The 121,980-nt window shown below is 40.5% G+C and overlaps 2 protein-coding genes and 2 long non-coding RNA genes across 4 annotated transcripts; 2 read left to right on the top strand and 2 right to left on the bottom strand.

The window, feature by feature from the left end:
- The first annotated feature begins 9,056 nt into the window (after positions 1-9,056).
- On the top strand, positions 9,057-27,692 carry nek8 (NIMA-related kinase 8). The gene is made up of 15 exons (XM_034169198.1): positions 9,057-9,155; positions 14,253-14,458; positions 15,713-15,945; positions 16,092-16,223; positions 17,558-17,766; positions 17,892-17,971; positions 18,052-18,236; positions 19,263-19,410; positions 20,001-20,077; positions 21,686-21,803; positions 21,887-22,037; positions 22,455-22,618; positions 22,919-23,071; positions 24,727-24,885; positions 27,339-27,692. Exons 1-15 carry the CDS (start codon positions 9,109-9,111, stop codon positions 27,365-27,367), a joined length of 2,091 nt encoding a protein of 696 aa, XP_034025089.1. The 5' UTR covers positions 9,057-9,108; the 3' UTR covers positions 27,368-27,692.
- LOC117509487 lies at positions 21,668-21,981 on the bottom strand. Its single transcript, XR_004560417.1, has 2 exons — positions 21,845-21,981; positions 21,668-21,783 (listed from the first exon to the last, which is right to left on the bottom strand). It is a non-coding gene; the product is annotated as an uncharacterized LOC117509487 (long non-coding RNA).
- A 4,515-nt stretch (positions 27,693-32,207) lies between the features above and the next one.
- On the top strand, positions 32,208-100,065 carry traf4a (tnf receptor-associated factor 4a). The gene is made up of 7 exons (XM_034169199.1): positions 32,208-32,632; positions 85,262-85,313; positions 95,074-95,178; positions 95,256-95,417; positions 96,651-96,812; positions 98,133-98,288; positions 98,782-100,065. Exons 1-7 carry the CDS (start codon positions 32,490-32,492, stop codon positions 99,412-99,414), a joined length of 1,413 nt encoding a protein of 470 aa, XP_034025090.1. The 5' UTR covers positions 32,208-32,489; the 3' UTR covers positions 99,415-100,065.
- LOC117509486 lies at positions 85,152-100,189 on the bottom strand. Its single transcript, XR_004560416.1, has 3 exons — positions 100,069-100,189; positions 97,686-97,703; positions 85,152-85,165 (listed from the first exon to the last, which is right to left on the bottom strand). It is a non-coding gene; the product is annotated as an uncharacterized LOC117509486 (long non-coding RNA).
- Positions 100,190-121,980: the final 21,791 nt, after the last annotated feature.

Below are 121,980 nucleotides of genomic sequence, written 5' to 3'. Positions count from 1 at the left end.
TCAGAATAATAGTACTATGTGACTAAAAAGATTAATCCAGGTTTTTCAGTATATTTCTTATTGTTACATGGGAAACAAGGTACCAGTAGATTCAGTGGTTTTCACAAATCCAACAAGACCAAGCACTCATGATATGCACACTCTTAAGGCTATGAAATTGGGCTATTAGTAAAAAAAAAGTAGAAAAGGGGGTGTTCACAATAATAGTAGTGTGGCATTCAGTCAGTGAGTTCGTCTATTTTGTGGAACAAACAGGTGTGAATTAGGTGTCCCCTATTTAAGGATCAAGCCAGCACCTGTTGAACATGCTTTTCTCTTTGAAAGCCTGAGGAAAATGGGACATCCAAGACATTGTTCAGAAGAACAGTGTAGTTTGATTAAAAAGTTGATTGGAGAGGGGAAAACTTATACGCAGGTGCAAAAAAATTATAGGCTGTTCATCTACAATGATCTCCAATGCTGTAAAATTGACAAAAAGAAAAAAACAAAGATGCGTGGAAGAAAACAGAAAACAACCATCAAAATGGATAGAGGAATAACCAGAATGGCAAAGGCTCACGCATTGATCAGCTCCAGGATGATCAAAGACAGTCTGGACTTAACTGTAAGTGCTGTGACAGTTAGAAGACGCCTGTGTGAAGCTAATGTATTTGCAAGAATCCCCCGCAAAGTCCCTCTGTTAAATAAAAGACATGTGCAGAAGAGGTTACAGTTTGCCAAAGAACACATCAACTAGCCTAAACAGAAATGGAGGACTATTTTGTGGACTGATGAGAGTAAAATTGTTCTTTTTGGGTCCAAGGGCTGCAGACAGTTTGTGAGACGATCCCCCAAACTCTGAATTCAAGCCACAGTCCACAGTGAAGACAGTGAAGCATGGTGGTGCAAGCATCATGATATGGGCATGTTTCTCCTACTATGGTGTTGGGCCTATATATCACATACCAGGTATCATGGATCAGTTTGGATATGTCAGAATACTTGAAGAGGTCATGTTGCCTTATGCTGAAGAGGACATGCCCTTGAAATGGGTGTTTTAACAAGACAGTGACCCCAAGCACTCTAGTAACCAAGCAAAATCATGGTTCCAAACCAACAAAATTAATGCCTCGGAGATGTGAAGAAATCATGAAAAACTGTGGTTATACAACTAAATACTAGTTTAGTGATTCACAGGATTGCTAAAAAAGCAGTTTGAACATAATAGTTTTGAGTTTGTAGCATCAACAGCAGATGCTACTATTATTGTGAACACCCCCTTTTCTACTTTTTTTTTTAACTAATAGCCCAATTTCATAGCCTTGAGAGTGTGCATATCATGAATGCTTGGTCTTTTTGGATTTGTGAGAAACTACTGAATCTACTGGTACCTTGTTTCCCATGTAACAATAAGAAATACTCAAAACCTGGATTAATCTTTTCAGTCACATAGCACTACTATTATTCTGAACACTACTGTATGTTGTGTTTTAGCACTATATCAAAATAACTGAATTGACTTTGTATCGTATTCACAACCTAGTTTGAAATTTGGCTTCTGCTTCTACAAGATAAAGGACTGCTGCTCTTTTCTTATTAATCAAGTACCCTTCAAGTGCTTGCATTTGTACTTAGCCAGGGTGCCTACTTAATGAAATGAAGCATTTGGAGGACTCGAGAGAAAGGAGGGAAGGGCTCTCAAGTAGAATCAATTAAGGATGAACACAAGGATATTTACTGTTTGGAGCACATTTCCTTTAAAGCCACTACAGATAAGATGATACAATTGCTATGCATTGTTTTTTGTAAGCATCACTGTTTGGAATACAATTGCCATCAGTTGGCAATGCATATTTCATTTGTGCAATGTAGAAATTGTGTGTGTTGTGTCATAGTGTTGACTGTGGAATGAATCACACAAATGTCTATGATAACTATAACCTACTCAATAAAAACATGACCTGGGCAGCAGCCTAACTTTCCCCATCGAAAATAAATAAATAAATAGGATAATACGTCATTTGCTTTCAAAAAAAAGCTCCACAAATCAATTTTCAGACCAGCTACATGCTAACTGGCCATCCTAGTTGACCTGGCTTACCAAAACGTAGCTAGCTTAGCTGGTTTGTTACCAGGCTTGGGCACTACACTCAGACAAATGAACAAATATTGAAAGGAATGCATTTTTACAGTCCAGTCAGTCTGGACTGTAAAAATGCAGGAAGCAGTTTTTGGAAAGTTATATCTCAACAGAGCAGACATTCCTTACATTGCTACATGACAAGTGACACCATGAAATGACAAAATGAACATCTGTTCCCATGCTAACAGAGATGTTTTGTCTACTAGGCAACGTGAAAACAAACAAACAAAAAGACAGAACATAAACACTGACAGCGATACATCATGTTGTATTCTGATCGAAGCTTCATGGCTGTCAAACTCATTATGAGCTACTGATTCAGAATGTCCCAGAATAACATGACACCTCACTGGGCAGGTCCATGTGAATCTGTCAGGTTTGGGAGAATATGCTGGTCTCGTGTTGTTGCATCCATTACACTTCTGAACTGCCATGGGTCCTGGATGGCAACCACCCAAGTGCACAACCAGCCTACATCCCACATTTATCAGCAGGTGGAATGAGGGCATCTTTTTTGTCTTTTTCACTTACTGCGTCCTCAACACAGAGATACCTGCGTGCTGGGTCATACCAAGAGAATTGAAGTCTAGCATTAGTTAAATGGACTGCATTTATATAGCGCTTTTCCATCTGCATCAGACGCTCAAAGCGCTTTACACATCAATGCTTCATATTCACCCCAATGTGAGGCTGCTGCCGTGCAAGGTGCTCACTACACACCAGGAACTTGTTCAAAGGCCCTTAGTGATTTTCCAGTCAGGCTAGGATTTGAACTGAGGATCCTCATCATCTCCCCTAAGTTCTGGCAGAAGACTCACTATTCAGCATCCGACTGAATCAGCTAACTGAATCCAGCTGCGCACCCTTATCTTAAGCAGCTGTCGCACATTAACATCACCTTGAACCAATGTAGTGCAGGCTCTGCCATTAAAGGCTCATTGTCTTACTCACCTCTTTCTGCTTGCAGTTTGCCACCCAAAGCTCCCTCTGCCAGCCCACTGCCACCAGTTGGTCCCAGTCTGCCACAGGGAATGGGCTCAGCTCCCCACCTCCTTCATCGGCGGGATTTGGGAGACACTGTCGCAATGGGGACTGAGGCCAAACCAAACTCTGATTATTTTTTTAACTTATTGTAGTAAACTTGTTTTCTCTAAGCAGATGAGTCTTCTGATAGAACTTTACCATTTGGCCAAAATGTCGTAGCTGATGTGGCAATTTGGCAATTTGTAATTCATTCAGAAGCACACCTTAATCCATAAATAGCTTAAAAGGCCATAATAACTTTAAAAATACATAAACATAAACTATAATAAAAGCCAATAAAAGCAAAAATGAAAAATCAGTAGCAATGAACTCACTTGCATATTTAAAAGACCTGCAAACAAATATTGTTTTGAACCACAGAGTTGGTATGCAGTGTAATGGCAAACCAGATTTGGGCTCTTGATGCAAGATTCCAGGTTCAAGGCTGCCCATTGTGTGTCAGGAAGGACATCCGGTGTAAAACGTGTCAAACCAACAAATAGGTTCATATGGGATCTGCTGTAGTGATCCCAAGGTAGAAGTTGAAAGAACATACTTGTCAGAATCGCAGTGAGTCATTTAAAAAGCCAATGGCAGCTGGGACAAAGGCATTATTAAATCGAATTGACCTGGCAGACTGTACTTGTGACCTGATGGAAACTTCTTGAACAGGGGTGGCTCGGATCCCTCACAATGCAAGTGGTACTCCTCATCTGAATCTCCCAAAGTAAGGGTTCATTTGACACATTGAGCATCCAAGGATCCACCAAAGAGACCTAGTAGACATCCAGCGTCGCCTTAGGTCACTGGTTAGCATCCAAGTCTCACACCCATACAGCTGATCCAGGAACTTCACATATCCAGATTTCTGTTATTTAAATGAAAAATAATAGGAATTCGCTCTGAATTTTTGCATGCAAAAGATGAAAATGTGAAAACTACTGCTTCAAATATTTTTTAAGCTTGAAGTTACAATCAAACTGTCAGCCACTGTTTCGCAGTATTTTAAATTTAGTTGTAGGAATGTACAACCTCAATTCCAAAGAAGTTGGGACATTGTGTAAAATGTAAATAAAAACAGAATACAATGACTTGCAAATCCTCTTCAACCTATATTCAATTGAATACACCACAAAGACAAGATATTTAATGTTCAAACTGATAAACTTTATTGTTTTTGTGCACATATTTGCTCATTTTAAAATGGATGCCTGCAATACATTTCAAAAAAAGCTGGGACAGTGGTATGTTCCCCACTGTGTTACATCACTTTTCCTTCTAACAACACTCAATAAGCGTTTGGGAACCAAGGACACTAATTGTTGAAGCTTTGTAGGTGGAATTCTTTCCCATTCTTGCTTGATGTACAACTTCAGTTGTTCAACACTCCGGGGTCTCCGTGTCATATTTTGCGCTTCATAATGCGCCACACATTTTCAATTGGCGACAGGTCTGGACTGCAGGCAGGCCAGTCTCGTACCCGCACTCTTTTACTACGAAGCCACGCTGTAGTAACACGTGCAGAATGTGGTTTGGCATAGTCTTGCTGAAATAAGCAGGGACGTCCCTGAAAAAGACGTTGCTTGGATGGCAGCATGTGTTGCTCCAAAACTTGGATGTACCTTTCAGCATTGATGGTGCCATCACAGATGTGTAAGTTGCCCATGCCATGGGCACTAACACACCCCCAAACCATCACAGATCCTGGCTTTTGAACTTTGCGCTGGTAACAATCTGGATGGTCTTTTTCTTCTTTTGTCCAGAGGACACAACGTGCATGATTTCCAAAAACAATTTGAAATGTGGACTCATCAGACCACAGCACACTTTTCTACTTTGAGTCTGTCCATTTCAAATGAGCTCGGGCCCAGGGAAGGCGGGGGCATTTCTGGATGTTGTTGATGTGTGGCTTTCGCTTTGCATGGTAGAGTTTTAACTTGCATGTGTAGATGTTGCGACGAACTGTGTTAATTGACGAACTGTGTTAATTGACAATAGTTTTCTGAAGTGTTCCTGAGCCCACGCGATAAGATCCTTTACACAATGATGTTGGTTTTTAATGCAGTGCCGCCTGAGGGTTCGAAGGTCATGGGCATTCAAGTGTTGCTTTTTGGCCTTGCCGCTTACATGCAGAAAGCTCTCCAGATTCTCTGCATCTTCTGATTATATTTTTCTTTGTTCTTAGACTGTTGGACTATTTTATTTTTTCATGCAGTTGTTCACAAAGTGGTGATCCTCGCCCCCTTTTTGCTTGTGAACAGCTGAGCTTTTCGGGGATGCTCCTTTTATAACAATCATGACACTCACCTGTTTCCAGTTAACCTGTTCACCTATGGAATGTTCCAAACAGGTGATCTTTGAGCATTCATCAACTTTCCCAGTCTTTTGTTGCCACTGTTCCAGCTTTTTTGAAATGTGTTGCAGGCATCCATTTCAAAATGAGCAAATATTTGTACAAAAACAAAAAAGTCTATCAGTTTGAACATTAAATATCTTGTCTTTGTGGTGTATTCAATTGAATATAGGTTGAAGAAGATTTGCAAATCACTGTATTCTGTTTTAATTTACAATTCACACAATGTCCCAACTTCACTGGAATTGGGGTTGTAATATTTTTACAGTGACTGAAGAGGTAATCCTACCACATATACAACCCCTGGCAAAAATTATGGAATCACCAGCCTCGGAGGATGTTCATTCAGTTGTTTAATTTTGTAGAAAAAAGCAAAAAAGCAGATCACAGACATGACACAAAACTAAAGTCATTTCAAATGGCAACTTTCTGGCTTTAAGAAACACTATAAGAAATCAGGAAAAAAAAAATTGTGGCAGTCAGTAACAGTTACTTTTTTAGACCAAGCAGAGGGAAAAAAAATATGGAATCACTCAATTCTGAGGAAAAAATTATGGAATCATGAAAAACAAAAGAACGCTCCAACACATCACTAGTATTTTGTTGCACCACCTCTGGCTTTTATAACAGCTTGCAGTCTCTGAGGCATGGACTTAATGAGTGACAAACAGTACTCTTCATCAATCTGGCTCCAACTTTCTCTGATTGCTGTTGCCAGATCAGCTTTGCAGGTTGGAGCCTTGTCATGGACCATTTTCTTCAACTTCCACCAAAGATTTTCAATTGGATTAAGATCCAGACTATTTGCAGGCCATGACATTGACCCTATGCCATGACATTGACCCTACGAGGGCTGTCCGTAAAGTATAGGTCCTTTTTATTTTTTTCAAAAACTATATGGATTTCATTCATATGTTTTTACGTCAGACATGCTTGAACCCTCGTGCGCATGCGTGAGTTTTTCCACGCCTGTCGGTGACGTCATTCGCCTGTGAGCACTCCTTGTGGGAGGAGTCGTCCAGCCCCTCGTCGGAATTCCTTTGTCTGAGAAGTTGCTGAGAGACTGGCGCTTTGTTTGATCAAAATTTTTTCTAAACCTGTGAGACACATCGAAGTGGACATGGTTCGAAAAATTAAGCTGGTTTTCAGTGAAAATTTTAACAGCTGATGAGAGATTTTGAGGTGATTCTGTCGCTTTAAGGACTCTTCACGGAGCGAGACGTCGCGCAGCGCTCTCAGGCAGCGTCATCAGCCTGTTTCAAGCTTAAAACCTCCACATTTCAGGCTCTGTTGATCCAGGACGTTGTGAGAGAACAGAGAAGTTTCAGAAGAAGTCGGTTTCAGCATTTTATCCGGATATTCCACTGTTAAAGGAGATTTTTTTAATGAAAGACGTGCGGGCGGATTGCAGCGTCGGCTCGCAGCCGCCGCGACGCTCCGTCACAGGAAAAACACCTCTGCTGGAAGCCTTAAGGACAAGTTGGAACATCTCCAGCTGATAAACAATTTCTCATATACTCACTCCACTGAAAGCCATCAAAAGCCAACTGGATTTTAACAAATGGTTATCAACACGGAGGTGTTTTTCCTGTGCCGACGCGCGGACCCGTCCAAAAAATCTCCTTTAACAGTGGAATATCCAGATAAAATGCTGAAACCGACTTCTTCTGAAACTTCTCTGTTCTCTCATGACGTCCTGGATCAATAGAGCCTGAAATGTGCAGGTTTTAAGCTTGAAACAGGCTGATGGCGCTGCCTGAGAGCGCTGAGCGACGTCTCGCTCCGTGAAAAGTCCTTAAAGCGACAGAATCACCTCAAAATCTCTCATCAGCTGTTAAAATTTTCACTGAAAACCAGCTTAATTTTTCGAACCATGTCCACTTCGATGTGTCTCACAGGTTTAGAAAAAATTTTGATCAAACAAAGCGCCAGTCTCTCAGCAACTTCTCAGACAAAGGAATTCCGACGAGGGGCTGGACGACTCCTCCCACAAGGAGTGCTCACAGGCGAATGACGTCAACGACAGGCGTGGAAAAACTCACGCATGCGCACGAGGGTTCAAGCATGTCTGACGTAAAAACATATAAATGAAATCCATATAGTTTTTGAAAAAAATAAAAAGGACCTATACTTTACGGACAGACCTCCTATGTGACTTTTTTGCAAGGAATGTTTTCACAGTTTTTACTCTATGGCAAGATGCATTATCATCTTGAAAAATGATTTCATCATCCCCAAACATCCTTTCAATTGATGGGATAAGAAAGTGTCCAAAATATCAACGTAAACTTGTGCATTTATTGATGATGTAATGACAGCCATCTCCCCAGTGCCTTTACCTGACATGCAGCCCCATATCATCAATGACTGTGGAAATTTACATGTTCTCTTCAGGCAGTCATCTTTATAAATCTCATTGGAATGGCACCAAACAAAAGTTCCAGCGTCATCACCTTGCCCAATGCAGATTCGAGATTCATCACTGAATATGACTTTCATCCAGTCATCCACAGTCCACGATTGCTTTTCCTTAGCCCATTGTAACCTTGTTTTTTTTTTCTGTTTAGGTGTTAATGATGGCTTTCCTTTAGCTTTTCTGTATGTAAATCCCATATCCTTTAGGCGGTTTCTTACAGTTCGGTCACAGACGTTGACTCCAGTTTCCTCCCATTCGTTCCTCATTTGTTTTGTTGTGCATTTTTGATTTTTGAGACATATTGCTTTAAGTTTTCTGTCTTGACGCTTTGATGTCTTCCTTTGTCTACCAGTATGTTTGCCTTTAACAACCTTCCCATGTTGTTTGTATTTGGTCCAGAGTTTAGACACAGCTGACTGTGAACAACCAACATCTTTTGCAACATTGCGTGATGATTTACCCTCTTTTAAGAGTTTGATAATTCTCTCCTTTGTTTCAATTGACATCTCTCGTGTTGGAGCCATGATTCATGTCAGTCCACTTGGTGCAACAGCTCTCCAAGGTGTGATCACTCCTTTTTAGATGCAGACTAACGAGCAGATCTGATTTGATGCAGGTGTTAGTTTTGGGGATGAAAATTTACAGGGTGATTCCATAATTTATTCCTCAGAATTGAGTGAGTCCATATTTTTTTTTTCCCTCTGCTTGGTCTAAAAAAGTAATTGTTACTGACTGCCACAATTTTTTTTCTTGATTTCTTATAGTGTTTCTTAAAGCCAGAAAGTTGCCATTTTAAATGACTTTAGTTTTGTGTCATGTCTGTGATCTGCTTTTTTCTACAAAATTAAACAACTGAATGAACATCCTCCGAGGCCAGTGATTCCATAATTTTTGCCACAGGTTGTAATATAACCAGTGGTGCGCGATGTTGAAATGCTTCCATAATTATAAATAAAATGACTTATTCATTATATAACCAAACCTAGGTAAATAATTTTGTGCGCATTTCCATGCAAGTTACATAAAAACTGCTCAGAACCCCAAAACGTCCCCAAACCTTTCAGGATTAAAAAATTGTAACATCTTTGTGCGATTGCACTAACGAATACGCTGTTTGCAGCAATGCAGATTTTTGTCCCTCGTTGCTTGCTGTAGTAAAGGACGGGTTGCCTGGAGACGTTTTGGGGCATATCGATGGAGAAGTATGAGAAAATCAAAGTGGTTGGAAGAGGAGCCTTCGGGTAAAACAGGACTCTGCTTTTGTCTTCTCTGCTACTTTATGATTCATTCTCTCTATATTTAAAAATGAAACTGGCCCGACAAAGCTACCAGATTCCAAAGCCTCGTTTTAGATCCCCAAAAGTAACGGTTAGCCAAAAAGTGATAAGACCGCTGTGGGTATACAGAAATAAATAAAAGAAGCGAAAAGCGAACAAAACATATACAGAAGTAAAGAACGGAAACGTTACTCTGCATCGTTTTAAAAAATCATATTGAAGTATAAATATGTAGCCCTCGGTGCGCGAAAAAACAAACAACAAAAAACTTTCCGTCATTGACAGTGTGGGGATTGCTTGTTCTGTCTTGAATTTGAAGGGTTTTTTCAGGCTGAATTTCATGTTAGTAATAAGTTTAAGAAGGTTAGTAATTAGGTTATTTACTGTTGTGTACACAAAATGTAGGTTGTCATCTGTCATGCCAAAAAAAAAAAAAGAACTAACTGACAAGAAACTAGTGGTGTGAGATGTGGAACAGATTTATTCATTTGCTTGTTTGTTTTTCTGCTGTTTCTATTCAGAAAATGGACATTTGCTCTGGACATGGACACACTGACGTGAAAATGTTGCTAACTCTTAGGCTTTTCCATGTTTTGAGTACAGTAGACAAGTGTAGTAGTAGACAAGTCGGGATTAAGCCATTGAATTTGCCTTGTACTTCATTTATATTGGTCATGAAGAAAGACCAACAGTATGGTACTAAAGTTCTCTGGAATAGGCAGTTCTACCCTAAAGACTCAGGAGGAGGCAAGATGAAGTCAAGATTTTAATGGGTTGTGATGATGCACACAATGTTAGAACAGTGTTTGTCAGAGGTCCCTGTCATGACTGAGTGTAGGGGTATATAGAGCTCGGATCCTGTTGTTGGAATAAGGCAGGGATGGAGCCCAGTGTCAGACAGGGACCGACAGGTGGAAAGAGATTTCCACCACAGGTTATAACTGACATTTTAATGAACATCCACATTTCATATTGGTCTTGAGATGATGGCTGAAACGGTGATCAGATACTTGTTATTACAGATTATGGCTGTTATTGATAAGCTGATTTTAAATGAATACTTTGAAAGCTGAGTCTGTCTGGCAGAACTTGTGCTATGTTGCATTTCTGAAATGCGGCAAGAATGTGATGAGTGAAGGCAGCTACCAATATACCCATGATGACTGAGTTCTAAGCTTCTGTAGCTGTGACTGGACTGTGCATTATGCAAGTTTTAACTCCACTGAACTGTTAGTCAATTTAGTTCAATTTATTTTATTTGTATGGTGCCAAATTACAACAACAATGCCTCAAGGCATTTCACACTATCAGACATGGTGTTGGTGTGGCTCAAAACAGGTGGACACAAATGTGAGTTCTCACCAGGGATGGAGAAAGTAAAAGGTTTAATCATCAAAGGAAGCAGGGAGTCGGTACACAGGTGCTCCAGCAGTGAGGCAACGGTAACAGACAGGCAAAAGGCTGAGGTGTGGTTCAACAGACAAGCACAGGTCAAAATACACAGCGAAGAGGTGATCAGAGGCAAAGACAAACTCGAGGTCGAGGACAAAGCAAGGTCAGAAATCTGGCAGGCAAAAAACAGGGCAAAGGTGAGCTTGGAACTAAGGCTGGCGAGTGACATGACAGTTTAGACAGGTGGCCAGCTCTAGGAAGAGTCCTGGTGGATCTGAACTTCTTCCATTTACAAATTGTGGAGGCCACTGTGCTCACTGGGACCTTCAAAGCAGCAGAAATGTTTCTGTACCCTTCCCCAGATTTGTGCCTTGAGACAATCCTGTCTCAGAGGTCTACAGACAATTCCTTTGACTTCATACTTGGTTTGTGCTCTGACATTCACTGTCAACTGTGGAACCTTATACAGTAGTGTTCAGAATAATAGTAGTGCTATGTGACTAAAAAGATTAATCCAGGTTTTGAGTATAGTTCTTACTGTTACATGGGAAACAAGGTACCAGTAGATTCAGTAGTTTCTCACAAATCCAAGACCAAGCATTCATGATATGCACACTCTTAAGGCTATGAAATTGGGCTATTAGTAAAAAAAGTAGAAAAGGGGGTGTTCAGAATAATAGTAGCATCTGCTGTTGATGCTACAAACTCAAAACTATTATGTTCAAATTGCTTTTTTAGCAATCCTGTGAATCACTAAACTAGTATTTAGTTGTATAACCACAGTTTTTCATGATTTCTTCACATCTGCGAGGCATTAATTTTGTTGGTTTGGAACTAAGATTTTGCTCGTTTACTAGTTTGCTTGGGGTCATTGTCTTGTTGAAACACCCATTTCAAGGTCATGTCATCTTTAGCATAAGGCAATATGAGCTCTTCAAGTATTTTGACATATCCAAACTGATCCATGATACCTGGTATGCGATATATAGGCCCAACACCATAGTAGGAGAAACATGCCCATATCATGATGCTTGCACCACTGTGCTTCACTGTCTTCACTGTGAACTGTGGCTTGAATTCAGAGTTTGGGGGTCGTCTCACAAACTGTCTGCGGCCCTTGGACCCAAAAAGAACAATTTTACTCTCATCAATCCACAAAATATTCCTCCATTTCTCTTTAGGCTAGTTGATGTGTTCTTTGGCAAATTGTAACCTCTTCTGCACATGTCTTTTATTTAACAGGGGGACTTTGCGGGGGATTCTTGCAAATAAATTAGCTTCATACAGGTGTCTTCTAACTGTCACAGCACTTACAGGTAACTGCAGACTGTCTTTGATCATCCTGGAGCTGATCAGTGGGTGAACCTTTGCCATTCTGGTTATTCTTCTGTCCATTTTGATGGTTGTTTTCCATTTTCTTCCACGCATCTCTGGTTTTTTTGTTCATTTTAAAGCATTGGAGATCATTGTAGATGAACATCCTATAATTTTTTGCACCTGCGTATAAGTGTTCCCCTCTCCAATCAACTTTTTAATCAAACTACACTGTTCTTCTGAACAATGTCTTGAACTTCCCATTTTCCTCAGGCTTTCAAAGAGAAAAGCATGTTCAACAGGTGCTGGCTTCATCCTTACATAGGGACACCTGATTCACACCTGTTTGTTCCACAAAATTGACAAACTCACTGACTGAATGCCACACTACTATTATTGTGAACACCCCCTTTTCTACTTTTCTTTTACTAATAGCCCAATTTCATAGCCTTAAGAGTGTACATATCATGAATACTTGTGTTGTGAAAGTGTAGTGACACGGACCCACAACAGGGGGCGCAAATGAACGGTCAATAGATGAGCCAAAAAGTAACAATTTAATGTTGTGAAATGTGCACAATGAAATACAGACAATCTCAGAATATAATTACAGTCAAATCACAAAGGTGACGTGTGGGCAGGCTTGAGGATAGAAGACGTCTGTCCTGAGAAGAGCCGGAACCACACGATTTCCGCCACCACCGAACCTGGTGAATACTGGAGCCGCCAAGTCCCGAATTCCCAAGTGATCACCGTCCCCGGCTGTCGGATCTGGTACTGCTGGCGAGAACAAAGACAGTCAAGTGTAGGTGTGTGCACACCCAGTAACAATAACGGTGGGAATGCCACCTCCACCTCTCACTCTATAACTTGCAGAGTACTGTAGATTCCTCAGGGGAAAAGAGTGCCTTCTAGTGCTCTCTCAGCTTCCACTGACAACGGTACCGGTACTCCTGCAAACACTCACAATATACAAACAATATTGTAACACAAAACGGCTGAGGATATTACCTCCAATGAAGTATGATATCTCGGCGATGAGGTGGAGATGACGTCTGGGTTTTATGGAGTGAGATGATGAAGAATGAGTGACAGCTGTCAGGAAGTAATGAGTAACAGCTGTCACTCCTGGCTGTGTCCGTGGCGGCAGCGCCCTCTCGTGCCTGAAGCCCGCACTTCAGGCAGGGCGCCCTTTGGTGGTGGGCCAGCAGTACCTCCTCTTCTGGCGGCCCACACAACAACTTGGTCTTGTTGCATTTGTGAGAATCTACTGGTATCTTGTTTCCCATGTAACAGTAAGAAATATACTCAAAACCTGGATTAATCTTTTTACTCACATAGCACTACTATTATTCTGAACACTACTGTATGTAGACAGGTGTGTGTCTTTCCAAATCATGTCCAATCAATTGAATTTACCCCAGGTGGACTCCAGTTAAGCTGTAGAAATACCTTAAGGATGATCAGTGGCAACAGAATTCACCTGAGCTTAATTTTAATCTTCATGGCAAAGGCTGTGGATATTTACGTACATGTGATTTCTTAGGGTTTTTTTTATATAAATTTGCAAAAATCTTAAAAAAAAACTTTTTCACATTGTCATTATAGGGTATTGTGTGTAGAATTTTGAGGAAAAAATGAATTTCATCCATTTTGGAATAAGGCTGTAATGAAACAAAATGTGGAAAAGTGAAGCGCTGTGAATACTTTCCGGATGCACTGAAGGTTCCTCTCCTTCTTTTGTTGAATGGTAAAAGCCCTTTTGTGGTTTGTAAAGCGCATAAAACACACACACACGTGCTGTGGGGGGGAGCCGATACTCTGGCACGCCACATGTGTACTTGGCAACTTCACAGTCGTGGGGGCACTTAGAAAAATTTCACCGTCAGCTCGAAAGTGATCGTCTGCTGACTGTTGTCGTGCTAATAGTGTGAATGGCCACACATTTTCTAACTGCCATGCGAGCGGTTCATGCGTGTCACCTGGAATTTAGCCAACAGCTGCCACGAGAGGGATCGAATGGGCTCTCACAGTGCACACTCTGTCTTTCAGCTGCTGGTGTGCGCAAATAGTTGTAGCAACAGGTGTACGAGGTGTTGCAGGCAGCTACGATTTTACACGTCTTGCATACGATTCCTGCTTCATGCGCAGTTCAACCACATTCACACTATGTGTGAAGGGGCCCTAACTGTTGCAGTTCAGATATAAAGTGCTCCACTGACACATTACTGCACTTCATCTTTTTCTTTCTAAGCACCATTTTGTGCCTCACATTACACTAATTGTTTTCCTTAAACTTAAGTTACTATGTGACTTATTGCGTAATAGTCCTCACTTCTTTCTGTTCCTTGTCAGGATCGTTCACCTGTGTCGTAGACGCAGTGACGGAGCCTTTGTCATCCTGAAGGAGATCCCAGTGGAGCAGATGTCACGAGATGAGCGGCTAGCTGCTCAGAATGAGTGTCAGGTGCTCAAACTGCTCAACCATCCAAATATCATAGAATACTATGAGAACTTTCTGGAAGACAAAGCTCTCATGATAGCTATGGAATATGCACCAGGTAAACATATCTTGTCACATATCCCTCTTTTGTGAATCATGTAACAGTTGATTTTGTCGTGTTTCTGTAATCTGGGGTCCCATACATCTTTTTTTTCCCATGGGCTTCCTGAAAATGAAAAAATTGCAACACTTGTCAAGTGTCAGCTCCTATGATAGGGTTTGCATTGTTAAGATGATTTGTATAACTATTTATTGTACTAGAAGGTATGCTGTATATACAGTGGTCCCTCGTTTATTGCAGGAGTTACGTTCTAAAAATAACCCGCAATAGGCGAAATCCGCGAAGTAGTCAGCATTATTTTTTACAATTATTATAGACATGTTAAGGCTGTAAAACCCCTCACTACACACTTTATACACTTTTCTCAAACAGGCATTAACAGTTTCTCACTTTTCTCTCCTGTGTAAACACTCAAAGTTCAATCCTTAGTAGAAAAATAAGTCCAGTATTATAGAATGAAACCAAAGATCAAAACCTGTTTTCAGTCCCAAACATTTGTTTGAGAAATAAAAGTAGAACGTTTCCTATAAATAATTATGATGGCTTTTAGAACTAACATTTCATTTTAATGAACAGCCTATGAGGTTGGACACATAAGAAATTATTTATAGTGACTGACCAGTATTTCACAGTTCCTCTTTGTCCTGGCGCCGCTCCGCTGTCGCATCTTTTTCCACTGAGCGACACCTCGGTGCAGGTGTCTTTTTCCGAGTGAAGAACACAGTTATGGGTAGTTGTTGGCGCTCTTTTTTTCTTCTGGGTGTGAAGATTCTTATGAATAGACACACGCAGATCACAATGCGCGTGCTCTCCGTTCGCGGTGCCGCGACCGGGCTGCTTGATGAGGACACAGGACACAATGCACTGTCAAAAAAAAAAAAAAAAAAAGGCATGCAAAATTGGACTAAAAAAATCTGCAAAACTGCGAGGCCGCGAAAGGTGAACCGCGTTATAGCGAGGGACCACTGTACTAACCTTGATGTATTTTAAGAGGTCAAAAGGTCACATTCTGTTTGTTATTGTTATGCTCATGTGGCTAAGGGTATTTTAGCATTGTGTTATATTTGAATTTGTTGGTCTGTACAGTGTATGTTTTTGTTTTATGTCTTTAATCTTTTAATATTAATGTGCTGTTACAGCCATCAGATTTTAATTAGTACTATGTTTTGTTCATATGACATGTTATTATTAAGTGCACTTTGACGTCTCTGACATGAAAGTCCTTTACAAATAAATTTACTATTCATGCAGGTGGAACCTTGGCCGAATACATACAGAAACGCTGCAACTCCTTGCTGGATGAGGATACAATCCTTCACTTCTTTGTGCAGATCTTGCTGGCCCTGTATCATGTGCACAACAAACTCATCTTGCACAGGGACCTTAAAACTCAGAATATTCTTCTCGACAAGCACCAAATGATTGTCAAGATCGGTGACTTTGGCATCTCCAAAATCCTTGTCAGCAAGAGCAAAGCTTATACGGTAAACTGACTTGGGTTTGATGGACACTGCAGACATTTTGGCTCAGACACATTCATATCAGAATTTCTTTCATGGCAACAGTAGTCTGTAAACAAATGCAAGTAAAAAATAAATACAAATAAGTGTCTCCTGTTTTCTCTTCACAGGTAGTGGGAACTCCATGTTACATCTCCCCAGAGCTGTGTGAGGGAAAGCCCTATAACCAGAAGAGTGACATCTGGGCTCTGGGCTGTGTGCTGTATGAGCTAGCAAGCCTTAAAAGAGCCTTTGAGGCAGCTGTAAGGAAAACATTTTTTTTCTACCATTATACACCTGAATACATGTAGTAATTCTAAAAATAATTAAATTTATTGCAGCTTTTGACATATTTTAGTTTTAATTCAATGTATTAAGGACTTCTGAATGGGTGGTGCAGTCACACTAACCATCAGTGCTTTATTATATGCACAGCATGGGTGTTGAATTCTTAAGGTTTGTTTTGGTTTGTATTCTGAAGATGCCATTTTTAAGGAGACAGTCAATCTACAATTTTGTCAGTGAAATGTCAAAGCAGTTTTTGTGAAATTTGTCACAATCACAAAAATATTTGTTCAGTCTCTGGATATTTTGCATTAAACTCAGCGTTTCTATGTTTGTCAGCTTTTATGTATGGAGATGCCCAATCACAACCCAGCTGACAATGCAGCTGACCTTTGAGACAATGAAAATAAACTGTCAAAATAGCTGTACCATGTAATAGATTTTTATAAAGTTCTGCTCTACTGAAATAAGCACTGTTTAAAAAAAATGGGATAAATCAGATGATGACCTGCAAGTCAGAAAGAGAAGCTTGTGAATTGTTTATTTCTCTGTCAGACAGAAACTCACTAAGGTGCCCTTGAGCAAGGTTCCTGTTGAGTCTAGTACGCAGCTGAGCTCCTTGCATGACAGCACCCTGACATAGCAAACGGTGTGAATTTTAGGAGCCTGTATCAGGTTGAAACACACTACAGAGATGCAGTCTATTTTCATGTCATCCAGTCACTCATGAGTTGGTAACCCTGCTAGCTAGCCATGTTAACTGGCTTGCAGTGGTTGCGTAACTCTGTAGCGAATGTTACACTACTATCAGTTAATGATTTGACTACAAATAATTGTGACGTTATTTATTTTAGTATGACGATCTAATGAGGCATATCGATTGCATTGTGAGGAATCAGCAGCTGCAACATTTTGGAAATGTACATTTCTCTGTGCATGATCTAGCAAGCAGGTACCTCAGTGTTAAGGTCCCCAAGAGATAAGTAGATGTTTCTTTCAAGGGATTGGGATGGACTAGTTGTCTGCCTTAGTGGTTGGCATCCAGGACCCAAGACAGTTCCATGGTATAGTGAATCCATTACACGCTCAAGCCTGACACATAAAATAAGTGTCTCCAGTTCCTGCTGTTGGTGTCTAGACTGTCCAAAGCAGTTGTTTAATATTTTTAGATTAGTTATTCTGTTAAAGCCTTTTTACTTTGACTGCAATGTGAAAACCTACTTACATTGTCTTAGGTAGGATTTGGGAAAAGTAAATTGTGACATTTTTGTTTCCTTCAGATTTATAATGTCTCTAACAATTTTTCTGTTAGAATCTTCCTGCCCTCGTTCTGAAGATCATGAGTGGTACCTTTGCTCCGATTTCAGACCGCTATAGCCCAGAACTCCGTCATCTTATCCTCAACATGCTCAATCTGGATCCATCCAAACGGCCCCAGCTTAATGAGATAATGGCTCTTCCCATATGCATCAGACCTCTGCTGAATCTCTACACCGATATCGGCAATGTCAAAATGCGCAGGTAATTGCTTCATTTATACTAACGATGTGTGGACGGTGATTTCAGAATAAGATACTCGACAATATGTTTAGTCACATGTTTTTATCTACATTCTGGAAAGAACCGCCTGATGTTTTATTTACCAGGATCGAGAAACCACTGTCTACAGTGCAAACTGGTCCTCGAGGTCGACCAGGAGGCAGAGTCCCTACCAGCAGGTCCAGAGGTCAGGCACTACAGAGCTAGCTGCACCAAGCTGGCAGTGTGTAACAGGAGTTGACTGATTTTTTTTTTGTGCTGAAATAGATGGAACAATAGGTTTAACATCAGGAAAGGTTCATTCCCTCCCTTTGTCTTCCGTTTACACTTGGGGCAGTGGCAACTCAACACCTCTCCGCCTGCCTATGCTTAACACCGAGGTGGTTCAGGTTTCACTGGGCCGCACTCAGAAGATGGGAGTGACCAAATCAGGACGCCTTATTACGTGGGAGGTCTGTATAAACAACCTACATGTTTACTGCAATTCCAGTCCAGTTTTGGGTTTAGGTTTGAACCCCTTGCTTATGTGGCCCTACATCTTATTTAGCAGATCTTTGTTGCAAAAACAGTTATCTTGGATGCAGGTTGTTTTTCTAGATATCAGTTGTGAAGGGTACAGACCACAAAGATAATTTAGATTTAGTTTGCTTCATCTAGAAATGTGAATGAAGCCTGAGGGGAGATAAAAATCAAATGAAGGAGGCACTGGCCATTCATTCATCCATTAGCTTTCTGCTTATTCTGCTGAGGGCCATGGGGACTGAATTGTACACCAGCGCATATTGGGTGAAAGTCAGGTTACACCCTGATCAGGTTGTCTATCCATCACAGGGTTAACAGTACAGGCAGACACCCAGCCACACATTGACACCTATGGCCAACTAACACAATTCTCTCAAAAGTGATGCTTTGTCTGCACTCATCTGAAACATTTTCTATCTTGCTTACAGCAAGCAGCTGTATTAACATATTGACAAAGTGCATATATGTTACTGTGGGCATCCATATTCATTCCAAATTTGATCAAGTGAGCTTGCGCCATTTAGAACATGGAATTTCCCAACTTGGGTTGTCTGAGTTTACTGTTGTCTTGATCGCAGCATGGAAGTAATCATGAGGTAATAAACTTGTGTTTCATTGAGCTACCTGGTACTAGCTCAGTGGGGCAGGAGTTGGACTATCATTATGTACACCTGGGTTCCATTCCCAGTCACTCTACGTGCTGTGTCTTAGGCCAAAACATCCACCCAGCTGTGAATGGGTACCAGCCTTGGCTGGGGAAGTATCAATCAATCAATCAATCAATTTTTTTATATAGCGCCAAGTAAGAAACCTGCAATAAAGTGGAGTTCTGTCCAGGGGGAGTCATCGACTCTCATTTGTTCATATTGCGGAATCTGGGGATAAGCGTCGGCACTAATCGACCTCACGGCCTATGTGGGACTTAGGGGAGACTAATACTTTTCTTGCTGTCTCAGGTGCCATCGGTCGTGTCTGCTGAGGCCACTCTGCCCGGTGCGGTGGAGCAGATGCAACCTCAGTTCGTTTCACGCTTCTTGGAGGGTCAGTCTGGAGTCACAATCAAGTCCGTGTCCTGTGGTGATCTCTTTACCACCTGCATGACAGGTTGGTGGCCCATGTGTCCTTGGACAGTCGTCAGACGTGACAGCACATGTCCAGCTCAGCTGTAAGAAATCAATGTTCCGTGAATCACTGCCCCACAGTTATAAAACTCAAAGATCTGAACCTACATTTGAAAGTGTGAATGCACTCAGCACTTTAGTGGACTTGATCAGACAGTGATAAAAGCATTACTGGTAAAAGAAGTATGCTTTTTTTTTCTTGTCATGAAACTGTGGTGCACCATTAATCTCATGCTCTTCAGGAGGCTCTCGTCAGTAAAAGTAAGTCCCTTTGACTGTTCTCTTGTTTTCACTCAGAGACGCCACACAGATCCAAGGTGGTTGTGCATGTTGAATTGGCACAAGGAGGCTCTCAACAGTGCTCCATTGTAAATCAGATAACAGGATTAAAGTCCATTTCTCTCTGCTCACTTGCATTTCTTTCATTACTCGACATTGTAGTGAAGTAGATTAGTGTTTCTCTGAGAATTAGAGAGAGAGAATTAGAAGCATTTGGTTGGTCAACATAAAAATATGCCTATACTTTTCAGAGAGCAGTGCCACTAATATCCACTTTATATTTTCAATTTACAGACAGGGGTATCATTATGACATTTGGAAGCGGGAGCAATGGCTGTCTGGGGCACGGTAACTTCAATGATGTCACTCAGGTACATATTTTCCCATAAATACAAACACTGAATGAGGAGGCAGTATAAACATTTTCCAGCTTATAAACTAGAGCCTGACTGCTATCGATTTTTTGGATACAGCATCGATATTAGGGAGTAAAACATATATGATAGTGATGTATCTGCCAATATATACATAAAAAAATAGCACTTATTAGTAACATTCCATGATCAAACTCTTGTGACAAATAAATGTATTTGAGGCTTGATGTTTTACAGTTTAAACATGAAATTCATTATAAATAACTATAAATATAACCAACAACCAAACACCGTACATTATGCTGCTTCACTCGACTTGGCAGTCACTTGTCACCAAGAATCTCAGTTGTTTTGGCCCGCATAGCTGACAGTATAGCGACCAGTTGTCTTGTCGCTGTGAAATGCCCACTGTGATTCAAAATGATTGGCAGCTGGTCACTTTGCCTCTGTTTCTTGTAGCATGACAAAGGGCTGATGGACATCCCAGCCATGTTCAGAGGATCCTCTGCTGGACAAACTTATGTAATGACACCATTTCCAATAGCCAGAGTGTTTTTCTGCATTGTTAATTCAGTAAAATAAAGGTTTTCATGTTGGAAAAAAATAATGCAGATACAGACATGTTGTTGAAAGGCTCATATCAACCAATGCTATCAGCCATCTGATATACTGGTCGGGTTCTATATAAACACTTTTTTCAAACAATTCCTGTACTTTCTAAAATGGTAAAAAAAAAACCTATACTACACACCAGTATATTTCTGGTACAATTAAAAAGTTATACAAATCATCTTAACAATGCAAACCCTATCAGCGGAACTGACCCAGTGTTGTAATTTGTCATTTTCAAGAATCATGTGAAAATGGGGGAAAAAAAACAGATATAGATCCACAGAACAGATTACAGAGTGGTTAGTGGTTAGTGCGCTTAGTTTCCTGGTTCAAACTCCACCCCTGCCACATTTTTCCATGTAATGTGGAGTTGCACCAGGAAGGGCATCCGGCGTAAAACTTATGCCAATTCAATTGTGGCGACCCCAAGTGCAAGCAAGGGAGTAGCCGAGGGGCTTACTTTTATCTGTACTTATATTTTAGCCATGAGGATAAGTAAATCAGTGACAAAATGCAAATAGCCACAAAAAAGAAAAAAAAATACCAGACTTTTGGACAAAGATTATAAATACCCTTTGTTTTCAGTTACCTTGTTGATACATTTAATAAACACTGATTTGCAGATACCTTGATTTGGTATATGGCTATAGCATTTCCAAACTTATGTTCATAAACTTTTGTGTAATAATCACAGTTACTTTCTGCTGTTGTACAATAAATGTAAATTTCAACAGAATTGTTACAATCTTTAAAGTAACATTTTAATGGATCCACACCTTTGACATCCACTCAAGCTAGGACTACCATTTTCCACATTTCCTTAAAATTGTTTAATAAACTTCTGAAACATTGAAGAATAAAAAAGTAGTCCAAATGAATGATTAAAAATCTTTATATTAAAGTCAGTATTCTTTTAGGATTTAATTCTAAGATTGTTTCACAGCATTTGTAGTAATCAGTAAATGAAAAGTTGTTCTCTGTTTTTCAACTCAGCCCAAGATAGTGGAGGCACTCCTCGGCTATGAGCTGATTCAGGTGGCATGTGGCGCCTCCCATGTGCTTGCTGTCACCAATGAAAGAGAAGTGTTTGCCTGGGGAAGAGGAGACAATGGTAAATGAAATAATCTTGGTGTCTTCAGACTCTCAAACTACCTTTTGAATGTGTTTTGCGCTCTGTGTTCCTCTCCTCTGAAGGTCGGCTTGGTCTTGGCACTCAGGACACCCACAACTCTCCACAGCAGATGTGTTTACCTGTGGAGTTTGAGGCCCACAAGTTGGTGTGTGGAGTGGACTGCTCCATGATTATCAGCACCCATAACAGCATTGTGGCATGTGGCAGCAACAGGTAATATTTTACCACTGAAAAACCAAACAGTAATTTGCATCAAAACATTTATGTCCTGTGTTCCCTCTTTTTCAAGATGATTCGCCCCGTGTGGCAGTTGTTATGTTATGTACTATAGTGTCTGTTTTTACTGTGATTTGCTTTCTTAGTGTTGAACTTGTTAGACAATCAGTTGAAATGACAAACAGGCAGTAATCCTGTAGTCAGACATGATTTGAGCAGAATGAAAAGCAGCAGCAGTGCAGAATAAACACAACAGGGTTCATTTTGAGTTTGAATGAAAGCTATATGATTCTGATGCCCATGACACATCTGCTCCTCTTAAATGACTTATGATCAACATGGAGAGTATTTAAAAGAACAAGATAAACACTGTTGTGCACTATCAGAGAAAAAAATCTCTTTTGTTTTGCTCAGATTTAACAAGCTTGGGTTGGATACAATAACGGCTGGAGAGGAAACCAGTCTGTCGAATCAGGTGGAAGAAGTCCATTCTTACCGTCCCGTCCAGTCAGCTCCACTTAACAGCGAGAAAATTGTTTATATTGACATCGGAACCGCCCATTCTGTTGCTGTTACAGGTGACCTATTCCGAGTTTACATCAGCTTAATTGAAGCAGCGTCTGCATTGAAGCTGTTTCTTTCTCCTCTACATAAACTACACTTTATAGAGTTTGTCATAGCAGGTTGTTGAATGTCTGACAGGGTCGATGATGAGAAATGCTCCATTTCACTTAGTTAGACTGAGCGGAAAGTAATTGTCTTGGGGTCTCTTAGTTAACAACAGTGATATTGTTTTCGAAAAAAAAAACAAAAACACAGCATGTAGCACATTTAAAGAGACACCTTTAGCTTAAATCACCTTCATTTTGCTTCCACAGAAAGTGGTCATTGCTTAACTTTTGGCAGTAACCAACATGGGCAGATTGGCTGTAGTTCCCGTCGTAGCAGCCGTGTGCCGTACCTGGTGCCAGGCCTGCAGGGGATCACGATGGCTGCCTGTGGCGATGCCTTCACCTTAGCTATTGGATCTGGTAAGCAGAAGGGAGTATACAGTAATTGATGCGTTGTGGCATTTTAGTGTTATCATTAATGCTGTTTCATGCATTATTTGATGAAGTACACTTTTATACATTTTTGGTTTTCTTTCACCAAAACATTAAATCTAGGCTTGCATCTCAGATGTAACTTCTGGCAAATTGTAGATGAACTTTCAGGTCTTCTTTTAATAAAAACCTTCCTCTGTACCACTCCATCATGAAGCTGTATAACTGGGGATACAAAATGCAAAACGTGCACTATGCACAATTTTTCCAATCACAGCCAGAGTAGCCTGTAACTTGTCTTGGTGGCTTTCCTCACTCTTCTCCTTCTTGCACAGTCACTCAGTTTTTGAGAACTGTCTAGTCCACACAGATTTACCATAGGGTGCCATAATGTTTGTATTTCTTTATAACTGGTGTAAATAAAGTTCAAGACATATTCATTGACTTGGAAATGTTCATGTATCCATCCCCTGACTTGTCTGAAGAAAACTGGCAATTAAACTGATTATTTACAGGTATTATACCAAAGGGGCTGATTACTTATGCAACCCATCATCTTGGCTTTTATATTTTGTATTTTTTTTTATATCAAGTTATAGAGATTTACTTTCAGTTTGAGTCTAAGGAAGATAGTTTTAGAAATTTTTATATTGAGAAGCCTGATTTACTTTATGTATTTCAAATGCCGTAAACAAATTAAAATGCATGAAATACCAAAGGGTATGAATACTTTTGCAAGGCACTGTAGATGGTTACTTTCTAGAGGTGGGGATGGACTGGTTGTCTGCTTTGGTGGTTGCTATCCAGGATTTCTTTTGCTTCTGTGGCATAGTGGATGCTGCGAGCTGAGCTGCCTTAAAACTGTTTCTCACAAGCAAACGTGATCTTGATTTGCTGCATCACATGTTTAAAAGACCCATTCAAAGTCCACCATATGGGAAAAATAAGAGTGCAGACTCAGATAAGTGCGTTGGTGGGCAGTGCTCGAGGCCTCGTTTCTCTCATCATCTTCCAGGACAGCGCAGGGGATGCCCATTCTGACGTTCAGGACAAAAATAAGATATATAAATTAAAATATCTGTGCTGCAAATTATTTTTAGAACAGTGATGAGAGTGGTATGAAGGATAGTTATATTCTTGAGCTGCTCCTGTTTTCACACACAACGCTTCCACTGATTCATAAAAATTTGGTTCAGAACATTTTCAGGCATCCTACTAACACAATTGAAACAAACATATTCATTGAAGACTTTATTTGTAATAAAATGATCTGGACTTCATTTTTAGCACAAGGTGTCCAACTGACAGAAGCGTGTTTGTGGATTTTTAGAGGTACAGAAACACGTAACATCTGTAATCTGTGTAAGAGTTTCCTATATATCTGCTGTCTTCTGACAGCTGAGGGTAAAACAGTACGCTGACTCCCTCAGGGAGCAGCCGGCAGTTGCAGCTTCGCCTGTAGCTTTCCTTTGTCAAGGGAAGCCTTTTGTTCAGCTACAGATTGAGCTATTATGCTTCCTCTGCAGGAGAGCGAGCAAGTGAGCTGCCTGTCAAAGATTTGTGTGGATTAATGCATGCTGGTGGTTTCTGTGGGAATTTGGTTTAAAAAAATTGTGACCAGCTTCCACCTCTTGTTGCTGCAGAAGCCGAGGTGTATACCTGGGGAAAGGGAGCCCGTGGCCGCCTTGGTAGAAAAGAGGAGGATTCTGGGATACCAAAGGCGGTGCAGCTTGAAGAAACCCAGCCGTTCACGGTGACATCAGTGGCTTGTTGTCATGGCAACACCCTCCTGGCAGTGAAACGTAATATATATTATCATTATTATTATTATTATTTTTGCCCCCTTTTTTTACCCTTTGTTCACAACTGCTATGAAATGTTGAGATGTAGCGAAAGCTGGCAATGTGTGCTAATACCCAGATGAAAGGTGAGCTAAACATGAGAGATGAGCTCGCTTTGATAATATCGACAGAGATGCATGTGCTTCAATGTGTCAAATTGTGAACTTGAAAGGACTCATTTGTAACTATTGTAAGCTCACCCGATGCAGCGGACGCTTTTACTTCTCACAGTTTGTTGAAATTTGAGTGATTTAGCCGTTTGGTGACATGAGAAATGTCTAATTTTTGTATTAACGTGTATTTGATGACAGTGTGATCTGTCTCTGTTTATAGGAAATAATATTTCAGTAAAATTTTGGGGGGTTATTTTAGATCCTTTGTTGTACACAGAACTGAATGATGTGAGCATAGAGGACATTTAAGGCAGCAGAGTTTGCCTCTTCCTTCACTACATATGCTTGGAAAAAGGATTAAATCTCTCCTCTACTCCCTAAATTTAAAATGGATGCAGATTTAGAGAAGATTACAGCGCATCACAATTTAATAAGTAACAGAGATGATGGTAATCTTAGCTACAGGCTACATGGCTGCTGTTTCTGTGTCCCTTTGACCTGAACCATGTGACAGAAAAACCAATAAAACTGCCCCTGTGGGTGCGCTACAGCACGTTAGCATAAATGATCAGTGACTGTAAAAGGTTTTGTTTGCTGCCATTAGTACTAATGATTCTGCCCCAATAGCCACATGACCGTGTCTATGCAGTATATCCTCATGTACTTACTGTTGTTTTACAGTGTTAATAAACATTGGAAATTCTAACTGACAATATATGACAAAAGGACAAAGGTCAGATTGTGTAGAAAGGGCATAAAGGCACTGAAGTAAAAAAATAATAAATTGACACAAAATGGTAATGGGAGATTCTGTTATTTAAAGTTTTTGCAGACCTGTCTGTAAAGCTTCTATTAAATTTCCTAACAGCTTAACAAAAACCATAAATACACACTGGAAGTGATTTCAGTCACTGGTACTTTTTGAGCAGCAGACTTTTATCTCTGGTGATGCATGTGTCACGAGGAAGGAGGGCTCTATCTTGACAATCTATGACACATAGTTTAAGGTACAAAGTGCAAGTGATGGAAACTATTTGCACAAACCAGGGTGCAATAACAACACAACAGTAAGAAATAGTAATAACACTGGCATTATGCTGTACGCTGCTTTGTGCCAGGTGGGAGATGGATGTTTTCATTTCAGTGCTTATAAGCCAAGTACCTGTATCTCTACCATGAAAGCTGTATTTGAAACCGCCAGTTTAAAAGTGGGTGGAGGGATTCACAGCAGCTGTATTGGATCCGGGCTTGTGCTGCACACCTTGCACCTCCTGTGAAATAGGGGACAAACCATTTTCAGTTTGGTAAATATTCAGTAAATAACATTTTCCGATAAAAATGTGTGCATTTGTCTTATTTTGTACATACCTGCAAGTGGCTGATTGAATTTCATTTTGTGCATACGGCCATTAGTGGGCATAATCTGTATTCGCATACTGCTGTCTGCATCACGTTACCACCTGTAGTCATTTATGTACTTAATCTTACTAAATCACAAGGGGCCTCATGTACAAAGCGTACGTATGCACAAAAACGTGGCGTACGTCCGTCTTCACGCTAATGTTCAGATGCATCAAAAGTCAAATGTCCGTGGAAATGTGCAGTGCATCACGCAAAAATCCTGGCTGGCATATGCACATTTCTACAGGTGTTGTTCCACTGGTGACACGTAGAGGTGATGCTGGGAACCGTTAAGTGTGAAAACATGAAGTCATCAGAGTGATGTGCACATCAGAGACACACTGATGAACACTTAACACACCCATGTGTTTGCAATTACGAGTATGGGTGGACATAAATGCATGCGCAAAGTGATGTATAAAATGGCTATGTTATTTGCAAATGATGATAGCTGGCTCATAAGATGATGAAAGGCCAGTGCTACGTGTTGCATGCAGAACTGCAGCTGGCCCAGAGCGCAGTATGGCGGGGAGCCAGGGGTTACCTGTGCCCACACAGGTGCTGACCACATTGGATTTGGCAAAGGTTTTACACCGGATGCCCTTCCTGATGCAACTCCACATTACATGGCAGAGGTGGGGTCTGAACCAGGAACCTTTCACACTGAAACCAAGTGCACTAACCTCTTGGCCACCACCCCTGCCATGTGCCCACGCAATTGAGCCCTCATTGTATGTGATCTTCGTGCATCAGGTTCTTAGTCGTATGCAGCTGCATTCAGGCGAGATCCTTTGTTGTCCTGGTAGCTGATAATGTGACTGTTATCCAGTTAGCCTCGTTACTGGCTTTCCTGGGTGGTACCGATGTTTTACACTCTCCCTTTGTTATCTCTTGTTTCAGCTTTACTCGAAGATCCTGTCCAAAGATGATTGATGTCTTGAAAAGTCACCCACACAAGCTCAGCAGTGGCATCAACAGCGACGCCCACTGAATATTTCTTCCCTGTGAACTATCTGCAAAGCAGTAACAAAAAAAAAAAGAGAGAGATTGTCTTTCAGCTGAAGTAAAAGTGTCCTGATGAGAAGGAGCAATGTCCAAATGAATGCAGTGTCGCACAGCCATTAGTCATTAGGTGGCTTTCACAACATGCACTATTGTCCTCTCATGTGCACGGTAGAAGGCCATTAAAAGTCAAACAGGTTTGAGCTCTTAAGGCAGTGGTGAAAGAAGTGATACAAAGCACCAGAACGGAAAGAAAGAACGCCGCTTCCATCTTTGGTCACTCATCAGTCAAATGAAGCGGATTAAGCGGTGGTCACATTGTGCCTCATTGGATTAGACCTCCATTACTTTTGTAAATCCGTGTGTTCCAGTCAGATAGTGATGTGTCACATAGTGTTTTAAAAAACAGACTTTAAGACTTTACGGCGTTAACAAGACTGGATGTTTTTGTAATGTGGTTGTTCACTTGTTGGCCACTATATTAGACAGGAATGTGTAACACAGAGTGGTTGTACATGAATTTATGGCGGTTTTCTGATTGGTTACTCAGTCTTCATTTTAAAGCAGTTTAACCTGTGACCCCTCTCAGTAATGAGCCATTCTGAACCACCGAACCAGCTTTTAATGCTCCATATTATGAAGGTTAAACTGCAAGCGAAACACATGATTAGAAAGTATTGCTAATTTCTGCCTATTTTTAATTGACTCCGGCCTTTAGTGATATATTTGATTCTCCCCCACATAATTAACAATAAAATGCTTATTTTTGGTTTTTTCTAAATATAACGCTTACCTTTAAGCATGCAGTGCCTACTTCCTTCAACATACAGTAGTGTTCAGAATAATAGTAGTGCTATGTGACTAAAAAGATTAATCCAGGTTTTGAGTATATTTCTTATTGTTACATGGGAAACAAGGTACCAAGGTATGCACACTCTTAAGGCTATGAAATTGGGCTATTAGTAAAAAAAAGTAGAAAAGGGGGTGTTCACAATAATAGTAGTGTGGCATTCAGTCAGTGAGTTCGTCAGTTTTCTGGAACAAACAGGTGTGAATCAGGTGTCCCCTACGTAAGGATGAAGCCAGCACCTGTTGAACATGCTTTTCTCTTTGAAAGCCTGAGGAAAATGGGACGTTCAAGACATTGTTCAGAAGAACAGCGTAGTTTGAATAAAAGTTGATTGGAGAGGGGAAAACGTATATGCAGGTGCAAAAAATTATAGGCTATTCATCTAAATCTGTAAAATGGACAAAAAAAAAAAAAAACAGACGCGTGGAAGAAAACGGAAAACAACCATCAAAATGGATAGAGGACTGACCAGAATGGCAAAGGCTCACGCATTGATCAGCTCCAGGATGATCAAAGACAGTCTGGAGTTACCTGTAAGTGCTGTGACAGTTAGAAGACGCCTGTGTGAAGCTAATTTATTTGCAAGAATCCCCCGCAAAGTCCCTCTGTTAAATAAAAGACGTGCAGAAGAGGTTACAATTTGCCAAAGAACACATCAACTGGCCTAAACAGAAATGGAGGAATATTTTGTGGACTGATGAGAGTAAAATTGTTCTTTTTGGGTCCAAGGGCCGCAGACAGTTTGTGAGACGACCCCCAAACTCTGAATTCAAGCCACAGTTCACAGTGAAGACGGTGAAGCATGGTGGTGCAAGCATCATGATATGGGCATGTTTCTCCTACTATGGTGTTGGGCCTATATATCGCATACCAGGTATCATGGATCAGTTTGGATATGTCAAAATACTTGAAGAGGTCATGTTGCCTTATGCTGAAGAGGACATGCCCTTGAAATGGGTGTTTCAACAAGACAATAACCCCAAGCAAACTAGTAAACGAGCAAAATCTTGGTTCCAAACCAACAAAATTAATGCCTCGCAGATGTGAAGAAATCATGAAAAACTGTGGTTATACAACTAAATACTAGTTTAGTGATTCACAGGATTGCTAAAAAAGCAGTTTGAACATAATAGTTTTGAGTTTGTAGCGTCAACAGCAGAAGCTACTATTACTGTGAACACCCCCTTTTCTACTTTTTTTTTTTTTTTTTTTTACTAATAGCCCAATTTCATAGCCATAAGAGTGTGCATATCATGAATGCTTGGTCTTGTTGGATTTGTGAGAATCTACTGAATCTACTGGTACCTTGTTTCCCATGTAACAATAAGAAATATACTCAAAACCTGGATTAATCTTTTTAGTCACATAGCACTACTATTATTTTGAACACTACTGTAAAAACAATAGTGCAGGCCATTGATTTGTAAAAGAAAGTTTGATCAAAATAACAGTTTGTGCACAGGGATATGGCAAAGGCTTTACTGTCAATTAGTTTTTATTATTTAATATATCAAAATCAAACAATCAGAATTGATCAATTTTCTAAATTATCGCTGATAATTTTTCCATTGTTTTTCACAAATCCATTAATTGGTTCAGCTCTAGTTTGAAGAAAAATGTTTGTATGACTGAATGTGCACTGTATCACTGATCAGCAATGAAGCAGAAGGGCACTCAGAGTGCGTACCTCCACTGTGGTTGTGTTCAGACTGACAGTAAATCAGACTTTTAAGATAAACTGCCCACACTAATGCTATCATTCCTAAATGATCAGATTATATTTGTATTTCCAGTCATCGCAAGCATTGACAGCACCAGCAGCACGAATTACAGCATGTCCGTCACTCTGGATTTGATGTCGTCGTCGGGTGTCACAGAAGTAGAATCACATTTCATATTAGCCAAAATAATAACAATAATAATAATAATAATAATGAAGGATTATTAACTGAGGTCTGTACGGGAAACATCAGATCTTGGTCTTGACGGTACGGACCTTGCAAAGACCGAGGTCTGATATTCCTGTACAGACCGAGCAAGCGAGGTTAATAATTCTTTATTATTATATGGCTGCGATGCTATGCACGCTCTGATTGGCTGATTACCGGTTGGATATTTTCCCATATCCGGACCAGTTACCATGACAGTCGGTCGGAAACGCATATTTTCCTTACAAACAAGGAAGCAAAAAAACATTAAAAAACCAAGTCAGACATCAACATACTCCATAAATATCTAAACAGCATCTGAAAAAACACAGATTCAAAATGTACCAGCTAACAGCCGGACCGTCTGTTAGCAAGTTGTTCATGGAGGTGAAGCGAACAGGTCTGACTATGAGACGTCAGCAGCTTTCATATTCGGGTGATGCTGTAAGATTGTGCGTTTATATATATAATAGCCATATAATAAACTAATTATTAACCCCGCTTGCTCAGTCTGTACAGGGATATCAGACCTCCGTGTTTTTCGCATGAACCTCGCTAACACTCAGTCTGTACTGACAACACGTCAGTCTGATATTTCCCTGTACAGACTTCACAATCCATTAATAATCCTTTCTTATACGGCTGTTCGGAGCTGTGTTTTCATCTTGTTGGTCTTCATTGTGTAATAAAATTCGCTCCGAGAATGGTCCTTTTCATTGCTCTTAATTTTGTTGTTCGCTTTTTTTTTTGTTTTATTTCGCGCCATGAAAATTGTAAACAAAGTCGCAAAACTGATATACGATCCAGACCAGTTGTCATGGTAACAGTCTGATATGGGAAAATATCAGACTGGAAATCAGCCAATCAGAGCGCACGTACTATCATAGCCATATAATTTCCCCCCTTTTGGCCTTCAAACTGCATATGCCTAACAACTGATATGCCAAAAACATGCACAGACATTCTGACAGTTTTAATTTAACACTGCCAGTGTCTATATATTCCTCACTGACCCATTGTGGACCCGTATAGACACTGTCGGTGCTAATTTAACACTGGCAATTTTGGTGTGAGAAAAGTCAGACTTTATGCCCCCACCCCACTACCATCTAGTTTTTGTGATGTCATAAAGGAAAAATATTGATTGCATACAGGTGATTTAATGATCTTTGTATATGTAGTTATTGCATTTTCTACTGTAATTTGGGTAGAAGAGCTTGTGCTCGAGCTGCAAGTTGACACGTCTGTAACAGTGACATCAAATCTCAGCTGTGGTACAAATTCTGCCACCAACCACTTGGGAAGGTTGTAATTCATCATCAGTTTTTATAGTCTTTGACAAATACTATTCAATGGTATGCATTAAGCTTTTTTTATATTTGGATATCATGGATGATAACTACCCTGAAGACATGCATCTGTTACCATTTGCCGTGTCTGATGATGTAATGATGATGTAATCCTCTAGCAATAAATGCATCAAGTGAGAACTGATCGCAGTATGTGGCTGTGCCGATTATTTTACTTTAAAATGCATTATTACGGGTTAAACTGCAAGTCTGTATTTATTTTTATAACGTAATGTCAAAATGAAACGGAAAATAAATGCTGCTCAACCACCAGGGGGCGTCTGTCACCACCGACAACATAGTTCCAGAGGAAGTCAAATAATTTGGCTGATTTTAAACAATACGTTCTGCCTTTATTTGGCATGTTTGATTGCGTTCTTGTGTGTTTTTAAAGTCGTAAGCCGTTTCTGTGGGTTTTTCAGGGTGTGTCTGCCTTTAATTATTAGACACAAGTTGGAGTAACATGTAATTTGTGGACAGAGCAGCCGCACAAAAAGCCCCATTAAAGATGCATAAACGAGATAAGACGCCGGTGTGGCTCCTTGACTCCTCCTGCAGGGGAGGAGGAGGAGTGGGCGGGGCTCCGTGCACCTCAACAGACGGAGGGGTTGAGCTTTGTGCTCAGTCTGCTGCCGCGCAGGAGAACAGGCCCACACGCACGCCCGCTGCACATAACCGAGCCTGCAGATCCTTCTCGACACCGATCCGGGTCTCGAACCTTCGCTTCCTGCACCGCTCGTCTCCCCGAAGGGATCGATCCTGTCGCTGGCGACGCACGGGGACGTGATATGATCACGGCTTGAAAACAAGGCACTGAAGCAGAGATCCGAACCGTTTTCACGGGATCCCCCTCCCCTCCTCCCTCCCTGCCTCCCTCCTGCGTGTGTACCTGTAACCCACGGAGAAGGCCGCTGCAGACACCATGCCCGGGTTTGATTACAAGTTCCTGGAAAAGCCAAAGAGGAGGTTTCAGTGTCCGCTCTGCAGCAAGGCGATGCGGGAGCCGGTCCAAGTGTCAACCTGTGGGCACCGGTTCTGTGACACCTGTCTGCAAGAATTCCTCAGGTACGTGTGTGTTTGAGCAGCTGATACTAAAGTTTCGGCGGAGAAACGGTAAATAAAAGACGTGTGGGTGTGTCCTCCACGGGCTTTAACACCTATTTGAACCTTGTCACTCCACAACCGGAGTGAAACATGGCTTTGTGTTTTGTTTGTGTCTGTGGTGACGTCAGTCTGTGTGCAAAGTCCAAGTTGTCATTGTTTAGAGTCTGATAGAAAGTGGTTACTGTCAGTGGTGACTAGAATTTTTTTTTCCCCTCTTAAATGTAGGGCACAACAACATGCCAAAATTATGACAGCCGTGAATATTTTCTTTAATCTTACACTTTTTTGTGTTAGATTCATTAGTGTGCAAAATGTTTAAAAATTGTAAGTAAACACAAGAGGAGGCGATACAGTCGGTGGTGGTTCTAGATTTTTTTTTCTCTCTCTTTTAAACATGGGGCACAACAACATGCCAAAATATGTCCTGTAATGCAGTGATCTCAACTGAGAATATTTTCTTTGACCATGCAGTTTTTCCTGTAATTTAGGATATAAAATATCCCCCCAAAATTGTAAGTAAACCGAAGAGGAGGTGGTTACTGTCAGTAGCGGCTCTAGAATTTCTTCTCTCTCTCTTTTAAATGGGGCACAATGTGGCAAACTATACATTGGGTTGGCAACTAAGAATATGTTTTTTATTCATACAACTGATAATGTTTTCAGTGTGTAAAATATCTTGAAATTTTATTTTGATTCAAGAGACCAAAGCTCAAAAGGAGGTGTGTGTGTGTGTGTGTGTGTGTGTGTGTGTGTGTGTGTGTGTGTGTGTGTGTGTGTGTGTGTGTGTGTGTGTGTGTGTGTGTGTGTGTGTGTGTGATCAGCAGTGGGTCTATATTTAAACCTATTGGTGGATTTCCATGAACCTTAATGCAGTGTTAGCACACTATATGAAGACATGCATGAAGTAAAATTGTTCCGCTTTGCTGTCTTCAGTGGGAGATGATTGGAATTTTGTTATTTTTCTTTTTTTCTTGTTTGTTTGGGGGTTTTTTCTACGTAGTTTTTGTGCATTACAAATCCAGCCATATTTAAGTGTAAACGCTTGCTTTATAAACTGGTTTTCAACAGTCTGACCCCTTTAACGTCAACATGTCGGGAGTTTCCAGCCTTTATTGTGCAGTGTTTGTATGTGCATCCTATAGAGGGCTTAGCCTCCCCATCCTGTCTGGGTTTTTGCCCTGCGGTAGAGGTCAGGGTGGGGTGGGGGCCGTGTGTGCATGTGTATGTGTGCATGCTGTTGGAAGTCCTATTGGGACTGTCCGCTAGATTTTTCCCGAGTCTGGGACTAGACAGAATGATGCGGGGTTCATTGATGTCAGTCATGGCACCAGGGGCACTGATAGACCTTTGACATTAAGGTCAGCAGTCTTCTGATCATGGAGGTCTGTGTTTGGTCTTTGTCTTTAGGTGGGCTGTATTGTCTGAATCAGTACATGTGATGCATACAGTGAGTTTGAATGCAATTTAAGTTGTCTGTGTTGTTTTCTGCAACGTACACAACCAGTCATGTTAGTCATAAATGTGCATGCCGTAAAGTGAACTGCTTTATGACACCGTGTTGATTTACTGATGCTGTGCACATTCAGTATTTACAGGTACACTCTGTGCTGCTCGCACACTCGTATTTCTGTGATCAAAAAATATTGTTCAGTCAAAATGAAACCATTATTTAATTAACAGTAAATAATAGGCAACAGTCTTGAGAAATAACCATTTTTTTACCATCTACGAGGTCTCTTAGATAATAAACCGACCCTTTTATTTATTTTTTTTAACTATATGGATTTGAATGACATGCGATTACACCAATCATGCTTGAACCCTCGTGCGCATGCGTGAGTTTTTTCACGCGTGTCGGTGACGTCATTTCCGTGTGGGCAGGCCTTGAGTGAGATGTGGTCCCGCCCTCTCGGCTGAATTCCTTTGTTTCACACGCTGCTCGAGACGGCGCGCGTTGCTTTATCAAAATTTTTTCTGGACCTGTGAGGAATATCCGAGTGGACACTATTCGAGAAATTAAGCTTGTTTTCTGTGAAAAGTTTAACGGCTGATGAGAGATTATGGGGTGTTTCTGTCGGTGTAAGGACTTCCCACGGAGCGGGACGTCGCGCAGCGCTCCCAGGCGACGTTGTCTGGCTGTTTCGAGCTGAAATCATCCTAATTTAAGGTTCTGTTGACCCAGGACGTCGTGAGAGAACACAGAAGATTCAGAAGAGGCCGGCATGAGGAGTTTATGTGGACATTCCACTGTTAAAGGTCATTTTGTAATGAAAGAACGTGCGCGCAAATTCGCCGAGTCGTTTCCGTGACGACGACGCAAATCCGTCTGCGCCGCGACCAGAAAAACACCTCCGTGTTGAAGACCATTTGTAAAATTCAGGCGGCTTTTGATGGCTTTCAACAAGTGAGTAACTGAGAAATTGTTTAATAGCTTGGGCATGTTCCAACTTGCCCGTTAAGATTTCCAACGGAGGCGTTTTTCCTGCCGCGACCCCCCGCGGTCGGGTCCAGCCCGACATGCGACTCTGCCCGCACGTTCTTTCATTACAAAATGGCCGTTAACAATGGAAGGTCCGAATAAACTCCTCATGCCGACTTCTTCTGAAAGTTCTCTGTTCTCTGACGACTTACTGCGTCAACAGAGCCTGAAATGTGGAAGTTTTCAACTTGAAACGGCGAGACGCTGCCGCCTCGAAGCGCAGATCGCCGTCAGGCGCCGTGGACCGTCCTTAAAGTGACACTACCAGACCAAAATGACATAACCGACAGGCGTGAAAAAACTCTCGCATGCCCACGAGGGTTCAAGCATGTCTGATGTAATCACACGTGATTCAAATCCATATGGTTTTTGAAAAAATAATAAGGTCGTCTACTTTTCTAATAGACCTCGTATAATTGATTCTTATTTTTCTTACAAATCAAAAAATAGCTTTTCAAACTGTAGTTTTCTCAGAGCCAAATTGATCTTGAGGCTGAAATAATAATTTTGCAGCACAATATATCTCTATATATTATGATAATATAACAATATGTCCGTGATGGGAAGTAAATTATATTAAAAACATTTTGACCTAGAATAAATTGTTAAAACAACTCATTACCGTGGAAACGAAACCAGATTCAAGGAAGGAGAACACCACAGCTGCCTTGTTGTCATGTGGTCTGAAGGATGCACCTTAATGTTGAATTATGAACCTAACATTGTGAAATAAATCATATCATGATCTCATACATAAAATAGAATTGATGAACAAACTGGGGGGGTAGATTTGATTAAGCACCACTGTTGTCTGTGTTTTGGTTTAAAAAAAAAAAAAAATGGACGTGTCCACTTCATGCCAAAAAGAAATTTGCACCAGCGCCGCCCCCCCCCCTTCATTTTGATGTATATTCTACACACAACAACTTGTACCTGCTACCATGGCTAAATAAAAGTTGACCCATCAATCAAAGCTTCTGGTGCTGCTGTAAGTTGCAGTGAAGGACTTTAAAATTTAAAGCTTTCACAGAAGTGGCATCATCAGGAAGTAAGGACGTAAAGTTTCACCACTAGGCTGATTCTGAATTCATAATTATGTCATATAACATTTTTTTTGTAACTTCAAAAAAGTTCAAAATTCAATTAATGCATGAGTATGTGTATGATAATGTACACAGTATCTGACTAAGTACATTTAAGGCTGAACTGAAGCTACAAAGGAAGCAAATTATCATATTTGTGAAATAAGAATTGCTTCAGTTTGGCAAATTGTTTCTAAATAAACAAATTTTACAGTTTATCAACAGTAGGTACTGCATTGTTGTAGTGTACTTCTTATTGTTTGCATTTATTCTTTTACTGTTGAAGTTTATTTTGTTGAGTGCATAAGCAGCAGTACCTCCCAAACCACGGTAGTAAAAAACAAAAAACATACTCTGGAAAATATGGTAATTGCTGCTTTTTTCTTTTTTGTATAATGATTAATCAGCTAATCATTTCAGGACTCTAACTGGTTAATCATTTAAGTTAAATATGGAAGAAAAATAATAAACTGACTGGTCAGTCGTAACTACAGCACCATGCTCATATAGCACAAACCTCCACCAACAATTTGTGGTACTTATATTGTATATTTATATTTGCAAACTGTTTTTCATTTTTGCTTTCACTTTTGATACTCTGTGTGCTTCTTACCCTGTGTACTGCTGGAATCTCAGTTTCCCTGAGGGAGTCTTCCCAAGGGATCAATAAAGGGGAGGTAATGGTCTAGTGGTTAAAGGGTTGGGCTTGAGATCAGAGGCTCCTCGGTTCAAATCCCAGCCTGACCGGAAAATCACTAAGGGCCCTTGGGCAAGGTCCTTAATCCCCTAGTTGCTCCCAGTGTGTAGTGAGCTGCCTTGTATGGCAGCACCCTGACACTGGGGTGAATGTGAGGCATTATTTGTAAAGCGCCTTGAGTGTCTGATGAAGATGGAAAAATTTACCATTTATCTAATCAACACTAGTTTCAATTACAGAAAAGATTTGAGAAGTGGCTTTTCATAAAATGAAAATATAATCCAAAAAGGGCTTTTCAATGTTTAAATCAAATATCCACTAAATCCACAATACAGATCAGATGCGGATCAAACTTAGTCTATTCATTGAGAGTGCCAGTTTGCACCTCATTGTCACAAATGAGAGTGATTAAGGTACTTTTGACTGAGATATAATGCAAAATGTACATCAAATGGGCTTTTCAGTATTAAACTCAAATGTCCACACAGTCTGGATCAGATCCTGATAAAACTTTGTCAGGCAATAATGAGTGCCAGTCTGCACCTCACTTTCAAATATGAGCGTGATTAGGGCACGTTTGATTGAGACATAATGTAATATCGTATGCATTAAGTGGAGTTTTCAATGTTACATTTAAATGGCCACAAAGAAAAAAAAAAATAAGACTGTCAGATATGAAAGAAATTCAGTCCTTTTTTGGCAGTTATGAAATTTTGAAAATTCAATTCAATGTTAAAGGATAGGGATTTACTTTGACCTTTGAACTCTCACCTTGAAAATTGAATCAATTCTTGCCTAGCGGGCTATGAATCTTCTGTTTAAAAAAAAAAAAAAAAAAAATCATATATGAAAATTTGTGGGTTACAGGCTGCTCACAAACCCAAATAAACAAACAGGGGTTAAAACATAATCTCCACACAACTTTGTTGGTGGAGATGGTAATTCACTGCTCTCTGTTATTTGTTATTTTACCCACAGGGACCCGGTGCCTGTTACCATGGCAAAACAAAAGTTGATAGGTCATCACAGTCGTCTCTGGATGGTAACTGGTTAATTATTTAAGTTATTTATGGCAGAAAAATGATAAACTGACTGGTTCAATCTTAATAAAAAGGATACGGTACTTCCTTTATTTTGCTTGAACAAATCTCTGAATTTTGCGCGGTTTGTCAGACAAAACAACTGAAGATGTTGCATTGGTTTCTGGGAGATTGTGATTTTTTTTTTTTTTTTTTTTAATCAGACTGAACAATGAATTGCTGTAATTGTACAAATAAATGCTCTTGTGATGCTGAGGAGCTGTGTGGTTCAAACCCGGTAGCTAAAAACATTGCGTTTCTTTGCTCTGTTCATTTATGACACTTTTTTTTTTTTTTTTTTTTTTTGGGAATCGTGGTGCCTGTTTGACTTTGAAAAAGTCTTACAGTGTGTTAAATCGTAATGGTTAACTTCAAAGCCCTTTAAAAGCTCTGAAATATACTTTTAAATATAGCAATTTTTTCTGTGGTTGTTAAATTCAGTTTTACAGGTTGTAAAACATTATGGTTTCTTGGTTTGCTGTTTTTCTGCTGAGAAATCAGCTCAGTCATGTGGATTTCTTGAGATTTATTTCAGTTCCAAAAAGAAATGTGAGTGAAATCGGCACTGAAAATGATTTTAAAAGATCTTTAAAATGTCTTAAGTATAATAAATAAATATCATAAAGTCTGATGCCCTGAGGGAAGGTCATGGCCCATTATTAATCTGAACTGATCTTCTATCATAAATGGAGAAAAAATGTCTTTATGCTTCTAATGAGTGACTTGTATATTTTTTTTAAAATGTGAATGTAAGGGAGATGTGAATTAATTTCATAAAAAACCTTAGTAACCACACTGCTGAGGAGTCGGCGTTCACTTTATCCCGCTGACTCACTAGGAATCCTCCTCTGGCTTTCTAATCAGCCACAAAATGCATCTGGATGAAAAATTGAACATCATATGAACCAAAAGGAGAAGAAGGAGGAGGAGGATGGTGAACAATAAGTTTGGCCCGGGGCACCGTCTGCTTCATGCTGTCCGCCTTCAAGTGTACGGCGCTTTACTCCCACAGTCACCAAATTTCACAAAGTTTTATAACTTGTGAAATTCTTTTCAATGAGTCACTGTGACGTTACAGGTATGAGGGGAATTTAAAAAACTGAAACAATAAGACTGAGATCCGTCAGGTAAACGCCAGATAATTAACTGGCAGCTCGTTCAATGATTTTTATCTTTCAGCTTCTACTTTCTCACTCACGCTACCTAGCTGTGTCCTTGACCCAGACATTTTAATCTTCATGGTTTCAGTCCACCCAACCATAAAAATGAGTGGCTGGGGCAGTAACCTGTGTCAGACTGCCCCATCCAGACCGCGGTGCCAGTCTGGATGTAACCGCATCACGCTGCGGAATCTGGAAATAAACACTGACACTAACAAGTGTCATAAAGTTGACTATTGTTGAGGTTTTTTTCTGCTAGTCTGATAAAATACGACATTTGAATTATTCACTTTAAATGTAAATTACACCAGGTGTTGCATTGTGGCTGCGCCATGGTTGCCGGCATGTTTGCACCCATTCTAGACAAAGCTACCAGTAGCGCCGGGGCACATTTCAGGTGCATCCCAGAAGCATCTCTGCATAGGCACTATGTCAAGCTGGACAGAGCAGATCGAGCCAGAAGGAAGTCTGGATGCAAGTTTCAAAATAAAACACCCATTCATTCAAAATTACCTCATCCCCTGTGAAAATATCAAACATGATTAAAATGCACAGAACAGAAAGTGTGTAACTACATAGACTGCTCTACTCTGGTAAAAGCACAAAAATCAAGAAAAATTAGCCGAATCAACAAATGCTCTTTTTGTGAAACACTGCCATGTGCATGATGGAATAAAACCACCACACATGACGTCAGAAAACCACAGCTGGTGGAATCAAGCGGATAAACTTTGGAAAACTGTGGCGTGTATTTCTCTTTTCCTCACAGTTCAAATTAATAATAGCAGTTATTGCTTCTGCCAGTAAAACAGGAGGTTATGTGATAGTTACGAGGTCTATTAGAAAAGTATCCGACCTTATTATTTTTTCAAAAACCATATGGATTTGAATCACGTGTGACATCAGACATGCTTGACCCTCGTGGGCATGCGAGAGTTTTTTCACGCCTGTCGGTTACGTCATTCGCCTGTGGGCAGTCTTTGAGTGAGGAGTCGTCCACCCGCTCGTCGATTTTTTTCATTGTTTAGGAATGGCTCAGAGACTGTTGCTTTGTTTGATCAAAATTTTTTCAAAACTGTAAGGCACAACTGAGTGGACACCATTCAATAAATTCAGCTGGTTTTCGGTAAAAATTTTAACGGTTGATGAGAGATTTTGGTCTGGTAGTGTCGCTTTAAGGACGGTCCACGGCGCCTGACGGCGATCTGCGCTTCGAGGCGGCAACGTCTCGCCATTTCAAGTTGAAAACTTCCACATTTCAGGCTCTGTTGACGCAGTAAGTCGTCAGAGAACAGAGAACTTTCAGAAGAAGTCGGCATGAGGAGTTTATTCGGATATTCCATTGTTAACGGTCATTTGTAATGAAAGAACGTGCGGGCAGAGTCGCATGTCGGGCTGGACCCGACCGCGGGGGGTTGTGGCAGGAAAAACACCTCCGTTGGAAATCTTAACGGGCAAGTTGGAACATGCCCAAGCTGTTAAACAATTTCTCAGTTACTCACTTGTTGAAAGCCATTAAAAGCCGCCTGAATTCTACAAATGGTTTTCAACACGGAGGTGTTTTTCCTGTCGCGGCGCACACAGATTTGCCGAGTCGTCACAGAAACGACTCGGCGAATTTGCGCGTACGTCTTTCATTAGAAAAATGTCCTTAAACAGTGGAATGTCCGCATAAATTCCTCATGCCGGCCTCTTCTGAATCTTCTCTGTTCTCTCACGATGTCCTGGGTGAATTAAGCCTTAAATTAGGATGTTTTCAGCTCGAAACAGGCCAACGACAGCGCCTGGAAGCGCTGCAGGACGTCCCGCTCCGTGGGAAGTCCTTACACCGACAGAAACACCCCATAATTTCTCATCAGCCGTTAAACTTTTCACAGAAAACCAGCTTAATTTCTCGAATAGTGTCCACTCGGATATTCCTCACAGGTCCAGAAAAAATTTTGATAAAGTAACGCGCGCCGTCTCGAGCAGCGTGTGAAACAAAGGAATTCAGCCGAGAGGGCGGGACCACATCTCACTCAAGGCCTGCCCACAGGGAAATGACGTCACCGACACGCGTGAAAAAACTCACGCATGCGCACGAGGGTTCAAGCATGATTGGTGTAATCGCATGTCATTCAAATCCATATAGTTAAAAAAAAAAAATAAAGGGTCGGTTTATTATCTAAGAGACCTCGTATATCACATATTTGTCTGATGGCTGGATGTCTCATTTATTTATCAGTCTAAATTTTGTGGACATGTGCTTCTTGGGTCAGGGATGGGTTTATTACATTTTGGTCATGATATCAGCTATTTTCCATTTATAGTTGGCAGCACGGTGCATTAGTGGTTAGCACTGTTGCCTCACAGCAAGAAGGTCATGGGTTTGATTCCCACCTGTGGCCTTTCTGTGTGGAGTTTGCATGGTCTCCTGTGTTTGCGTGGGATTCCTCCCACATGTAAAGACATACAGATTAGGTCAACTGGAAATTTTATAATTGTCCAGGTCTCCCTTGCAAAAGAGATCTTGATCTCAGTGGGACTAACCTGGTTAAATTAAATAGTTAACACTGTTGCTTTATTATGGCACTGATGGTTGGGGAACGGAGTGCTTGGGGTGTTTCCTGAATAGGTTTTTTTCTTCTTCAGGTACCATGACACGTATCCAGATAGTACAAGGAACAATTGAAAGTCCCTACGGGTTGGGGTTAACTAACTGGGTGGCACAGGGATTGTCACATGATGACAATCAGCTGATATCAATCAATTGAACAATCAGAATATACCTACAATATGATATGATGTCATTAGGGTTGCAACTAACTATTATCTTCATAATTGTTTAATTGCTCAGTTATTTTCTTGATTAGTTGGGTCCATAAAATGGTGAGAAATGTCAGTGTTTTTCAGAACCCAACATGATGACTTCACGTGCCTTGTTTTGTGCACAACTCGAAGATAATCAGTTTACTGCCAGGTCCGTGTAAAGAATCTAGTAAAATAAACCAGAAGTCTAAGAAGCTGAAATCAGAGAATTTAGTGTTTTTTGTTTGTTTTTTGAATCACTCAGTTGATTCATTGATTATCAAAAGACTTGCTGTTTAATAATCCACTAATTGCTACAGTTCTACATTTCATTACTGAAAAATTCAGGTCTGTTCCAGACAGCAACAGAATTAAAATGACAGTAAAAAAAAAATCTGCCTTTATTTTAGCATACCATTTAAAAAAAAAAAAAAAAAAAAAAAAAAACTTGTTCTGTTATACTGTAAAATTACCTGTAATGGCTCTAAAGTCTGTGTGGGCTCTTCTGTGGTCCCTCAGTACTGGAAGGATCAATCCATTTATATTTGATGGCGCCCCTTGGAACACTGTTTGACATCACTGTGCCAGAAACACAAAACACATTCCATAGTACTTAAGACCGGAGGTTTCTATGCTTTGTGGTGCTACATTTTCAACGTTTGCGTTGCATATTTCCTAGTTGTAAAGTCACTCTGGATAAAAAGCCAAACGTGTAAATGTGCATGAACAGCAGGTGATTTATTCAGCTGCTTTAGTTGGACTCAGACACAGAGCTCCAGACGGGCCATTGGTTGAATTGTGAGCAAAATGAACAGCGTGTGCCACTTTTTCATCTCTCATGGAGTCTTTGTGAGTGGAGTTCAAGTTTGCTGAGGCTGGGTTAGCTAATTGTTTGCCAGTTCAGTCGAGGGCTGCCAGCCCATTCTGCCCACTTTCACTCTGACGGCAGCGCTGTCATAAGAGTCGAGATTCAGCTGCTGTGTTGCAACAAGCACGTCAAACTCAAGAATGCCGCTGCATGGCATTTGTTCATCGTTAATCATCCATGTCTAGGACATCTTCACACGCCTTCAGTTTTCAGCCACGCTGATTTATTAAAGGGGGAAAACTGCGGTAACACAAGAGAATAACAGCAAAATAGTTACACTCACCATCAGAAGGTAATGGAAGCCGTTCACAGATGTCCACGGTTCAACATTTTTTTTGGGGGGGGGGGGGGGGGGGGATACTGAAGACGTGGACTTCACGTCATGGTGTTTTAGACTCCGCGTCGTGCATTCAAACCGTATAATGCACAGCTTCTCGTTTAATCCTTACATATACCACTTACCCATAATTGTAAATATTAAGACACTTTTTCCACCATTATAGATCACATGACGTGCAGAAAGTCATAGAACATTCTACAAAACATTGCATGTTGCGTGTGGACAGAGTAAGAGATGAGTCAAGTGAGAACATGTGCTCGTGCTGCATTTTGCCACATCCACAACACTGCAGAACCAGGTCCTGGGTGCCAACCAGTCCATTCCCACATCTCTAAAAGAACCATCTACCTGCTGCAGCTGAGTGACACGTGGACATCCCCTTGGCCTTCTCAAGCTACTGTGGTCCTCGACACAGGCATCGTAGAAACTGGCCACATGGCCAAAATTTCATAGCTGATGCTCCCTCACAATGCAAGTGATCCTCCTCCTCCTAGTCTATCTCAGTAACCACTCGTTTGATGCAAAGTCATTCCAGCGGTACCCGACAATCCTTCAGAGACGCTTAGTATCAAAGATCATACAGATGTTGCGTTAAGTAACTGGTTAAGGGTCCAAATCTCACAACCATAAGCGACAGAGAGCTTCTTAAACCTTGTGAGAGATTAGCAATATTGGATTTCAAAACTCAAAACAAAATGGCAATATTTAGCAGGATTTACCCATCTGTAGCCATGACTATTACAATGACAGTTCTTGTGAAAACCTTATTGGAATGACCATTATCACGAGAGGACAAAACCTCGGAGTAACATTCCATCACTCAGTGGACTCTGAATGCCGCTGTTATTTCACTGTTGTGTTTTGTCGAAATTCTGAAAATGTTGCTTAACTTTTGCACAAATCTGTAATGGAAACCCAGCTAGTGTTAGTTGAATCTGTCGTCTGCATGCCTCATTCCCGTCATTGTAATGGATCGTTTAAGTCTATGCTCAAATGGATGGTGCTAGCAGGGATGGTGTACCAAGTAGTTAGTTTAAACCACTTTACTTTCTTACCTTCAGATGTTCTGATTTGGATTGTTTCAACAGATGAATGCTAACATTGGCTAGTTTCTAGCTTTTGCCTTAAGTTGCAGTTTAGCAAGCTAACATTAGCTCACTAAAGCTAATAATTGGCTGACTTAACTACAGTCAACAAAAATATAAACACAACACTTTTGGTTTTGCTCACATTTTGTATGAGATGAACTCAAAGATCTAAAACTTTTTCCACATACACAATATCACCATTTCCCTCAAATATTGTTCACAAACCAGTCTAAATCTGTGATAGTGAGCACTTCTCCTTTGCTGAGATAATCCATCCCACCTCACAGGTGTGCCATATCAAGATGCTGATTAGACACCATGATTAGTGCACAGGTGTGCCTTAGACTGCCCACAATAAAAGGCCACTCTGAAAGGTGTAGTTTTGTTTTATTGGGGGGGATACCAGTCAGTATCTGGTGTGACCACCATTTGCCTCATGCAGTGCAACACATCTCCTTCGCATAGAGTTGATCAGGTTGTCAATTGTGGCCTGTGGAATGTTGGTCCACTCCTCTTCAATGGCTGTGCGAAGTTGCTGGATATTGGCAGGAACTGGTACACGCTGTCGTATACGCCGGTCCAGAGCATCCCAAACATGCTCAATGGGTGACATGTCCGGTGAGTATCCCGGCCATGCAAGAACTGGGACATTTTCAGCTTCCAAGAATTGTGTACAGATCCTTGCAACATGTGGCCGTGCATTATCCTGCTGCAACATGAGGTGATGTTCTTGGATGTATGGCACAACAATGGGCCTCAGGATCTTGTCACGGTATCTCTGTGCATTCAAAATGCCATCAATAAAATGCACCTGTGTTCTTCGTCCATAACAGACGCCTGCCCATACCATAACCCCACCGCCACCATGGGCCACTCGATCCACAACATTAACATCAGAAAACCGCTCACCCACACGACGCCACACACGCTGTCTGCCATCTGCCCTGGACAGTGTGAACCAGGATTCATCCGTGAAGAGAACACCTCTCCAACGTGCCAAACGCCAGCGAATGTGAGCATTTGCCCACTCAAGTCGGTTACGACGACGAACTGGAGTCAGGTCGAGACCCTGATGAGGACGACGAGCATGCAGATGAGCTTCCCTGAGACGGTTTCTGACAGTTTGTGCAGAAATTCTTTGGTTATGCAAACCGATTGTTTCAGCAGCTGTCCGAGTGGCTGGTCTCAGACGTGGTCTGCGGTTGTGAGGCTGGTTGGATGTACTGCCAAATTCTCTCAAACGCCTTTGGAGACGGCTTATGGTAGAGAAATGAACATTCAATACACGAGCAACAGCTCTGGTTGACATTCCTGCTGTCAGCATGCCAATTGCACGCTCCCTCAAATCTTGCGACATCTGTGGCATTGTGCTGTGTGATAAAACTGCACCTTTCAGAGTGGCCTTTTATTGTGGGTAGTCTAAGGCACACTTGTGCACTAATCATGGTGTCTAATCAGCATCTTGGTATGGCACACCTGTGAGGTGGGATGGATTATCTCAGCAAAGGAGAAGTGCTCACTATCACAGATTTAGACTGGTTTGTGAACAATATTTGAGGGAAATGGTGATATTGTGTATGTGGAAAAAGTTTTAGATCTTTGAGTTCATCTCATACAAAATGGGAGCAAAACCAAAAGTGTTGCGTTTATATTTTTGTTGAGTGTATGTAGTCCTTAATGCCCGTTGGTGCTGTCCTCCGGATTCTGGAGCATCAAAGGGATGACAGTCTATGACTCCACCTGGATGTGAATCCTGTCTGATGCAGGTTACTTCCCCAGCCAAGGGTTGTGCCCATTTACAGCTGGGTGGACTGAGATAATGTAGATTAACTGTCTTGTCCAAGGACACAGATGAGTAATGTGAACAGGATTCAAACCCAGACTACCTGCTTTGTTTACCTAATATTAGCTAAAATTAATTAGTGAATGTTTCCCTATTGTGATGTTGGTTTGTGCATCAAAGATGTAATCGGACCTGAGGTCTTTTGCTTCCATTGAGATGAGCTGGTAGGAAGCAGGAATCGAGGTCTGGAGCAGCTTGTTGTCAGTCTGATAGTTACTCAGCATCCTGATCAAATGTGCAGATAATATTTAATTTGTTTGAGCAGGTTTGCCTAAATCTGCACGTTGTGGGTAATTAATTAGAATTGAAATTAAATGCACTGAATAGGTTTGTTGCCAAAATGTAATACATCTGTGACTTCACCCTGTCTAGTAATGGACTGTCAAACAGTAGTCCACCAGGCTACCCCAGCTCTGAGGGAGAGTCACACACCAGAAGCAGCCCTCAAATATTCAAACTAAATACTATCAAATATGCTTCACATGCTTCAGCAGGTCAGGTCTTTGTTTCAGCAGCCATACGCACATTGGCTCTTGGTAAAGGTCACTAAACGGTTAACAGCACAGAACACAGTTTTCTACCCCATGTGTGGGCTAAGTAGGGCTTATGGCTGATGTGGCTCATCAAACGGGAGTCCGTTAAACGGCGTGCCGAGTCCCTGCGAGGCTGATGCAGTGCCTTGCCACGGCCTTGACAGGGGTGTAATTGGTTTGTTCAGCTTTGCAGCATCATCCTATAGTCTTCAACATAGTAGCAGTCTCACTAATTTGCCCAGAGTCACGAGGAACTCCAAAGTGGGCTAATATGAGAATTTTTCACGGGTCGATTATTCGTTGTCCAACGCTGGTAGATTGTTGTCAGAGGGACTGTGATTCATTTACAGTGGACACGTCCTGTATGAGTGGGACAGTTATTTTCGTACTTCTGATTGCCACAGTGCATAATCTCTTGGATGAATGCAGCCTGTTTTACTCTTCTTCCTCTTCCAGCTGTTTATGTCGCCAAACGGCACGATGAGCAGCTCAAGGTTTTAATCGAATAAACAAGCAGAATTTGGTGTCAATGAAATCAAATGACTGAATGCTTTGCAACCGGTAAGCACATTGTTATCAAGGCCAACAACACTTCAGTCTTTTAATGACATACTGTAACTTCTGTCTGTTGGCTGGAAGGACATAAACGCAGGATCACACCAGCAGTTCAGAACTACATTAACTGTTCCTTTGCCCACAACTGCAGTATCGCAAACGGGAAGAACAGTCACTTTTCTATCACAGGGTATAGTATGAGGATGCAGGTTCTAGGTGCTTGTCCCAACTGCAGACTTGGTTTTTGCTGCTTTTTTTTCCATTGGGCTGGAAGTATGTTTTTCTAGGTTTGTCAATGAGGACAGGTCTCTGGTGGTGCAACGTGAAACAATAACTCTGTGACTTTCTCAGTAAAAGTCACTGCTCTACTGCTAGTGCTGTTTTTATGTTAAGATGCTTTTATTGTGAAGAGCAAGATAAGTTACCTGTGACATTATTTAACCTTGCTACCTGCCGCTACACAGACAAGCATAACCGGTTTTCAGCATTTATAGTGTACTTCCTGGAACGGTATCCTGTCGAGCCTGTGTCATGGTAGGGGAAACTGTTTTGGTTTTGGGGGAATGTCAATCTGACCATCACAGTAGTTAGTATATTGTAATCAGATTTAATTTTACTTTGCTCATTTTCTTACTTTACCTCGTAACAAAGCAGTATAGACAGAAAATCAAGATCCTCTTAGTCTACATGAGATCAGTGGAAGGAGCCATGGTCTAAGATGGGTTAGAACTAAGCATATGGCAAAGTAGGCCAGCAGGATGCCGTCTATTAAACACACAATGAATTAACTCTTGTCCATTGTGTGTGGACTGATGTTTAGAGTGGCACTTTGGCTGCTGTGGCAGGACATTTTTCTTAATGGAGCTGTGTTGGAACTGTTGGACGTCAGGCACTTTAGGCAGCTGGGGCTTTGTGCCTCAGTGGGTATCTGTATCTAAATGGGACCAGTGCCACGGATGGCTAATGAATGACGACGTATTCATTACTGTCTCCGTCCTGCAGGCCCATCACAAGGACATTCATAGTCCTTCTCTGCAGGTGTTCAAAGGCTGCACAGGCATCCTGGGTCCAGATCCGGGACTTTGTGGGAACGTCGCTGTCCATCCTTTTTGGAGTACAGTGGTGGTCAGTGAGCTTCACAGAGAGCGGTTCTGTTTTGCTGAGTGAAAGCCCTGAGGCCCGCGCCTGGCCCTTTGGGACTATGAAGGCTTCTTAGAGCTGTGCACTGAGGCTTCTCTCAGCTGATACACCCGGGGTGACGGAGCAGGAAGTCAGCTAGTAAACATTCACACATCAGTGCTTAGAAGGAGCCGCTCAGTCTGAAAAGTTCAACACGTGCACTTTAAGCAAAATGCAAGATAAAGCAGCAATTGTCTAAAAAAAAAAAAAAAGACAGGGTCGCCCCCTGTGCAGAGACTGGGACCTGCGGTACGTGACCATGACATGCATGTAAAGAAAAACACTACTGAGATACTGTGGTTGGCTGCTGGATGCTTCAACTTCTTCAGCAGGATGGAATCAAACTAGGGTCGCCTGTTTCACTTTGTCAAGGTTTATTGAAACACTTTTAAATTCAATTTTATGAACATTTGTCACAATATTTGCCATTGTAAGAGCAAGAACCCAGTGAATTAATGTGGTGAGCAGGAAGTAACTTTCTTTAGCATTGTAAAATTTTGAACATTTTTGTTGATAACTAATTAATTGGGGGATACATGTTACATGACTCAATACAAATGTAGTTTGTACCATATTTAGATATGACCTCCAGACAGGGCTGCAAGCTACTTTGATTGTTAATTAGTCAATTACTTTTGCCATTTATTTCTTCTGGAAAAAATAAATAGTTTTTAAAATATCTTTCCAAAGCCCAAATGGAACAAACATTCATTTTTTTCACAATCAAATTGAGCCATTTTAACTGTATTTTCATTTGTTTGAAGCTTATTAAGATCTATCTTGAAGGATCTGTAGTTTTTCCTGAATTGGTGTTAGGGGTTGGGGGGAGCAGGCACTCAGCTCCTTCTAAATAACTCTGAGCTGAAAGCAATTGTGCATCGAAGACCGCGGATGCACAACTTTCCCGGACTCTATTTTTGTAGTTCCTGGACTGCAGCAGTGGGATTTAAAAACCTCCTTTGTTTTTAATTGGTGTAGAAAGTTTTCAAATCAGACTATTGCTGAAACTGTTTTCCCATCCTTAGAATAATGTGAAAGTTTTTAAAAATAAGATAATATACTGTTTTAAACCATTCAATGGACATTTAAAATGTTTTTTTAAAAAAAGGCTATACCAGCCATACTTGGATACAAAAACCAGTGGTTGTTCATATCAAACAAATCAAGGTGAGCGGTCAATATTTTTGAAGCTAAAACACGTCAAAACTTGTTTTATTTAAAGGTGGTCCAACGCAGATTTTACAAATAAATATAGGAGACAAAGATTTTCTTTTTAAAACGGATAAACTGTGGTGTAATGGCTTCCTGTGCAGAGAATGACGAAACACTCCCTCTGTGATCTGAGCTTTACATTCTTAGTTTGTCTGTTCATGCACATTTGGTGCATGAGATTTCCATGTGTGCAAATTTAACATATCGTCACCTTCCTAAAATTAGGGCCTAAGTCATATGACTTAGGGCATTATTTTAGGAAGGTGACGATATGCGAGTCCTGCTGTGTAAAACTGTGGCCCCTCCACACATTCATTAAGATCAGCAGTATTCACTTTTCACAGCATAGCTGTTGACTTATTTATTTCAAGCTGATGGACAACAGCTACCTTCCAGAAATATGTCCAAAAATCACATTTTGAGGATGAAAACGCCTCCTGACGAAGAAAACTGTCAGACTTGATGTGGTAGGAGGGAGATTTGAGGAGGAGTGGTGGAGGAGTAAAGCTTTGTTTATGTCCTGAAATGTAGCGCTAATGCAACATCTAGTGGCAGAAGAATAATTCATACTGAAAAGATAATGTGACTGATCAACTGTGTTAATACTAGTGTAAGTTCTGATGATTTTTTTTTTTTTTTTTTTTTTAGCCCTTTTTCTGCACTAATAAGTCTGCTGTATATGGGAAATTTTCCCAAACTTTACACTGTTTCACACCTGTTGTCTTTAAAAGAAATTATTGTATTTTTGTTCACTGCAGTCACACTTTTCACACCAGGCGGGTCCAAAGCTGCATCCTGTAACTCTCACTTATATGTTGTACTTTAGTCTATTTGTGCAGCTCATGCATTGGCCGTTTAAACTTGGAAGAACATTAAAGTAATTGCACCAAGCTGAGACTGCGTCTGAGAAAGTCATCAAATGCTTTGCAGGAAATGACCCCAAATCACAGCTTTTTTTTTTTTTTTTTTTTTTTTTTTTTTTTTTTTTTTTGGAATAAGGAAATGGATGTTGACATCAGCTCGGCTGGAATTACGCCCTGAAAAGCTGAACTGCAGACTCGAATTAAAACGTACATTCTTCCTCACAAAGTGCAGAAAACAAAGTCGGCTGCAGGGCTTTTCCGTAGTCATAGTATTAAATTTGTCCTCATCATTACACGCTACGTGAGACTTTTAAACATCTTGGACACTAAGAACTTAAGTAATATATCATTCTTTTCCCATTAAAATGTGCGTATGCATAAATATTCCTTTATCATCTTTGAGTCTTTGACTTGGACTCAATAATTATGTTGTATTTTCTATAAAAACCGACCGTTTCAGTTGAGCTCTGTTGCTCAGGATCCTGAGTGATGGATGTTACCTGACTAATTTCAGGATACAGTGCATCCATAAAGTATTTGCTGTGCTTTACTTTTTCCACATTTTGTTATATTACAGCCTTATTCCAAAATAGATGAAATTAATTTTGTTTTCTTAAAATTCTACACACAATAGCCCATAATGACAATGTAAAAATGTTTTTTTTTTTTTTTTTTTTTTTAGATTTTTGCAAATTTATCAAAAATAAAAAACTAAGAAATCACATGTACATAATTATTAATGGTCTTTGCCATGAAGAACAAAACTGAGCTCAGGTGCATCCTGTTTCCACTGATCATCCTTGAGATGTTTCTACAGCTTAACTGGAGTCCACCTGGGGTAAATTCAGTTGATTGGATATGATTTAGAAAGACACACACCTGTCTACATATAAGGTCCCACAGTTGTCAGTGCATGTCAGAGCACAAACCAAGCATGAAGTCAAAGGAATTGTGTGTAGACCTCCAAGACAGGATTGTCTCAAGGCACAAATCTGGGGAAGGGCACAGAAACACTTCTGCTCCTTTGAAGGTCTCAATGAGCACAGTGACCTCCATCATCCGTAAATGGAAAAAGTTCAGATCCACCAGGACTCATCCTAGAGCTGGCCGTTCATCTAAACTGAGTGATTGAGGGAGAAGGGCCTTAGTCAGTGAGGTGACCAAGAACCCGATGGTCACTCTGTCAGAGCTCCAGCATTCCTCTGTGGAAAGAGGAGAACCTTCCAGAAGGACAACCATCTCTGCAGCAATCCACCAATCAGGCCTGTATGGTAGAGTGGCCAGATGGAAGCCACGCCTTAGTAAAAGGCACATGGCAGCCCGTCTGGAGTTTGCCAAAAGGCACCTGAAGGATTCTCAGACCATGAGAAACAAAATTCTCTGGTCTGATGAGTCAAAGATTAAACTTTTTGGCATGAATGACAGGCGTCATGTTTGGAGGAAACCAGGTACCATCTCTGCAGTGAAGCATGGTGGTGGGATCATCATGCTGTGGGGATGTTTTTCAGTAGCAGGAACTGGGAGACTAGTCAGGATTGAGGGAAAGATGAATGCAGCAATGTACAGAGACATCCTGGATGAAAACCTGCCCCAGAGCGCTCTTGACCTCAGACTGGGGCAATGGTTCATCTTTCAGCAGAACAATGGCCCTGAGCACACAGCCAAGATATCAAAGGAGTGGCTTCAGGACAACTCTGTGAATGTCCTTGAGTGGCCCGGCCAGAACCCAGAGCTGAATCCAATTGAACATCTCTGGAGAGATCTGAAAATGGCTGTGCATCAACGCTCCCCATCCAACCTGATGGAGCTTGAGAGGTGCTGCAAAGGAGAATGGACAAAACTGCCCAAAGATAGGTGCACTAAGCTTGTGGCACATATTCAAGAAGACTTGAGGCTGTAATTGCTGCCAAAGATGCATCAACAAAGTATTGAGTAAAGGCTGTGAATACTTATGTACCTGTGATTTCTCAGCATCTTATTTTTAATATATTTGCAAAAATGTAATTATCTTATAATGCGCCAAATCACAACAAAAGCCATCTCAAGGCACAAAAAATAAAAAAATTATATTTTTTTTCGTGTTGTGAGTAGAATTTTGCAGGGGGAAAAAAAATGAATTTCCTCCATTTTGCAACAAGGCTGTAATATAAAATGTAGAAAAAGTGAAGCGCTGTGAATACTTTCTGGATACACGTAATAGCAAGTAATACTGGCGAGTCTCCTGGGAGTAAGCCGAGAGGTTTCACAGATGCAGCTGTGATAATGGCATTGTTGAGAGAAAGTGTTCTGGCCGTTTCACACAGCTGCAGAGGTCCTGAAACACACACGATATGTTAATCTGAGCCCCGTATTGGTGACAGCTGTTTGGGTGAATGTAAAGAAGGAGAGCAAGGAAGAGTTTATGTTGGTGTGAAACACAGTTTAATGGCTCTGAATGTCATCTTTGTTTGTACTCCTGCTGTGGTTGAGGTGGGTGATGTCAGAAACCAAATTACAGACTCTAAATCTGTCTTGCGTTCATATCAAGGGCAGCCGCGGGAGTGAAGAGAATAAACTTGAATTTATGGCGTACAACAAGATGCAGGTTGCCTCTTGAGCACTCGGATTTGATTGCTTTTGTAGTTTCTGGGTCAGATTTCCATGCCTGGCCTATTTAACAGAAAATGAATAATCATGCTCAATCTGAATCAGTTTGGGTTAGATTACTCAGCAGGCCCTGATTTTATAAAAGTGCAGCTTGGGGCCAACTGGCTCCTAACTTGAAAAACTCAGGAGCCAGTCAGAATTTAAAGGAGCCACAAAGCAACTTAAACAAAATATCTGTTTTGTTTTTTTTTTAAATTCTTTCCAAATCATGTTTCTTACACTTGGTAGTACAGCTCATGTCGTCACTGAGTCCAGACTACAAATAAAAATACAATCATATGCCGCATTTCCTATTTTGCTCATCCACAGGGAGCAGTTGTAGAAATTTATTTATGTATTCTTTGTAAAAACGGCAAAAAGCTTGAATATGCTGCTGTGTCCATACATATTGTTTTCCAGGTTCATCAACTGAAAGAATGGTTTTTGGAACTTGGGTTTTCCGCGTCGTCTTTGTCTGACACTTCAAGTCATGAAGCTTTTAGCAAAGTCTGGGAGTCACCGCTTCAACACCAAATGACACTAAATTACGACAGTTTAATCACATCATATCAGACACAGCTCTATAACTTTTTTTTCTCCTTTTGTCAGCTTTCATTTTTACTCAGGATATTGTTGTGTCGTGGCTAGCTGTCCCTGACTTTGCTATATGTGCTAGCGAGGTGCAACAAAGCACTGCTTCGTGACTCAGTTGAACTTGATATGAGGTTTCAACACTCGTTCAAGTTAGCTGTGAACGCTATAGTTTGATTACAGGACACAGAGCGGTCAGGACAGTACTACACGCTGTGGTTACGTTAGCCTACATGGCTAGCAGAATAACACTTTAACACGATTTAAAACTCCCTCATCTTCACACAGATCTGGATCTGTCTTTTAGGTTCTTCGGTAAATTTGAGGTTTCATTTGGTTTGAAATGCACAAGGTTTCTGACTGTTTTATTCAAAGTAACAGTGACCACTTAGCGATAACTGAAGAAATAAGAATTTCAGGCTTCCGTTTGTCACAGAACGTCACGTATCTGATAATCAGCGAGTAAAACAAATACGGTGAGATGCCACCTGGCAATCTGATTTGTGAATGTACTCACCAGCCTTCTCATGAAGGCCAACTTAGCAATGTCTGCATCTTTAAACCAATATGTGCATTAAAGCTGATTACTTAATTTGTGTACATTTTGTTTCCTTTTTGCCACTTTCTTGGTTGTCGTCACTGATGGTGTCCAGTCACTCACTGAGTTGGCTTTTGTCCGGCTGATTATGGTGTTCAGAGTGACGTGAACATGGGAAGTCTTTAAGTGGTGACTCAGCTTTTACACCTGAATTACTTAAAATAAATGACATCCAGTTGTTTCCCTGGCAGGGGGAGCTGAATCATCATAACTCATAGTTTAGTTGTCAGTTAAACTAGTTTGGAAAGTCAGTAATCACACTGAGGGAGTTTTGTTGTTTATCATTTTTAACACACACACATAGTACGTATGTATGTATGTGTATATATGTGTGTGTGTATATGTATATATATATAATATATATATATATTGTGTGTGTGTGTGTGAGACGCGAGTGCATCTATTCATTTGACAAGTTGAATTGTGTTTTATCGCTCGCTGCCTGCTTGCATCGATTCCCCCCCGAGACACATTGAATACACCACGGACAGTTCGGGGCGAACGTTGATTTAAGGGTGTTTATCGAGAAAATGATTATTTCTCTACGATGGTCGCAGACTGCAGCAGGTCTGCTTGAAGCAACGAAGCAAATGGCTGTAAGAGTTTATGGAAGTAAATCTGCGCCATCAGAGTTTAAATTAGAATTTTTAAGGTTTATTTATTTATTTATTTTGCATCAAAATCAGAGTGTGAAGTTGAATTTCTAAGGTTGAATTTGTCTCAGTCATCCAACGTTTATGGAAGTAAATTTGTGAGGTTGGATGATTGAGACAGGGATTGATTGCTTCTCCCTGCTTTTCTATTTTTTGTGGTTGAATTTGTTTTTTTGTTTTAGGTTAAAGTTTTTGAGGCTGAATATTTTGATGCTAAACAAATTCAACCTTAGAAATTCAACTTCAAACTCTGATGGCACAGATTTACTTCCATAGAGTTCAGCTCAGAGTCTATGGAGTTACATTTGTGTCATTAATATCTGAAAGGAAATGCTTTCGACAAAAACTACAGTTTTTATTTCTGTTTATGTCCAGAGATCATGGATCCAGTGACCAATTTCATATTTATTTACTTTAAGACTCAATAAATTGTTGTTGACACAGAAATCCTGTAAAGCCTACTTTTAGTACACAGAAAATTCACAAGAGGTATTGATATGGGAATCGATAAAGAATCAAATCTATCACTGATATCGATAAAATCTTATCAGTACCCATCCCTAATCATATCGCATTGTGAGGAATTGAATCACCATCAAATATATATCTCATCGATTCGGGAACAGGGATGAATCGTATCGTCAGTATCACAATATGTATTGTATCACTGGTAGTGTATCGAAGTGTGTATCGAATCGTACATGCGTAGTGTGTATATATCACCATGATCCTGCCCAAGTGGAGGAGTTTAAGTATGTCAGGGTCTTGTTCATAAGTTGTGGTGAGTTGCAGCGTGAGGTCAACAGACTGATTGGTGCAGCGTCTGATGTTTGCGGACACTGTACCAGTCCATCATGGTGAAGAAGGAGCTGAGCCAGAGGGCGAGACTCTCAATTTACCAGTCAGTTTACACTCCTATCCTCACTGGTGGTCATGGACTTTGGCTAATGATTGAAAGAAAAAGATTGTGGATACAAGCAGCAGAAATGAGATTCCTCCGTCAGGTATCTGTACTTGCGCTCCGTGACAGGGTGAGAAGCTCGACAATCCGGGAGGGACTTGGAGTAGAGCTGCTGCCTCGCTCCCATCGAAAGGAGCCAGCTGAGGTGGTTCGGGGCGTCCGGTGAGGATGCTCCCCCGATCGTCTCCCCAGGGGAGGTCTTCCAGGCACAGCCAGCTGGGAGAAGGCTCCCAGGGAAGACCCAGGACACAGTGGAGGATTATGTTTCCCAGCTGGCTTTGGAGCGCTTTGTAATCCACCAGGAAGAGATACAGGACTTGGCCAAGGACAGGCTGACGTTCCTTCAAGTACAGAGTCATCTGTGCTCAATTTGATCTCCAGGGAAATCTCAGGTGTCAGCAAAATAAATATATAATGTCATTGTAGCAGGGACTATCATTAATGTGTACAGCAGGTTGAGGGGCGTGGCTTCATGATGCCACTGGCGATGGACGCTGCACTGATCCAACTGCTCAACCCCGTGACAACCCACATTCAGGCCGTGATGCATTTGTTTTTAAATTCACTCTTGCTTCCCTGTTGGCCTTTAATTCTTCTGTGGTTGTGAGGTCATGTCCCGTGCTGCGGCTGGTCGTATATTTAAACCGTATTTATTTAAACGTCACCGTAATGATGGTTCAGATCGGCAGGCATGCTGCATTATAGACATGCCTCAACTTGTCCTGAGCTCTAAGAGGCCCTTTAAATGAATCTGGCCATCTTCTGGTTCAAACAAAGATGGAAAGCATCCCAGCTATGTGGCAGAGCTCCTCACCCCTCCTGCAGAGAGCGTGCTGGAACCAAACTGCCAGTCTCAGCCCCGGTGCTGGCACTTCTTCAGCTGGCCCAGATCTGAGCAGCGTAGCTAGTACCTACATGTGCCCGCGTATGTGCACTATGTGGACCAGCCCGAGCGAAGTGTGTGTGTGTGTGTGTGTGTGTGTGTTCTGTGGCTGTACTGCTGCACCACAAAATGTCTGAGGCGCTGCAGAAGCTGGTAATGAAGGCTTAGATTAGTGCTAATGGGCGTGTCTTATTTTAAGGTTTGAGGCACAGTTTGAAACCATTTCAAGGCCCGGTCTGGTAGTGTCTTGTTGTTTTTTTTTTGTTGTTGTTGTTGTTCTATTTTTGCACAGGTCACTGAAGTGGCCCGAGAACTGGCTGTGTGCACGCGTTCACATATTATTCCGGTGCAGTGATTTTTGTTTTCAGGTTTTACATGAGCCTTTCTGCTTAGATTAATTTTCGAGTGAACCTCACAATCGAGCAACATTACGCTTACTGCACCCACGTGTTTCCCCTCCCCAAAAGCTGATAGGCCAGGAGGCGGGCGGAGCACTGCGCTCCGTCTGGGTCAGTGCGTCCATCTGTTTCTTGTCATTTCAGCTCTATTACCATTTGGGATACTTATTGGTGACAATCCTGCCATTTGTTTCCCCCCCACTACATTTCTTGTTTGCACCTTCAGCGCTCTAGCGCCACCCTTGGGTCAAATTTAGAGGTTTTTACCCATGCAACCTTTAAGCCATTATACAGAAAAATGATAGTAGTATCAATACTAGTTTACAGTATATTTGTGGAAGTGGAAGTTGTGTGGATTTTTTTTTTTATTGTTGACCTTTATTTTGGACTTGATGTATGTTTGTCATAAAAATGAGAATTTTAGCATCACCGCTAAATCACGGGTTGGATTCCCCAGTGAATCTGGATATTACTGTCCTTGACCAAAACACTGAACCTGTAACTTTGTCCAAGTGCAAATATTTCCTGTATATTTGTTTTGTCTATTGTGTCTGTAGCATGGCCCAAGCAGAGGGTCGCCCCTTTGAGTCTGGTCTGCTTGAGGTTTCTTCCTAAAATCATCAGAGGGAGTTTTTCCTCAATACTGTCACCTGTGTTCTTGCTCTTTGGGTTGGTAAGGTTAGATCTTACTTGTTTGAAGTGCCTTGAGGCAACTTTGTTATGATTTGGCGCTATATAAATGAAATAAATTGAATTGAGTGCACATGTTGGATAAAAAAAAAAAATTTAAAAAGGGGGGTAGTGATCAAAATAATTGATTTTGCTTAGCATATTTTCTTGAATAGAAGTCATAGGACTAACAAAACGTTTAAAAAAACAAACACACACACAAAACAAAACATGTGACATCCTCCAGAATTCTTTTTTGTTTTCCTCATTCCTCATGGCCAGCTCCTCGGTTGTTTTATATTCGTTTGTTGTTAAATGGCATTTGACATGTACATACCCTGTAGAGTGAAGTGAGCAAATGAAAGGATAGATAAATGAACAAGTCCATCCCCTCCACATTCTGAACACAGCTCTTAAACATTAAGTGCAATCATCCTGTAACTCCTCAAATTAAAAGGGCACATAATGAGGATGAACAGATTAAACTGTGGTTTAGTTTGACAAAGCAGATTAAGAGAAAAAGAAAGTATGATTTGCTTGTTTCATGTACTGTATTCCTGACTTTGTTGAACATGATGATTAAATGGACCTTTGAAGATGATCAATATTTGCAGGTTTGGCTTTAAAATTCATCCAAAGTGACACAAGAAATAAAAAAAGCTCAACACTGTGTGTTTTTTCTTTGATTGATTTTTCTTTTGGGGGTGATCATTCGGTATTTCATCCCTCTGATCCAGCTGCAGCGTTTCCACTTCCTCAGTTGTCTTCGTGTTGTTGTCACACTTCTTCTCGTATGAAGGAAGTGTAGTCGGCTGAGTGTCAGTGGTTGTCCGGATTAGTGGGCGGGCATGTGAGGAATCTGTGTCTGAGGTCTGAAAGAGCAGCTGGGGGAGCGAGCGGGTGCGAGGAAGCAGGCGTCTCGCTGCTAAGGCACCTGTCGTCAGTGAAAGGCTCGTCTGTGGAGGCCGAACAGGTGGTGGCAGAGCCGTTAATCCCTTCACGTAGCGCGTGCGCCCTCTCGCTTCCGCCCATTGATCCTCCTTGACACTCACACATGTGAAGGTCGCTGCACACTTGTCCTCTGACTTTCCAGCCTTTTTTGTGACGAGGGTTTCCTTTTTGTCAAGCACCAAGACACCTTCGTCCATCCAGCGGTCAGCCAGCGACACTGCTTCCCTTGTGTCGCATCTCGGGGTCGTTTTCAGCAGCGTCGGCGAGCATCATGATCTGAACCTCCTCTTCCTGCCGCTGCACAAATAGACTATTGATCCCGTGAAGACTGCGTGCAGGTGACACGGCTCTGATGACCACGTGACACATCATTCAGGAAACAGCACGAAGGAGCGTTGGTTTCCTTTCACAGCTCACTAAGCGAAGCACCTGATTGGCTAATTGTTTTGCTGCATGAAACAGCAGGAAACTGCATTTTAATGTTAAATAACAAATCGTCTGTAAAGTGTGAACTGAGCTGCAGCGTGAAGCTGTGAGTGAGGCTGCGTCAGGCACACTTAATCCTCTCATATCCACAGGAGCCTAGAATTCCTTCCTGTGTTTTCTGGGTGTTTTGGTGGCTTCCCTCACAGGTGTCCTACCACCACGGTCACTCAGTGTTTGAGTACCGTACCATTTGTGACTTGGAAATGTTTGTGTATTCATCCCCCGACTTAGGAAAAATGATGATTTAATCCTTTATATTTGGGATAAATTGTTCCTGTCCCAACTCTTTTGTTACAGACCTTAATTGCAGAAGTTTTGTGTATTAACAAATGAAATTATGTTGACCACATAAAATAAAATATCTTTGCTTCATGCTGTGTGCAGTAAAATGGAAGTCAAACTAAATGTAAGAATCACGTTGTTGTTTTGGTTTGTTTGTTTGGGGTTTTACAACAATTTGTCAAAGTAAACTTGTAATTAAAGAACGGATGCATGTGGCTGGGGATGGTGCCAAAAGTGTTAATCTGTACTGCAAATTAGTGATGGCTAACTTCAAACACAGCTACAGGAATGTGTTGAAACTTTGGCAACACCGTGGCTGGGAAACTTTTTTGTTTTCGTTTTTCTCCCTTTATTTATTTACAACAATATAAAGTAGGGTGTTTGGGTGTCTTGGTGGCTTCCCTCACTAGTCTCCTTCCAGCATGGTCACTCAATTTTTGACTTATCTATTTTTTTTATACTTATTTTATTTAATTATTTTTAATGAGTGCTCTTTTTGTTTTCATTATGTATTAATCTATATTATAATAGCCAAGTGGCCTCTGTGTACGTGTATGGCTTCAATCACGGAGAAACTGGAGACAGCTGTCATTTGGTCTGCTTTGGGTTAAGGATGAACGTTGCCAAAATGGAATTTTGATAGGACTAATATTTTTGAGACAATAACGATATTAGGTAACGGTGAACAATGGACGGTGATAATTACATTCTGGACTCACACACTATTCCAGCAGGGGGCGGTAAATCATCTATATATTAAAGGCCAAGTGACGTGTGTGTGTGTTTAACTTCAATCATGGACAAATTAGGGAGAGCTGACATTTGCCATTTGGTATGTTTATGTATTTTGAGTCAAGGATGAACGCTATCAAAACAGAAAGTTGATAAGACTAATATTTTTGGAGAAATTACGGATATTACGTAACAACATGAACAATGGATGTTGATAATTACATTCTGGACTCACACACCATTCCAACTCATTACAGAAATGTTGCATAATTTATTACCACATTTGAAAAATGTCAGCTACCTATTGTATAAACACTACCCAGTCTAGAGCCCATGGATCCCCACGGGCATCACGCTAGTCTATAATAATAACAACAACCTTTATTTAACCAGGTAGAATTCCACTGAGATCGAAACCTCTTTTACAAGGATGATCTGGCCAAGAAAGGCAGCAGCACACGTCATAGTGGACAGGTTAACATCAACATGAGAACGTTGGTGGCAAATAAAATACAATCATCTTGGTTATAATAACATTGTACAATAATATTTTTGTTGGACACAAACCAGCCATAGAACATTTAGAAATGGAGTGCCATATTTGGAAAGCTTAAACCAGTCAGACAATTCTTCCACTGTTAATGACTATGTTTGCACTGCTGCCCTCTGGGAAACGTTTCATGTCCATCAGATCATGCACAAATAGATTCAAAAACATTTTCTACCCTATTGCAATATGGACATTGAACACTTCCAATCATTTTCACACATGGTCCATTTAGATCTGAGAGACTGAGCCCTTCTGTGGGTCGGACTGCGTGTACTTTATGCACTTATGCACTTTTTCCAGTCCACCTCACCTGCTATTCCAATTGAGTATGGAGAATATATGTGTGTATGTATGTATGTGGTGTTTCTGGGGATAGGGGAGGGCAGTGAGGAGAGCTGTTGTTTTTTTTTTTTGCATTGTCTTTATATTATTTTAGTACTCCAATATTTTTTTTTTTTTAATTGTATTTAATTTTAATTTAGAGCACCAAGAGGACTGCTATCCAATTTCGTTGTATTTTGTGCAATGACATTAAAGAATTCAATTCAGTCAGTCATCAAAAATGTAATTGTTTTCATCTTTCTAGACTAATTGATGAATGGGAATTGTTGCAAAGAGTGTGTGTAAGTGTAATAAGCACAACAGCAAATTTAATTCATCAATCCATTTTCCATACCCCCTTACTCCAGTTTAGGGTGACTGGGTCGTTGGAGCTGATCCCAGCAGTCATAGGGTGTGAGGCGGGGTACACCCTGGACAGAACACCGGTCTGTCTCGCACACCTATGGACAACTAGTTTCTATTTCACCAAACCTGCATGTCTTTGGATGTGGGAGGAAGCCGGAGCACCCAGAGGGATCCCACGCAAACACGGGGAGAACACGCAAACTCCACACAGACAGGCCCCCAGGTGGGAATCGAACCCACGACTCAACCATGCTAACCACTAAGTCACTGTGCTACCCACACATTTAATATAGCTGACAATAAAATTTAAAATATACATTTGCTCTGCTCAGGTGATACTATTACGGTGGAGCGGCTCCATTTATGATTTTGAGCTTTTTTTTTTTTTTTTGCTCTCTGCTGTTGTTTGCACCGATAGAAAATCTCATCATTTGTCTCACCGTTGCTCTCGGCAACAGTGGCACGTTGAAGAATTTGCGCTGGAGGAACAATGCAGCTGCGGCGTTTCTGAAACAAAGGAGACAATTTGACGTCAGCTTCTCGCTTCCCTGAACAAAGAAACTGCGGCCGCTAAAATGGGTGCAGCTCAGAACTGATCCAGAATCAGTTATAGCAGGAAATCAACTGACTGGGTGCAATTCTCTTCCAATTAATCTCCACATCAAGTTCACACTGAGGGCAAAAAAACGTCACGGTTACTGTGCATGTCCTCGTGCTAACGGCAGCAATGACTTCTGATTAACCTTCCGCCTCAGTGTCTGAATTTAAGGTCATTAGAGATAAAAGTTTATCACAGTTTCAAATTAACTTCTTTTGTTTGAACAACAGCTCAACAACAACTAAAGATGTTCAATTTACTGTGATTTAATAATTGAAGAAACACTGTAAAGTTTGTGAAGCTGGAATCGCAGGAATAATAATTAATAATAATGTTATTATTTTTATATATCACTCTTTCAGTTGAAACATCCAAAGTGTTTCCCAAATTAAAATTAATGGCAACAATGAAGCAAACCACATAAAACACATTTATTTTAAAAACAGAAATGAATTTGTAAAAGAAAAAAAAAAAAAATCAAGATTATTACATAAATTTACATTTCCAAAGAAACAAAAATATTGAAACATTGGGGTTAAAATTTCCCAACCATCACAGGTTGTCCCTGTGATAGACTGGAGGCCTGTCCTGGGTACCCCCCCCCCCCCCCCCCACTGCATGACTCTTAAGTGGAATATTATAGAAATTGAATGAATCACAGGTTGTAAGGACCCAAGATTTAAAAAAAAAAACAAAAACTCTTGCATCTACTTTTAAAAACTTCAGGAGAACTTGGCTGCCTTGTGTTTAGTAGATAAGCTATTCCAAAGTTCCAGTTTGTCCTTAACCTTCAGGAGGCTACACAGGCTGCCAATTGCGATCACAGTGCAAGAGTGCGCACGTGTACGGGTCCAGCTCAAGCGTATAACATGGTGCGCAACCATTCAGAGTCTTCTGGGGTGCTTTCACACCTACCTTGTTTGGTTTAGACCAAAATAAAAGCTGTGGAAGCTGCCTGGGACCACAATCTGAACCAAAGGACCAAACGTTCCTCCAGCTTACAGAGATGGTTTCAGTATGGATCAAACTGAACCATGGTTCAGACGTTTGGACCAATTACAGGAAGTTGAAGCAGGTTGTCACCACCCATTAAACAGTAGAAGAAGAAAAGAAACAAACAATCCATATAATTAAAGGGGAGTGGCCTCTGTTAAACGGAGCATCAATTGAAATCCAGAAAGAGCTGACTTTCGTCCTTTGGCATACATATGTATTATTTCATGAGGATTTAAGTCATGAAAACAGCGAGGTGATCGGTTGAATACGCACCTCCACAATAAGAGCATGTATTTCAAAATAAAAGCCTGCAAGGTTGCTGCAGACCTAACAGAATTCATCAGTCTGTCCATCCTCTAGCATCCCAGACAGCATATTCAAATCTGGACATATCCTGTTTGCATGTGATCCCAAACCCAGAATTAGCATGTTCACACTCTGGACAAAACAGCAGAATTATGTCTCAACAATGTTCACACAGGCCAAAAAAAGAGAAAAGAAATTAGATTTAATGTGAAACTGTCACAGTGCACATATAAAAGTTCAGTTATTTGTAATTTCTTTACATGAAATATTGTTCTGGTTAAGCAGCTTCAGAAAAGCTTATTGATGGCAAAAATTTATTTTAGAAAATTGAACACAACTGAAAACAGATTGAATCTTAAATAAAGACTTTCATGAAAGCCAACACCTTTTTCTATATCAATACTTTTAAAAAATGTAGCATAACTGTAAACAGATTTTCCTCAAACGTCAGCTGTCCTCTGTACATAGTTCAAACTACCTCATCTAGAACCTGTAGTTCTCCACGGGTCAATGTCCTATTAATTTGGTGAATTTCCTGATTAAAACCAGATGACTACCTGCACTGCTGTGTGTCCTTCTCGTTAAAGATAAAACAACATCCGTTTTGTCCTCGTCAGTGCAGCAGGCGGTAAAAGTTGAGAATTTTAAACTTTTGATGGTAATTGCTGTTAAGTGGTTCAAACTCAACTGTTCACTAAATTCATAACAAGACAAACCAACCAATGACGAGTACAGAGTGACGCAGCTGACACAGAAGTCACAGCGGGTTGTTTTAGTCTTTGTACCGCTGTTACAGTTGGGTTTATCAGTGGTTATAGATTATGCTTTTACATTCTCTTTCCAAGCTCTCCTAAAATAACTGGTATAGATTTTATTTCTATTAAATATCAACTGCTAGTAATTTAGTGTGTTTTCTCCCTTTGTTTATCTTCATGTCACAAATGAGTAGTTGATATTCCTTCTCCAGATAACCTCTAGTGTCTTTATGAGCCAAACTGATTGTTTGATTTATCAAGTAGGGGAGCTACAGAATTGTAATCGGTAACTATTTTGTTTGTGAATTCCTTGTTTTTGCCATTCGTCAAAAAAATATTGAAAACATTTAAGAACTGCAGCTTCTTAAATGTGATGATCTGGTGCATTTGTAGATCAAAAATAACTGGGTTTTACACTTTTATTAATGTAAAGCAAGTCATTTGAAGATGTCACCTATGGAAATTTGTTGTTGTTGTTTGATATGATTTATCACAGAAATAATTATTTGATATGGAAATAATGGTGAGCTGCAACCAGAGTGTCGGTGTTTGTGTTCATCAGCGAGACACGGCTGACTGCCAACTGACACACATCTAAAAAAAGGCATCATCTTCCCTCACGGTTACCATGGACACAAAACCACAGGAGCTAAAATTGTCACTGGCAGTGATGTGCACACCTCACAGACCTGAATCAGCTTAAAGAAAAAACAGTAAAAGCAGATCACAAAATTGATCAGAAATTCACATAATTTCTGATTTCTGTTTTTACAGTGTCTCAGAGGAAAGTGTTGATGTAAGGGATCATTTGAATACAGTCAATCGATTAGTTGATCAAAAGAAAAACAATTATTGAAGATATGTTACAAAATAATAGCTTTTATTGACGTGTTCAAGCTTAACTAATGTGAGAACTTGCTGTTTTTATTTGAGATAAAACTGTTTTTTGCTGCTTTTAAATTCTTGTATTGTAAAGATGAACTCATTTAAACCTGAGAACATTTTTAAATGGATTTAAATGAGATATTACTTGGTAACACTTTCAAACTGCCATAATTTTGTAATTTTTCTCAATTAGATTTATGGTAATCTGGTTTTAAGTTGTTGTAAAGATGAATTGGTTAAAATTGAATTCAAACCTTTTTAAAGATGTTGTAAGCATATTTGAACGAGATGCTGCCTCATTTTCTAACACTTTCAAACAGGTCTAAATCAGTGTTGAAATGCCTCAAACTGATTTTAATTTTAAGAACATAGAAGTTATGTTTTAAGCTGGTTTAAAATCATTGCAATCCAATGATTAACTTGTTAAAACAGAATTTAAACTCATTTAAAGAGGAGTTATACAGTTTTAAACTAGATACTAGCTTTTTGAAACAGCTCTAAACAATTGGTAAAATGTCTAAAACTGCTTTTTTGATTTAATAAATTTGAGGTGATCTGGTTTATAAATTGTCTAAACATGTATTCCAAAAATGAGCTAGTTTAACTAAGTCCATTTTAACTTTTTAAATACAGTGAATCTAAACCAGGTACTGCTTTAGTTTGCAACATTGTGAAAAAGCACGAAAATAGTGGTGAAAAATCTAAAAAAAAAGTTTTAAATCTCACTAAATTAGAGGTGATCTGTTCGGTGTTGAAGACAGAGTGATTTAAAGAGCTTTTAAAACTCCCTTGAACATGTTTTAGGCAGATTTAAATCATGTACTGCTTTAGTTTGCAACATTTTGAAACGGTTCTAAGTCAGTGTTGAAAATCGTCTTACAACAGTCTTTAATCTTACAAAATTGGAGTTAGTCTGGTTTTTGCGGTTATGTTTTGATGATGGAGTGGTTGAAAGAGCTTTTAAACCACTTAATATCTATTTTAAAGATGTTATCCATTTTTAGCCGTGTTTATAAATTATTGGTTAAGTATTCAAAACTTTTTTTCAAGAGTTGTTATAAACTTTAAATCTTTGGATTTTGGAGCATATCAAAGTTACTTTAAAATGTCTCCCGTGGCTCAAAGAAACAGTAATTAAATTTTTACATTTTTTAGATTGAAGGTTTAAAAACTGAGTATGAAAATATAGAGCAGCCTTTTTTAATTTTTTTTGTTTTGTTTTTGTTTTTGCTCTGTGGATCGGAACAGAGGTGACTCATGGCTGCATTCTCCTCACTCCTCTGTAACAATGATTCATTAGGTGTGTCAGATTTTGACAGAAATATCCATGTCATTATATTGTGTCTGTGTGTGTGTGCGTGTGTGTTTTGCCTTTTGGTGTTCCGTAATAACAGACGCTGTGTGGCAAAGAACAAGTGGTGCAAAAACTTTAAGGTGCTTATCATTTTGTCTGCATGATAAAAAGTCAATGAGTCACTGCGTTGGTGCATGAAACCACTTTTTGCTTTTAATTTTAATGATTTTATGAGGTTGGACTCGCTCTCCTCCACCTTCCAGTAATTAATGGATGTGTCAGTGGGCGCGCTGCACAGTTTTCCAAAGGTGTTCTAGTGGGATGGGACTAAAATAACATGTAGGAAAGCTGGTAATAGTTAACCCACACCTACACACTCCAAAGGTTTGTGTGTTTTGTTACTTATCTGTGAATGAAAATAATTCTGCTTAATTCCTGCAGAGCTGCCAACAAGTTGAAGTCACCAAACCACAGTTTGAGCTTCGGCAGTGATCTGCAAGGGAACTAACCACTAGTCCTAGTGTCCACTAATTCTAGGATTAAGGAAGGCATGTTGAAGTTGCTTTTACATTTATGGTAGGCTTACAAAAGTGTGATAAAAAGAAAAAAACCCTGTTTAATTATGATGAATTACCATTATTTGTTGATTTTTCAATTCAACAGATTTATAGACAACAGTACAATTAAAGGTGATTAATGGTGTGTGTCAACAGAATCATAGGTTTTATTTTTATAAATTGAACAAAACTGGATCTGGTTTGTTGGCTATTTGAAAGTATTACACTTACTTGTGGACTTTAAAATCAGTTAGCACCAGTGCCCCCCCCCCCCCCCCCCCCATCTGCAAAGAGCAATATGATTAGATATGAGAATATATATTTGATTACCAAATGCATAGGTTGCAAATGTACAGTTCAAAATAAAGATCAAACATTAAGAAAATGGGGGGAAAAAAATTAGAAACCAGATTACTGTATTTTCTGGAGTATTCGCTCTATTGAGGTTTCAAATACTGCAAAATCTCGTAAAACCTCGAAGAGTTTGCCGTGCTGCGAGATGTCAGTAACATTGAGAACTGCATTGAGATGATCAGGCTGCACTTTAACCACTGCACACAGACAACAGCATTAACATCGCAACATAAAACTCTTTGTATATTTTGCCGAAAATTCTGGTAAATACATTATCTGGGTTTTTAGATGTTGTGTTTGTTTTGTGTAAACATGCGAGAAGCTCGGGTTGTTTCTCCGTTAGTTTTAATGGGAATTGCTGTGAGCTATGATCGTTTCCTGTTCATGTCTTTCTGGGGGAAAATGAAGTTTGCTCTTTAACGTCCTGCTTATTGTCCTTCACAGCACTGTTTGTTCCAGAGTAATATATGTAAAATGTCTGAAATTCGGTTCGGGGGGGGTGTGACACAGATTGTCTTCAAAATTAAAAACTATGTTCATTTGGGTTACAAGCATGAAATTGCTTATTTAACTTTTGACCTCTGTTAGGGAATTGTTTGGAGATTTATACTTCTATGATGTTGTTAGCTTGACAGTTCAAGAATGCAAAAAGTGTACTCAGTTGAACCAAAAGGCCCAAAAATATGTCCTCTGCAGTTTTTTTCTCTTGAGTGTGAGCTATGTTATTTGAGGTCAAAGGTCAAATGTGAAGAAAATGTCATAAAAGGATTTTATACAGTCATAACTCTACTCCTGTTTGAGATAGAGCTCTCTAATGAAACCTCCATCACCATGTCTTTATTACCTTGTGAAGCAGCGTATCGTAATCGTGTGTGTGTGTGTATGTATATACAAGGTAACTATATATACAACTGGATGGCCTTTCACCACACTTGGTGGGAATATTACTTGGGCAGATATCTCGAGGTGATTAACTTGTGGAAAAGATCGGACAAAGGTCAAGGTCAACAAAGCCTTGGTGTTTTCTGCTATATCTCCACAACCAATAGGATGAGAGAGATTATTTAAAGTGTATATTGATCAGCAAAATTTTGGGGGATTGGTGGTAAGATGAAGTATTGGTCATGTTTATATCCCAGTGTGCCCTGTGATGGCGTTCGTGTTTATTATGTAGTGAACTGTTTCTCAAGGGTCAAAGGTTAAATATGAAGGAAATGTCTCACAAGTAATCCGTGCCGTCATAACTCTGCTCCTTTTGGAGCTACAGTCTCCTTCCTAAAAATCTAGATGTCCAACAATAAGACCTTTACATTTTTTTTATATATATATTATTATTAAACTGAGCTATTTGTAGTGGTGGTGGTGGTGAAGTGGTTAGTGTGCTTGGTCGAAGTGGGGAAGGTTCAAACTCCACCCGTGCCCATTCTCCATGTAATGTGGAGTTGCGTCAGGAAGGGCATCCAGCGTAAAACTTGTGCCAATTCAACATGCAGGTCCACCTCGGATCTGCTGTGGTGACAAGGGAGCAGCCGAAGGGTTTTACTTACTATTAAATTGAGCTGTTTTTATTTTCTAAGTCCGAGTCCACTGAGCTGTGGTGGCACCAGACCCTGATGGAGGCGTTTATGTGACCGATTGACTAACTGGATGTTTGCGTTGAACGCGTCTTCCCGATGAAGTGGCTGTTACGCATTTATTTTCACGTGATGGAAGAACAGTTGCAGCTTATTTAAAAGATTTGTCCATTTGTTCCATGGAGGGATTATCTGCATGCCTCACCCACTGCCGTCGGCCACAGTGGAAGGCGGCGGTGAGACACTGCAGTCTGAACCGGGACTTGATCAGCTGCAGCAGAAACTGACGTTTAGAAACTTTAGTTGATGTTGTTTTCACCTCACATTTTGCACGACATGTTTTCACGGTTGCTCACTCAGTAGAAGACTCGTTATAAGTGACAAGTGGTGACAGGAGTATTTATTTATTTGTTTTTATGAGGATTTTTTTTTTTTTTTTTTTTTTTGCCGGAGGCGAATTCTAGCTGCAGCTGCATTTAATAAACAGTTTGCTTTGAGTTTTGGCTCAGATGAATAAGCAAACTGAATGTCGCTGCAATATATAAGGTGTGATTTATGATGCAGGTGTGTACGGCGGTGCTCTGGTGCGTCCAGAGGTGAGATTGTGAAACTTTGCCTCTAAGTGGCCTCTGATTGATGTCTCGCCTCCGGTGGCCCAGTGTGGCGTAAATTCACTTTAAAGAGAAACCGTCCCCGGTGACTTCCCGGTGAGACAGATCTCGGTGGTTTTGAAGCTCGTAAAATGAACTCCGCAAGGAGCAAATGGAAATCGTTATGCGGGAAATAATGTGCCGTTGGAGCCAGCTAACAAGCTACGTGTGTATTCCACTTTTTTCTTGTGACCGTGGTCGCTTGGTGTAAGTCTGCGCTTATTTATCTTGATGTGATGACCTCACATGGCATCTTAAAATGGTAAAGGGGCATGAACCCTGTTTTTTGTTTTGTTCTTCATGTAAATGGTATTTCACTGCACTTTGTGGGTTAAAACAGATTATTTTATGACCACTATGAAGAATAGATGCAACCCTTCACTGAAGCATCAGTTGCTCACAACAGCATCTTCTTGGACTCATCCATATTTTTAGATTGAACCATGAAACTGGATGGATGTTGTGGTTATCTGGTGTTAAAGGGGAACTCTGGAATTGTTCAGGCTGATCTCCATTTTTACATGTTTTTGGGTTTAATCTTTCACTCAGGACAAAACCTGGTCTACCAGACCATCGTGGTGGAGAAAGAGCTTCACCAGAAGGTGAGACTCTCGATTCACCTGTCACTTTATACTCCTAGCCTCACCTATGGTGATGAGCTCTTGGGCGGTGATGGAAAAAAAAATGTTGAGGATTCAAGCGGTGGAAATTAGGTTCCTGAATTGGGTACCTGATCTTACACTCAGGGACATGGTGAGCAGCTTGAATATCTGGGATGGACTCTGAGTCGAGCCACTGCTCCTTTCTTCTCATTGAAAGCAGCCACCTGAGGTGGTTTGGACATCTGGTGAGGATGCCACCCAGTCGTCTTCCCAGGGAGGTCTTCCAAGCACGTCCAACTGGGAGGAGGCACCAAGGGAAACCCAAGACATGTTGGAGGAATTGCTTTTTTCTAGCTGGCTTTGGAACACCTGGGAATCACCCATAGGACTTGGCTGAGGATAGGGAAAAGAGCTAGGTTGAAGTCAGGATTTTGAGTTCATTCCAAAATATTTCTTACCATCTTTATCCATTCCACATCCAGCTTTTGATGTGTGTTTGGAGTAAATGTCTTGTTGAAACACTCCGTTGTGTCCAGATTTCAACCATCCAGCTGAAGATTTGCTGAAAAACTCTGAAGTAGTCGTCATTATTCTGTCCGCTGTGTGTAATGCACCACTTTGTGCCACCTTACCGTGACTTTTTTCCTCCAGATGGTTCTTTTTTCTTTGTCCATCTGATCAGCTGTGATCTTTCTCAGTCAAGTCACCTGCAGCAGCTCCTGCCAGGATTATCTGCTTCTGTGACTGTGATTGGAGAAACTGTGCATCGTGCAACTTTTGTCCAGCTTGTCTTTTGCTCAATTCCCAGATGGAATGGTCTTGATATGTGCTTCTCTCCATTTCTGACAGATGCTGCATGTGGTTGAGAAACTCTACATCTACATCTCTCTAGAGGCGCCTGTGCGTGGGTTTGTGTAACGTGGGAATGTCGATGCACACCGACAATTGTGCGGTCCATGACCCATCCTTTGCCTGGTCTGATGGCTGGGAAAACCCAGACAATCAGGTTCTGAGGACCTGCTGCAGCCTTCATCCGCCTTCGCAGTCGTTGGGTTACAAGCCATCACCTCCTCCCTAGGGGACTTCAAGGAATTTTAACTACAGATTCCCAAAACTCACACCAACTCGAGCCAAGATTTGATCTGCAGATTTGCACCTTTTTCTGTGTGACTGCAGCTTTTACACACAGATTTTGAAATTCAATCACATCCGTTTTCTCTTTAATCTGACTGACAGCCTGAAGTGGGCTGCTGCTTTTCTATGTTAAATCTGTGTTTGTGTCCTGTCTTCCTGCTGCGGATCTCAATGTTTTTGATTGCAGCAGCTGATTCATTCCTGCCGCTGGAAGGAAAATGCAGCAGATGCATCTTGTGCCATTCCCCCCCAAAGATGCCATCGTTGGCATGCAGCTGTGTTTGTAATAGGCCGGGCAATGCCTTGGCACTCCCACAGTCCAGCACAGGCATTCCACGGGATTAGTGTGACAGCGCCACAGTGCCTCTGAGCCAGCCATGGTCGCTGCAGATCACCCAGCTGAGCAGAAATGTGCCCTCTGAAGCTAAAATTAGATCAACCGTCTGTGATTAAAACAGCGAAAATTCACACGGGTCTGGGGACTGTGCAGGATCTGACTGCTTCCAATTGGGCTGAATAGCTGAATAGGTTTTTTTTTTTGTTTTTGTTTGTTTTTTTTCACACCCCCCACAGCAAATGTGTGCCAGTGGGACAGTAAAACAGAGAGTGGGGTGTTTCGCACCTTTGGGAGCCTTGAAAGCAGTTTTTACGCTGTTTTTCTCAGACCAGTAGGTCCTTGTCACATGTTAAAGCTCAGGGTTCATTGATCTCCGAGTCTTACAGATCCCCCCCCCCCCCCCCACGCCACCGCAAAAACTGCTGCCTTCAACCAGATCAAACATCAGGCGCCTCCTTTCAAGCTCTGCTTTGATGTACCTATGCAGTGCATGGGCACGTGCACAAGCGCGCGTCTGTTATGGTGGTCCTTTGTCGTGTGCATAGGTGAGGGCCGTGACACTCACGTGTGCACGTGTTCCACTCGCAGTGCAACTGATGGAACGTGCTTCTGTCAGCCACCCCCCCAGATCTCAGATCAGCTTCACTTAATGAGAGTGGATTGATTTTTTTTTTTTTTTTTTTTTTTTTTTTTCTCACTCTCTCTCCTCCTCCACACAGCACATAATCCAAGTGATGAAACTGACCAGGAAAACAAAAGCTGCTGTGGTGTCATGTAGCAGAAGCTGTTTGTCTTTGTCTGTCGAGGACGTACCTCAGTCCAAGGACCAAAAGACTAAAATGTCTACCTTTGCCAAGGAGGTAGTTTTTGCCCACATCAGCAGAATTACACACAGCTACAATTTCTCCTCCTCCTCCTCCTCCTTTGTGTTCTTCTTCATCACCTTCTGCTGTGTCTTTGTCTTCTTCTCCATCTTCTTCTGTGATGAAGCTGAGTGAGAAGTTTCGATTTGGTCTGGAAGAGCGACCAAATAAATTTAGGATTTGCACAAAAAAATGTGACAAAGCCCAAAAATGAAAAACTACTGTAACTTCCATTCCTCCTCCTTGTCCTTCTTCTTCTGTCTGTCTTCTTTCCTTTCCTTCTTTCTTTACTTCTTGTCCTTCTTCCATTCTTTCTTTCTTCTTTTTTTTTATTGTTCTTCAAAAACAAAGACTGGCTGTATAAACACCACTGATGTCCTGAAATTCAGATCCGTTTAGTAAGATCACAGTCTGGAAATTAATTTCCAACATTTTTAAAATTCTGAAATAAGGTTCAGCAGTACAAACTTTTTTTTTTTTTTTTTTTTTTTTTTTTTTTTTTTTTTTGCTCATCAGCCCGCTGGAAAGGTATCATTACATTTTGGAGTCGATCTGGGCAAAAAGGCGGAGCCTGAATGTTTGGATCAATCCTGTAGCAGAAGCCATTACATTTTACAGCAGTTCCCCAAAAATGGGCAAAGCCAAAAATCTTTAAAAGACTTTTTTTATTTTTAATAAATGTTTTGTAAGTATATGCCAAATAAAAATGTAAGTAAAGCAAACAAAACAGAGTACTCATTAGAGCGTGAACCTCAACTGAGGCTCAAAATCTTGTGGTGTTTAAAAAAATCTCATTGTTAATAAAATCTTCCCAAAATGTTATGGTTTCGTCTCCAGGCCAGGCTCGAACCACTCGGCACACACATTACACCCGTGCATGGTCGTGCATGCAGGAGTGTTGTTTTTGGTGTGTATTCGACTGTGTGTGACCAAAATAACTGAGTTTTACATCAGTTTGGGCCAAACTTGGTGGAATGATTGTAAGTCGACATGGTTTCGAGAAAAACGTCACGGTCAGGTGCCAAGGTCACAATATGTGTTCAATATTTACATATATAAAGGGAGTATTTACAGTAGAATGTTACTGAAGTTGCAGATTTACTCTTGGTTTCTGTTATGTGTCACCTTTTTGTTGGTCACATGACCTTTTGATGTTGGGTCACCTTGAAATGTCAAACTCAAATTCACTCGCACATTTTGGAGCCAAGAAGGATCAAAGATGGTAGAAGGGTTGTGTGGTAAAGATGCCCAAATTTTGGACAGAATTCATAAAATATCAAGGCCACACAGAAGCACATGTTAATTATATCACTGAAACATACAAAGAAATAACAGCGCTGATGTTGCACTTGTAGTTTTTGTGAGTAATCCTGCTAACAATCCAGTAAGCGCACAGGAACCCCGAGGCTCCCTCACTGATGTAACAGGCGTTGTTGGTCTTACTGTAAGCTGTATATTTAATGTAACTTTCCATAGTCTGTAAAATTTATGTCACCGTTGCCATTTACGAGAAACTGCTGTGGAATTTGTTTTATGATGGCTGTAACTTCATAAATGCATCAGAAATGGGAAGAAGGAGTGTGGGCGCTGAGACGAGCTGGATTATCATTTGGCGCTGTAACCCTCTCACTCCTGATAAAAGCCTCGTGTCTTCAAGCCCGATGGCGCTGATGGCGGGAGACAGTGATGGGATTATAAATACTCTCCTCCTCACACACTTAAGAATGGATTATCGCAGTTCGTAGGCTGCAGATGGCGGCTCCTCCTCCCTTTGACCCTCCTGACATCTGTTTATCCCGCCTCTTTCTTTCACTCCTCTTCTGCGGGTTTGTGATCTGGCAGGTGGCTCCAGCCTTACGCGAGTCATATTTTGTTTGCCATCATGGCAGCGGGAATGAACTGCGCCTCTGGAAACTGCATGAGTCATTGTTTAGATGCTCATAAATTAATGCTGGCAGTTTGAGCTGACGTTACTGTTTTACTAGAACCGCCTTCACGCTATGGCATATTTATGTTCAAGAAGTAGTTTATCCATCTTTATCCGCTTTCAAGAATCAACTGATCTAAAAAAAAAAGACACTTACAAATACAGATGTATTTGTAAAACCCACCACACCTTACAGTAACTTTTGTGTTATATACCAACCAACTGATGTCAGAAAACTACTTTTCCCATAATACATTGTGGCATGTGTGTCCTTTAATACTAAAACCTTCAAAATTAGTGCATTACTTTAAAACTAAAACATATAGCTGATATTTTCACTTTGTTAAATGACAGAGGTGACGTTAATTTCAATAACTTGTCCGGAATTGATTTGTTTAAACTGTTAACCAAAAGTCAAAACTGTTTGCCTGTGCATGACTCGTGTGATATGCCTGCAAGCCTGTATGGTGTGAAAATAAATGTTCGGTTTTTTTTTTTTCCTCCCTCTTCCTTTCTCTCTGGTAGTCAGCTCTCCTCTGCTGGCAGAGGATTGAGCGCTACCACTCATAGCTGTCTCTCTGCTACAAAACAGGTAACAGGTAGGCACTAAAATGTATGATTTAATGTTTTTAACTGTTAAGCTTTATTCACTATACCCGCAAAAATATGTTAGCAGCCTAAAAGTTATCGGAACTACACTCAACAAAAATATAAACGCAACACTTTTGGTTTTGCTCCCATTTTGTATGAGATGAAGATGGCAGATGGCAGACATTGTGTGTGGCGTCGTGTGGGTGAGCGGTTTTCTGATGTCAGTGTTGTGGATCAAGTGGCCCATGGTGGCGGTGGGGTTATGGTATGGGCAGGCGTCTGTTATGGACGAAGAACACAGGTGCATTTTATTGATGGCATTTTGAATGCACAGAGATACCGTGAAGAGATCCTGAGGCCCATTGTTGTGCCAACATCCAAGAACATCACCTCATGTTGCAGCAGGATAATGCACGGCCCCATGTTGCAAGGATCTGTACACAATTCTTGGAAGCTGAAAATGTCCCAGTTCTTGCATGGCCGGCATACTCACCGGACATGTCACCCATTGAGCATGTTTGGGATGCTCTGGACCGGCGTATACGACAGCGTGTACCAGTTCCTGCCAATATCCAGCAACTTCGCACAGCCATTGAAGAGGAGTGGACCAACATTCCACAGGCCACAATTGACAACCTGATCAACTCTATGCGAAGGAGATGTGTTGCACTGCATGAGGCAAATGGTGGTCACACCAGATACTGACTGGTATCCCCCCCCCCCAATAAAACAAAACTGCACCTTTCAGAGTGTCCTTTTATTGTGGACAGTCTAAGGCACACCTGTGCACTAATCATGGTGTCTAATCAGCATCTTGATATGGCACACCTGTGAGGTGGGATGGATTATCTCAGCAAAGGAGAAGTGCTCACTATCACAGATTTAGACTGGTTTGTGAACAATATTTGAGGGAAATGGTGATATTGTGTATGTGGAAAAAGTTTTAGATCTTTGAGACCATCTCATACAAAATGGGAGCAAAACCAAAAGTGTTGCGTTTATATTTTTGTTGAGTGTAAAAACCATCTGATTTTTTTTTAAAATTCTTTTTTATTGAGGCATTACGTTGATGTTACTCACTGTATGTCTTTACATGCCAAGAAACATGCTGCTTTCCATCATCCATCTAGACATAGAACCTGTCCCCCAAAATAAAATTTGTTGTGATGATTGATTTACAAAAAATTAAACTCTGTCTGTTGTTTATATGAGGATTATTGTGCGCACAAGTAAAGACCTGTAATTTTTTCCCCTGTTATGCTTGATACTTGATCAGACTTGTCTTGAATGCATTTCAGAATTGTACGTGACTTGTCATCCTGTTGGATTCCCACAGAGCTTCTGTGCGTTCTTGCATATAAACCACAGGTACATTGTGTTCAGTTTATTACATGCGTATTAATCCCACCCAAAGAGCCGTCAGAGGTTCAAACACCGTGGACCTGTGGACGAGTCTGTTGTCACCCCCCAGTGCAAGCAGCTCCTCCCTCTTCATAAAAAAAAACAAAACAAAAAAACAAGAACCCAGTGCTGAAGTTGGATGGATGCCAACTCAGCCGCGGGTGAGGGCGATGTACCGTGTATCAGGTTCCATAGGTGGAATCCGCTGGGCTGGACCCGAGCGGCTGCACTCGACACCGAGTGCTCGAGTTTGTGTCTGGAAAACCTAATCCAGGTTGGGTGTGGAAAAGACAGAAGGGTTTAACGTGAGGATAAACAAAAAAGCCTGCGGCGAGCTCCGAAAGGACAAAGACAAACCCGTCTGTGAGGAGCTACTTCCTCTGACGGGGCAGAAGACGTTTGTTTGGAGCGGCAAAGAAATGGGTCAACACTTTGAGAAATACACTTATTTATTGTGTGTGTGTGTGAGTCAGGTGAGAAGGTTCGGGTGAATATTAATCAGGAGGTTTTGAGCGTAGCACAAACAACGCCTTTGTCCAATATTGACACCACCAAGGCCGTCTTTGCCTCATTTGTTTTACCTCAGATACACAGTCTAAATAGTCTAAAGTCTAAATATGTCAAACTGCAGTTAACAGAATGTTATGTATTTGAACTAATACTTGACAAAATTAAAATAAAAACAATCAGTAACAACAAGTTGTTCTGGAGCAGGTACCTCAGTGTGAGGTACCTGCTAAATGTTACCAACATTTAGACCTGGTTTCAGTTCCCAGTCAGGGTACTTATTTGTGACCCTTGGACAAGCCAGTACTTCTGCGTTGTCTCTGTCCGTCCATCTGTACATGGGTGCTGGACATGACTGAGGAAGTAACCCACGGCTGACTGGGATCCTCTCCAGAAAGACTCGAAGACACTCATGCTACAGAATCCGGGAATAAGAACCAGTGGGTCTCTGAGCCTACGTGCATGTGGCTCATCTTCTTCTGCTGTAATGTGTCACTACAGTGCAACTGTGTTTTCAACTGGAGATGTTTTCTACATATTCCAATTAAAGTATATGATATGTCCTCTAAAAAGTAAGCCCCTTCAGCTGCCCCCTTGTTTTCACTCAAGGTCGCCTCAGCAGAGCCGAGGTGGACCTGCATGTTGAATTGGCGCAAGTTTTGCGCCAATTGCCCTTCCTGACGCAACTCCACGTTACATGGAGAATTGTGGCAGGGGTGGGGTTTGAACTAGGAACCTTCCGCATTGAAACAAAACGCACTAACCGTTTGGCCACCACGTGTGACATGTACTCAGTTACAATGGAATATCAGTACTCAAAATGGAACCAGCGCAGCGCTCCACTGCATCTACCACACTGTCCTGGATTGCAACCACTCAAGTAGACAAACATCCCAGTCCCACCTCTTGAAAGTAACCATCTATCTGCTGTAACCAGGTGAAATGTGGGTATGTTCTCTGCCTTTTCTGCTTGCTGGGTTCCTCAACCCTGAGGCACCTGCATTCTGGATCGTGCCCAGAGAAATGTGCCACGTGGCCAAAATGTTGTAGCCATCTTTCCCTCACTACGCAAGCGATACACATCTTCTGAGTCTCCCAAAGTAACCGTTGATTTCATACAGAGGCATTCAAACAGTTCCCAAATATTCTCTGCAGAGGTCGAAAACCAAAAAACTTCCGGTCGTCATCTTGGGTCACTGGTTATTATCCAAGTCTCACAACCGTATAGTGAGACAGGAAGATACTTTAAGAAAAATTAACTAAGGCCATGTTGTTTATCAAGAGAATGTGTTTGCTGCACTAATGCTAGAGGCTACATAGATATTGAAATGCTCGTTTAATCATGAGCCTGTAATTAACCCTCTGGGGTTGACTTTCGAGCCAGCCATCAGCCATCTTTGTACTCCTCGAAGAAGCTGTGTGATGATGTGCGCAGTGTGTGTGTCCAATCGGAATTGGTTCACCGTCACATGGTTTTCCAAAATCCAATCGTAGGGCAGATTTACCTCACGTGAAAAGCCAAAGATCATTTTCAGGAGTGATATGTTACTAGATGGCCCATTTGAATAGCCCCCTGGGTGCTCCAATGAGTACATACTATTAGCACATACTCAGTGCGCCGTGCGCCATTACGCACAGCAATCGGTGAAAGCAGGAGCAGACGGAGAGCCTCTGATGACAATCTCACGTGCTCAAAGAAAGTGTGTAACTATCAGGATTGCTCCACTAGTTTGCATGTGAATGTTACTGATAACTCTGTTGCTTTCTCTGCGTAAAGCACTGTTTACCATATCAATGGACAACAAAACATATAGACCATTTTGTATATATTGTTCAAAATGTGCATTTGTGTTTGTTTGAACCTTTTTGTTGTACAGTCTTTCACACAAGACCTCAAATTACCTTTATAAAGTCTCAAAACAGTTGTTTATTATAGTTTGCTGTGTGTTTTGAATAAATGTGTGTGGAAAATTATTTTTCGCTTAATTTTTTCCTTGCCTATTTTTGATTGTAAACCTTTATTACACTTATAAAACACAACAAAAACATATATATTCTGAAAGCACAGGCTGTCCTGCAAAAAAAAAAAAAAAAAAGACATAAAACCTGATTGTGGGATGCAGGGAGAGCTGTTAACAGCAATAATAAAACATGCCAGCGAGTGAAATGTCCAAAAAATAAACCTCGGACCCCAGAGGGTTATTTGTCCATATTATCTCTGTAAATATCAACCCTGATTTGTGGTGAAGTTAGCCGTGCAAACTAGTCAGCGTGTGCTAAAAGAACACATTGATCAATGTTGGATCTGCTGTGGTGACCCCAAGTGAAAAGGGAGAAGCCAAAAGAACTTACTTGTGTAATTGGGGTCACACTGACAACACAGTAGCTCCAGCAGACATAATGACACGCTCGTCTCCAGGCTGTCAGTCTGTCTCATGGTGTGGATTAAGTTCACTTTGCCAAACCTGACTGTGACCATGTCCTGAGACAAAACTCTTTTGCTTTCGAGGCTTTTGACAGGCCTATGTTGCTGCAACACTGACCCAGCGTTTATGCGCGAGTCTCTGTCCAAGGACTCCTGTCCTCTAATTGGCCCCTCTCATCCTTGGCCTCAAATCTTCCTTTCAGACACAGATTAAAAACAGCCATTCACCCTGTGATACCACGAGGACGCATGATACCGTCAGGTCGCATTTCACTTGTGAGGTTTTTCGGGTGCCGATGTCACGGTGACCGTGCCTGTGTGTGTGCGCTAAATGTGGGGCCGTTTACAGCACATTCCGACTGCAGTTGGAGCAGCCGTGTTGTCTCTCCTGGACAGTGGGAGGCAATGAAACTTTTATGAAGTGGCATTTTACTGCCCGAAAGAGTGATGTCCCAATACAGCACTTTTTCCTTGTCTCTTTTTTTTTTTTTTTTTTATCACTTTCTCACCCTGGATGATCATTGACTAACTGTAGTTAAAGAATTGTTACAGGCAAACATTTGTGGAAAGCTTCTTCTAAACCAGGCAGGTCATTCGATTGCAAGGACGCACCCGTAAGAGTTTCATCTTTGAGTAATAAGTTTATCCTTTAAGCACTGCACTCCACAGTACTTCAGCCAAAGTCGGCCTCGACTATTTTGTGCCTGAAAGCCATCAAATAGTCAAAGAAATTGATAGTCAGAGAAAATTGAGTGAATTGAACTGGAACTATGTTACACATCGACCCAACCGTTCGCTGCTAATGTGCTGTCACGAAGCGGCAAAGAGCTCGATTCACAAGCGAACAGAACAGCCGAGCGGCGGAGCCAAGCGCACCGGGAGGAGCATCTCTGCGGCCTGAGATGGAATTATCCTGACAGTCTGTGAGCCTCTTCTTCTCGCCTGTCTGCCTCTCTGTGTGTCAGATACGGAACCCGCAGCTGCACGGGGCCCCTGGCTGTACCCGGTCGGCTCCAGCACCGCCACCGTGCGACAGGCAGCATTCACCAAAACGTAGTTGTGAAGCAGTGTGAGATGATTCCTCAGCAATGGCAGTGATGACTGTAAAACGATTTCAGTCTGCACACGAGACTCTCTGCTGACTGGGCTTTTCCAGCCTCCGTAATCGATTGACCCTCTTTTGAAGCTCGTTGTGATTTCTTAATTGGCCTCCAGCTCCCCACTGACACAATGACCCTAATGGAGAATTACTGCTGTCTCGTCATGCATTACCCTCACTCAGCTCATCACACTCTTCCTGATTTTTACAGCAGCTGTGCAGACGGGGCAAAGTGCACATGCACTTGTGTCCTGCTGTCACATGTCCTTGTGCCTCTGGGTTCTGCAATCAGCTAAATTAAAGCACAAAGAGACAAACGCACAAGGATGCATGAGGTCATCAGGGAACCCTCTGCATAGGAGGTTATTTTAAACTCATAATACAAAAAAAAAAAAAAATTCTTGTTTCTCAATCAACAGCTGCAGGACAAAAAGACATCGTTATGCCATTATTCTCCTCCTCTACCCCCACCCCCCTACCCGAGACTCACACACACGCACACACACACACACACACACACGTGATGACATGGTGCCATGTTAAAAACATCATGTGACTTCTTTCCTTATTGGCTGCATTAGCAACTTAACTGTGTATTATAAGATTTCTGTCCAAATTCTTGACCTGCACAAATTAATCATGTGATAATAAATTAATTAATTATTGACTGTTAAGCTAATTGCTAAGCATATTGATAATCGATTCATCAGTGAGTCATACAGTAACAACAAAGTCAAAAGTTCTTTGATTACATCTTCTTCAATGTGATTATTTTCTGTATTGTGGTTACAGTAAGATACCCAGTGAGCCCAAATATGGAGTGTTGGTAATCAGTTCAGTTAGCTTATTAAAAAGATGTTTTGGCTTAGTCCTGCGTCTCTTTTTTTGTTTTATTTGAGACTAACACCTTTACACACATCACTGTGAGATAGAAAATTGCACGAAAGAGCACAGTACTCGGTTTCAGTATACACTTGGTTTTGTAGTCGATAATCGAATCCAGCCTCCACTGTTTCCTGTGTCGGGAGTTAGAAAAGGTTATTTTGTCGTGGGGAAACTTGTTTCCTCAGCATCGGGGATTCCCCAACGAGACAAGATTGAAAACATCCATTTTATGACCCAAAATCAATAATGTGTTTTTTCAATATCAAGGCAAATTATAAAGTAGATATGTGATCTGTCTTGACTTTATTTTATTATTTTTTAAATTCTGGGAATTCTTGGGAAATTGCAGGATTTTGTGGGCCCGTCCTCTTCCAGTCTCTGTCTCTCTATCAGACTAAGTTCATTCAGAAACTATCAACTATGTCTTGCAAATTTTTGGGGGGGCTGTGTGATACGTAACTGCGTATAAAAACAGTCGTAGGAACAGGTTTCAAATTGTCATGTAGATAATCTGATTTTAAAATGGGTCTCCACAAGGTTAAACTGGTTTTAAAGTGCTTAAGATATATTTAAAACCCGTTTAAAGATTTCAATTGATTGTAAATTGCAAGCCAATACCAAAATACTTCTAGTCTAATCTTGCTAATCAAATATATTCAAGGCTTAATAATTGCTTTGCTTTTGTTTGTTTTTTGTTTGTTTGTTTGATTTTTAAGGTTGTACCCAAGAATGGACTGATTCAGAGCGTCGTTAAACCGGATTTGTGAAACCTGGTTAACTTTATTATAAACTGACGGGTGTTTTGAGGCAGATTTAAAGTAATAGAGAACTTTTTTTTTTTACTTTCTTAACCTGAGAAACAGGTTTTGATGGGCTGTGAGCACCCAACAAAATATGTTTGACATGTGAACAAGATATGTGAAGTTGTGTCTTTTTGAGGTTTTGTAGACAAAACCATCCAATTAGACATATTAAAGGGGAACTCTGGTGTTTTTCAACCTGGCTTTAATTTTTAGATGTTTTGGGGTTCATCTTTTCATTCGAGGAAAAAAAAAACTGTTTTAATCTATGCAGTATTTATTTAGGACATAAACATCATCACAGGCGAACCGGCATAATATAACTGTATAGGAGCAAGCTAGAAACACTCAAACTACTTCTTGTCGTCGCTGAAGATGCAGAAATAAATGCCTTAGAAGTGTTTGTAGCATGGAGAGGATACCAGCACACAATAACATGCACTTATTTGCCTCACTAAATGTAAAGACACCTTTTAAAATAACTGATTTAATATAGTTGCTTACCTGAACCTCACAGTTGTCTGACCACATCGTTCTCCACTGAGTCATTGCTGGTTGGTTGCTGATGAGGGACTTGGTTTTACAGAACAGGACCCGTGTTTTATGGTGTTTATTTACATTTCAGAATAGAATTTATTGCTAGGTAAGTACTCGCATACAAAGAATTTGATCTGGTGTCATTGGTGCCTAAACAACAATAAAAGAAAATACTTCTGTAAGAAGTAACAGGTGCATAAACAACAGTAAAAAAGGGGGAAAATACTTAAGTAAGTAAAGGAGTCAAATAGACAAATGGGCAAAACTAAGTTTACTGTCAAATAGACATAGTGGAATGGGGCTGTGCAGACATTTAGGGATGTAAACATGTTTACCTCCATCTGGTTTTATAAATACGAGTTATGCAGCATTATCCTCACGGGAGAACTAGAAACGTCAATCAATCAATCAATTTTTTTATATAGCGCCAAATCACAACAAACAGTTGCCCCAAGGCGCTTTATATTGTAAGGCAAGGCCATACAATAATTATGTAAAACCCCAACGGTCAAAACGACCCCCTGTGAGCAAGCACTTGGCTACAGTGGGAAGGAAAAACTCCCTTTTAACAGGAAGAAACCTCCAGCAGAACCAGGCTCAGGGAGGGGCAGTCTTCTGCTGGGACTGGTTGGGGCTGAGGGAGAGAACCAGGAAAAAGACATGCTGTGGAGGGGAGCAGAGATCGATCACTAATGATTAAATGCAGAGTGGTGCATACAGAGCAAAAAGAGAAAGAAACAGTGCATCATGGGAACCCCCCAGCAGTCTACGTCTATAGCAGCATAACTAAGGGATGGTTCAGGGTCACCTGATCCAGCCCTAACTATAAGCTTTAGCAAAAAGGAAAGTTTTAAGCCTAATCTTAAAAGTAGAGAGGGTGTCTGTCTCCCTGATCTGAATTGGGAGCTGGTTCCACAGGAGAGGAGCCTGAAAGCTGAAGGCTCTGCCTCCCATTCTACTCTTACAAACCCTAGGAACTACAAGTAAGCCTGCAGTCTGAGAGCGAAGCGCTCTATTGGGGTGATATGGTACTACGAGGTCCCTAAGATAAGATGGGACCTGATTATTCAAAACCTTATAAGTAAGAAGAAGAATTTTAAATTCTATTCTAGAATTAACAGGAAGCCAATGAAGAGAGGCCAATATGGGTGAGATATGCTCTCTCCTTCTAGTCCCCGTCAGTACTCTAGCTGCAGCATTTTGAATTAACTGAAGGCTTTTTAGAGAACTTTTAGGACAAACTGATAATAATGAATTACAGTAGTCCAGCCTAGAGGAAATAAATGCATGAATTAGTTTTTCAGCATCACTCTGAGACAAGACCTTTCTGATTTTAGAGATATTGCGTAAATGCAAAAAAGCAGTCCTACATATTTGTTTAATATGCGCTTTGAATGACATATCCTGATCAAAAATGACTCCAAGATTTCTCACAGTATTACTAGAGGTCAGGGTAATGCCATCCAGAGTAAGGATCTGGTTAGACACCATGTTTCTAAGATTTGTGGGGCCAAGTACAATAACTTCAGTTTTATCTGAGTTTAAAAGCAGGAAATTAGAGGTCATCCATGTCTTTATGTCTGTAAGACAATCCTGCAGTTTAGCTAATTGGTGTGTGTCCTCTGGCTTCATGGATAGATAAAGCTGGGTATCATCTGCGTAACAATGAAAATTTAAGCAATACCGTCTAATAATACTGCCTAAGGGAAGCATGTATAAAGTGAATAAAATTGGTCCTAGCACAGAACCTTGTGGAACTCCATAATTAACTTTAGTCTGTGAAGAAGATTCCCCATTTACATGAACAAATTGTAATCTATTAGACAAATATGATTCAAACCACCGCAGCGCAGTGCCTTTAATACCTATGGCATGCTCTAATCTCTGTAATAAAATTTTATGGTCAACAGTATCAAAAGCAGCACTGTGTTCTAACAGAACAAGCACAGAGATGAGTCCACTGTCCGAGGCCATAAGAAGATCATTTGTAACCTTCACTAATGCTGTTTCTGTACTATGATGAATTCTAAAATGAATTCTAAAACCTGACTGAAACTCTTCAAATAGACCATTCCTCTGCAGATGATCAGTTAGCTGTTTTACAACTACCCTTTCAAGAATTTTTGAGAGAAAAGGAAGGTTGGAGATTGGCCTATAATTAGCTATAATTATAGGCCAAAAGTTGTGTATACAACGACCTTACCATCTACCTAATAAAGCGCCATAATTTCTTTTTTTTTTTTTACCCAGTCTCAGCTGTAACATGAAAAGAAGCCATGAAGTGTTGGAGTCTTTGTGTTATAGATGAATAGATAAGGCTTTAATTTCTATCATTGTTGTAACAAAAATGTGATGCTTCTTCAGAGATGGATGTGATGAAAATGCTATTGTTGTTAAAGTAAGTGGCTGAGAGATCTGAGTTTACTGACGCGACGCTCGTACGTGAGTTCATCACACAGCACCGTGATTTAACTTCACACAATGAGTCTGATGAGAGAGTTGGACCTCTTTTACACGATGCCAAAGAAGTCCTCTTTAGCTGTGTTTTGTTCTGCACCAGGATCATTGTCTCACTCCACATGCTGACTTAAGTACAGATAATTATTCTTCTCATTTAGACACTTGATTGCTTGTTTCTCTTGCACCTAATGCCAATAAATCTTCTCTGCTTCTGTGTTGCAGTGAGGGTGTCTTCAAGTGTCCAGAAGACCAGCTGCCGTTGGACTATGCCAAGGTAGTTACACTCCCACAACATGCTCATTCACACCATGCTGACGACAAAGGAAAGAATATAGCATCTGATTGTATACTTTGCCTTTGTGCAGCAAGTTTCGGTTGTCTCAGTTGAAGTCCTCCTGGAAGAAAAGAAAACTCTTGTATTTAATGTTGTATGCTAATCGCGTTAGCACTTTTAGCAACTATCAGTAGCCTTATTCTTTAGGTCCATTTAATGCACAATTAGTGAGGAAATAAGTGGCTCAGAACTTTTATGCCCTCACCAAAGGAAAGCGTTAGAACACCCACAGTCCCCAAAAATATGTCTTGATAAATGCCGAACCGAGGTTAGCCTGTTAGTTTAGGTGGTTCAGTCTTGAAGAGAGGGGCGTGTTAATACTTCTTTCATCACACACGGAGCACCCCACCCCTTTATGCAGTAATGAGTTCATTGTGATGTCGCCAGAAGCCGCTGCTGTCAACACGGTGACTTCCAGATATGGGCTTCATATCAGCTCTTCCGGGTCTCTATAGAAAACCTATGGGTGACATCACATGTGCCTTGACCTCCTAGACGTCGGCCGGTGTTGCTGTCCACTGGGGCACTGAAAGGTAGCTCAGTCATAGTTTTACCTGACAGGCTCTGCAGAAATGTAAATTAACTTTTGTTTGCTTGTTACACATGGAAATATTCAAATCAGAGAAGAGGTTGACAGCTCTGAGATATAGTCACATATTGTCCAGCTCTGATGGGCCTGTTATTTTTTTCTGAGATGCAAACATAAAAAAAATAACCACAATGCACTATTTGGCACTTTTTCAGGCAAACCATGATCTGCTCGTTTAGTCTGTACCAGAGTTTGAATGCATGCTCACCCCTCCCCAAATAAACCAAACTATCTGAGTAAACAGACCACTTTTTGCAGAAGAATGATAATGAAGGACCAAGTCTTGAGTTCTCCTGGTACTTCATGTCTTCTGAATGGTTGTGGAACTTTGATGCTGACCAGTGACTTTGGTATTATGTCTCTTGAAGGATCCTTGTGTACCACTTTGTGTCAGAGACTTAGATTAGTTGTACAAGTGTGTAGTGAGGGAATGTCATCTGTGACATTGTGGACATGTGGTGCATTTTTCTGACCCAGATTGCAGCTGCCTCATTGTTGAAGACCTGTGTGGAAGAAAGTTTCATGAGGTGGTGGCAGCTACATGATTATTTTTGGGAGACAGTCATGGACCAGTTGTCTGTCATGGGTGGTTGCCGACCAGGACACCCAAGGTGGTTCTGTAGAATGATTGTAGCGACGTGCTGCACCAGCGCATACTGCCAGACCTGACTAGAACTGTTTAAGAAACTACTTTTCTAACATGATGGAAGAAAATTAAACATGCAGATTGATGGTCATAATGTTCTCAGTGTGTGAGTGATTTTTATACTTGTTTGTTGTAGAGCAGGTCACTCAGTGGGATAGGACTTGAAAAAAAAGCAGAAGAAGAAGTAAGTCTTCTCTGGGCCCTGAGATCCATTGGTGCCAGTACTTATCTATGGATTCTGTAGTATGAAAAAGATGAGAGTCTACAATCCTTGGACTTGATGCCAGTCCAATGCAGGTTGCTTCCCCAGCAAGGTTCCAGCGAGGTTAACTGAGACAATGCAGGCTAAGGGTCTAAGGGTCTTGTCCAAACACATAGACAGGTATCATTAGTGTGATCCAAACCAGACCAGCTCCTTATCCACTGAACTACCTGCTCTACAGAGTAAGAGTTTGACCAATATATAGACCAGGTTCGAAACCAAGTGCTTCAGGCTGGTTGTCTCTGTCCTTGGACAAGACACCTCGTTTCCATCATTCCAGCCCACCCAGCCTTGGAAGGGGGAGGCAACCTGTGTTAGACCGGCACCACAGCTAAGTAGAAGTCACAGACTCTGATCCGCCTCATGCTGTGGTATCTGAGGATAAGTACCAGGCCTTAGGTCTGTATAGGACTTACCGCTTCTTTAAATGACAGCAGCAGCGGGACCGACAAGGCGGCGGTGCTTGTCTGCATGCTGCACTGTGAGCAGCACAGGTTCCAGTAATGGCAGGGCCTCCCCTCGGGAAGGATGTGCTCACGGCCCCACCTGTCAGATGTAGTTATTTTACAGAGGCCCCCGTTACCTGCACATTATGCCACGCTGGTGGTAGACTGTCAGGGTCACGGCAGTGCTCATTTGCACTGATCTTCACCTCCTGCCACAAGCTCCATCAGAAAAATTTCTGCAAAAGCAGCATAGCGCAGGATGAATAATGAGAGTGAGCGATGCACTCATTAAAAGAATGTATCGTAGCGGCTGCTGCTGCAGTAATGTGGGATGATGTTCAACGAATGCAAAAGGGGGACAAAATAAACCCATGCGCCAACTCTAAGGAGCTTAGCCCCCCCACCCTGGACAAAGTTATTAAGTCATTGTTGCTGACGTCTCCCTGCAGCATTACATTTGATAAAAATTTTGTTTCCTTTTGTTTTTATGTGATAATGAAGCCTGATTTCTTGTTCTTTCCATGATTCATTGCTGTGAGTGAAACATTACATTCTGCAACAAAAGACTGTTTTAATAGTAAACATATAGGGGCTTTCACACCGGAAGCATCAGATGTAGCAGAAGTGTCGCAAATCGGTCTAAAAACCATTATTTTCAATGAGACGCATCGCTTTTTTGACGTGGCAGAAGCGTTGCTTTAGCTTGGTTTTTGACGCAACGCTTCTGCCGGGAGCGCACATTGCCACTTGTCATCAGGCAATCTGACTTTCGCCGCACAGATCTGTATAAAACAGTGTGTTATATACAGATCAGTGGCAGAAACGTGTCACAGAACTGCTCATTTATACACAGCAGTTTTTTTTATTTTTTAAGAAAATCCTTGCATTTTTTTTCTACCTCAAAATTTCAGATTACTGTAAAAAAGTTTAGAATACTTGAAATTAAAACAGTAAAAAAAATAAAAGATTCTTTAGAAACCTTTCTTCATCTATAAATTAAAACCATAACTTGCCTGTTATTTCACCTTAGGGCCCTGTCCCACTGGGGAGAGGATTAATTGCGCATGAATTGAGTATACAAATCGCAGGCGTTCGTTGTCGTCCGCAACAAAAATGGCCAAAAATGACAAATGCCCCAGTATGAATTACGGATATATTAATAATATATAGGGAATATATGATGAACAATCACGGTTATAAAACGCATGTAGTGAGGAAACGGATCCGATGCATTGAGATTATCACGGCAGTATTACGGGTGTATTATGAATGCATAGCGCATGTGTTGCGCGTGCACGGCATCTGCATTGCGGTCATAAAAGAAGCTCACTCGGGCTGTCGGCATCACGATTCACACCAACAATACAGGCTCTGGAGCATCTGCTGGACTTGGACAAGTTGATCACAGAGTTAATGTTCATTTTGTCATGCGAGGGTTAACTGCTCATGAGTTTGTGGAGTGGGAGGGGGGAAGCCGCTCAGGGTGTGAGAAGTTGTGTTTTTTTCTGTGTGTGTGTGTGTGTGAGTTGTGGCTAAACAGCAACTCTTCCTTTTGTTGGTGTTAAATAAAAGTCCTGGATTGCAGCAGCTATGTCTTTGTGGATCTACACAGCCGGACCGGCACTGACCGGCAGGTATGTCGCTTTCTGCCACACTTTGGGTTTATGTGACGTGTTTGTTATGCATTCACAGATTGTCAGCAAATCAGCTGCAAAGCAGATGTAATAAAAAGGCTTTATTCGTGGCCAGTTTATATGCATTCACTACAACATATTTTAGTTTGTGATGTGGACATGATGGGCACGATATACAACCCCTGGCAAAAATTATGGAATCATCGGCCTCGGAGGATATTCATTCTGTTGTTTAATTTTGTAGAAAAAAAGCAGATCACAGACATGACACAAAACTAAAGTCATTTCAAATGGCAACTTTCTGGCTTTAAGAAACACTATAAGAAATCAAGAAAAAAAGATTGTGGCAATCAGTAACGGTTACTTTTTTAGACCAAGCAGAGGAAAAAAATATGGACTCACTCAATTCTGAGGAATAAATTATGGAATCACCCTGTAAATTTCCATCCCCAAAACTAACACCTGCATCAAATCACATCTGCTCGTTGACATTGACCCTATGTCATGAAATTGACCCTATGTGTCTTTTTGCAAGGAATGTTTTCACAGTTTTTGCTCTATGGCAAGATGCATTATCTTCTTGAAAAATGATTTCATCATCCTCAAACATCAGAAAAGTGTCCAAAATATCAACGTAAACTTGTGCATTTATTGATGATGTAATGACAGCCATCTCCCCAGTGCCTTTACCTGACATGCGGCCCCATATCATCAATGACTGTGGAAATTTACATGTTCTCTTCAGGCAGTCATCTTTATAAATCTCATTGGAACGGCACCAAACAAAAGTTCCAGCATCATCACCTTGTCCAATGCAGATTCGAGATTCATCACTGAATATGACTTTCATCCAGTCATCCACAGTCCATGATTGCTTTTCTTTAGCCCATTGTAACCTTGTTTTTTTCTGTTTAGGTGTTAATGATGGCTTTCGTTTAGCTTTTCTGTATGTAAATCCCATTTCCTTTAGGTGGTTTCTTACAGTTCGGTCACAGACGTTGACTCCAGTTTCCTCCCATTCGTTCCTCATTTGTTTTGTTGTGCATTTTCGATTTTTGAGACATATTGCTTTAAGTTTTCTGTCTTGACGCTTTGATGTCTTCCTTGGTCTACCAGTATGTTTGCCTTTAACAACCTTCCCATGTTGTTTGTATTTGGTCCAGAGTTTAGACACAGCTGACTGAACAACCAACATCTTTTGCAACATTGCGTGATGATTTACCCTCTTTTAAGAGTTTGATAATCCTCTCCTTTGTTTCAATTGACATCTCTCGTGTTGGAGCCATGATTCATGTCAGTCCACTTGGTGCAACAGCTCTCCAAGGTGTGATCACTCCTTTTTAGATGCAGACTAACAAGCAGGTGTTAGTTTTGGGGATGAAAATTTACAGGGTGATTCCATAATTTATTCCTCAGAATTGAGTGAGTCCATATTTTTTTCCTCTGGTTGGTCTAAAAAAGTAACTGTTACTGACTGCCACAATCTTTTTTTCTTGATTTTTTTTTTTTATTTATTTTTTTTATAGTGTTTCTTAAAGCCAGAAAGTTGCCATTTGAAATTACTTTAGTTTTGTGTCATGTCTGTGATCTGCTTTTTTTCTACAAAATTAAACAACTGAATGAACATCCTCCGAGGCCGGTGATTCCATAATTTTTGCCAGGGGTTGTATATCTGTTTTACACACTGTCCCAGTCCGCTGCCAAGCTGCAAATCCCCGTCAGTTGCAGATATCAGCGGTTAACGGCAGATATACAGTGCATAGAGTGAGTATGTCTTGTGTATGAACTGAGTATATATGGAGTATGTAAGGCGGATGTCATCTGCATTCAGATTTTTGAACAGCTCAGAAATCCTGGCTGCGGACATGCTTGTCTCTGCGGATGATCACGGGCGTGTTTGGATGACAGCCGACTCATACAGGCATGTTACACGGATATTGCGGATGTTTGGCGAATATGGGCCAATTTTGTGCGCAATCCATACGCAAATCCTCCTAAACGCCAGTGGGACAGGGCCCTTAGATGATTTCTTGTTTAACATAAGGAATGTTAGACAATTAAAATGGCATGGAAATGTGGACATTTTTAAGTCTGGTAGATTATTCATGTCTCATTTCAACCATAAAAACAGACACTAAATAAATACAAATATTTATTTTAAATGCAACCGATGATTTAACAATTACTGCAGTGTGATTGTAAAGTAGGATTTCTTAATGTGACATAAACTTCATATTTTTTTTTTTTTTTTTTTTAAAGTCATTTCACCTTGTAATTATGTCAGAATATGTAATTGTCTTTGATGTGATCAGGACAGAGTCATTTGTAAAATATGAATTTGGCTAGTGATTGTGAATGTTTTATAAAATTGTGCACAGTAGGGGCGGGTAAATAACTTACATTTTTTTCATAAATATAAAATGTCCCAATCAGGAACATTTGCTTTTGTTCCTGCTGAGACCATAAAAAGCTCAACTTTAAATAGCTTAGTTTTTTCAAGTGTTTTTTCCAGGGTTTTATTTTTTTGTGTGTGTGTGTGTATATATGTATATGTATATATATGTATGTGTGTATATATATATGTATATGTATATATATGTATGTGTGTATATAACCATTAAAAAAAAAAAAAAAAGGTCATTTAAGTCATTTAAAGTTGAGCTTTTTATGGTCTCAGCAGGAACAAAAAAATGTGTAGCTTTATTTGGGGAAAAAATAAAAACGGACTGAACCATTTACAAATTAAAGCGTTCGCCCAGCTCAGCTGTGCGACATGTGACATAGCAATTCCCCCCCCCCCCGCCACCGCTTCTGAAGTGACGCGTCTGACATCACTGATGCATTGGGAGGCATTGACACATTCAGCTACCGCTTCTGGTGTGAAAGCCCCATATGTCCTTTAAAGTACTGGATTAACTTTTTACGTTTATGGGGTCAAAGGTCAAGGTCACAATGCAAGGTCAAATGCAAATAGATATGGATTAACTTTTTTCCTGAAGGCTTATAACTCCTGAATCAGAGGTGATAGACCCATAGTTGCTATCACACATTAATAGGAAGTCATATTCAGAGTTTTTGAATATATCATCATATTTAACCTTGAAGGTTGAAATCAAGGTCACTTTTGATCACTTATAGTGGTGTATGGGTGCTGGCAAGACCTGTTGTTTGCACTGATGGCTTATAGGAACACATCTCAAGTAGCTTTCAAGATCACAATCAAAGTCAAGAAATATTTGATTATTTGTTGCAGTTAAATTATGCACGATAAGGCCAGTCACTGTTGATTATGAAGAGGAAATCATATAGATATAATACAATCACCATCACATTTAACCTTGGGTAGCCTGAAAAGTCACAATCAAGGTCAAGAAATGTTTGATTTGCTTATTTTCTAAATGAAGCCAGAAAGATGAAGTATGGCGATAACTTTACTGTTACAGTCATACTTTTGAAAATTCCTTACCTGCAAAGTTAAATGGATAGTAATTGTATGGATTCAGCTCAGTCATCCAGCATAGTACTTTTAACCGAGAATATAATAGAAGAAAGAAGTTACTGTAAATGCAGCACAGCTGATTTTCCATACGTCCTTTGAATGTGACCTTGTTCTATGTTTTGGTGCTGAGACACGTGAGCGCGGTCGGACTGAGCCCTTGTTTGTTTAGAGGGCCGTTGTGACATTGAGGAAGTGGCTTTTCTTGTTTGACCAGCGCTGGGTGTGTGGAGACGTAAGCAGAGCTGCAAATCCTCTTGACTGTGAACTGTAGCGGAGGATTTAGGGTGTTTGGGCAGAAAACGGACTCATCTACAGCTCAATAAAACCCCCCAAAAATAAAATCCCTCTCTATCCCGTTTTCCACCTCTGTCCAAGCTCTCATAACTGAAAAGATTTCCACTGCAGTCCTGCTTTATCTCAGAATTTCAACTGTTGGTCTTCTGTTAGCTCAAAGATCGCACTTCTTGTAAGATGTGATGTAGGAATAACGATGTCAAAATTATGCAAATATGTTCCAATGCAGTGTTTGAAAAGCAGCAGTGGTGCAATGGAGAGTGAAAACCACAGAGAACATAATCTACCAATCAGTGGTGGGAATTTCTGTTTCTTTGCATCACATTAGTCCATTACAAGAATAAGTAGATGTGTTGATGTTGTGAATGGAGGGTGACCAGCTTAATTCAGGTATTTCATCACTATAGATTGTATATATACTGGACAAACCCTGTGCCATGTCACCTATAGGTTTTCTACAGACACACAGAAGAGCTGTATTGAAACTCAAAAATTGCAGCTCTGGGTGTCACCATGTTGGCAGCGCTTAGCCTGCCTACATCACGGCTAACCCATATTTGGTAAAGAGGGCGAGCGTGAGCGAAACCCTGTGAGACCTGGGCTGGACAAATGAAGCCCCCATCTTAAGAGTTCCTGAACAAACTAAGCTAATAGGCTAACCTTGGTTTGGATGTGTATTAAATCACTTTTTTGGGGACTGAGCGGTGGTTCTCATAACATGGCTTTGGTGTGGTCATTAAAAATGATGACCCGCTTATTTTCCTCAGTAATCATGTATTAACTGGACCTAATATCATCGAGCTCTTAAAGCTAGCTGATAAAAATACAAACGCCATTAGCATTCAAAATTAAACCATGCGTTTCTGTGTAGGCTCTCAGTTGTCCAGGTGGTTTCCATAGTAGAGAAGCTTGAATCTTCGACTGGACTGGGTTGCTTGACGCAAGGATGTTTCGCTTCAAATCGCAGACGCTTCCTCAGCTAAATTTCTTGCTCTGGTAGTCTGACTTCTGTCTTGACTCTTGTAGAGAAGAATAAACAGAAGACCACAAAAGCTGGAGTTTTAAACCTAACCAGACCCCTCCTACCGAGAGGCAGACTGCTATAGGCTGGTGACTAAACAATAGCTCTAATTAGTACCTATTGTGCTCTAGTTAGCACCCTCCTAATGACAGGGCAGCTGTCCCTCCTAATGATGGGACGGAAGCCTCTCCTGATGGCTCCCTTGACGACTCTGCTGATGACGTGAATGACTCATTACCATGAACAAAAGACTGAAACTGCTTTGTAGCTATACCAGCACCGCAGAGAGGGCGCAAATGGACCTCAGTCTGCAGTTCATCTCCACCTTAAAGACACTAAACACACGTTTGAGGACAAGGGAGTTAAAATCTTAGCCAGAGAGAAGAAATGGTTTGAGAGAGGGGTCAAAGAGGCATTCTATGTGAAACAGTTGAAACCCAGCCTTGACCAGGGAGGGGGTCTAAGACACGCTTTGTCCCCTGTTTACAATGGGGTACTCAGGTCAAAGCAGTTTCAGTCTTTTGTTGTTTTTTTTTTGTTTGTTTGTTTTTGTACCACATAGTAAACGTATATGTCTGCTGCTTCTTTCTGGAGCCAGCCTCAAGCGGCCAGTCGAGAACTTGGGTACTTGTGTACTAGTGTCCTTGTGTACCTCATTTTGGGCCGTCAAAGCTTACAGCTTTCTCGTTATCTGAAATATAATCATTACTCAAATTATTCCAAAAGTAGGACAGTCAGCTAGCAGACTAACATGCAGCAACAGCAGTGCTATGAAAAAAAAACTGTTCAAAACAGCAGCGATACCTTTCCGTTCTCCAGTCTTTCTTGGGATTTGAAAGTTTCTGCATGGTAAGTCCTCGTCTGGCTTCTACTGTGGTGGTGCGGAAGTGCTAAAGCTTTGAGTGTCCACCTTCATGCTCCTCTGATGCTCAAAGGCTTCTCGGTCGGGCATTACACCATCTCCACATCCAGCCTGATGGACCTTCAGACCAATGAGCCTTTGGAATATTGAATAGTCACCATCATGTTGTGAGCTTTCTCACACATCCCCACTGTTTGTTTGTTTGCTTGTCCATCGTTCTTGACTCAAGGACCACCTTTTCTTAAGATTTCATTAAAACACTTTTTGAGGTATCCTGTACACACCTAAACTCTATCCTAGATAGTTTTCAGCCTGTACTGGAAATGGGGAAATTGACCCATTTACAGGACACATTGCCTCCTCTCACACCTCGTGTGTGTCTGTCTCTGTGTATTAGTGTGTTTGTGGATTGTTTGGTGCTAGTTAAACATAATTTTTCTTCTTCAGATCTACCCAGACCCAGAGCTGGAGCAGCAGATCCTGGCTTTGCCCATTCGCTGCATCCACAGTGAGGAAGGTTGCCGCTGGACCGGCCAGATGAAGCAGCTCCAGGTTGGAGGCGTTAACTCTCATCCTTTTCACCTGTTGAACCTCTCCACTCACAAAGTCCTTCTCTTTTTCTACACCAGGGTCATTTCTCCACCTGCGCCTTCAATGTGATTCCCTGTCCCAACCGTTGCGCCGTCAAGCTGACGCGCCGCGACTTGCCTGACCACCTGCAGCACGACTGTCCTAAACGCAAGGTCAAGTGTGAGTTTTGTGGCAGCGAGTTCACCGGTGAGGCCTACGAGGTAAACACCAGCACCAAGCCTGTTTTTATTATTCATTATTTTTCTGCATTGTAAAGCAGCAGGAACTTTGAGTGAAAAAACATTGATGCCACATGTTTCCATGACTGTATGAAAGCCGGTCAGACACCCTGAGGCGAGCGTGTCACCACTTTAGCAGAACTTAGGGGCGTTTTGAAATAACACTTGTTTTGGCAGAAGCCGCTCCCACTGGACTGTTCATCAAAGTGTTTTGCTCAGTGAGCCGGCTACAGTAGCTCAGAGTTTCCTTCACCAACACTTGAGTCGCCACAACTCTGTTTACATTCGCTGCAGACAACATGAGCATTTATCGAATTTTGGCTTTTGCATGCGTTATGAGTCCAGTCCTGGTTCAGAGTGTAATTTGAAAGACTTTAGCACTGGAAGTGCCAGTAAAATTATTCCGCTTGAATAACGGCTTTAACCCAAATTTGGCTGACCCCATATGGATTTTCCACTTATTCTTCTTATGACTCCAGTCCGCCCCAACGATGAGCAGGTAATGGGGTCCATGCTTTGCTCAAGGACACATCATCATTTAGCCACACTCAGAAACTGAACTCGCTCAGCTATGACGAGTCTGCCTGACCAGGCCCATAGGGGGCGCCCGTAAGTGTGGGTGTGACAGCGTAGTCCTCACAGAATTTTTGGAACTCAGCCACACTGTCAATGCTGACCAGTGTGTGGACACTTTGCAAAAGCTGCGCTGATGCTTCATGTGGGTTTGTGCTGGAAAAAAATGCAGTTCTTGAACTTGACAATGCTCCTCCACACGAGTCACCAAACACAGGATGCATTGCAGCTGCTCAGATCTTTCCACACCTGCCATACATGTCCAGATCTTGTGCCCCCTTTACACTAATAATGCCAAGGTGCAAGCAGCTGTGCGTAGCTGGTGCAGAGAGAGGATACCCGGTTTGTTCACCAACGGGATACAAAAACTTGCCTGGCATTGGTGTAAGTGTGCAGAAAGGGAAGGTGAATTTGTGGAAAGGTAATGGCACTGCCTGATAGACAAAATTCCAAGCTTCAAGCAGATAGGCGTTTCATGTGAGTATCTTGCTTGTTATTGAACTCATCGTGTACAAGGTAGAACATTTCTTTCTGCCTGTTGCATTAGTTTCAGCTCTTCTTTATTTTTTTATTCACTAACATTGGTTGTGACATAGGTTATAATAATTCCCTAATTGTCATTATGCTTCCTCTCTTTCCTAGAATCACCAGGGAGTTTGTCCTCAGGAGAGCGTTTACTGTGAGAACAAATGTGGCGCCAGGATGATGCGTCGTCTGCTGTCCCAGCACAGCATGGCCGAGTGTCCCAAACGCACACAGCCCTGCAAGTACTGCGGCAAAGAATTCGTTTTCGATACAATCCAGGTCAGTCAGAGATGAGATTGCCAGTGAGAATGCTTCGGCAAAAATCGCTGGTAAAATTCTCTTCTTCAGCTTGATTAAAGATAATAAAAGTGAGCTAGCGTATTACCGAGGCACTTTTGCTGTCTGATTTATTACTTTTTCTTTTGTGTATGTGCGTTTTGTTTTTCCCTGTGTGCTGTGACGTGCTCTTTTTCTGTCCAGCGATTTGAGAGAGTAGATTTTTTTTTAAAGTTGCACTGACATTTAACTTCACTATTTTGCTGCTACAATTTACAGATTTAATATTTTCCCTCTTAAATGAAGAATATTGTGTTTAGAATTTAGTTTATGGCAGCACCTCCTGCTTTTGAATCATGAGCTAAATTAGCCTTCTAGCTAACATGTCTGCCTTATCAGCAGACGCCTCTTGAATTGCTATTAATTAGCATCTAAACAGCTGTTTTGCTAACGTGCACGGCCTACACAGCTTTAGGAAGTGTAACGGCACAAAATATTTTGGATTCCTAATAAGAAATTAGATTAGGTTCATGAGAAAACAGGTTCTCATAAACTAGCTAAGTAGCAGTTAGCGACTGAGTGCCTTAACAAATTTATAGTAATTTTTTCACTAATGCATTAGATATGTGCAAATTAAAGCTAGCTTGAATGATTAATTAAATTCACAACTAATTTTAATGTACTAACATTAACTAGTTGAGTGTATAATGTCCTTGTGTGGGAAATTTGGTACATAGTTCTTCAGATTTGTTGTATTTAAGCAAACGATGAAAATTCTTCTTAATTTCAATGCAATGTTGGGTTTGTGTGTGTGTGTGTAAACTAGTTATGCACGTCGTGCATTTTATATTCTGAAGCAGGTTGTGTACAAAAAACAAAACAACAAAAAAATAACTAAATAAAAATCACGGTTCGGTATATATCCAATACAACTTTAAAAATATTTAGCCTATGTTCTTATGTGACTGAATAGCTTTTCCAGATTGTTAGAAAATGTTTTCTCTTGAATTTTTGTGACCATTCAAAAATAAGGGCGACTTGTCAGGCTGGAAAATATGTTTTGACGGAAATGCACTTTATCAGTCAACCATAACAACGGGTAATTAAGCATAAGTCCACAAATAATGACAATAAATGATTGCAATAAATCCGAAAATATCCCAAACTTAAAAGTACTCAGAATTTGAAGTATTGAGCAGATATGTTGAAAGGACTTGTAATTGACCTTTTTACTCCCCCAACCCATTCTTCTTTTTTTTTTATCATCATTAATTTTGCCTTTTAGTGCTACACATAGTAACAAATTTTCTCTCTTTCCAAAAGAACCATCAGTACCATTGCCCTCGATTTCCTGTGCAGTGCCCAAACCAGTGTGGCACGCCCAATATTGCCCGAGAGGACCTGGCAAACCACGTGAAGGACAACTGTGGCAGCGCACTCATCCTCTGCCCGTTCAAAGATGCCGGCTGCAAACACAGGGTATAACTGAGGCCAACATTTAACCTTGATCAATTGTGTGTGCTTTATGAATGATAGTATAAATGATCTTTTGCTGCACAACTGCCAGTTTTTTAGGAGAGGGCTGTGTTTCGAGCACTTCCGTAATCTAATTTCTAGTATACAGCTTTCATTTCTATATCTAAAGAAAGTCTTGTAATACTGCTGTAAATGTGTGAGCAGGTTGAAAGACAACAATAATTCTGTTTTATGAGATCACATTTCTGTCTATTTTGGAACTGACACACCAATGTGAGAAAGTGTGTAAAGGATGTTCTGATGGGAAGTGAAAGTAACTAAAACTGTGTAAGATATAATAATGTAAATGTATAAGAATCTAATTGTACATAGAATTTATACACAGATAAATAAAACATGGAAAAAGGGGGATCCAGCATGATGCATTTTACACTTTTAGCCTCCTTGTTTGCTCACTGCAGCTGCCTCAATGTAATCTCTACTTTGTCTCTGGCAGTGTCCCAAATTGGCTATTGGACGCCACCTGGAAGACACCACAAAGTCACACCTGACTATGATGTGTAACTTGGTGGGGCGCCAGCGACAGGAGATCCTGGAGCTGCGGCGAGAGATGGAGGAATTATCCGTTAGTCACGACGGCATTCTCATCTGGAAGCTTAACGACTACTCTCGCAAACTCCAGGAAGCCAAACTTCGGAGCAACCACGAGTTCTTCAGCCCTCCCTTCTACACCCATCGCTACGGCTACAAGCTGCAGGTCTCCGCCTTCCTGAACGGTAACGGCAGCGGGGAGAGCTCGCACCTCTCGGTCTACATCCGGGTGTTGCCTGGTGAATACGACAACCTGTTGGAGTGGCCGTTCTCCTACAAAGTGACTTTTTCCATCCTGGATCAGAGTGACCCTTCGCTTTCCAAACCGCAGCACATCACTGAGACCTTCAACCCAGATCCCAACTGGAAGAACTTCCAGAAGCCCTGCAGCAACCGTAACTCGCTGGACGAGAGCACCCTGGGCTTCGGCTACCCCAAATTCATCTCTCACGAAGAGATCAAGAAGAGAAACTACATTCGAGACAACTGCATCTTCATCAAGGCTTCTATAGAGATTCCCCAGAAGATAATGGCTTAAGGTCTGGTCTTTTTTGTTTTAATGAAGGACAAAGATGGGTTAAAGACTGGATCCCTTAACCTGGAAAACATTTGCCCTTTAGATACTTTTTTCTGCCCTGACAGCCTCTCGACCACAGAGCTTGAAGCTAGTCCGTTTGGCTTTGTTGGCTAACTTGGAGTACGCTGATGTATCACAGAGAAGAAAGTGTTTGGTCTGCACAACCATCACTCTCTGGTGTATTTTTTGTTTTGTTTTTTTTTCTTTCTCAAAATCTACAACAAAAAAGCCTTGGAAATCAAACAGTGCCTAGAGTGTTTATCTTAAGTTATATTTTTGTTGTTATTTCTGCAGTAAAGATATTCTGATTATGGGAGTAAAGGGCTTCATTGAGCCTTTGCACTTACAATAGACACAAAGGTAGAACCTCGTTAAGAGATGATGCCGTTTTATCCATGATCAAAAGAGAAATGAGTTCAGCAGACCCCAGTTGAAGCCTGTCCACCTTTTGTTAACATGCTCGTACGGTGTCCTTCCTACCAACAGCCCTTAGTGAGCGACTTCTTGTGAGGTTTGTGGACACAATTTACCAAACGCTTGCTTTCAGGTGAGAACCTTGACCTTCCAATCTTCACATATGCAATTAAACATGCCACTCCAAATGTTGAAAAAAACTTCGGAATTGTGAAGGGAACCGTTGTCAAGTTGAAGCTGGAAAGCAAGGATGGATTGGATGTGCAAGATTTTCACTTGAAAATACCACAGTGGTCACATATACTGAATAAAACTTCCAACATAATTAGTAAAACCCCTGTTCATACTTTCATGAATCTGCATCCTGGAAGCTCACAGTTGAACACTTTGAAAATCTGAGAGCATGTTCCTGGAGATCACCTGTCCACTATGTTTTCCATGAGTACCTGCTGCAACAGTAGCTGATTTCTCAAGTCTGGTATTTCCCAGCTCTTCATTCACACATGTAAGCATTAAACTGCTCTTTAAACAGTATAATATGACATCTGAATTTGACTACATTTGCTAAAGGATGAGTAAAGTCTCATTTTACCAGCTAATTTTAAGCTATGACATCACAACAAATTGATTCGTCAGTTGCAATGACGGTCTTGAAACAACAATAAAATGTTCAAGGAACAAAACCAACATGACAAAATCATATGTGGTTGAGCACACCTGACTTGGTGAAGGTTGGTGCTGCTCCCTATCTTAGAGGGTCCATAAGGGTGTCCGTGGTGAAGTGGGATATTCCATTATTGTGCCATGGTTTTGGTTTTAACTATGCTTGAATTTTTTTAGATGTTCCATTTTCCTTGGATTTTCCGTACATGCAGTGACATCACCAGGAGTTATTCTAGAACTTGTGTATTGCATAGTACAAGCCCAGCATGTTAGCAGACCAACGCCTTACGTCATCAAACTTCATGCTAGATCACATTCATTGGTGACTGTGATCTCCATACATAACACAGTTATCACCCATGACCTTCCTGGACACATATCTGCGAACGTGAGAAAGGGAAATGTAGGCATATGATGGACTACAGAGTTTGTGTTTTGATCCCTTCAGTTGTTATTGTGACCTGGTGAGTTTTTGTTTTTGTCCCAAGAAAGTCTTTCTTCCAGTAGCTTTTGCAATCCTTTCCCCATATATCTGCTGCAAATCAGTCAATCCTTTTAAAATTAATGGATAAATATCCAGAATAGCATCTGCATTATATAACGATTTGCATCATGATTGCATTAAAAATCAAAGAGAAAGCAGAGTTGTCGTGGTCCTCAGCGGAATGTTGCATGGGCAGGTTGTCAGTGTCTCCACAATATGGTGGGTGTGGAGTTGATATGGTGACACAGGACCCATGAATGGCTGACCATGTACCATCACGCCTTAGGGGAGGTGATGGTCTAGTGGTTAAGGTGTTGGGCTTGAGTCCAGAAGATCATGGGTTCAAATCCCCACCTGACTGGAAAATCACTAAGGGCCCTTGGGCAAGGCCTTTAATCCCCTATTGCTCCCGGTGTGTAGTGAGCATCTTGTATGGCAGCACCCTGACATCGGGGTGAATGTGAGACATAATTGTAAAGCGCTTTGAGCGTCTGATGCAGATGGAAAAGCGCTATATAAATGCAGTCCATTTATGCCTTAACATCATATCTGCTTGCAGCACATATGACATCACTTCCTGCACAAACCAGAGGACACGAGAAAGATCGATTTAGTTTGCAGGAAGCTAGTTTGAGACTATAAAACATGTAATAGTTTTTTAATAAATGTTCTTGAACTGTACAAAATTATACTAAATTTGTAAACATAGTGTTCATGTCAGAGCACTGCATTGGAAGTTTTGCTCAGTATAGTTACTCTCACAGGAAGTCTGTTCTATGCGGTCGTAAATTACCGCTAATGCAAGACTGCGTGTATTAAATGCACACTTTATTTTAAACATATGAGACATCATACCCGATCTACCAGTAGAAATGTACCTTTTGTCTGTTTTCAGATGACCAAACAAAAACTGTTTTCAGATATGTGGCATTGCAGACATCATGTGACCTTTATGGTGGAGCTCCTTCACAGTTGTTAATAGGTGAAAACATACTTAATTTGTGTATGCATGAAGTAAACATGTGCATCCTGCATGTGTTCCCAGCATTCTTTGTACACATTCAAAATCTGTGAAATCTTCACAAGGTGCAATATCCATCTGCCCAGCAGGGACAGTGGAGAGAAAAAATGACAATAAACTGCACTAAAATATTGACAATGGTGGAAAACTTGCTGTCCATAGTGTCTCTAATATGATGTCTGTATGCCACTACAATATAACAAAATACCTAATGCATGATTGCCAACAATGCGCAGATATTATTACTGTTTTGGGAAGGGTTGAGCCAACCATAATCTGCCCCCTAGTGGATATACTTTTATAGTTAATCAAATAAAGCCAGTCTCCCATTGCCATTTTCTGAGACCTGATTGTGTACGTTTTTGGTTAAAAACACAATCAAATACCCAATCAGAGCATGGGGGGGGTGTTTGTCAGGAAAATGATCATTTCTCTACATTGATTACAGACCCTGCAGCGGGTCCGTAATCAACTTTTCTGCAGCGCGACTTTGCTTTGAACCTTGGACCAATCGAAGCAGTGGTTCGCAGATTGAAGCAGTGCTTCGATCTATCGCTTCGTTTATTCTTTCTTTCTTTCGCTTAATTTTCCCCCGTTAAAACCCTAAAGAGCATACGTCTGTGAGTATTATTTACCTTTTTTACGTTAAACCGACCTGTTATGGTCTTCTGAAACAGTTGATGTATTTTATAACTTAAAAGCGGGAGCGACGCTAACACGTTAGCATGTCTATGGCATTTTCAATGTTAAAAGTTAGCATTAAGCAGTTACAGCTGTCATCACGTTCGGGTGCATTTTGTTTTCAAATGTAATATTTTTTTAAATTTATTTTTGTTTATGTATTAATAATCTAATTATTATATACAATATACCTATTATATACAATTTTAGGGAAAGAGACAAAAAGAACCTGAATAGAAACACAACAGAAAATATAAAAGCAACTAACAATGAACATAAATGAATGAAAAAATACATACATACATAAATACGTAAATATTTCCTGTGAACACCTAGTGACTCTTACACCTCCATTTCATCCCTGTCTTATTTAAGTTTAATGACAGTTTGTTTCGGTCAAACCATATTTTCAAGTGATTTCCTCCAGAACTTTCTGCCAAACTAGAAAACTGCTACATCCTAGTAAGAGCAGAATACTACTGGAATGAATCTGAATAAGTTTTTTTTTTTTTTTTTTTTTTTTTTTTTCTCTCCTAAATGCTGCACTCACTCCAGTTTATTGTCTGGAATAGTCCCAGATTGCATTTCAGAGCTTCTAGAATTGAAACATTTTCGTGTAGGTGGTGTTGGGGGGTAATTTTGGGTTTCAGCTTTTTTTGTTGTTGTTTTTCACCACTTTCATCCCTGAAGATGTCAATCGTGAGTCACTTTTGTGCAGATTAAAGTTACTAACTGGGACTCTTGTCTTGTTGTGAGAAAGAAACGAGAATCGTCCTCCGTTCTGTTCACACAGCTCCAAACGCTGCGCGGCTCTCTGCCAAGTCAAATTAGAATGATAGAGTCCAGTCGGAATTAATAACTTCAAAGCGAAACACCGTTTTGTTTATTTTTATTTATGTCCAGAGATCAAGGATACAGTGACCAATTTTATATTTATTTACTTTAAGACTCAATGAAATACATAGAAAACCTGTAAAGCCTACTTTTAGTACAAAATTCACGAGGTATCGATAAGGGAATTGATAAGGAATCGAATCGATAATGGCATCGATATCGATTAAATCTTATCAATACCCATCCCTAGTTGTGACACATCATGATTCACAAACTTGAATAACTGGGTGTAGTCTATGCAAACAATTTTTAATTTAAACGGTTGAACTGTTTTGGGTTTTGTTTCGTTGCTTTATCCGGAAATAAATAATTTCTGTTTGAATGTGAGTTTGGCTGCGCAGTCACTTTAATGCCAGGTTCAAATTAAAGGCTAAAATTAAATACAATGCAGATTTTCTGTTTTGGAGCAGACCTATTTCATTGACTGGAGCAGAGTGCAGAGCAGCTGTGTCTCTCTCTCTCTCTCTCTCTCTCTCTCTCTCTCTCTCTCTCTCTCTCATATATATAAAAAAATCAGAAATTGGTGTATAAACTGCACACAGCATTACTGTGAGCTTGCCCAGTAGCAGTGACCTGGTGTATAATACTATCACATGGGCCCAATTTCCTCATTTTGGAACTGGGTCGCGAGCAGCCCGTTGTTGCATTCTGAGTGCGCATGCGCAGCAGTGCGTACATATCACAGGATATGAGGGAGCTCCCAACCTTGTTGCCGGCATGGGGGGCAAAGCATTAAATGAGTTTTTGTCCAAAACATGTCCAAGGAGCACTGTCCATGCCAGCTAAGGAGGACCTGATGCCCTCTACAGCCTAGATACTCAATGGGTCGGGCCGGTCACATCAGCACAATGTTCAGCCGCTTAAAAACCCCTTTTGTCGGTGGATTGTTAATGAGATTTATTTTCATTGTGAACAGAAAGCTGAATGACAGATCGCTGTGAACAGTGATTGTGAATAAATGGAGCACTGTGACGCTAATAAAACTTTTTCACCTTTTAAAATAAGTATTTTTTTTTTTCCTTTTTGTCAGTGGCATGACTAAGCGACAGCAGGACAGAAAACGCACCTGGGAGCATCGTATTACACAGAGAGACTAATTCAAAATTCTGCATTTATTCAAAAACAGATTCTACAAGAAGGAATTAAAGTATCTCCAAACAAGGACGTCTTATTTGGACACCCCTGTGTCTGTGACGAAAGGAGGCAATAACAGTTTAACAGTTTAAACGACTTTATTTACTCTGTGTGTGAGAGTCTGCTTCACATGAGGCAAACTAATTAATTAAAAATAAAGAACATACAGGATTTAACAGCTTTATTCCTCTTAACAGGGATTTGTTTTGGAAGGAAAACAAGTTTTGACTGAAACATTGAAATATGCCGGGTTTGAGTCGGGTATGGACTGGAATATGAGGCTCAATCCAAACTTTAACAGTCTTCAGATCCAAGCCCGAGAGGCCCTCTGATACAGACACTTTTGGTTTATGATCATTCAGAAATTGTCTGTGAGCTGCTGGGGACAGACTAGTACAAACCAACTGACCCCAAGAAGCTTCCAAGGCGCAGGGACAAAGTCCGGTCAAGTTCACCTACATACAGGGCACCTTTTACTGTTTGTAAACATGACCCCCCCCCCCCCCCCCCCCCCCCGCCCCGGTCTTCATGACGACTGAGGCAGTACGCGTTGAATGTTTTGAAGAATGAATGGAATTGCTTACATTTAGTCTTCTATAATCTGCCTCAGAACGCTTGAAAGACAGCTGTATATTCCGGCTTTCATTTGTGCAAAGCACGTTTTTGATCAAGACATTAAATATTTTTTGCACAAGCTGTTTTTATTGTGTAATATTGAATGATGACAAAACTGTGTGCAGGATTACAGCGGAAATGCTCTCTATTTAAAAATGTCTTAGTGTTCTGATTGTCACATCTGGGACACATTTAAAGGACTTTGTTCACTTTTCTTTGGGCAGGTTTTGGTCATGTGTGTGAGTGTCATGTCTGTGTATTTACACGGAGCGTGCACACCCACATTAAAAGGCGCTGCGCCCCACGTTGTTGTACATAGGGGACTTGCAGAGTACTCGGTGCACATGCGCCAAACAATGTACCAACGGTCTGTTGAGCCCAGAAATCGGCAATGGGAGACCAGCTTAAGATAATCATACTTATGTGCACGTTGTGATATGAAACTGACAAATGTTTCCACCAGCTGATTGGTAAATAGCGTTTGCGTTTTACGTACAACGGTGAAAACAAAAGATGTGCCAATTCTGCTTCAACCCCTAGTTTAATGTGCAGATTTTAACGCGTCTTAATGTCGGCAACACAACCACATTCACGCAGGCCTGGTTTACGAAGGAACTGACGTAAATGGTTCTTGGTCGTAACTAGTAACATAAGCAGAGCAACTTTTCCGGAAAAAGTTTGTTGTGGATTATTGAAGCATCTTGGAGCCAAATTGGAAAGAAAAATGTGCATGTGTGGAAGGGTTTAAAAAGGTGAAGGAGCAGGCAGACTTGGAATACTTGTGCATTTGACGATGAAAGAAAAGCCGTGTGGCCTTTTTATTCGGTATGTCTTCACGTGAGGGTTAGAGGTCAGCAGGGCAACATAAACACATGCATGTTTCATGTGCGACAACCTGGACCATGTTTTGTACTGTAACCTGCATTCTTGAAATCCTCTCCATTCATAGTTGAGTCTCTTCTTTGGACCACAAGAGTTTTTAAAAATTAGTTTGTCAGAATTTTTTTTTAAACTTTCTTAAGTTTGTCTTTTATATGCACAGGAAATGTGAACGTTGTTGGTCGTATAATCTATAAAGATGATGTTTTGAATCATTTGCTTGGCTGTGAAATGTATCATTTTACATACCCTGGCTGTGGATAGAATACGGTACAGAGGTTTGTTTTAATTGTTTCTGTAAATGTGGGTGTCTCAGGACGGACAGACCGCACCTTTGTTGTTATCGTAGTCGCCGATGTCTACGATCAGCTCGGCAGGCAGGTTGGCTATGAGCAGCGGTTGACAAAGAGCAGCCGACTGCAAACGGGACGGTCACAGCGCCCGTTGGAGACACGGAGGACTTTGGTGATACCGTGAACTCATCATCTATGTGAATACTAATGTAAAAATGCAGAAGCACATTCTGGCTTTTTATTCTACACGAAAATTCCTGATTTCTTGTTGTAATACCAGCTGATATTTTCCAGTGATTTAAAGATGTGAGCAAAAGAAAACTTTTTGTAAGATTCTGTATTTTTCAAAATACTTGACTGTTTTCTACAACACCTTTTGTTGCAGAGTCAGGGATGACTTTGGGAATTTTCAGTCCCCTTTTGCCTGTTGGACATTTAGATAATTTGTTCTGTCCGTGTGGTTTGAGCCTCACATATTACAGTATGTCTGTCTTCTTTCCTCTTACAGGTATTTATTTTAACGAGCCATCGTGTGTCTTTGAACAGATGGCACATGTTTTCTGTTGCTTGTCAATTTCTTAATTGAAATAAAATACAGTATATTGTAGTTGTTTCACTGGTTTTAATTCTGAAAAATCACTTTAATGAATTTCAGATTTTTTTTATGTGTGTGTAATGGATAATGTAGCGATATTCTGTTTTCATATTACACATGGAACAAAATACTGGATTGAAAGGCTCTGGTTATGTTTTTGAAATCTGAAAATTAATGCTAAATATAAAAAAGGACCATTTATGTAGAGAAAGATTTTCTGCAGAAATATTTTTCAATTAATTCGTCATCCAAAATAATTTATTAAAAATTATTCTGACTGAGCTAAAAGAAATGGGCATGCTGTGGAAGAGAAACCATTACATTTGACATGAATCCAGAAAAGAGAAAATCTGGGAGGCTATATATATATATATGTATGTATGTATGTATGTATGTATTTACAGGGTTGGGTAGGATTACTTTGAAGGAATACATGTGGATTACATGCATGTACGTACATACATCTGGATTACTTGTAATCTGATTACTTTTGGATTACATTTCAAAGTAATCCTACCCAAACCTTGAGATATATTATATTTATTTTTTTCAAGTGGCCTTTGATTGTGACCAGCCTAAGGCACACCTATGCAATTATCATGCAGTCTAACAAGCATCTTGATATGCCACACCTGTGAGGTGGATGAATTATCTCTGCAAAGAAGTGCTCACTAATCTGTGAACAATATGAGAGAGAAATGGGTCTTTTGTGTATATAAAAATGTTTTAGATCTTTTTCAGCTCATGAAAAATGGGGAGAAAAAGGTGTTGGATTTATATTTTTGTTCAATGTGTGTGTATATGTGTATATATATGTGTGTATATATATATATATATATATATTCAAATTTTTTTTTTATATAGCGCCAAATCACAACAAACAGTTGCCCCAAGGCGCTTTATATTGTAAGGCAAGGCCATACAATAATTATGTAAAACCCCAACGGTCAAAACGACCCCCTGTTGAGCAAGCACTTGGTATACAGTGGGAAGGAAAAACTCCCTTTAACAGGAAGAAACCTCCAGCAGAACCAGGCTCAGGGAGGGGCAGTCTTCTGTTGGGGCTGAGGGAGAGAACCAGGAAAAAGACATGCTGTGGAGGGGAGCAGAGATCGATCACTAATGATTAAATGCAGAGTGGTGCATACAGAGCAAAAAGAAAAAGAAACGGTGCATCATGGGAACCCCCCAGCAGTCTACGTCTATAGCAGCATAACTAAGGGATGGTTCAGGGTCACCTGATCCAGCCCTAATTATAAGCTTTAGCAAAAAGGAAAGTTTTAAGCCTAATCTTAAAAGTAGAGAGGGTGTCTGTCTCCCTGATCTGAATTGGGAGCTGGTTCCACAGGAGAGGAGCCTGAAAGCTGAAGGCACTGCCTCCCATTCTACTCTTACAAACCCTAGGAACTACAAGTAAGCCTGCAGTCTGAGAGCGAAGCGCTCTATTGGGGTGATATGGTACTACGAGGTCCCTAAGATAAGATGGGACCTGATTATTCAGGTCCCATCGTGTGTGTATATATATATATATATACACACACACACACATCCCCAATTCCAATGAAGTCGGGACGTTGTGTAAAATGTAAATAAAAACAGAATGCAATGATTTTCACATCCTCTTCAACCTATATTCAATTGAATACACCACAAAGACGATATTTAATGTTCAAGCTGATAAATGTTATTGTTTTGTGCAAATGTTTGCTCATTTTGAAATGGATGTCTGCAACACGTTTCAAAAAAGCTGGGACAGTGGTATGTTTACCACTGTGTTACATCACCTTTCCTTCTAACAACACTCTAAGTGTTTGGGAACTGAGGACACTAATTGTTGAGCTTTGTAGATGGAATTCTTTCCCATTCTTGTTTGATGTACGTCTTCAGTTGTCAACATTTCTGGGGTCTCCGTTGCCGTATTTTGCGCTTCCTAATGCGCCACACATTTTCAATGGGCGACAGGTCTGAACTGCAGGCAGCCAGTCTAGTACCCGCCCACTCTTTTAATACAAAGCCACGCTGTTTTAAACACGTGCAGATGTGGCTTGGCATTGTCTTGCTGAAATAAGCAGGGACGTCCCTGAAAAAGACGTTGCTCCAAATCCTGGATGGACCTTTCAACATTGATGATGCCAACACAGATGTGTAAGTTGCCCATGCCATGGGCACTAACACACCCCCATACCATCACAGATGCTGGCTTTGAACTTTGCACTGGTAACAATCTGGATGGTCTTTTTCCCTCTTTTGTCCAGAGGACGTCCGTGATTTCAAAGCAATTTGAAATGTGGACTCATCAGACCACAGCACACTTTTCCACTTTGTGTCTGTCCAATTTCAAATGAGCTCAGGCCCAGAGAAGGTGGTGGTGTTTCTGGATGTTGTTGATGTATGGCTTTCGCTTTGCGTGGTAGAGTTTTAACTTGCACTTGTAGATGTAGCGACAAACTGTGTTAACTGACAATGGTTTTCTTTATGAGCCCACGCCGGTAAGATCCTTTATACAATGATGTCGGTTTTTTAATGCAGTGCCGCCTGAGGGATCGAAGGTCACGGGCATTCAGTGTTGGTTTTCGGCCTTGCCGCTTACATGTAGAAAGTTCTCCAGATTCTCAGAATCTTCTGGTTATATAATGGACTGTAGATGATGGAATCCCTAAATTCCTTGCAATTGAACATTGAAAAACATTGTTCTTAAACTGCTGGACTATTTGTTCATGCATTTGTTCACAAAGTGGTGATCCTTGCCCCATCTTTGCTTGTGAACGGCTGAGCCTTTTGGGGATGCTCCTTTTATACCCAGTCATAACACTCACCTGTTTCCAATTAACTTATTTATCTATGGAATGTTCCAAACAGGTGTTCTTTGAGCATTCGTCAACTTTTTTAGTCTTTTGTTGCCCAGTCCCAGCTTTCTTGAAATATGTTGCAGGCATCCATTTCAAACTGAGCAAATATTTGCACGAAAACAAAAAAGTCTATCAGTTTGAACATTAAATATCTTGTCTTTGCGGTGTATTCAATTGAATATAGGTTGAAGAGGATTTGCAAATCATTGTATTCTGTTTTATCTACATTTCACACAACATCCCGACTTCAATGGAATTGGGGTTGTGTGTGTGTGTGTGTGTGTCTGTGTATATATATATATATATATATATATATATATAGATAGATAGATAGATAGATAGAGTAGTGTTCAGAATAATAGTGCTATGTGACTAAAAAGATAATCCAGGTTTTGAGTATATTTCTTATTGTTACATGGGAAACAAGGTACCAGTAGATTCTCACAAATCCAACAAGACCAAGCATTTATGATATGCACACTCTTAAGGCTATGAAATTGGGCTATTATTAAAAAAAAGTAGAAAAGGGGGTGTTCACAATAATAATAGTGTGGCATTCAGTCAGTGAGTTTGTCAATTTTGTGGAACAAACAGGTGTGTCCTATGTAGGGATGAAGCCAGCACCTGTTGAACATGCTTTTCTCTTTGAAAGACTGAGGAAAATGGGACGTTCAAGACATTGTTCAGAAGAACAGCGTAGTTTGATTAAAAACTTAATTGGAGAGGGGAAAACTTATACGCAGGTGCAAAAAAATATAGGCTGTTTATCTACAATGATCTCCAATGCTTTAAAATGGTAAAAAAAAAAAAAAAAAAACAGATGTGTGGAAGAAAATGGAAAACAACCATCAAAATGGATAGAAGAATAACCAGAATGGCAAAGGCTCACCATTGATCAGCTCCAGGATGATCAAAGACAGTCTGGAGTTACCTGTAAGTGCTGTGACAGTTAGAAGACGCCTGTGTGAAGCTAGTTTATTTGCAAGAATCCCCCTCAAAGTCCCTCTGTTAAATAAAAGACGTGCAGAAGAGGTTACAATTTGCCAAAGAAAACATCAACTGGCCTAAAGAGAAATGGAGGAATATTTTGTGGACTGATGAGAGTAAAACTGTCCTTTTTGGGTCCAAGGGCCACAGACAGTTTGTGAGACGACCCCCAAACTCTGAATTCAAGCCACAGTTCACAGTGAAGACAGTGAAGCATGGTGGTGCAAGCATCATGATATGGGCATGTTTCTCCTACTATGGTGTTGGGCCTATATATCGCATACCAGATATCATGGATCAGTTTGGATATGTCAAAATACTTGAAGAGGTCATGTTGCCTTATGCTGAAGAGGACATGCCCTTGAAATGGGTGTTTCAACAAGACAATGACCCCAAGCAAACTAGTAAACGAGCAAAATCTTGGTTCCAAACCAACAAAATTAATGCCTCGTAGATGCGAAGAAATCATGAAAAACTGTGGTTATACAACTAAATACTAGTTTAGTGATTCACAGGATTGCTAAAAAAGCAGTTTGAACATAATAGTTTTGAGTTTGTAGCGTCAACAGCAGATGCTACTATTATTGTGAACACCCCCTTTTCTTTTCTTTTTTACTAATAGCCCAATTTCATAGCCTTAAGAGTGTGCATATCATGAATGCTTGGTCTTGTTGGATTTGTGAGGATCTACTGAATCTACCGGTACCTTGTTTCCCATGTAACAATAAGAAATACTCAAAACCTGGATTAATCTTTTTAGTCACATAGCACTACTATTATTCTGAACACTACTGTAGATGAAGCAGTCAAGCCTGAACTGTCCAAAAGTGTGAGACAACTACATTGTTTTCAGTGTCCAGTGGAATCAGTTACTGACAACTGCTAAAGCAATTTTTAAAAAAGCTGTGTGAGTGTTAAACTATATACCATGAAATTATTGATATTAATATTATTAGTGAGGTGCTAGGAAGCTTGTCTCTATTTTCAGCTCAGAAGAGTGAAGTTGTTTCTTTGGTCTTCTCTGCTCATAAAAATTTAAATGCAGTCCCTTATAGGAATTTGTTTATTTCCGTCAGTACTTCAGCTCAATAATTTACGTAGCTTCAAGTTGCCAGTGGCAGAAATACATCATAAATGTGTGAGTAATGGAGAGGAACAGTTCTGCACCCAGGAAGATAAGGAGAGAATGGATGTCTCTCTCCTTTAGGATGAGGTTACCAGAGACAAATTCTTAAATATCCACAACAGGGACATTCTGTCCAATGGACAGATCTCATGGTCTAGAGACAAAGTAATATTGGAGAAAGAGTAAAGGATGAGAGAACCAGACAAGCCTCTAAGTTCTTAATGAGAGAATTTGCCTGCTTTGACTTGCATGTAAACTGGAATATCATCAGCATAATGTGAAAATTTACAGAAAAACTGGGGTCCAAGATGTGAACTCTGAGACACCCAATATTTTACTGCAGAAAAGCTGATAGAATGGTAGTATATATATATATATATTTTTTTTTTCGTAGCTTCAGGTCCTTAGGAATGTCAGGTCTGGGACCATGTACTGGGTGGCATGTCACCACATTCACACCACTATGAAACTGTCTTTGGTCCTGGATGGCAACCACACAGGCGACCTACTCATCCCCACCTCTCCAAAGTAACCATCTATCTACCACGGTCAGATGAAAATAGGTGTTCTCTTGGCCTTCTGCTGCTGGGGTCATCAGCACTGAGGCACCTGCACGCTGCTGGATCGTGTCTACACAAACATGCCACATGGACAACAGGTTGTAGCTGATGTTCCATTACAAAGCAAATGATATTCCTCACCTGAGTATACCAAAGGAAACATTTTAACAAAGTCATTCCAGCTGTATCAAAGAATCCTTCAAAGAGGGCTAGGACCAAAAACATCCATCACCACCTTAGGTCATTCTTACCATCCAAGGCTTACAACCATACAGTAAGAAAGGAAGCACCAGAAACCTAAAGACTTGGACCTTCAACATCCGCAAACGCCTCTGCCCAGTGACCCCATGGCTCCATAAGCGTCTCTCAACCCTAAAGGCCAAAGATCAGAATATCACTGCTGAGGTCGGAATATCCTTTTTAAGTAAACCATCTTTCTGGGTAGATGTTTATTTGCAAGAATGTTACATTCTGAAAGGGACCATTCATTTCAGAAAAAGGCACAAGGGGCAGGACAGTCCCTGCTGTATTCCCAAGCAAACACAAAGTTTATAGTTACAGCTGAAGAGTACTACTCCACAGCCACAAACTTTCCAAGCACCGGGCATACAACCAGCAGCCCCATGCCACTTCGGGGTGATGCAGAGTGAAAATAGTAACAGCTAATTACATACTAGAGGCTGTTTCCCATGCAGAGCAGAATCACAAGCACATCACAGTGCTGCCCTTTGGCATTGATCTAATGACCTTCTGCATGGTAAATGATTTGCAAGTATAGTCAGGTTTCACGCTGGTAAGCGCACCTTTGGTAAAACTACAGAGTCAGCCAAATGAGCAGGCGAAGGGTCCAGCCCATGAGCTTTTCCTTTCCCATAAAAAACCTTCAAAGACGCACTGTGGTTTATGAAGCAGTGCCGTGCTGTCAACCCTCGTCCCAGAGTTAAACAATTTCTGCCACAGTGCAGGAAGTGAGCTAGGACAACAAAAATAAAACCTCATAGGAATGATAAACATCTGAGGTTCACAGCATTCGGACAGCTGTCCTGTCTTTCTGATCAATCGACCAACAAGAAGCTCAGTGGAAAATGGATTTAGCCTGAAAGTGTGGATAAACCAAAGTGAACTCTGTGATTTCTATCAATTTCATCATCCAAAATCTAATCTTGTTTACATAGAGGCAGTACCTCCCCACCATTCTACATCCAAAAGACACATTGAGAGTCCACTTCCTGCATTCCTGCCATTGTGGAAGAAAACATATTTGAACATTTTTTATCATTAACAGAAAAACAAATGGAGAGATGTTAAAAAAAAAAAACCCTTCAGAGATAAATAAACACGAGTCCTGCAGTGCAACAACTAAGAGAATATTTAGAGCAAAATCATGCAAATGGTGAGACAAGCACCAGTTGGCACAAATACTCCTTAGACATTACTCTTTTGAAGAAACCGACTGGCCACTTGAATTTTCAATAGGCGGCCAGGTGGGGGTCAGTTGAGGAATTACACAGGGGTCAAAATTAAAAATGCTCAAATCATTTTGAAAACTACACTACATTATTTGTCTGATCATGAAGATTCCAAAAAGATATAGTTTGGACTATCTATGACTGAATGATCAGGAGTTATGGAGTAAAAACAGCAAAAATGGTGACAAAGGTCAATTTCAGTTTGTACAGGGGTCAAAAGTTAAAGTTGCTCCAATTTTGGTAATAAAAAAAAAACGATGCAAATTATTAGTTGAGTTAACATTGTTTTAAAAAGAAATAGTTTGGACCATGTATCATGCTTAGTTATCATGTTACGGGGTAACATGTCACGAGTGTTTCTTTCTCTTTTTGCTCTGTATGCACCACTCTGCATTTAATCATTAGTGATTGATCTCTGCTCCCCTCCACAGCATGTCTTTTTCCTGGTTCTCTCCCTCAGCCCCAACCAGTCCCAGCAGAAGACTGCCCCTCCCTGAGCCTGGTTCTGCTGGAGGTTTCTTCCTGTTAAAAGGGAGTTTTTCCTTCCCACTGTCGCCAAATGCTTGCTCACAGGGGGTCGTTTTGACCGTTGGGGTTTTTACATAATTATTGTATGGCCTTGCTTTACAATATAAAGCGCCTTGGGGCAACTGTTTGTTGTGATTTGGCGCTATATAAATAAAATTGATTTGATTTGATTTGATGTCAAACATTCAACATAATCAAAATTATTCCATTTATTATTAGCTCAATCAATAATTTGCATCACTTTTTACCAAAATTGAAGGAACTTTAACTTTTAACTCCTGTACAAATTGAAACTGACCTTTGTCACCATTTTTGCTGTTTTTACCCCATAACTCCTGATCATTCGGTAATAGATAGTCCAAACTATAACTTTTTGGAATCTTTATGATCAGACAAATAATGTGGTGTAGTTTTCAAAATGATTTGAGCATTTTTAATTTTGACCCCTGCGTAATTCTTCAACTGACCCCTACCTGGCTGCCTATTGAAAATTCAAGTGGCCAGTCGGTTTTTTCAAAAGAGTAATGTCTAAGAAGTATTTATGCCAACTTTGGTGCTTGTATCACCAGGATTGTTTCAGTTATCTGCTGCACTACTGGAGCTGCTAGAGATCAGATCTAGAAAAACATATCAGCAAAATGCGATCGCGAGTATTTGGAGTCATCAGTACTGTGACATGAGACGTAGTGTATATCATACATAAAAAAACACTCTGAACCACCTTCTCTACCTTGGATTTGGCAGAGCAAGACTAATCCCAACCTGGCCAAATGTCTTCACACCCAAACCCTATGCCAGTCCTTGCAGCAGATGGTCCCCCACCACCACCACCACTTGTACCATCAATTTGGACTGAGCCTGAATTAACCACCCAGCGAGAGGCTTAGTCTTCAGAAAATACCCCTCTCAGGCCTGTCTCCAGTTGGGGTTCTGTTTTTCATCTCTAAATGAGGTATCTGAAACAAAGTTGTTAATTCATCTATTCAATTAATTTATTTTCAATTGATTTTTATTTGAATAGTACCAAATCACAACAACAGTGTCTCAATGCACTTCACACAGGTAAGGTCTAACCTTACCAACCACCCCTGAGCAAGCACACAGGGGACAGTGGTAAGGAAAAACTCCCTCTGGAGTTTTTGAGGAAGAAACCTCAAGCTGTCAAAGACTCGGGAGGGTGACCCACTACTTCGGCCACTCTAAAAGTTACAAGGGCTTTATAAAAGATAAGAAACAAAAAACAGAAGAAACAAGAACAACCAGAGATTTCTGATGTCCGCCAATTCAGATCCAGATCACCTACAAAATTCAGCGGAGTCTTCAATGCCCTAATATCTATCTGTGGTGCAAATTTGATGAGAATCCGTGAAGTAGTTTTAATGTAATCCTTTAAAGCATATATAAAGTGAAATCTTGATCCAGAATTTGTATTCGGATCCGGATCACCTCTGGAGGAGTACTGACCTTCAGAAGGAGCTCAGAGTAGAACCAGTGCTTCTTCAACATAGAAGGAATCAGTTCAGATGGTTCTAGCTTCTGATTTGGATGCCTCCTGGACATTTCTCTGCAGGTTTTCTTGGCATGTCAAACTTGGAATAGACTTTTGTGGTGGCACAGAACATACTGGGTGAATTACATACATGTTTTATCAGGCCTTGGAAGTTGGAATCCACCTTGGAATCCCATAGGAGGAGCTACATTTTATTTTTCCTCTGTGAAACTTCTGTCTGGATGGTTGCCATCAGGGACGTAAGACAGTTCTCAGCTGGATGCGGTGCTCCCACTGCACGGGACTATCAACCCATAATGTGACAACAACACAATGTGAAAAAATGTTAAAATATCCTGAAATACACTTCCAAAGACTCCAGTGGAATTATATCTTGGATTTGGCCATTGCTATATTTACCTCTGCTAAGCTTTGTGTTGTGCTTATGGCTACACATGGCCTGCAGATAATCCTCATCTAGCACCTAAATAACAGTTTTCTGTGCTGGTGTAAAACTTGCAGGTCTTCCTAGGATCAACTGTGGCAACCCAGAGTGAAAAGAAGGGAACAGCCGAAGGCTCTTACTTACATACTTTATATATATATATACTAGAAACACGATATTCCTTAATTTACAGATATAGAGTTTAATACCTTCAAACCAGAGCAGCCTTGGGGTTACAGTCACTAATTCTCAGCTAAATGTATTTGCAGAAAATGTACCTTCTTCAGAATGCAACAAATGCACAAAATAGGCACTGAGCTAAAGTGTAGCTTCCTCACTTCCTGAAGATGTCACTTATGGGAGGGGCTTACATTTTAAACCCCCTCAGTGTATTTTGATAGGAGTCTAGCAGAGGGTTTAATTGATGGATCTATGTCCTTTTTAGCTTTTGTTTAGAAGGATGATGCCTAGATGGCCAAAATGACAAAGCTGACACAGACCCGGCGCCAGAAAAAAAACATTAAGAGGGCGATGAGTTTATCACCTTTTTAAAGGTTTTTTGTGGTTCAGGCGACACAAATTCAAGATGGCGATCGCTGCACTTTCTTTTTTTTTTTTCTTTTTTTTTTTTACAGCTGCATTCTCTTTTTTATTTTCTTTTTTTTATTAAACAAAGGTACAACATATAACAAAAGGTACAGGTGAACAATCGGTATGTCTAACATATAGCATAGATAACAGACATCATCCCAAACTTAACAGAAGACATAATATACAACACAAATCCGAGAGGTATGGAAGGTTTATTGTAAACCAAAGTTCTTTACCAAGTTTATTGTCTTTATGGCTTTTTTATTTGGTATATTATTTAGGGTTTTAAGGTAGGTGTGGATTTCAATTATCCATAGTTTAAGAAGGGGCTTAGATTGGCTAAATTTGGCTTTATGTATGTGATATTTGCCAAGTAATATATATAAGTTTACTAGATATTGTATATTTTTATCTTTACATTCAAAGGAGGTTATTACGTTATGATTGGCTATTTTAATTCTGATTAGTTTTATTATAAATAAGTAACTCCAGATTGAGCCAAATATCTCTTGTGAACTTACACTTATAAAACAGATGTGTTAATGACTCTTCTTCTATACCACAGAAACAGCATTTGGGTTCCACATCAGTAAAATTAGATCTAAGCAAGTTGGTCGGATAAATACGATGTAAAATTTTCCAATGTAATTCTCTAACTTTATTATAAATACAATATTGAAAGGGATGTAGCCATATATATTTCCAGTTTAAGTCACTGTATTGAGAGCTCCAATAAGATTTACAGTTGAGTATGTTCCTCTTAAAATTTTGAATTGTATTTCTAATATGTTTATTGCTACACTTTTGACTATTAAGTGGAATCCCATCAATCATTATTGAGCCTATAGTATACTGAGCTTCCTTTTTCACATGTGCCTTCATCAATTCTTTCAGTCCACTCGGAATGCTTTTCACAACATAGTTAAATTCTTTAGAGGTGATTGGATATTGGTGAGTTCTTAAAAACATTTCATATGTAAATATTTTACCTTGATTGTCAAATATATCTTGAAGAAACATGATTTTTCTCTCTATCCATTTAGGCATAAAAAGTGTTTGATTTCGTGCAGTAATATTCTCATTATTCCAAATAATACATGTATGTGGTGAAAAAATTGTGCTTGTAGCACAATCTCCATGCTAAAAGGGCTTGTTGATAAAAAGCACACAATTTCAGCGGCAGTTTAGTGACATTGAAGTTGCATTGCAGTAAAAATGAGAGACCTCCAACCTTTTCAAAAATGACCTTTTTTGATCCATTTGATCTTAATCGTACTATTTAAAACCTGAAAGTCTAAAAGCTCCAATCCCCCTGACTCCCTATGGTTGGTCAATATAGTTCGTTTCACTCTATGCTGTTTGTTCTTCCAAACAAAATTTGTGATTAACTTATTGATTTCATCACAAACGGCTTGCTTAACATTCAGAGACTGGGCAGGGTAGACAAATCTAGATATTCCTTCTGCTTTAGTTAAGAGTGATCTTCCCCAAATAGAGATATCTCTAAGTCCACATATTGAAAATGCTTTTAACTTTCTTCAGTTTAGGAGAGAAGTTAAGGTGCTGGCGCTTGTTACTATCCTTATAGATGTGAATTCCAAGATACCTGACTGCTTCCTTTACAGTTATATTATCAATTGTTGTATCGTCACAGTCATACAAACATAGAATTTCACATTTAGACATATTTAGTTCCAAACCGGAAGCCTTTGAAAATTCTTTGATCTTCGATATTGCTCTCCCAACCTGAAGTTTGTCTTTTAAAAATATAGCAGTATCATCCGCTAGTTGAGTTATTTTGATTTCTTTATCAAAAATTTTAATTGCTTTTAATTCCTCATCATTTCTAATGTATATTGAAAGTAATTCGGCTGCTAATAGAAATAAATACGGGGAAAGTGGATTCCCTTGTCGTACAGATCTTGTAATGGGGAACCTTGAAGTGGTATTAGGATAGAGCATAACGCTACTATTAATATCTTTATAGAGTGTCTGAACAGTCATTATGAATTTTGAACCAAATCCGAATGCTTGTAAAGCTCTCAATAAGAAGTGATGTTCTACGGTATCAAATGCTTTGTAAAAGTCTAAGAATAATATAAGCGCTTGTGAGCCAGTGAGTTCAGGGTAGTCCAATAAATCTAAGATTAATCTAATATTGGAGCTTATGTATCTATTGGTCATAAAACCTGTTTGCGTTTCACTAATTAGTTCATTTAGTCCATTTTTTAGGCAGTTGGCAAAGATTAAAGCAAGAACTTTATAATCCACATTTAATAGGGTAATAGGTCTCCAGTTTTCTAGTTGCGAGATATCTTTTTCTGCTTTCGGAATCAAACATATAAGTCCTTGTTTCATAGTATTAGGCATTTCTTTTCTAAAGAGAGACTGTTTTAGAGTATTAAATAGAGGAACTTCAAGAATATCCCAAAAATGATGATAAAATTCTGCAATTAATCCGTCACTGCCAGGCGCTTTCCCTTTTTTTAAAGATCTAACTGCTGTCAGCATTTCTAGCTTAGTAAGAGGTCTGTCGCATTGAGTTTTAAATTCTTCTGAAATATTTGGAATGAGCTCATGGATAGAGTAAATGAATGAGTCACAGACTTCAGGTTGGGTACACGATGTATATACACTCAACAAAAATATAAACGCAACACTTTTGGTTTTGCTCCCATTTTGTATGAGATGAACTCAAAGATCTAAAACTTTTTCCATATACACAATATCACCATTTCCCTCAAATATTGTTCACAAACCAGGCTAAATCTGTGATAGTGAGCACTTCTCCTTTGCTGAGATAATCCATCCCACCTCACAGGTGTGCCATATCAAGATGCTGATTATACACCATGATTAGTGCACAGGTGTGCCTTAGACTGCCCACAATAAAAGGCCACTCTGAAAGGTGCAGTTTTTTCACACAGCACAATGCCACAGATGTCGCAAGATTTGAGGGAGCGTGCAATTGGCATGCTGACAGCAGGAATGTCAACCAGAGCTGTTGCTCGTGTATTGAATGTTCATTTCTCTACCATAAGCCGTCTGCAAAGGCGTTTTAGAGAATTTGGCAGTACATCCAACCAGCCTCACAACCGTAGACCACGTGTAACCACACCAGCCCAGGACCTCCACATCCAGCATGTTCACTTCCAAGATCGTCGGAGACCAGCCACTCGGACAGCTGCTGAAACAATCGGTTTGCATAACCAAAGAATTTCTGCACAAACTGTCAGAAACCGTCTCAGGGAAGCTCATCTGCATGCTCGTCGTCCTCATCGGGGTCTCGACCTGACTCCAGTTCGTCGTTGCTACTTCGCACAGCCATTGAAGAGGAGTGGACCAACATTCCACAGGCCACAATTGACAACCTGATCAACTCTATGCGAAGGAGATGTGTTGCACTGCATGAGGCAAATGGTGGTCACACCAGATACTGACTGGTATCCCCCCCCCCCCCCCCCAATAAAACAAAACTGCACCTTTCAGAGTGGCCTTTTATTGTGGGCAGTCTAAGGCACACCTGTGCACTAATCATGGTGTCTAATCAGTATCTTGATATGGCACACCTGTGAAGTGGGATGGATTATCTCAGCAAAGGAGAAGTGCTCACTATCACAGATTTAGACTGGTTTGTGAACAATATTTGAGGGAAATGGTGATATTGTGTATGTGGAAAAAGTTTTAGATCTTTGAGTTCATCTCATACAAAATGGGAGCAAAACCAAAAGTGTTGCGTTTATATTTTTGTTGAGTATATATTCTTGAAAAATGTTTCAACATGTCTAGTAATATCCCTTATATTTTGTACATCTTTCCCATCAATTTTGATATTCGTAATATTATTTTTCTTTTGATTTCTTTTTTCTAAAGCAAAAAAATAGCTTGTATTTTTTTTCTCCCTGTTCTAGCCACTTGCATCTAGATCTTACAAAGGCACCTTTGGCCAAATCAACATACAAATTATCAATCTCTTCTTTCAATAATTTCATTTGTGTTACTTCGTTGTCATGCAGAGTGGCTTTCTGCAATAATACATTCAGGGTTTCCAGTATCTCCTTTTCTTTAAACATCTTATTCTTTTTTATTTCTTTACCACGTTTCATGGCCAAATCTCTTGTTTTGAATTTGAAAAATTCCCATTTTTGTATACAGTTAAGATCTTCTTTATTAAAAATCTGCTTAGCTAATTGCCTAACCTTATCGCAAAAGATATCATCCTCAAGAAGGTTACTGTTCATTTTCCAATATCCTCTTGTAGAACGATTATTTTGCCTTGCTCCCAAGTGTAGACTAATTGTTTTATGATCAGACAAAGGGGCATATTCATGGGATATCTCTTTAACATGTTGTAAGCAATTGGGAGTTATTAGCCATAGATCAATTCTAGAGCATAATGCGCTGTTAGCATTACTCCAGTAATCTTTAACATAGGGGTTTAGAAAACGCCATATGTCTATCACATTAAGTTTTTCTATTATATATGTGGTACATTTGAATTTTGAGGATATAGTCATTCTACCTGGAAACCTATCAGCATGTTCATCTGGAACGTCATTGCAATCCCCTCCTACGATAACATACGCATTTGAATATTTCGTATGGACTTGTTCTAGTGTAAAGCATAAATTGGCTGTCATTGTTCTTACTAAAGGTCCACTATTGTGGTTATACAAATTACAAATTATAAATACTGAATTATCCAATTCTATTACAATCACAATCCATCTCCCTTCTTTGGACATAGAATGTTCTAGTACTTTTCCTGTAAACTTATTAAATAATATTGCAACCCCTGCAGATTGATTAG

This window comes from Thalassophryne amazonica, chromosome 4 (genome assembly GCF_902500255.1).
Source record: "Thalassophryne amazonica chromosome 4, fThaAma1.1, whole genome shotgun sequence".
Lineage (NCBI taxonomy): Eukaryota > Metazoa > Chordata > Actinopteri > Batrachoidiformes > Batrachoididae > Thalassophryne > Thalassophryne amazonica.
The sequence above is the reverse complement of the archived record's forward strand: the minus strand, read 5'-3'. Positions and strand labels throughout refer to the sequence as shown.

Coding starts and splice junctions, on each gene's coding strand:
- nek8 (XM_034169198.1), top strand. CDS start 9,109: ATGGAGAAGTATGAGAAAATCAAAGTGGTTGGAAGAGGAGCCTTCGG. Junction 16,224..17,557: donor AAAGAGCCTTTGAGGCAGCT/GTAAGGAAAACA, acceptor TTTTTCTGTTAG/AATCTTCCTGCCCTCGTTCT. Junction 18,237..19,262: donor GACGCCTTATTACGTGGGAG/GTCTGTATAAAC, acceptor TTGCTGTCTCAG/GTGCCATCGGTCGTGTCTGC.
- traf4a (XM_034169199.1), top strand. CDS start 32,490: ATGCCCGGGTTTGATTACAAGTTCCTGGAAAAGCCAAAGAGGAGGTTT. Junction 32,633..85,261: donor TGTCTGCAAGAATTCCTCAG/GTACGTGTGTGT, acceptor TCTGTGTTGCAG/TGAGGGTGTCTTCAAGTGTC. Junction 96,813..98,132: donor TCGTTTTCGATACAATCCAG/GTCAGTCAGAGA, acceptor TCTTTCCAAAAG/AACCATCAGTACCATTGCCC.